We start from the raw sequence: 140,807 nt of genomic DNA, 5'->3' as shown, positions 1-140,807 counted from the left end.
TATTGTTTATGACTGCTTTCATACCACAGTGGCAGGGCTGGGCAACTGCAACATAGACCATATAGTCCACAAAGACTAAAATATTTCATTACTGGCCCTTTACAGAAAAAGCTGGCCAAACCCTGTCCTAGCACACTGGAACTGTGAGGGAATTTTGGTATTCTCCTTTTTCTAGGTTATTCCAGAGCCCTAACTTGGCATCAGGGAGTGGTTATTGCCCTCAAACCCCTCGGCTCCTCCATCCTGGCTGATTCCCATTTCCTACTTGCTAACGAAGCAGAGCCTCTTAGTTTGAGTAGACCCAGGCGCAGATTCTGACATAAGGATTTAAATGAAAGCAATTTATTTGGGAAGGGCTCCCTGGAAACCCCATTAAGGGTGTGGGAAAGTAAGTTAGGGAAGGAAGTCAATATACTATGTCATCAAGCAAATTACTGTTGTGGGCAACAGGAAGTCAGTCTGGTATGGAACTCTGGAAGTCAGTATAGAACAGCTGGCTCAGTGTTCTGTCAGCTGAGGAGTGAGGGAGCTGGGGTGTTTATACACCCGCTCCTGCCTATGATTAAGTAGAGGGCTGCCACCAGGAAGGATGAACTCTCTGTCACTTCTGGACTGTTTTTGAAGCACAGTGGGCTCTAGAGAATGGTCTCAGGCAATTAGGTGCACATGCCAGCATTCAGAAGTCAGGCCAGCATACAATGAAGTGATAAAGTTAAGAGGGTGCAGGTAAGGTAGCATCTGCTACAGGAAAATACAGAATACCAAGGTGACTGCCGGAAGATCCTCAGGGCAAAGGGGCTGGCTCTCAGAAAAAGAAAAACAAAACGTTCCTTGTGAAACATCTAGTTGAAGAGAAGTGAGCACTCAGTTCTGACTGTGTGATCCTGGCCAAGCTCCCTACACTCCTGGGGGTTCAAGGGGCCCGCCTGTAAGACCGAGGTGAACTGACTGACCTCCTCCCTGACCTGGTGAGGGGCAGTGTTTTGTTTTGGCAAAATTTGTGCACAGCAATTTATTTAACACAGGTTCACTGTGGGAATTTCACAAGCTAAGAGCATACAGGATAATGTCACTTAATAAGCCAATAACGAAATAACATACCCCAAACCACTGACAGGTTAATCACACTATTGTTCCAGGCAAGGGGAGAGGAAAGGAATAAAGTCCAAATTCAGCATGAGGTGTACCTTTATACAAGCTGGGAGGGGACAGATGCCTTAGCCAACTACTAGCTGATGTCCAGCTGCCAGGACAAAAGTCAAAGTCCCTTGTTGCTAGAGCACATTGCTAGGGAACGAAGGCGCTGTTGTTGATGGGCGAGATGGCCTCCTTGGAGGAGCCGCCGAGAGGCTTTCCCTACTGCCAGTAAAAGACTCACCCTCATCTAACAGGAGCGAATGTCTAACAGTCCCCCAGACTATTTAGTTCAGCAAAGGGCTGCCTGCCCAGACGCTCAGATAGCCCCACAAACACTCCGTATTTACAGGCATACCTCATTTTATCGCATTCCACTTTATTGTGTTTTTTCACAAATTGAAGGTTTGTGGCAACCTTTTGTTGTCAAATGATGATTAGCATTTTCTAGCAATAGAGTATTTTTAAGTTAAGGTATGTACATTTTTAAGATATAATGCTATTGCACACTTAATAGACTACAGTTTAGTGTAAACATAACTTTCATATGCACTGGGCAACCAAAAGAAAAGTATGACTCGCTTTATTGCAGTGGTCTGGAACTGAACCTGCAATGTCATCTCTGGGGTATGCCTGTGTCAGTTCTTCACATGTTCTTATCAATAAGCTCCCAGTGGGGTCCCTCAGCAGCTGAGCTACTGAGTGCTTACCAGTGACAACAGACCAGATGATGACTGCCTGACACTACTTACTTCATTCTTATATCAAAACAATTTTATCTCTAAAAACAACTTTTTTTTGGTCTTTGCCATAAACAAGTAGATTAAAACAACTTCACTTCAGTCATAAACAAGTGGGTTTGAAATCATATCAAACCCATTCACAACAGGCAGATAACTCAGGAAACATCCAAAGATATAGGGATTAAAGTGCTGGAATATTTGTTTTCTCCCCAGATGGAAACTCTATTATTTTTACTGACCATAATACTAAGAAATACTACAAAAGTTTTTTTAATCCAAAAGAGTAGAAATAGGAAATTTTAAATCCTTCGCAAAGCTAGCTACTCGCAAAAGTTTAATGTGTTCTATAACTTTCCAGATTTTCTATGTATATATAGATTTCTATTTTTACTTAGAAGAACTCACAGGAACATACTAGTTTTTAATCTGCTTTTTTTTTACTTGACAATATATTGAAGATCTATTGGCATACATTAAGAGGTATGGATCTGGGCTTCCCTGGTGGCACAGTAGTTAAGAATCTGCCTGTCAATGCAGGGGACACGGGTTCAAGCCCTTGTCTGGAAGGATCCCACATGCCATGGAGCAACTAAGCCTGTGTGCCACAACTACTGAGCCCGTGTGCCGTAACTACTGAAGCCAGCGCCTAGAGCCTGTGTTCCTCAACAAGAGAAGCCACTGCAATGAGAAGCCCGCACACCACAACGAAGAGTAGCCCCCGCTCGCCGCAACTAGACAAAGCCCGTGTGCAGCAACAAAGACCCAACACAGCCAAAAAAAAAAAAAAACCAGGTATGGATCTACTGTATCCTTTTTAATAGTTATACGGTATTCCATTGTGTGCTTATACCATAGTTTAGCCAATATACTTTTATTTTTTTAACCAATCTACTCTTGATGGACTTTTATGATTTTTTCAATTTGCCTATAAAGAAAATAGTACTACAAGGAAAATCCTTGTATATCTGTCTCTGCTTAGGTGGGCAGGGGTTTCCACAGGATGAATTTCTAGAATTGGAACTGCCTGATCAACGAGTATACACATTGTGACTTCACTGGTGGCACAGTGGTTAAGAATCTGCCTGCCAATGCAGGGGACACGGGTTCGAGCCCTGGTCCGGGAAGATCCCACATGCCGCGGAGCAACTAAGCCCGTGCACCACAACTACTGAGCCTGTGCTCTAGAGCCTGCAAGCCACAACTACTGAGTCCACATGTCACAACTACTGAAACCCGCGTGCCTAGAGCCCGTGCTCTGTGACAAGAGAAGCCATCGCAATGAGAAGCCCACATGCCACAACAAAGAGTAGCCCCCACTCCCCACAACTAGAGAAAGCCTGCGTGCAGCAACGAAGACCCAACACAGCCAAAAATAAAAATAAATAAATTAACTGATTAAGAAAAAAAGAGTATACACATTCAACAATTTTTAAACTATTCTCAATTGAAAGACTGTATAAAATTACACGCCTAGTCATAGAAAGTGAGGGCCAGTTTCATCTAAAACTGGGCATTTTTAACCTTTTGTGAATTGTATTTTTCATCCCTTTTGCCCATGCTTCAATTGGGGTTCTCATTTTTTATTTGATTTATATGAGCTCTTTATGTATTAAGGATAATACATCACCAAGATACTGACAAAGTCAACAGTAAGCTCTTACTGATGAAGTGACCAGATGCAACATCACTTGCTTAAATCTACATATCTAAAATTTATAAAAAGACTCAGTGGTGTCAGGATACCCCATAAAGGGATTAGAAGCATTCTGCAGAAGAGGTGAGGAATAGGATAAATTCCCAGCTTCCCCATATCCTCTCCTGGAGCCCACAGTTGCAGAAAACAAAATCTGTTCCTGGGGGTTGCATCATGCCTCTGGAAACTCAGTTGCCCCTCCTCCAAGGCCAGCTTCTGTGCTGAAGCATTTCTGCACCTAGTCCGGTTTGACCTGAAAGCTCCTCATCGATTTGGGGATGAAATTACATACAATCTGACCACAGAGTGTGGTACCACAAAGCCTGGGCCAAGTGCATTTCTTGACCTTCTTGCTGCATGACTCTTTGTAACATTAAAAGGTAATTGTTTAGGAGCAAACGGGCAAAGGCAGAGGAGAGGGCAGGACCAGAGGGCTTTATCTCCCTTAATCCCCATCAGCTCCCCTCAGGCCATCCTCCTCCCCTCCCCTCATTACTCAAATAGATGGTTACAATATATAAATTTTCTGTTTCTTTGCAGAACAACAGAAATGTGTAATTAAAAGCAACTTTGGAAAACTGCAATTTGTATTGATCTGTAATACACTATTTAAATGAAAAGGTTGTGCAGCCCTATACATATGTTTCTTGCAGCAAAGCCCCTTGTGCCTCTTCTGGAGTCTCTAAAAGGTGACCTGGACTCCCCAGCTGGGGTGGGCAAGTCTGGCTCTGGGGCTGGAAACTGGTGGAGGGGAGTGTGAGGAAAAGCCCCCTCCCTGGCAAACCCTGGGCACCTCCAAACACCCTTATCACCTCTCACCAGCGTCACTTGTAAATGAAAAAAAGAGGCACAGAGTATCTGCTCAAAATGATACATCGGGTCCTGGCCTGCAGCCTCTGACCCACCCTGTCCCTCCTGTGCCTGTGGTAGGATTGGGGGCAAAAACAGGCGGCCCCTTCAAGTGATGGGTGTGCGTGGTAAGAGCCCGCCGACCCCGACGCTGACCACCTGCGATGCATGGGTTTGAAGTCTCCAATCACTAACCTCCGCCAGTCCATCTTCACTTGTGCTTCTCTTTAGGAAGTCGATTTTAGTTCAGCCTTTGGAATGTGGGTTTCAACATCATGATGCATTAATTTCTGAATAGAAAATTTGAAAACAGAGAGTCTTTGTTCCATCTTTAAAAACTTGATGAAAATATATCCAGCAGATATTAAACCATTTATTTCCCTGCTGCAAGGCTGGGCCTATCAAATTTTACAGACTCTGTGGACATCAACTGTGCTCCAAGGACAAAGACATATTCTGGTTTTCCAGTGGGCCCTGGCCTCCTGAAGTGAGCACAGGGAGTCTGCTGCCCCCAGCTGCCCCACCTCCCGAAAGAAGACCGGGGCGCACCTTCAGGTCAGCAGGAAACCACATGGGCTGTTCTGTTGCTATTTGACTTATTTTCCCCCACCCTGTGGCTTCTGACTAACGTTTTGCATTTTCAACATATTTGTGCACATGAAAGACCCCTTTTACAGATGCAGTCACTGAGCCCCAAGAGCTGTGGCATCTGGGCCCAGGTCCTGCAGCAAGGTGGCACCAGAGCTGGGACTGGAGGCTGAGCTCCAGGAGGGCCAGGAAGCGAGAGGACAGGAGGCCGCTAGTCTTCCATCCCTTCCAGGGGTTTCCAGCATTTTCTAGTTGTCCTAACACGAGGGGCCTCTCCATGTCCCTGAATTAAGTGCTTCACGGAAGTAAAGAGCACCCCGGGGTGGGAGGGGGTACGGGGTTGCGGCACTGAGGCTCCTGTGCACAGAGGCACACTGCTGCTGACGGAGGCCTCCCGCCGCCAGCTACCCTTCTAAGCGCCCTGCAGAATCCTCTCCCCCCACACCACGTCTGCACACTGTGCCGTGGGAGCCAGCACCATCACAGCCATCCTGTCCCAGCATGGCCTACAAGGAATCCTGTATCAGCATTCAAACACCTCCTCCCCCTCAGGCCCTTCAGTTGGAACCACTGGTCAGAACAATTAATTAGTTATCCGTGTGTCTCTCTGTCTCACCATGGGATCCTGGAAGGCAGGAACTATTTCTTGTCCCTCTTGTAACCCCAGTGCCCAGCACAGGAGGACCCAACATTGCTCCCACTTCTTTTTGTGGCTGGTATCCCGGCGGGCCTTTACCTTTCTTGAGGAGCCGCAACGCCACCCAGTGGCGGGCTGGCTGTACTGAGGATGCCGGCTGAGGGCTCTTCCGCTCCACCCCCTGCTGGTGGAGGCCGGTTACTGCAGGAGTTGAAGGTGATCGATGGGTCACCTTCTCGGCAGGGCCCTCCAGCACTCCACAGCCAAGGTTAAAATGGGGGTGGAATGTCAGAGAAGCAGGCCCAGTGCCTTTGGGATCCATGGGCACAGAGACTCAGCTCTAGGTTGCTGTATCTGCCTGAGGCTAACGTTGTTCTTCCCTTCCTGCTGTCCTTCCTCCCTTCCCACTCTACCAAAATGCACTTCCAGGCTCAGCTCAGACACCGCCTTCTTCCTTTGCCCCTCGTATGCATACAACCGCAAGAATCTAGCTTATTCAGCCTATATTCACATCCCCGCTTTGCCCATTATCTGTTGTGAGACTACAAGCAAGTTACTTCATTTCACTGGCTTCAGTTTGTTTATCTACAAAATGGAGAATAATAATAGTACTGGCCCTGCTGGATTGTAAAGAATAAATGAGTCCTTACAGGTAAAGTCTGTGCAAGTGTTGTGCCTGTTTAGTTGGTGCTACTATTCCTCAGTCAGTTTCACTGCCTGGAGACAAGGACCAGGTCTAATCCGTTGCATCCTCACAGGGCTGGCATGGCATATGGCAGGAACTCAACAGCTGCTGCACCTGCCAAATGCATGGGAACAGTCAGCCTTTGACTTTGGTCATAGTGAGCAGTGGAGATGCGGGAAGACCTTCATCCTAGTCCTGGCTGTGACACTTTATCATTGTGTATCCTTGCACATGCCACGCCCCTCCCTGGGCCTCAGTTTCCTTATGAATAAGTTAGGATATACTGGAGGAGGGACTATGCCATGGTGTGAATACTAGGGGCAAGGATCACAGGGGTCATTTCGGAGGCTGCCTACCACACAGACTCCTTAAAAATAGATAGAAAAATATTTTTATAATCTTGGTAGCTAAGCATGTGAATAAATCGAGAAGGCGAAAAAGAAATATTGATCATTTTATCTACAGTATGGTAAAAGACATGACCAATACTTCATTTCTCTCTCTTTTTTTTTGTTTTTTTTGCTGTACGCGGGCCTCTCACTGCTGTGGCCTCTCCCGTTGCGGAGCACAGGCTCCGGACGCGCAGGCTCAGCGGCCATGGCTCACAGGCCCAGCCGCTCCACGGCATGTGGGATCTTCCCGGACCGGGGCACGAACCCGTGTCCCCTAGCATTGGCAGGCGGGCTCTCAACCACTGCGCCACCAGGGAAGCCCCATTTCTCTCTTTTTAAATACATATATAGCTTCCTGGTTTTCTTTTGTAAAATTGCTTCTCTCTCATTGTGTGCAGTTTTGGTGGCTGTGATAGTCTGGGTATGCTAGCCACTGTAAAAACAACCTCCAAAACTCAGTCTCAACCCAGCGAAGGTCTCTTTCTGATTCATGCCAGAGGTGTCCAGTTGGGTGACTCTCCTGCAAGCAGACAGGGAGCCAGGCTCTCTGCATCCAGTGACTCAATGGTCCCCAGGGCTCTTGAACTCTCCTCCTGCATCTGGCCAGCTGATGTGTAATGGGGGAACGTGGAGGGTTGCATGAGAAGTTTAAGGGCCAGCCCTGGAAAAGACACACATCACGTCTACCCACATTTGATTGCCCAGAATTAGACATCTTGATACCAGGGGCTTGGAAAATGTAGCTTTCTTTACTGTGTGCCCAGGAGAAAAACAAATCAGTTTGGTGAGCACGTGATTTTGTGCCTGCCATGTGGACCTGGAAGTCAGGATTTCTATTCTTCACCAGCCCAGGCTTGACTGTCCAATAGAAGGACTCATTCTTTTCAGGACTTCGAACCATGAGCCAAGTGACTCCAGGACTGAATCAACTGGGAGAATTACTGGAACTCAGCACCTGAGCCTGCAAGGTCTCTGGGTCGGTCAGGTGTTATTGACCCCTCATCTCTTTTCCCAGGGAAGTCCTGCCTTGTATAAAGAAGTGCTAAGTTACATTCCATGCACAGCTTCAACATCGTTATCAGCTTCTAAAATGCTACCCAAGGGAATTCTGCTGCATATCCTTCAATTTGCCTCCCCAGATGGACCTCTGACACTTCACCTTGCTCTGTTTCTCGGAAGCAGATCTGAATGCACTGCATCACGGGTGCCCTGGCCCTCTAACTTCCAGTTGGGTTCGGCCAACAGGAAGCACCAGCAAGAGATCCAGAAAGTGGAGTCCCTGGAGGATGTCATACTTAAAAGCAAAGAGAATAGTGTAATCATCCCCCAAGTACTCAGCAACCAATTATCAGTTGTGGCTAATCTTGTTTCCTCTTTACTTTCCTCTTCAACACACACACACACACACACACACACACACACACACACACACACACACACTTCCTCTCTGTCTCCTCCCCAACCTCTGCTGCTGGGTTATTTTAAAGTAAATTCCAGATATTATGTATCTTTAAGAAAAGCACTCAGGAATTTCCTGTTGGTCCAGTGGTTAGGACTCCACACTTTCACTGCCGAGGGCTGGGTTCGATCCCTGGTCAGAGAACTAAGATTCCCACAAGCCACGTGGCACGGCCAAAAAATAAAAAAGACTCTTTCAACATAAACACCATTCCATTACTTCATGTTTAAAGCAAATAATCATTTCTTAAAAACGTCTAATATCCAGTCACGGATAAAATTTCCCTGATTGTCTCCAAATGTTGGTTTGAGTCACACACTGCATTCTGTTGACATGACATATTTCCTTTAATCTATTGAAGTTCCCCCTCCTTTTTTTTAAATCTAAGGAACCCTTTTGGATCCTTTGTTCGTAACCTAACCTGCTGTGATCATGTCACAGGTCCCAGGGTCATTTGCTTTTCCCACCCTTTAGTAGACAGTGCTTTGGGTGTTCTCTTGGTGTTACACCAGTCTCACACCTCCACTGAGTGGTCAAGTGGGTCCCCATTTCCACCTACAATAAGTGCACCATCTGAAAACTTATTTCCTTGAGACCTTTTTGATGGTAAGTGGGGAGCTGTAATTCTCAGGCTTTTTGGTTTTCTGTTCTCAAGAAATGACTTTTTCAAGAAACCTGTTGGATGACTCAACAGGAGGCTTTCGGGTGATAAAGACACTGGGTTGTTTCACAAAATGTGGAATGGAACAAAGAAACATTTATAGATTGAAGTATCACTTTAAAATATGGTTTAAAGCATGAGTAACTAAATTAATAAACTAAATGAATGCAGATGTAACTATTTCCTCTATATTTCAAAAGTTTTATATATTCATGATGAACAAAAATTGGAAAAATTGAGGTATTTTGATGAAGAGTTGTCATGCGTTAGGTTGTATAAGGTGCTTTTCCAGTTACAGAATGACAGACTCATTTCCTAAGAAGACTGCCTCCCCTTGTCCCTCTACATTTTTTTATTTTGTGAAGTTACTTCTCCTTCCACTGCCCTTGATCAGGTGTCTCACTTCCTCCACACAAAGAACTCTGAATATGCTCTGGATGTGGTCCCTAGTTATTGGCCATCCTTGGATACCACCAGCCCTGTCCCCTTTTATCTGAGTCTCTGCTGGGTTCTCACCGATTCACTTCCCCTAGCTGCACACACTCTTCATGCCAGCTGGTAGCAATCGCTCAAGTGCAGGAGACAAGGCAAACACAGTCTCAACAACCTCAATCCTTAGGAAGCAGGAGTTAAGTTCCTTTATGTTTCCTCTGTGGCCAGGAGGGATGCTCCAGCGACTTCTACTTGGCTTTTCCTGTTACAATGGACCTACTCTTTTTTTTTTTTTTTTTTTTTTTTGCGGTACGCGGGCCTCTCACTGTTGTGGCCTCTCCCGTTGCGGAGCACAGGCTCCGGACGTGCAGGCTCAGCGGCCATGGCTCACAGGCCCAGCCACTCCGCGGCATGTGGGATCTTCCTGGACCAGGACACCAACCCGTGTCCCCTGCATCGGCAGGCGGACTCTCAACCACTGCGCCACCAGGGAAGCCCAATAGACCTACTCTTTAAGTCAGAGAGCAGTTCCATGGCAATCAGACCATCTGACCATTCAGAAACTGGGGAAAGACCCTGATGATTGCTGCTTCATAGGGCCTGCTGTTGACTGGCCAAAATTTCAGTTATCCTCTGATGCTCTTAAAGCCCTGAGTGGTGGAGCAAGCTGGTGGTCTACGTATCAAGGAATTGGTTTTATCTCAGAGCCAGGGTCAGTTGTAACTGAAAGTTTTGGGGGGGCGGTTCCTCTTTACCTGGTAGAGTTACCTGGCAAAATCACCACAGGTTCCTCAGTGGAAGACTAGGGAAAAGTGCACAGTATGTGCTTGTGCTGTTAAAGCTGGTCAGGGGCCTCTTAAGTCTGGAAATGGGCTCATGAGGGGCTGCAACTCGAGTAAAATTGGGCCTCTATTCCCCAGACCCAGAGTACATTCAATTATACAGCTCATCTGCAGCTAAATTGTGCTGTTGACCAAATATTTCCTGCTCTCCACCTTTGGGGGTCCTGGTGGTTTGCGCTTCCCGGCCACCTTGTGGTTGGGTGGGGTACTACATGACTAGTTCTGGCCAATCTGCTCTGAGCAGATGTGTGTCACTTCAGGGACAGAACAACTAATTGCTGATTTGTCACCCTCTAGAACAATCCCTCTGCTTTTGAGTCTGGCAACATTCAAGATCATGACTGCTCCATCAGCCTATATCCTAGAGTGAGAAGGTGTAAAGTGAAGAGGACCTAGCAACTGGCAATAGATATACAGCATGAACAAGAAATAAACCTTCGTAGGGACCTCCCTGGAGGTCCAATGGTTAAGACTTTGACTTCCAGTGCGGGGGTGTGGGTTCAATCCCTAGTCGGGAAGCTAAGATCCCACCTACCTCGCAGCCAAAAAACCAAAATATAAGACAGAAGCAATATTGTAACAAATTCAATAAAGACTTTAAAAATGGTCCATATCAAAAAAAATCTTTAAAAAAAGTAAAATAAACTTTCATTATTTTATGTCATTCAGATTTTGACATAATCTAGCATACTCTGATTGATACAAAAACTGATGCTGAAAGACTGAGGGTGTCTTTACAAAATCTGACTTTTGTGACATTGATTAATGGGGCAAGGAAGATGATTTTGGAAGCGATTTTACATGGGTACATTTGACAAAATCATCACCTACAATAACTTGGAAGGTAGACAATGAACCAAGTAAGCTTGTAGCTCCAGGAGAGGGAGACTAGCAAACAAAATGTTAATAGCAGGTGTTGGTCAGTGTTGACTGCAGCCGGACACACCCACATCCCTGAGGCACAGGGAATGCCTGGACCCTCATTGGAGGGAGCTTCCTGAGCTGGGCACAGCCCTGTGGTACAGGCTGTGTCTGCCTAGTGCCGCCCTGTCCAGCCACCTGAGCCTGCAGCACACCTGTCCCCCCAATTCATGCTGCATGTCTCTTCCTCCTGTCCTGAAGCTTGTCCCCAGAGAGACACAAGCAGCTGAAGGTCCACTTGGCACCCCTGCACGCTTATTGGCCTTCCAGGCAGCCTGCGGAGTCGCGGGCTACAGGACGGCAGGTGGGGAGCGCCACTGGCTCCTGCCTACTGCCTGGCTTACCCCACAAGCTGTAGCAGGTGCTGAAGGTGCACCACCATGGCCTTGGGATATAGCTCTTCCAACGCCTGCTGGGGCCGCAGGGGGCAGCACACACAAGTGCAGGGCTGGAGAGCTCCTGGCAAGGCCACCCAGTAAACACAGCAACCGGGGGTGGGAGTTTGTGGGTCAATTCTTCTCCCCAACTCCGTAACCCCGAGGCAGACTTTTTGGCGTCGTGGTGGTTCCTGTGGCCCCTCTGAAGATGGCTTACACAGCTGAGTGATTGCTGTGCTTATCACAGCGCTGTGGGCCAGCTCAGTCATGGCTTCCCTCCCTCTTTGCCTGCCTCACTCCTGCTTCCCTGGGATTCGCTCCCCCCAAGAAGTGTTAACATCTAAACTTTTGCCTCAGACTTTTCCAGGGAATCGAGGCTGAGGCAAAGCTCATTCTTCGCACTTTGTTTTACAAAAATCGCCCTGTGACATCAGTTCTGCTCAACACACAGGCACTTAGCACCTCCTCCTGTTTTCTGGGCACCAGGAGAGACCTCGGTGACACAACAGGTACAGTCCTTCCCCCAGAGCCTTTGGTGGGAGGCGCCAAGGGAGACGAGGGGGACAAATTTCCCATTATATAGGAAGCAGGAAAAGCAAATTCTAGAAGCCTTCACACTTATGGCTGGTCAGTTCTCAAACCTGTGAGCATGGAGAAAGGGAGCAGTGGCTAGATTTATAGGAAGACTGCAGGCCAGATAATGTCTTTCCTGAAGGTCAACTAGAGTGGATGGGCAGGGGGGCTGGTGAGGTAAGTGCTTGGGTCATGGTAGTCATCTGAGAAGACATTGGCCAAAGACTCTTCCAGCAGCTTATAGTTCAGTTCGACCACACAGGCTGGAGGAGAGGACACTCTGGTGGACTCAAGAGAAGATGACAAATCTGGAATGTTAAACCTTCAAGAGGAAGGGCCTCTCCTCCAGAGGGTGGAGCAGAAGCTGGGAGTCTACCTGTAATGATCTCTGGCCCTCCTTCCCACTCTAGGATTCGGTGCTTCACCGAGCACCAGTTATCTTTTGGAGAATTTCGTTCCAATTACTTGCTCAATGTAGTAGAAATTTTTGGTGCTCTGCCCAGGTCCTGTGGCCCGCATTCACCGGTCCTGTGAACCCACCCCCTTCTAAGGACTGGCATCTGGGTTTCCTCGTCCCTGGGGCTCTGGAGTGAGCTGGGAGTGCTTGAGAGTTTATGTCCCTCCAGGGTAGCCTGTAGCCAAGAACTGCTAGGGAAGGAACACTAAACTTCCTTGCCTTGATTCTGGGTCAACTCGCAAAGGTAATTTACACACCAGAATTCCCAGCAGAATCAGGCAGAGTCTAGGACTTTGCCTGAAATGGCACCTTTGACTGCCATTCTGCTGACCCTACTCCCAGGTCTGGTTGAGCCCTTTCCACCCTGATATTTCAGTGTTCTTGAATCTGAAGTACCAAAAACTTCAAATCAAAAGTGGCAATAGGGTCGTCTGGGTAGGCCCTCGAGAGCTGGTCAAGAAGAATGCCCCTGCCCCTGGGGCTCTGTGCAAATGGGCAGGGAGCAGGTCCTAGTGGCTGGCAGGGTGCAGTCAGGGCCTGCAGAGCTCCAGCCACAGTCCCTCACCTTGTAAAGCTGGAGGGGCACAGGCAGGAAGTCTTTCCTGGGCCTCTCTCAGGTCAGCCCCAGTCAAACAGCACTGGCGCATGGTCTGGTTGGGAACCAGATCTGAGCACAGGATGGGAGGCCAGGTGCAAGAGCAGGGCCGAGGGGGAGGCAGGGAGCTGTCCTGGATGGGATATACTCCTCCTGATGTGGCCTTCAGTGAGGCACATACTGCCTTCTCAGGGGCGCATGAGGCCCTGTTCCAAGGGGAGGCTTTGTCACTCCCGGTGCCAGTTTCTTCCTCAAGGCCTAGCCCTGCCCCCACCTCCTGCAAACATCTGTCTTTGTGTCCTCAGCAGGTGCTGAACCCAGGATGGAGCTTTGCCTATGCCAGGGGGCTCAGAGGTATCCGAAGCCTCACACCCAGGCCTCCTGGATTCCGGCCTCTCCAGGGACACTAACCAGACGCAGGGGTAGCAAAACCTGTGATGGAGAGAAATGCAGCTCAACTTTCTTCCGTGAGTTTGAAAACAATATACTCAGGGATCCCCATGCCTGGATTCTTTCTCATGGGGAAACATCATTTCTGTGCAACAGGTCTAAAGGTCAGAAAACTGAACATGAGGAAACGCTAATTCAGGGCTTGTCTGTTTGGGGGAGGGGTCTGAAGCTCTGATGGTGCTTTGTTGGGTTTTTTTTGGTTTTTTTTTTTTTTTTGCTGTGTTGGGTCTTCGTTTCTGTGCGAGGGCTTTCTCTAGTTGTGGCAAGCAGAGGCCACTCTTCATCGTGGTGCGCGGGCCTCTCACTATTGCGGCCTCTCTTGTTGCAGAGCACAGGCTCCAGACGCGCAGGCTCAGTAGTTGTGGCTCATGGGCCCAGTTGCTCCGTGGCATGTGGGATCTTCCCAGACCAGGGCTCGAACCCGTGTCCCCTGCATTGGCAGGCAGATTCTCAACCACTGCGCCACCAGGGAAGCCCCTGATGGTGCTTTTTAATTAGACCTGGGGCTTGAGGAGGGAGTCGGGGGCAGGGAGAGGGTGGATGCGCTTTAAAAACTTTTAGGTTTTTATGCTCAGGGTTCTGTAAAATCCAAGTAATGTTTCCCCATCCTTCTGAACAAGATTCAGCGCGTAAGCCTTTTATTTATTAATATGGAGATAAATAACAGCAAAAAAAAAAAAATACTAAAGGGTTGAAAATGGTTGCTTCCAGGAAGGAGAACAGGGGAGTAGAAGCGACTGGACTGGGCACTATTTTTGTATAAGCCTTTCAGTAAGATTTCATTTTTTTGTTTTTTTAGTATGATTTCAGTTCTAAAGGAAGTGCTGGTATTAATTAGATCACACAAATAAAAACTATAAAACAAGTCTAGGAATTCCCTTGCCCTGACCCGTTCTCGGGGATTCATGGGGGGCAGAGAGGGGCGTGGGTGGTGGGAGGAGGCCGTGAGCTCTCACTCTTTAATCCCATCACTTGTTACTCACCCCTGCCCACTGCTGCAGATGCCGAGTCCTGGAGCCGGAACTCCTGGGCAGGGTGATGGGAGCAGCTGCCCTTCAGGCTGGTGTGAAATCACAGCCTTCACAGTCCTGTGGGAGAAGGTGTGAAGGTTTTGCTCTTAGAACTAGGATGCCGAGAAGCTTTTAGATGATCAGGAAAAGACTGAGGCTCGTGGTGGAGATGACAGCCTCTTGGAGTGAAAAGAGCAGAGGTGCAGGCCTGGCTGGAGGGTCCAAGCTACAGGGCGTGAGTGGGAGCCTCTTTTTTTGTTTTTCAAGGTTTAAAATTCTCCAATTTCATTTTATTTTTTTAACATCTTTATTGGAGTATAATTGCTTTACAGTGGTGTGTTAGTTTCTGCTGTATAACAAAGTGAATCAGCTATACATATACAAATATCCCCATATCCCCTCCTTCTTGTGTCTCCCTCCCACCCTTCCTTTCCCACCCCTCTAGGTGGTTACAAAGCACCGAGCTGATCTCCCTGTGCTATGCGGCTGCTTCCCACTAGCCATCCATTTTACATTTGGTAGTGTATATATGTCCACGCTGTGAGTGGAAACCTCTTCTGTGTCAAATGGCAAGGGATGGGGGAGCCCCAGGCACTGGAAGTCAGCCCTGCACCTGGTTCCCAACTCTTAGCCTCTGCCTCCAGCTCCGTGCTCTGTCCAGCCCTCCCTGGAAGGCCCGGCAGCTCCTGTCTCTCCAATGAGGCGCTGCCCTGAGTGCAGCTCACCTGCTCAGACTCTGTCTCGGGGCAACTGGCACACCCCGAGGCTCTGGGTGGCCCAGGCTTCCTGCAGACTCTGCACCCTCACAGTGTTCATCAGCTCTGCTGGCTGCAAGGACCGCAGTTTACCGGAGGAAAGGGGAAGCCAGGCCCTGCAGCCAGGCACCAGGGCTCAGGGGTTGGGATGGATAATGGGGGCTCAAGGCCAGGAGGTTCTTGTCAGACTCCGGCTGGCTCGGCTGGCTCAGGGGACCCAGGCAAAGCTAAACAACCGGGCCTGTCACAGACCAAGTCTCCCAGCAGAATGGCTAGTTCTTAAGACTCCCAGGCAGCCCTTGTGGGGGGTGACCCAAGGGAGGCCACTTCCAGCCCCCGGAATTATGGCCCCCATCTCCTGGTCTCTGAATACCCCCCGCCTCATCTTCTACTCCACTTCTACTCCATCTTCTACTCCACTTCTACTTTACTGTGCCAGGGACCCCTTTGGGGTTCTGTGCAGCCTTAAAAGGAGCCCTCTTCCAGATTTTTTTTTTTGGCCGTGCTTGCAGGATCTCAGTTCCAGGACTGGGGAAATGAACCCGGGCCATGGCAGTGAAAGCGCCGAATCCTAACCACTGGACCGCCAGGGAGTTCCCCAGAATGTTTTCAATGCATGAAATAAAATACACAGAATTACAAAAGAAACCGATTACAGTGAGATACTGTTACTAAAATATTAAATAATAAACTTGTGATGGAGTAATATGTGTGCTTCTTAACGAATCATCCAAAAGACCTGGTGGGGGCTTTAAGCAGACCCATAATTAGGAAGTAGTGATGAGTAAGCCCAATATCACGCCATTGTCTGCAACAACTCTACGGTCATAGAAAAGGAGCAGTGATTTCCAACGGTGACAAAGTCATGGGCACTATTACTTGGGGTTTTGTCCACGTTCGTAATGAAGGGAACTGCTAAATTTCAGCTAGAGGTTAGTGCAAACAACAATATCCTTTTTTTTCTCACCCGAGTTCATGGGTACCCTGAACTCTACCCGCAGACCCCGGGCTCAGAACCCTGCCCCCTCCGCCCGGCCCCGACCTCATAGCTTCTACTCCTCACGTTCCCTGCCGCCAGACTCCTCTCCTGGGCTCCTCTGCCCCTCGGTGTCAGGCACTGGACGCCCCTGCACCACCTCTTTTCCCCACCTTTCAGGGACTCAGACAGGCGGTTGAGGTCTGAATCCAGACCTTGCCCTGAGCGGTTGCAGGTTGGAGAGTGTTGGGCCGCACCCCTTGTAAGCCTGCACTCGTCCAGCTTTAAGACCAAAGAAAGAGCCTGGGGTCAGCAACAGAGACATCAGTGGTTTAAAGGATGGGGGTATCTTACATGTCTGAAGCAAGGTCCTGGAGCAACACCCCACCAAGTGCAGCACACATTGGGCAAGACATGGTGGCAGTCTTCGCTCCTAGGGGGGAAGGGGAGATTACCGGTTATAGGGGAATTGAGGTCAGCTGGGCTCACTAGTTACCAGAGAAAATAAGCTGAGGGGCACGCCCCTCACTGCCCCTTTGATGAGAACAATCACCAGCTGGGGCCTGGGGCGAGTACGAAGAAGGTCAGTCGTATGCGTAGAATATAGATGAAGCAGGCGCTGGTCGGGCACTGGTCGGGCAGGGGATGGATGGAGAGCAAGAGAACAGCCATCTTGAGTGGCCTGACCATACAGAGAGTTTGCAAAGCAGCAGCAACGTGCAGAGCAGACAGAGCAGAGAGCCAAGGTGGGTGGGAGGGCCAGGGCGGGGCCACCTGTGAATCCAGGTGTGTGCATGGATGGACTGGCATAAAGATGTGAGTCCGTGCCTACCACTCTGTGTTAGGCAGCGTTTTAAAAAAATCCCAATGCCTAGACCCCACCCCAGGCCAGCTAACCCAGTCCCTAGAGTTGGGCTCCAGGTGTCACAATTTGTTAAACTCCCAAGTGACTCCAGTGTGCCTTGGGGGCTGGATGGGAAGGCAGAGGGCAGGGTAGCAAGCAGGAGGAGAGGAGAGAGGCCTCAAAGGCCTCCCAGATGTACATCTGTGTGCTGAGGGGGAGCTCAGCCTGGAGCCAGAACTGGCCCGAGTAGGGAAGAAAAGACAGGACAGAGGACTGGGGCTCCCTGAAGGTTTCTGCCGAGTTTGACAACCCTAATGTGGAGGGTGCCAGCCATCACCAGCCACTAACTTTGGCTGCCTGAAAACTGTTAGCAGCTCCTGGAATTAGCTGGTCTTCCAAAAGGAGGGAACGAGCACCTTCCCTACCAATCCGGTCACCGCCCTGCAAATAACTAACTCCTGTGGCCCCTGAAGGTGGGGAAGCTGGGACCTCTGGATGCTGTGGGGCTGGCCGTGCTTGGCCATGAACTCCCATTCATGCCAGCTCACTTCCCCTCTCTGGGAAAAGGCTGTGGCCCACATACCTGCCTTACCTCCTGCTGCTCCTCTGCCCCCTCCCAGAGGGTCTGGGAGGGGCTCCCTCTGCCACAAAATGGCCCATGACAAGAGCTGCCTGGGCCCCCGAGGGAGAAGGGAAGGCCCCGTAACCACCCCCAGCCTCAGCAACTGGGCGAAAGACCTGGGGGCTGACACTGCCGAAGGCTGCGGTGATCCAGGCACTGTGCCAGGTGATTCAAGTTTCTTGTCAAATTTGATCATTGCCGCCAATGAGGCTGCCATTGCGATCTCCCTTTTATAGGTAAGAAAGGAGGCTCAGGGGGCAAGAGTCAGCCAAGGTCACGTGGTTCCACACGGTGATGCAGGCCGGGCTGACCCCAGTGTCCTCTGGTGATGATGCAGACATTAGTGCTGTATAGAATTTGCCTCCCCCCCAGGCAAGGCAGCCCCTGCGAGCCTCGCGGAGGCACGCTAGTGTGCCCTACGCACTTTCTTACGAATGAAGCAGTTTTCGTACCTCAATCTATGGGTGAGGAAACTAAGTCTCAGAGACGTTCTTTGTCACTTCCCAGACCCTCACGGCAGATAGGGGCAGCGCTGGGCTGGTGTGAGAGGGAATTCACAGTGTTTACAGCTTTGGAATTCTGCTGGCAAAACCGACATGCCTATAGTCACATCAAAAGACAAAGCCAATTCCACTGCAAGGTTTTCGTTCAGAAATCTTCCAGTGCCACTCATGCCATGTTCAGATAAATGAGGGCTTGTGGGGGGTCACTGGGAACAGACCCAGACACACATTATATGCTAGAATCCCTCTTCACTAAGAACATCTTTGTGTTTCGTGTAGATTTCCATTCTGTCCTATGTATCTTCTATACCTGTGCTCTCTGAGCAGTCAGAAATTGCTCTAGGATGTCATAAATCAAAGTGGGTACGTTCCTCCCTTCCTCTCTCCCTCAGACAAATGCTCCACTTCATGGGAAACTGCTAGAATATTTTAAAGAAGATATTCTAGATCCGCTAGAATATTTTAAAGAAGAAAATTGTTTCTCCTGCTGTTCCAGCATATCGCCAAGAGGTCAGAAAAAGTATATAGTAATTCCTAGGGTAGATGGAGCCTCTCTGTGTGCCCCAGTCAGAGTGCTCTGTGTGCCAACTAGGAAATGTCAAAGGCACTAAGGAATGAATTTCATGTTTTTTTAAAATTGAGATACAATTGGCACATAACATTATATTATTCTCAAGTACACGACATAGTTCAGTATTTGTATAAATATTGCAGAATGATCACCACAATAAATCTAGTTAACATCCATCACCACACCTAGTTACAGAAACGTTTTTCTTGTGATGAGAACTTTTAAGATCTAGTTTCTTAGCGACTTCCAAATATACAATACAGTATTATCAACTATGCTGAACACTACATCTTAGGAAGTCGTTATTTTATAACTGGAAGTTTGTATTTTTCAACTGCCTTCACCACGTCGCTCACTCTAAATTTCATTTTTTTTGTTTGTTTGTTTTTTGCGGTACGCGGGCCTCTCACTGCTGTGGCCTCTCCCGTTGCGGAGCACAGGCTCCGGACGCGCAGGCTCAGCGGCCATGGCTCACAGGCCCAGCCGCTCTGCGGCATGTGGGATCTTCCCGGACCGGGGCATGAACCCGTGTCCCCTGCATCGGCAGGCGGACTCTCAACCACTGCGCCACCAGGGAAGCCCCTCTAAATTTCATTTTTTAAGTCCGGTAGCAAATTCTTGCTTTTGGTGGGCTGCTGGGTGTGCCCAAGGTATGTGAAATACAAGATCGCCCACTTCATGGGTTGTTTTACACCAACATGCCCCTCTAGGGTATGTAATCAGTTCTCTACTTAAAAGTTTATTCTTTTGGCCTTACTCATGTTTTCCTCGACTTTTTGTTTTCTAAGTCCTCTCTCACACCTATTAACTGGCCCTGACCCCCTCAACAGAAGCCTCCAGCTAAGGGGTGGAGGGAGGAAGAGGCCCCTTTCTGAAGGGTGACTATGACTTAGCAAGCTCGCCCGGGACAGCCTCTGTGACGAATGCCAGCCCAGGGCATGGCACACTGTTGTAGTCGTTTGATGAATGCACGGTACTTGGATGGGTATGAAGTTGAAGACCACCAGGCTGGGCTCGCTGAAATGACACACATGGACCAGTAGGAATGGCATAGGGGACAGCTCTAAGCGCCTGGGTCAGGACCCTAGGCCAGGAGTGTGAACACCAAGCGGTGTCAAGCCCAGGAGCCAGCCACAGAATACAGTGCCACAGTGCTGTGTAGACTCTGCCCCATGACTCTCCCCCTGCCTTCCCCCCTTTGGCTAGCATAGGCTGCGTAGGAGAGAACTCAGTGGGAGCACCCCAGAAGGGGAGTAAGGGGGGAAAGAGAAACAGAGAGAGGGGCTGGCCACAGAGACGTTAACAGGACCACTGGGTCAATAGGCTCCCGATGGGCACGCGTGCACTGGGTCCATTGGCTGGCTCCCGATGGGCACGCGTGCACCGGGTCCATTGGCTCCCGATGGGCACGCGTGCACCGGGTCCATTGCCTGGCTCCCGATGGGCACACGTGCACCAGGTCCATTGGCTCCCGATGGGCACGCGTGCACTTGATTGGGGAGGGAGGGAATGGGTGGCACTTCTAAGTCCAGGGCAGGTAAAAGGGCAGAGCTACACCTGCTGCTATACGATGTAAGGCAGCAGAAAAGCAAGGATTTTCTCAGTTTCTGCTTTTATGGTCCCTCCCTCAGGCCACAGGAAGAAGGAAGGGCCCTATCCTGAGAGGGTTTGCCTAGAACCCAGCAGGATCCGGGTGAGGGAGGGTCCAGGTGAGCTGCTGGCCAGGTGCCTACAGGAACACATTCACTGAGACATTTAATATTCCCCTGGCAACAGCTCCAGGGAGTTTCCCAGGAGTCTCTGGGTAACCAGATAGCCCCGGCCAGCCCCAGGTTGAGGAAATTGATCCCCAGGAGTGGACAGGATGGGAATGGCATTATTGTGCTGCCTGCTAGGCCATGCTGGAGGGCAGAAAGATCGCCTCCCTCCCCAGATGCTGGGTGCTACCACCAGACAACAGAAATGCAGGGCCCGGGGGCTTTTCTTACAAGGACTTTCACGACTTCTCTGCAAAGGACAGGAATTCTGGGGCTCAGGAAACCTGTATGTAAAGTCGGCATTGGGGGTCTGTGGACAGTGTCATGAGGCTGGTTGATCACAGTCCCTCAACAAGTGTGGTTACATACCTGCTGAGGGCCCACTGATCTAACATCAAACATCATACCCCTGCCTCCCGAGCCCCCCCACTGTGCAGATGCCCAGGCCTTCTACGTCACCCCAGGGCAGCTTTCAGGCCTCTCCCTTCCTATGCCCCTAGTACTCCCCTGTGGGTGAGGGACCTGGAAAGCTTTTCCCAACTCCAGCCACGCCAGCAAAGCGTGAAGAGCAGACAGTGAGTCAGTGCAGAGCTGTGGGCGAGGGCTCCGGGTACCACAAGGCACACTGGACATTTTCGGATCTCCCTGGCATGGCGAGTGGGATGGTGTGGGGAATGGGTGTGATCACCTGTAAACTCCTAGACCAGGCTGAGCAGAAGGGTGGCTCAGGCTGGTCCAAGGGAGCTATGGAGACTGGCCAGGCAGAGAGCTGGTACCACTGCCCACCCAGGGCATAGGACATTTCTCCATGAGCAGCCCCTGGGGTGGGGTGAGGAAATTAAAGAGCGAGAACATCCACAGGTGAAGTGGGAGGGCTGACCTCCTGGCCAGTAGTGGGAGTGGAGGGGACCCACACTGTCTACTGGCAACAGTGGCAGGCGGGAGTGGTGTGGAGGAATGACGCATGTGGGCTCCGTAACCCTTCCCTGCTCTGCTCTCTGTCAGAGGGAACCACATCTCTCAAGCCCCCCTATCTCTGGTTTCCAGGTAGGTTTGGCCATTGCAAGGCACCTGAGAAGGACAGGAGATCAGGAGAGTGGTGGGTGTTCATACCTGCTTTCTGCTCACTGTGACACTTCTGCCAGCAGTCGCATCCCCACTCAGCCTCCCGCTCGCACCTGTGAGCGCCCTCTCTCTGTGACACCCTGCTGTGCAGCCCCAGCCCCTGGAATCCCACCCTCCTCCTGCCGTCCTCCCCCAAGAGGTAGGCGTGGCCTGGGGGTCCCCTCCACCTCTCTGATACTCAACTCACGCCAGGCCTGCAGGCCTGGGTGAGCTCCCAGGTCTCTACCAGCTTTGTGGGTTTTTTTTTTCTTTTTTTTCAATCTTTCAATTTCATTAAAAAGTTTATGATCAAAACCCAACAAACAAAAGATGCCTCGTGATCTGATCTCCCCCCGATTGTGCAACATCCTGGTGTATCCTCTTAGCTTCTGCATCTGTGACATGGGGGGACCAGCCTTGGTTCTCGATGGGATGGTCGTGAAGGTGTGATGGGTTATGTGGGCAGACACGAAGGGAGGGCGCCCTGTGGAAAGGCTGAGGGGGGGGGTCTTGGGGGCAGCAGAGGCTGTTCTTGATGAGCTCAGGGAAGAAAGAGAGCCTGGCCAGAGGGGAGGACAAAGTGCAAGGGCCGGAGACTGGCAATCTCTTCTGAAATATACACATACATACGCATTCACATGGACACACGCTCTCGTACTCACACACACACACGCACACTCACTCGCCCACACATTCACACATGCGTGCTGCCATCATCAGGGACCTGTGTCAGAGGGAGCTGAGGCACCGAGCGATCGGGCATGTACGCCCCCAGCTCCACTACTTAAAGGTGGGGACAGACCCTGTGACTGTGAGTCGCCATAACTGTGACACTCTCTCCTTTGTGCTGCGCTGGGCACAGAGCAGCCACCAGCCCCAAGAACAGCTCCAGGCTGGGTCTACGCCGGACACAGGAGCAGGCAGCCGGTGGACCGTGAAGGGGTGCTGAGGATGGAGGAACGTCGGGAGGCTGGGCACAGCTAATATCCTGAGCTCCCCGTGCCCTTGACTTCTCTGTGGGCTTGAGAAGGGCCACCCCACATCAGGATGAACTCTCCTTCGGGGACAAGAGCCCCACTGGACCCGGCCCAGGAATCCAACGGCATAGCCACCCCAGCTTCCCGCAGCAGGTGGGACAGCTCCTGGAGCAGCACCTCCAGCCTGGACCACCCTCCGCCCGTCAGCCCCACGGTAAGCCTGGGGCGAGCGTGTGCACGCAGAGCCTCCCTCCCGCTCCCTGCTGCTCTTCCTAGGGGCACGCGGGGGCTTTGACAAGGTTCCACAGCTCTGCTGTGGGACCTTGGGCATGTTACTGAACTTCTCTGAGCCTGTCCTATGCAAAGAGATCAATAGAGGGGAGTGTGGCAAGTTTTCCTTCCTTGTGGAGAGCCTCCAAGGGACAAAAAGGCCAGCCCTGTGGGACAAAGGGCTGGAATGGCACGTCCATTTCTTTCTGAGCGTAGTAGGATGCCCCCCAGAGCCTTCCAGAGAGGAAGGCCTGCCCTGGGCCTCTGGGTTTGTCCCAGCCCAGAGCGAGGTATTTGGTGCCTGCTGTCGCTTCCATCATCCTAGCCAGGGCCCAGGGCCATACCCCAGCAACCCCACCGTTAACTGGGGAGGGACGAGGGACCCTCAAGACCATGGGATGCTGGCCTAAGTTCTGGACAGGATGGGAAGGCTCCAGTAGCTACAGGAGCCAGGGCAGGACAGAAATTAAACCACTCCCTTCCCTGGCAAGGAGCTGGGGTGGGAGGAGTCTTTAAAGCCTTTTGTACTGGACTCATAGGAGCAGGACCTCCCTACAGTGACCTAGGAGGCCTGAATTTTCTTTTTAAAAGACTATTCTTTTTCTCACTCTCACACCAGGTGTCAAAGTCAGCCCTACCCAGTTATATAGTGGGAGAGTACAACCTCCTTCTCTGAGGCTGGGAAGGATGTGGGACTCCTGAGAAGAGGGGCTCCACCCCACTCTACCTCCCCAGAGTGAAAGGGGACTGGAATACCATTGCTGGCTGTCTCGGGCACTTGGGATGGGGCCCATACAGAGGAGAGGAACGCACCCAGGAGATGTCTCTGCCTTCTCCCCAAGGAAAGATAAAGTCACTCCAGCCATGTCCCTGCTTGCCAAACATGTGTCTGTCTGTCCTACCAGCCTCCAAAGGTGATCTGAGCACACTTCTAGAAGACTTTTGCATCTGGGCCATGGCATAGGAACTTGGGCTCCACTTTTGGAGACCGGTGTTTCCATTCCAGCTCAGCCGCTTGCTAGCTGTGTGGGCAAACGGCTTTGCCGCTCTGAGCCTGCCCGCTTGCAGCGTTTTTTACCTGCCCCATTGGGAACCCTAACTCTTCTTCTCAGGACTATTTGAAGGTGATGGAGTCATGGGATGCCCTTGTTTCTCTGTCTCTTCACAGGCAGCCAGGGCTCAGGCTGCTGCCTGGGTCCCCTTTCCCACGGTCGACGTTCCAGATTCCGCCCACTACACCCTGGGCACGGTGATCCTGCTGGTGGGGCTCACAGGGATGCTGGGAAATCTGACGGTCATCTATACCTTCTGCAGGTGCCTGGTTGGCAGGATGGGGGCCTGGGCACTGAGGGCAGCCAGCCACGCGGAGACAGGGCAGAACACAGGGTGGAAATTCTGGTGCCAGCTCTGCCAGGGCACTGTTGAGTCTGGGTGGGGAGGCCAGGGCCAATGGTCTCAGGCTCAGGCCTCCATCTTCAAACCCAGGAAAGGGGCCCAAATGTAATCCAGGGCAGCTTGAATGGCACATTCAATTGGACCCAGGCACACCGTCTGTGTAGGGTGTGTGTCCCTATGACAAACACGTCTCTGCCTATTCTGCCCTCCTCTCGGCTCACCTCCAACACCTGTCCCAGTGGGCACCTTCCCTCTGCCTCAAAGAGCAGCCCTGGTACCAGGATCCTGAGTCCTCAAGCCCTTCAGCAACCAGCCCTGGCCACCACCCTTGGCTTCCTTCCCTACCTGCCCCACTCACCGCCTGAATGGCTGAGACGGGCACGTGGAGAAGTAAACTCCTGGCTCTACCATCTATTAGCTGAAACGACTTGAGCAGGTTACTTATCTTCTTTGAGTCCACTTTTCTTGTCTGCAAAATGAAGTTGTGATTTACTTCATGGAGTCAATGTGATGATTAAGTAGGTTTTTATATGTGCGGTGCCCAGCAAACGAGTGAATCCTGGCTGTGTCACTTACTGAGTCTTGTGACCGCAAGCCACTTCACAGGTGGGAGCTCAGGGTTCTTATCTGCAACATGAAATGGGGTGAGGGGGTAGATGTGAAGACGGATGATTATGGGAGATGAGGTTTGTGAAAGTACCTGGCCTGTGGGCACCATCGTCAACTCCTCTCCCCTTTGCCAGCCCCGAAGGTGAGGACTGCAGGAACACTGGAGAAGGGGAACAGGAGAGACATGAGTTGCTGCCTTGAAGGGTTTCACTTCTTAGCCCACAATGCCAGGCCCCAGAGCTGTTCGGCTGGTACTTGCCGGGCAGCGGGATGGGCCTGTGGGCCAGCAGCTCGTGCCTGTGTGCAAGCATACACGTGTGTGCACGTGTGTTTGAGGGAAGCTCCCCAGCAGAAGCGCCTCCTGACAGTTTCTGACCCCTCACAGGAGCAGAGGGCTCAGGACTCCCGCCAACATGTTCATCATCAACCTCGCAGTCAGCGACTTCCTCATGTCCTTCACCCAGGCCCCCGTCTTCTTCGCCAGCAGCGTCTATAAGCAGTGGCTCTTTGGAGAGACAGGTAGACACTTGGGACTCCCTTTCGCTGGAGGGAGGAGGAGGGTTGGGACAGGGGATGTCCACGGTGGAGGGTGGCCCAGATGCGAAGGCGATGTGCTCTTCCTGGGCAAAGAGTGGGTAGTCACCCTCAGTCTCATGAGTTAGCAAGAGGTTTCCGTGAGCCTCTGTCAGATGCATGTAGGCGGCGTGGAGAGGAACTAGGCCTGCTTTCCTTGAGAGGCGAGCGTATGAGCTGAGTACATGCAATCCACAAACCCTCCTTCCCCTGGGGTATCTGATGGGCTCCCTGCCAAGGACTGAGGTCAGGCAGCTGTGCCCACAGGCTGTGAATTCTATGCCTTCTGTGGGGCTGTCTTTGGCATCACCTCCATGATTACCCTGACGGCCATCGCCCTGGACCGCTACCTGGTGATCACACGCCCACTGGCCACCGTCGGGATGGTGTCCAAGAGGCGGGCAGCGCTTGTCCTGCTGGGCGTCTGGCTCTATGCCCTGGCTTGGAGTCTGCCGCCCTTCTTTGGCTGGAGTAAGTGGGCTCAGGGAATCAGGGGAAGGGAAGATAGGCTGGGAGGGGTACGTTCAAGGGGCAGGTAGGTGGACTTGGGTTGACCAGCTGGCAGGAGGGGCCGAGGGACTGCTTAAGTCTCAGAGCAAATGGACATTCAGGGGGCATGGCTAGCAGCAGGGGGAACTGAGGCTGTACCGTCAACAATCAGAGGATAACCTGGGCTCCCATCCCCAGATACAGAGGGGAAGACCACGTGGTTCCTGGCTGGCGGGAAGTGTCAGGTGCATCTGATGCTGAGTTTGCAATGAGTCAGACAGGCAGGAGTTGGGGTGTGAGGCCTCAGCAGGTAGGAGGGTCAGCAGCAAGGCACCCGCCCTTCTGAGGCAGGACCAGGAAGCTGGCTGAAGTCTTGGGGGAGTCTATGGTGAGGTCTCTCTTCCAAACTGGCAAGATTTGGCAGCAGTGGACTTTGCCAGCTGTCTCCTGCTAGAACCAGCTTGGAAAGCTGCCCTCCACGTGCCCCAGCTTCCTCACTCCACTGGGCAGGGCTGGGGCCGGGGCCAGTGTCTGAGAAGCTCAGACCCCACATCCAAAGCCCCTGCTGTATGAGGAGCCTAAGTCAGCGCTGCCCTGCAGGCTGAGCACCCGCCCCTGGTTCCCAGGTGCCTATGTGCCCGAGGGGCTGCTGACCTCTTGCTCCTGGGACTACGTGAGCTTCACGCCATCGGTCCGCGCCTACACCATGCTGCTCTTCTGCTTTGTGTTCTTCCTCCCCCTGCTCGTCATCATCTACTGCTACATCTTCATCTTCAAGGCCATCCGGGAGACGGGCCAGTAAGAGCTGGGCGTGAAGGAGGGGCTCCATGGGATGGGGGCTGTGCCCCTTGGCCAGGGCTGCCCGTGACTCACATCTGTACCCACACCCCAGGGCACTCCCAGCCCCAGATGGGCAAAGACCAGCTCACTACATGTGCTGATGGGATGGGGTGCCGAAAGGCCAGGGTGCTTAGAAGAGTCTAAGCTTAGAAGTCTTCTAACCTGGGTGCTTAGAAGAGTCTCAGGAGACACGGTCTTCTGAAGCGTGGGCCTTCAGCCTTGGTCAGCGGGCATGGGGGAAAGAGAAGACACGACAGGTAGAAGTGCAGGGAGGCAGCTTAGGCTGGATATATTGGGGAACTTTCTGGGAGTCAGGGCTGCCTGCACTGGAAGGGATGGCCGGGTCCAAGAAGGCTCCCTGATAGCAGCCATGACCCTGGCACTCACTGCAACCCGAGTGGGCTCAGACCCAGACTCTGCATGCTTCCTAGAGCTCTCCAGACTTTCGGGGCCAGCGAGGGTGGTGGTGAGTGCCCCTGGCAACGGCAGCGTCTGCAGAACGAGTGGAAAATGGCCAAGATCGAGCTGTTGGTCATCCTTCTCTTCGTGCTCTCCTGGGCCCCCTACTCCACTGTAGCCCTGATGGGCTTTGCTGGGTGAGGGGCCGGGGCAGGGGCTGGAAGGGTGGGAGAAGGGTAAGGGGACCCTGGGGCAGCCTCTCCCTCCCCAGCCCAAGCCCAAGCCAGCCGTCCTCACACCCTAGGTCCAGCCTCACAAGCTTATTCTCCCCCTGCTATGAGATGCCCCACGGGAGCCAGGCCTGTCTCATTCCTGGAGGCACTAGGAGACATGCTGGGGGAGTTCTGGGCCACACTGGGTTTGGTTTGAGGGCCTGCAACGGCTGCCAGGTCCTGCAAGATCCCTTGGGAATATGCAACTTTGCCTGAGGTTCTGGTTTCCTCTTCACCCAGACTGTGGGCACACAGCCAGGGTGCTACTCACCTCCCGCCCTCTAGTCCTTTGTGGCTAGAGTCTGCGGACTTTGCTACCTGCAGCAGCGTGGAGCCAGGCCAGACTTCAGGAGCACTTTGAGACAGTGAGAACTATGAGTCCTTGCAGGTGCTTGGGTATGAGACCTTCTCCTTGTGCAGGAACAGCCTGGTCCCCTCTGGGGCCCTCCTGTGCCGTTACTCTCAAGGAGCCAGGGTCGCAGCAGGCATCAGGGTTCGGCGGGGCATGGGGAGAGCTGGGCAGAGGTCCAGAGTCTTTGGGGGTGGGGAGGGTTTACTGCCAGCAGCACAGGCTCCAAGGGACAGTGGGACCTGGCGAAACCCCTAGCCTGGCACATCTTCTCAGCACCCCTCCCTCCAGTGCTCCCTGGGTTCCCACTCCCCTCAGATCAGGATTCTCCCTGGCATTGCAGTCCCTCCCCCGGGGATGACTTGGTCATGCTGGTTGGGACCAGGCTGGGCTGTGCCCTGGCAGGGCTTTTTTGGCCTATGGAGAAGGTTCCTGAGAGGGCTGGTGGGTTGTGGAGTCCCCAGGGAGGGCCAGCTGGCAGAGGAACCACAGCTTCTCTGTCCTAGGTACACACATGTCCTGACGCCCTACATGAACTCGGTGCCAGCTGTCATCGCCAAGGCCTCTGCCATCTACAACCCCATCATTTATGCCATCACCCACCCCAAGTACAGGTGTGGCCCTCTGCCAGAACCCAGCCCCAGATACCCAGTCCCACCCTCATGGGCATAGAGGGCCTGGGCCTATAAATGGGGGCAGAGGCCAGCCATCTTTCCTGTCCCTTGTGTACATGCATTGGGTGGGGAACTAACAGCTGAGAGCAGCCAGTGACACTGGATGGGATCTGGAGCGGGTGTGATCCTCTCTGCTGTCCCAGCTTCCTAGGAGGCTCAGCTTGGAGGGACATCAGAGTTCCCTGGGCAGTGTCCAATACTAACTGGGATTTTCAGAGCTGAGGCCAAAAGGCAGCCAGGATGGCCGATCAGCAGTGCTGCTTGCTACAAAGAGAGGCCCCCAGACAGAGGCAGCCTGGAGAGATCACAGCAGGGAGAGCTCCACTGCACTTCGGGGGCCCCGGCAGAGGCCTGGGGCTTGTTCTGGCCCACAGTGCTCTCTGCTGACAGAATCCCAGCACAGCTGACCTCTTCCACGAGGGGGCCTTCAGTGCTTCCTTTTGCCTGGTGGTGTCAGTAACTCAGCACCCCGCTGAGGCCAGCTGTAGGCCTTAGCCCATCCAGCTCAGAGGCGGCTCAGGAGGGCTCTTGGTCCCCATTTGCAGAAATGTGGCTTAGGTCAGCCACTCGAGAACTGAAAGCAAGCATCTGGCTGAACCTGCCACCCTAAGGCTCTCCTTCCCTGCCCACGGACCCAGTGTCTGTCTGCCCATCCTCATAACCCCAATGTCTTTACGTCCCCAATTCCCCAGAGGCTCTTTGTCCACTCCCATTAGCCCAGTATCAGTCTATCCATCCACCCTCATCTCCTCAAGTCTGTCTGTCCAGCCCCCTAACCTGCTGTCCTTGCAGAATGGCCATCGCCCAGCACCTGCCCTGCCTCGGGGTGCTGCTGGGCGTGTCAGGCCAGCGCACTGGCCTGTACACCAGCTACCGCTTCACCCACCGCTCCACACTGAGCAGCCAGGCCTCAGACCTCAGCTGGATCACTGGACGGAGGCGCCAGGTGTCCCTGGGCTCTGAGAGTGAGGTGGTAAGGAGGCTGGGCTCTCACTGACTGGCACCTCGCCATCCTTTCCTCTGGGCGGGGCTGCCTCTGAGACTCAGGGACCCTCAGGAACCTGGGACGCTGGCAGGAAGAGCCCCTCACCCCCCCCACACGGCCTTCCCACACACCATCGTCCCTGCCAGACAGGGGCACTGGGGTCAGAGAGGCAACATGTTGGCCCAAGGTCACCCAGCAGCAGGGCCAGGACGAAACATGGGTCTTCCAACTCCAGGCCACCTCTTTTCCATGCCAGCGCTATCCCAGGGCCTTAGAGCCTCAGACTGAAAAGACTAGCATTTCTGACCCTAGATGGGCCTCTAGAGAGACAGGCAGGAGCTAGCTCAGGACCCTTCATCCTCAGCATTAAGCGCCCTCCTCCTGGAGCTCACGCGATACAGTGGAAGGAGCACTGGCTCTGGAGTCGGGGGACCTATGTTCAAGCCTGAGTTCAAGTCCTTACTGTGTGAGTTTGTGCAGGTCACTCACCCTCTCTGAGCCTCTTTGTCCTCCTCTGAAAGGGAAAATCATCATGTCCACATCTAAGACTAGATGGGGTGCCCATGGATGCTGCCCCCACCACTGTGGTCAGCCATGGGAGCTACCAGTCTTCCAGCCCCTACTTGGGGCCTGGAGCTCTGATGCCCCCTGATGTCACCAGGAGAGTTCCCTATAACCCGAGCCCCTGTCCCCAGCTCCTCCATCATTGCGCCTACAGGGCCCACTCTGGGCCTCACCAAGTGCTTCCACTTACCTCCTCCCACTGCCCCCATCCCTGAGGGTCTCAGTGGAGGGGCTGAGGGAGGAGCTGCCAGAGGACCCATCCCTGAACTAATGTAGTAAACATTAAGGAGTGAATCTTATCCATTAAGAGGCCCTAGATCCTCATGAAGACATACCCATCCTACATGCTTAAGAAAGCACACCAGCACACACACACCCACACACACATCCCAGCACATGCACGCACAGTTTGCAAGGGTTTGGTGACCAGCAACCCTGTAAACAGTATTGTGGGCTTCACCCCAGTGAATAAGTGTAGAGAGGATGGAGAAAGGCCTGGTCAGGGAGGGGGCAGAAGCAGGGACGCAGAATGTCCCCCTCACCTCACAGGGACTCTCCCACTCCCCCAGGGCTGGACAGACACGGAGGTAACAGCTGCTTGGGGGACTGCCCAGCAAATGAGCGGATGGTCCCCCTGCAGTCAGGGCCTGGAGGATGTGGAAGCCAAGGCCCCTCCCAAGTCCCAGGGACAGAAAGCAGAGGCTTCCGGAAAGGTAACTGGGCCCGGCACCTGCCAATCTATAAAAGGGCGGGGATAAGGAGCAAGTAGCCCAGGGAGCGGCCAGGAAAGGGGAGCAGGCCCAATGCCCTCTGGGAATCACCCGCTCCCTGCACCTCCCAGCTTTCCCTTGCTCACCTGGGGGTCCTGGGTGTCTCCATGACTCCAAGGTGTTCTAAGCAGGCCTGGGTGTGACTGTGCCCGAGAGTGTCTGTGTGTGTTTGTGTGACCTTGACTGTGCATGTACACAGCAGGTGGTGGTGGCTCTACCGCACTACGATGAATGTACGTCATGTATGTAAATGTGTGTGACCATGTGCCTGGCACACACATTCTGTCCCTGTGGCACCGTGGGGCATGGGATTGAGTGGCCCCAATGTGTCTGCTCTAAGCTGTGCATGTGACCAAGTGTGGGTGGCACGCACCTCTCTGTGTTTGGAAACTGGGTGTACCTGGGGGTGTGGGGCTGCAATCGGTGTATGTGCTCACTGCGAATGCCCTGAGATTAGGGTATCGCCCAGAATACTTGTGGCTATTAAAAGAAGGCCAGCTGTCAGCCCAAGTGCCTATGGAACGGAATGTTGATGGTGATTAGAGAAGGCTGTATTCTGGAACGCTGGAAACGCCGTGCGCACAGGTCCTGAGGCTGCCCTGCCCCTCTGCTGACAGCTCCCCACCCTGCCCCTCCACTCACACCCACACCACACCCCCAGCTCCTGCCTTCCTTCCCCCAGGCTGCTCCCCTGCCTGTCCCAGAGAGGGGGAGCCCTGGGCTGCTCCCTGCAGTTGTGGGGCCCCTGCCTCTTCCAGCGTTCCCACCCCAGGGAGCACCACTCCCCAGGTGCCCCAGCCCTGAGCCCGGGAACTGTTCATGACCACAGAGGCCAGGGCAGAGGCCGGCAGCGTCCCCCAGGCTGGCCGGGCAATGATGAAAGGCACTGTGCCTCTCCTGGAGAGAATACCGGGCTGGGGTGGGGCGCCGGGCAGAGAGGCACAGCACATCAGCCGTCACCTAACGCGTGTGATAAGCACTGCCAACGAGGTATCAGCACACAGGGTGCTGAGAGCAGAGGCAAGTCCCCAAGGGCTCCCAGGCAAGGTGGAGGTAAAGCAGGGATTGCCAGGCAGGATGGGGCCGAGGAGCGGGGATTGGGCGGTTCAGGCTGAGGAAACAGCCTGTACAAACATAGCAGGGTGTCCCGGGACAGAATGTCTCTCTGTGACCCCAGGGGCAGACAAGGGGCTCTGGGAGCTGGCGGTGGGGATGGAGGAGGGAAGGGGGCAGGAGGTGGTAGGAGCCATGGGGAGGCCCACTAGGTGCTGTCATGAGGGGTCTCCAGTCACGAGTCTGGGGGACAGGGAGCCCTTGGAGGGCTTCGTGGGGCACTGAGGGGCTTGGTCAACTTAGCAGATTAGCCGGGCCTCCCCGCAGTGGCTGCGGAAGGACAGGTTGAGTGGAATGGGCCGGCAGAGAGAAGATGGGAGGAAGTCGATAGGACAGGCAAGGAATGAGGCATTTAAGACCGCAGGGAGAGAGGAGACGCCGGAGCATGTGGAAGAGGACTACAGGGAAGGGGGGAATCGGATGGTGGGGGTGAGGAGAGCTCAGTCCCGACCCCAGGAGTCCGAGAGCCTGGGGACATCCCAGAGGGACGGCCTGAAGGTGGCCTCGGACATCGCCTGGAGAAGGCCCAGCCCCCAGCCAGGACGAAACCTGGCCACACAACGCCCCTCTGTTACGCGGTGCCCCTAAACACAGAGGGTCCCTGGGAGACTACTCCCAGTGGGATACTCCTTGAGCTAAACAAATGTCTGCTGTTTGCTTTCAGACCAAAGGGCTGCTCCCCAGCCTGGACCCCAGGATGTAGGGTGCCCATCAGTTTGTCTTTCTGGGACATGCCCATGTCTCCTGGGACATGTCCAACCCCTTCACCTCCCCCTCACACACACACAGACCCAGGATTACCCTGTGGGCCTGCGGGCTTTGGAAGTGGCCCTGTCACCCAAGCTGTGCTGGATTCGCGGCCCTGTAACTGCAAAACTCCTGCTCTGCAAAGTGGTCTGCACCCACTTCTCAGCTCAAGAGCCTGTGCCCCAGGCTCAGCCTGAAGAGTGGGCACCTAGGCCCTCTCGCGGCCCGGAACACAGATCTTCCCTCGCTGGAACCCGTTACTCACCTCTGGCTTTCCCCCCAGAGTGCTATTTCCACCGTGGACCACCCTCTTCTGCACATGTGCATTCTCGGTCACGCTCTCCTGTGTGTACATATTTGCACGCGCACCAAGTGCACGAGTGCACTCACTGCACCTGTGGATTGTTTCAAATCAGTGTCTAATTCACCCCAGGGTGTGTGGCTCTGGCAGGATGTAGAAAAATAAAAAGCGGAGAAGGTCTCCGACAAGCACAGTCTCGACCTATTGGTGCCACCGTGGGAGAGAGACCCAAGGCCTGGCCTCTGATGCCGACAGCAGCCTCTCTTCCTCCTCTCCCTCTGTCCCCCACCTCGTGACTTTCACTCCTAAAACCCCATCTCAAACTGCAGGGAGCAGAGTGGAGGAGGGGCAAAGACCAGCCTTGCCCCCATCCCTACTCCCCGATGAGCTGCTGTTACTGGGAAGCAGCTCACGCCCGGCTTGTGAGTACCAGCTGCTCTCTGGCTGGCTTTGGATCTCCCAGGGGAGGCAGATGGAGGGAGGCTGGCCTTCCCCTTTAAGAGCATCCTTCTTGCTACCCCTCCCTTTCGCTGGAGGCAGCATCAGGCATCAGGCGGGGGCTTGAGTCCAGAGAAAGAGCCTGCAGCTCCAGGTACGGCCTAGCCCAGGGTTCCCCATCCCTGTGCAGGATCAGCTCCTTCCTTTCCCCACACTGGTCATGCACTGCTGCTGGATCCTCACCGGCCTGGCAGGGCAAACACCCTCCTCCCCTGGGGAGGAGATAAAGCTGGAGTCAGGGATGGATGGGGTGGGGCCTGGGGGAGGGGCAGGGGATGGGATGGGGGAGGTCAGGGTGCTGGCCATGAGCTGCTGGCCTCCTGGGCCAGACCTAGGCAGGCAGGACAGCTGGGCTGCATGACACAGGGCAGAGGAGGTGGTGAAGTGGGGGAAAGAACACGGGTCCCTCCCTGGCTTTTCCACTCGATATTTCTGTGACCTTGGGCAAGTTACCAAACGCCCCTGTGAAGTGGGGATTCCTTCTTGTCATGCATGTTGTATGTGCTAGGCCCAGAGTTTGAGGTGGGGTGTTGGCAGCTGGGAAATTTCTCACACCCAGGCCAGTACTGAGTCCTCAGGGCCCAGCTCAGGCCAGAGCCCTCCAGGAGGGCAGAGAACAGAGGGCCCAGTTGCCTTCCCTGAGCCTCAGTTTCCTGAGCAGTGTGGGCCTTGATCTACCCCCAGACCACACAGAGCCTGAGGTCTCCTCTGAGAAAGGGCTTCTGGAGGTATCTTGGCTCAAAGACCACAGTGGCAGGAGTCCCGAGGGGCCTAGGCCCCCATCCAGAACATACTGTCTCTGGGTTATGGACTGACCACAACACACACATTTTCCCCTCCCGGCCCCTTCTGGCCCCTTGTCCCAGCAGCTGAGCAAATGGCCTCTCCTCCTCTCCTCCCTGCCCCCCGCCATTCCGGTGCAAAGGGCACGGGGGCCTGGCATGCAACGCTGGCAGCTGGAGCTTTCCATGCTGCTGTCAAGTTTTCAGAGCACAAATGAGACAGGAGAGCCAGGAATAACTGCTGGGCCCCAGAGGGTCTGGAGGGTGGGGGCCTGCCCCAGACCTGCTTTCAGACCCTGCACTGAGGGTGCAAGCAGGGGGCCCCCACTGCCAGCTTTGGGTATCAGGAGGTGCCTGCCACCACCGGCAGCCCGTTATCTGGCACGAGTCCCCATAGGAATGAGCTCAGACTCCAGTATGGCTTGGGTCTACTACCTGTGTGACCTTGGGGAAGTTACTTAACCTCTCTGAGCGGGACAAGTGGCAGCCTCTCAGGATCTGAGGAGATGATGGTGTGGAGGGTCCAGAGCTGAGCTTGGCCATGCCCAGAGCTGCTGCTATTATGATGATTGTTTTTATGGTTGGACAACTCTGGGCCCTGATGTTGTCCCTTATCTTGGGCCACCATGAGGATAAGAGGCAACTTCAGGGTCCTCACCAGAGAACACAGGGCAGCAAAGACCCAAGTCACAAAGCCCCTGGCCAAGGGAGCTCAGCCACGGTCTTCTGGGCAAGGGGGTGGGTACAGCCAGGCAGAGAGGGCAGCTGGGCAGTCTGGGCTCTCCAGAGGGTGGAGGGAGCAAGGAGAGGAGAGCAGGGGGGCAGAGCATTATCACTACCCTGGCCAGGCCCCTCTTCTGCCCCCTGGGGGGTGCTGGGTGCCGGACACCCCTCCCCAGGGGCTATATTAGCCTTGTGAGTCACAGTGGACCCGCTGGGAGGCCGAGGGCGGGCGGGCACAGTGTAGGGTTACAGTCCATTTATGGGAGCAGCAGAGGGCAGATATCAGTGTCGATGGCATTCGTTCCCAGCTATTCTTAGGAGCCTCTCAGGAGCTGCACACAGCCCGGCCAGGCAGAAAGGGACGGAGCAGGCAAGGCCGGGGGGTCGGGGGCAGGGGCCGAGGTACGGGCTGGGGAGGCAGGGTGCGTGAGGGTCCTCTCACTCTACTCTTCTCCCTTCATCCACAGAGGCCGCCGCTGTCAGCACCGGCATGTCTTACAGCGTGACCCTGACCGGGCCTGGGCCCTGGGGCTTCCGTCTGCAGGGGGGCAAGGACTTCAACATGCCACTCACCATATCCCGGGTGAGTGTGCACGGCCCACAGCCTAGAACCCACAGGGGCGGGGCATGCTCAAAGGAGGGTGTGTGCGTCCATCCCTCCATCTGTCTGTCCTCCCTGAGGCTCTTGGAAAGCAGAGCACGCTTTCCTGGTCTGGGGGTGGGACTGGACCCAACTGGATACTGCCGGCCACAGGCCCCTGATCTTGGCCACAGCTGTTGCCCACCCTCGCTGACTGGCCTATTATGAGTATGAAACATGGGCAAGCGGCTGGTGTTTTGAGCAGAGAAAGAAATGCCAAGTTTGCAGGCCAGGCAGGCAGGTGGACAGAAAGTACAGGGCCTTCCTAAGCCTTTCTCCGGGAGGGTGGGCTCAGGGTACCCCCCAAGCCTGGAAGAGGGCAGCTGCTTTGGGGAAAGAGCACTCCTAGCATGGAGAGGTCAGGTGACAGGCGGGCAGACGGTTAGATGTACAGACTGCTGACCTCGGCTGCCCTGCTATCAGGGCTCGGAGCTGGGCTGGGCTGGTAACCGGTCTCCTGCATCCACTCCATCCCAGACCTGAGATAACAGTCGCCTTCTACCCCCGCCTTCCCGGGGCTGCTGTGGGACCTCACACTGGCTGGCTTCGCAGAGCTGGGCCTTCCTTGCTTGCTGGAGGTCCTAGCCATTCACCTACAGCTGCTCTGCCTGCCCGTCTCAAGTCTGGTTCGCCATGCTCACCTGGGGAAATGGCCTGTGTGTTCTGCAGTGTCTGTGATCAGGGAATGGCACTGCCTGAGGGGAAGGTCACAGATCTTTGGAGATTGTCTGAGTAACTCTATTGCCCAGCTGGAGACACTGAAGTACAGAGAAGCAAGAAGCTAGATCTGCTTGAGAGGAAGCGGTCTGTGAGAAGGGACTTTGTTTTAAACACTGCTGTGTCCCTGACACCTAGACCAGTACCTAGGACATAGTAGGTGCTCAGGCAACACTTATCAAGTAAAGGGAAGTCCAGCAGAGGGGCGCTGAAGGCCCCAAGGCTCAGGGTGGACTGTGAAAGGTGCCAGGGCAATCACAACCCCTGCCTGGGGGGGTCTGCTGAGACTGAGCCCCAGCAGTGCTGGTGTGGGCACAAGGGGGCAGTCTGAGGCCCCAGGCTGTCACTGGAGGGTGATGGATGGGCAGGGGTGTCTGGGTCACTGCTCACCTGGAGACAGGGAGGCAGTTTCTTCTCCAGGGCATGGAGCCTTGCCTTGGGCCTGAGGGAGGGACGGGGAGGGTGGTGGGGAGGCACTGAGGTGGGCAGCCAGGGAAGGCCTGAAAGGTGCTTGGCAGAGGGGGCAGGGAGCCAATGTCCCCACTGGAGGCACAGTCCTGGCTATGCAACCAAATGTGGACACTTGGGGGGACCCTAAGATGGAAAGCTCCACTCAGGGGTGTTATGGGAGCCTCACGACAGCCTCACAACTCCTCTGGGGTGCTGGCCTGGCTCTAGTCCAGGGAGAAGGCCTTGGCCGCCATCCTGCGGGAGGTCTGGCTTATTCCAACCTGCGTCTCCAGACCCACTGCCCTGGAGACCCCACGGTCCCATATTAGAAGGGCACCCAGAGACTTACACACTCAGTCTGATGATATGGTGACACAGGGGCATTTGAGCCCCAGCAGACACACCCCCTCTGCCCCCAGGACCCTGCACAGCTCCCCACACCCCTGGTTACAGGTCTCCTCCCTGTACAAGGCAGGACCCTCCACCGTCACTCTCATGGGTCCACCAGCTTCCCACGCCTGGGACTGAGCCTAGATCTCCCCCAGCCCCACTATCCTCAAGGCCTCCACCTGGTGGAAATTAGCCTCCTGGCTCAGTGGCACCCAGGATAGCCGATGACCTCATCCGGGGTCTATGCGCCACCTGGCCCCAGCCGGCCCAGGGCTTAAATTGCAGCACAGAGGCCGTAAGCTGGACAGACAGCAGGAAGAATGTCCTCACTGTAGGCAGGGGGTGTATTGGGATGTACTAGAGCCAACGACTAGGGGGGACTTTTAAAAATAGAACCCGCAGCTCAGGCAGGGCATCAGGGGATGGGTCTCTCAGTTCCCTTCAGAGGCGTGCCCCCAAATCACCGAGGCCATGGAACCAGCTGGACTGGGTGCTGGGGCCTTCCCAGGGCTTGGAGCTTCTTGATGAGTCCTCCGGTGTGCTGCTGATGCCCTGGGCTCGGGCGTCCCAGGCTCAGCGTTGCTGGCCAGGCAGGCCTCGGGGCACTAGCCCTGCCCTCCCAACAGGGCTGTGGTATTTCCTGCTGGGGCGCTCCAGGTCCTTCTGCATGAGGAACTTCTCCCCTAAGGGGATGCAAGGCCAGAGCTCCCTGGAAGAATCCTATTTCCACTGCAGCCCTGATCTGCTTCCCACAGAGGGCCAGTAGATGTCCTGGCCTGAGTCTTTGCGACACGGCAGTAGTGACGTATTGTGGTGGGGGGACTCGCAAAGGCGGGGCCGGCTCGTTCTCAGCAGGGGCCGGCACCCCTGGGCACACGCACTGTAACCCTGAGGCAGGTGGTCAGGCAGGCAGGTCTGGGATTGGCATCTCACTTCAGAGCCGGGCAAACTGAGGCTCCAACTTGCTCATGCGCTCCTGTGACCTTGGTAACCCCATGCCTGCTTCCTCACCCTCTGGCTAGGGGCTAGTAGGAAAGCACTGCGTGGGGCCGTCCCCTGTGTGCTGCAGCTCCTCCTGTAAGAAGGCTGGCCACATGCAGCCTGGGTGGTAGCCCCTGTACCCACCCCACCCTGCCCACCAGCCCTACAGAATCAACCTTGGGGCAGTAACAGCCCCTCGAGTCCTCCCTTCGGTGGGTCTCAGCCTGAGGACCCACAGAGAAATGAGTTCAGGAGGGAGACTCGGAGGGTGGAGGGGAAATGCCTTTATTTATCTTGGACAGGTGTGGCTGGGCCTGCAACATGAGCTACCCTCCCATCCCCACCCTCCCCCAATCCCAGCCAGTCCTCCAGGAAGTGGGGAAGGGGTGGGAGCAGCCAAGAGGGAACAGTTCCAAAGGCCCAGCCCCCACCCCTGTCGGGGCAGCTAGGCCTGAGGCCAGGGCCACGGTCTGGGGCCTTGCCTCTTGGCACACGAGTTGCAGCCCTTGATTTTATGGCAGCGACGTATGCTTTTGTTTGGCTCTGGTACTCACAGCTGTGTCACCTTAGAAAAGTCAGTTCACCTGCTCAGCCTCAGTTTTCTCATCTGTAAAATGGGAATGGTACGTCGGTAAAAGTACACGTGAGAGTTCTTTCTAATGTGCACTTATGAAAATACACCTATTTTTCCACATGGGCTGCTTGTGAGGATGGGGGAGTGGTGGAACTGAGCCTGGCCCCGGGGGGGGTCCTGCCTTTCTGCTCCAAGGCCTCCGCTCCTTACGGCCTTACCCACAGGCCCAGCAGGCTCACCTCTGCCCCTTTGCTGTTCTCGGTTCCAGTATTTGTCAGACTCTCCTGGCTATGGTGGCGACACAGAGGACAGAGGGTCCCCGAGAGGGGAAGGGGGACAGGCTGAGATTTTTCTGGGGCAGCTGCACTGGTGATTCCTGGAATTTTGAGGCCATGGTGCTGTTTCTTGGGCAGCGCCTAGCAGTGCTGACAGCAAGTGCTGTTTATAGCCATGCTGAAGGTCAGGCAAGCCTCTGGAGGGCTGCTGCGGGGCTGGCTCCCAAATGAACGAATGGGGAAGATAACCAGACAGTGGCCCACCGCTGGGGAATACATCCTTAGAGGTTCCCAGGCCAGGCCCTCTCCCAGCATGCTGCTTCTCCCTGGTGCACAGAGCTGTTCCTGACCCCGGGAGGTCCCTGAAGTGAGTGGGCATGAGGCTGGCTGGGTCCTGGGGAGAGGGCCTTCTGAGGTCCTGGGCCGGGACATAGGACAAGAGCAACTTCACTGGCAGGCCCCTGGGGGGCTCCTCGGGCTGAAGACGTTGTGAGACGGCAGCAAGTGCGAGGAGGGCAGGGCTTCCTGGGTGATGTCTGCTGGGCCTGCTGGGGCAGCTGTCCTGCCTGGGAGATATCTCCCCAGTTCCCTGAATCTCCCTCTTGTCCAGGGGCTAGCCATGATTGAAAGGCCTCCACCCAGGGCCCTTCCATTCCCAAACACAGCTTCTCCACCCCTTTGAAGCCAGGATCCACCTCTTCCCAGGAACCATTCTAAGTGGCATGAAGCAGACTTTGCCATCCAGGACCTAGAACTGGGGGACAAGAGGAGAAGAAAGAGACTCAGAAGGCCAGGGAAGGGTGTGGTCAGCTAGAGAGGGGGCCAGTGACCCCTGGCTTTGGCACAGGGAAGTCATTGGTATGTGGAGTGGTGGGGGCCAACGTCAGATGGCTGATGTGAGAGGGATGGGAGACTGTAGAGGCCAGACCTGCTGGTCACTTCTTGGAAATGCCTGGTGGTGAAGAAAGGGAGAGAAACATGGCAGGAGCCAGCTGGAGCAGCTAAGGCTTTTTTTCCAAGACAACTTTTTGAGAGCAGTTTTAGGTTCACTGCAACGTTGAGAGGAAGATAAAGGGATTTCTCATAACCCCTCTGCCCCCATGCATGCACAGCCTCCCGCATCACCAACGTCCCCCTCCAGAGTGTACATTTGTTATAACTGATGAAACTACACTGGCCACCATTACTACCCAGAGCCCATAGCTTACATTAGCGTTCATGCTTGGTGTGTACGTTCTATGGTTTTGAACCAATGTATTATGACGTGTATCCACCATTATAGTATCACAGAGAGTATTTTCACCGCGCTAAAAGTCCTCTGTGTAAGGAGAGGCTTTTTGAGCACAGATAAGACTCTGGCTTTCTTATCAGCCAGGGTGGGGTTGGAGAGAGGGGCCATGGGAAGACAGAAGCTTCCAGTGAGAGGGCAAGGGACGGAGCAAGGCCCCAGGGGAGGCCAGATGGGAAGGGAACAGAGCATGGCATGACAGTAATTTAATCACACAATGTAAAATGCACTTAGGGCTCCCTGGAAATCCCCTGGGATGTCAGCCTGGGAAGGTCAGGAGGAGATGCTGGAAGCTGCACAGTCCACAGCACCCACTGCCTGCCCTTGGCTCCCATCCCTTGCCGCACCTACACTGGCAGGTCTAGAGGGAAAGGAAGTCAGGGACCTGTCTGCCTTTAAGCACTAGGAGTGATGGCCAGGACCTTCTGCGGAGCCCAGTGGCCCCCTCTGCTGCCAGGGAGCCGGGGAAATGGGAGCCAAGGGCATGGGTGTGCCTGAGCCCCAGCCAGTGCCTTGCTTCCCTGGGACCCTGGACAGAACTTCTCTCCCCTCCAGCTGATGCTCAGGCCCCTCTAGGGACAGGACGCTGGCTCAGGGCTGATCGGTCAGGGCTGGCCCTTCGCACACCACCTGCTGCCAGCCCCCGACCTTGTGTCCTCTGGAGGCAGGGGCTGCAGCCTCGCAGACTCCAACCCCTGGCACCTCCCAGGGGAAGGGGTCAGGGACAGCACTGGCACCTCCTCGGTTGGGAGCTTCCCTGAAATTGTCTCAGCTCTGCACTGTCTTTGTATAATGCCCTATTTAGTGATGAAATCCTCTCCACAATCCCGGGAGAAAGGCATCATGGCTGTCTTTACGCAGAGGTCCTGGAGGCTGGCACTGCAACCTCAGGTCTGGCTCAGACTACAGTCCATGGTCTTTGCTCTACTGCTTCCCCCCAAGGCACCCGAAGGTCACGGGGGCCACAGCTGCTGCCTGGCACCGGCTATCCCTGTGCCCCCTCTGGGGTGCCCGAAACCATGGCCCAGCAAGGAGGGTGGGCTAGGTGGCAATCTTGGCCCCCAAACACCTAGAGCCTGCCTTAGGGGCTTCTGAGACAGGACCTCGGTCCTGGAGCTCTGCCCATGGCTGGGTTCCCTGTGGAGAGGTGGCTGGTGACTAGAAAAGGTGAAAAGTGAAATGGGAATGAAACAATCATTACAAAGAATTTTTCAAATGCTACAGAGGGGCTAGAAAGACTTTAAAGAAAAGAAAAAGAAATCCTCCAAGGATTTAGGAGCTTTGGGTCTTTTCTGGGACAAGGAAAGCAGAGGGAGGGGGCTAGGGAGTCAGACAAGAGGTACATGGGTACCTCACACCTGGACTGCACTCTTCACAAGCGCTGGGCTCTGGGCAAGTGTTCAAGGGTGGCCACACCCTTCTGCCACGCAGGCTGCTCCTGCAGAGCGAGGAGGGATCTGACGGCCCTTGGCCAGAGCTGAGGGGCAACTTCTTAGAGTCCCTGCCTCCTTCTCTAGGGAGACCTGGGCAGAACTAGCAGAGCACCTCTCTACAAGAGGATTATAGCATCCTCCACCCCACCAGCCCGAGGGGTCTTGAACCCTGCTCAGGGCAGCCAAAGGTCAGGCCAGCTGAGCCCTGACGAGCACACACAGGTGCAAGGAGAGGCGCCAGGGGCAGGCTGGAGCCAGCCTGGTGGCAAATTCCTCAGGGGGTTTGGCTGTTGACCAAGCCTGGGGGAGCCTGGGCTCTTCCCTGGGCAAAGGATCAGCTCAGTCTATACCTGAGGGTGAAGGGGAGCCGGCCAGGGCCAGGCAAGGGGAAGGTGGGAGCCCTGTGGGAAGGTATGATGTTAGCTAACCCATGCCTGAGGGAGAAATAAGTCCTCGAGGCAGCCTGGAAGGGAGGGCATTCCAGATGGCCCCGTGGTTTGCCCTAGCTGGTCTGGCCCCAGCCTCTCTTGGATGTCATTCTGGTGTCCTTGTTCACACTTAACCCATGATCTCCTGGACACAGCTCTGGTCACCTCTGCAGGCATGAGGCCCTCCACTCTGTCTGGGGTCTGTGGCTGTCCTGCCTGGGAGGTCCCTGCTGCAGGCTGATGGCCCCCTTCTCTGTGGATGCTTAGAAGCATCTGGGGGAGCCCTGGGTCAGGGAGCCCTGGCATGGGGGTGTCCTGCTGTGGGGAAGCCCTGTGGGCAGTCCACTAAGACAGCAGAGGCATGGCGCAATTCACCCTGAATGGGAGCATCCTGGCGTCTGCACTTTCTCTGAAATGCTTCAAACATAATATGGACTGATGGATGGAGAGAGGGATGGACACTTGACCAGCAGTTTGAGTGAAATGCTACAGTAGAACCTCGGTGGTGGGTATTCGGGTGCTCCCCGTAGAATTAGTTCTGCCTTACTGTGTTTGAAGGTATCTATAATAAAATACCCGAAGAGCAGAGGCCTGAACATGAAGCTAGAAGGTGTAGGGAAAGGTGATTTTCTTGCAGGACAGGCCTGGCTGGGCAACTCAGTTTGCCCTCAGGAGTCCCCGCTCAGCCTAGAAAATGTTTTGCTTTTCTTTGTTGTTGTTTTTTACCCTTTGCTTAACCGCTTAAATCAAAGGAAACAACACACTCCTGTCACTAGTAGAGGCTCTGTACGGCCATTGATTTGGGGATAAAGGCGACGTGTGTTTTGAGATGGCCCGAGCGCTTCCACGATGCCCCTACGGGAGCCTGGAGAGTAGGCGGGACTTGGCAAACCGGACAATGTGGCTTCCTGACAATCAAGGCATTTGTTTCTCTATTGTCCTGGCCTCATCCCAGCAGATTCCAGGGGCGGTGGGGAGGCTGCTCAGGGCACAAGGTGGCCAGTGTTTAAGAAGGTACCACAGTTCCTGGGTCTGAAATGGCGGGTCAACGGCAACTGGCAAGAGTTCTCCTGGTCTTGCTATAATCACTGGGTTAACACACATGGTTCCTGGCCCACCCTGTAGAGCCTGTCCGGGAATGGGCTGAAGGCTGGCGACTGCAGGGCTCTGGTTACGATGAGAGTTCCCTCTGAGGGGCCTGGCAGGAAGTTTCCATCCATGTCTGAGAGCCCAGAATCTGGCCAGAGGCCCAATGAGGCCTGGCACCCAGGGTATGGGACTGTCCCCAGGACCTCTTTGGGCTCCTTCTAGGATGGTCCCCAAGCCTGGGCCAGAAAATGGCCTCTGCCAGCATTAGGAGCCAGCCTTGTCCTTGGGGTATAGCCAGGAAGGTGACTGGGATGTGCCCAGAGAAGCCAGGAGGACTGGCTGGTGGGCATGTTGGGGAGGAAAAGCCAAGGGACACCCTCTAGGCACAGCTCGGTGGGGGGTGACTCCCAGGGGCTCCCCTTTCCTATGATGTCACTGGAGGCAAGCCCTGCCCGGCACCCCATGTGATGTCACAGCGTGCTTCCACATTATGTCGTGGGGGTCAGCTTATAAAATCATTCTGTGTGATGTCAGGAGGGGGTGCAGCCAAAGTCTCCACGACATCCCACGAGACGCCTTCAGGGGTGAAGCTTACCACACTCCATGTAATGTCACTAGGGGCCGGCCCACAAGCTATTTTAGATGATGTCACTGGGCCTTCCAGAATTTTGCATTTCATGGGATGTCACTGCATAGGAGGCCACCATGGCATTCAGGGTGCTATTACTGGGGGCTGGACATGTAGAATTTGGCATTGTGCATGTCACTGGGAGTGTGGTCACTGGGAGTGTGGTCTTCCGGACATTGCATGGGGGGTTGGTGGGGTGGCATATCCATGACATTCTATGTGATCACACTGGGGGTAGGGCCCCCAGACTCTAGCGTTCTGTAATGTCACTAGAGTGCAAGATTTGGGAACTGGCCTCCACATCTGCACCTCCCCTTTGGGAAACATGAAGCCAACCACAAAGCACTGAGCTCCATGTCCCAGCTGACCTCGCTCCCGCAAGCAGGCCCGACAGCCCTGCCAGCCCTCTCTGCACACCTGCCACAGTAGAGTACAACACACTTACGCTAGGATGCTTTTGTGAGGGTACGTTTGGCCGGCCTACTGGCCTGGCAGCATCTCTATGGTGGTGCGGAGTCTTAGCAGCTGCTGAACTCTTCTGGAGCCTGGAAAGTGTGCCATGGGTTTTCAAGGTGCAGATGTTATAGTAGGCTGATTGGTGTAACAAACAACCCCCAGTTCTCTTAGCACAGTGGAAGTTTATTTCTCATTCATGCAACATCCAATTCAGTGCTCCTTAGTCATCTCCCCTCCAAGCAGTGACTCCATGATCCAGGTCCCTTGCAGACAGTGGCTTGGCTGTCCTCCTCTGGGTCCTCTGCATCCAGTCAGCTGACAAGCAGAGAGAGTGCAGGATGGCAAGATGGTTGCTAGGGGCAGGCCTGGAAGTGGTGTGCATTGATTTCAGAGCTAATCTCATGGCTGCGCTCAGATACAAAGCACCAGGAAATGTGGTAGCTCTGCGCCAGGAAAAGGAAGCAGGCTTGGTGGTCATAGTGAATGAAAGACAAAATGGCAAGCCTCTACTGGATGACTCCTGGTGATTCTTCCCTGAGGACAGGCCCATCCTCAGGTCACCCTTCTTACGTTCACCTCCCATCTGCTACCCTCTCAGATCACACCGGGCAGCAAGGCCGCCCAGTCCCAGCTCAGCCCGGGTGACCTTGTGGTGGCCATTGACGGCGTCAACACAGATACCATGACCCACCTGGAGGCCCAGAACAAGATCAAGTCTGCCAGCTACAACCTGAGTCTCACGCTGCAGAAGTAGGTGGGAGCTCTCCAGAGCAGGGGGCAGAGGTTGGGTGTGGGCACCAAGGGCCTGGGAGAGGAGCTGTCCAGCATGGACCCAGCCTTGTGCTACCGGACCGCACAGGGAAGTGAGGACAGCCTCTGGACCAGAAGAAGGACAGGCCCAAGTCATCAAGCACCTGCCATGTCTGTGCCTCACTTTACAGATGAGCCTCAGAGAGGGTGGATAACGGTGCTGCTGGTATGTGGGCGGCTGGGCCTGGAAGCCAGGGTCTTCCCTGCTTCCTCTGTGCGCAGGCAGCCTCCCTGAGACCTAGCAGAGGCCCGTGGCTGCAAAGTACCCCAGAGCCGTGACTTCTCCATGCTGGTCAGGCCCAGGAGACACCCAGGTCCTCTGCCCTGGCTCCCTGGGTTCCGGATGTTCTCCCCTCTCCAGTCCTTCTCAGGCAGGAGCTCCCGGACCCAACGGCAACTGTCTTCATTTCTGGTTTTTCCAGGTCAAAGCGTCCCATTCTCATCTCCACGGCAGCGCCCCCGATCCAGTCCCCTCTGCCTGTGATCCCCCACCAAAAGGTAGGTGCTGACTGTGGGTGGCAGGCTCCACTCTGGGCCGTGGTTCCCGGAGTACAGCCCCTGGTCTGCCTGCCTGCCCCTCGGCTGGCCTGACTCTGGCAAGGTGGGGGGATCAGCCCGGCCCCAGCCCTGCCCTGCCTCGGCTGATGCCGGGGAGGTGGCGCAGACCCCCTGGGGAGAAGCGTTCAAGCCCCGTAAAATGCTGCATGTAGGGGTGCCCGCCTGGGTGCCTAGCCAACACCCTGGGCCTCGTGGGCGGGCTGACAGGAAATCCACTTAGGCAGCGGTGTTTTCAGGAAAGGTCCCATTCTCCCAGCCAAGTAGGGACAAGTGCCCACAAGGCTCTGACCCTCATCCTCCTGAGGGCACTGGGGAGGGGGGTGACCGTGGCCTGAAAGCCGAGGCCCCAGTTTGAGCTGGTCACCCCAGGAGGAGCTCCCAGGCGTGGGGGGCCTGCTGGCCCTCAGGGTTTCTCCTGTGTCACAGGCTCTCTCCCTCCTGTTTCCCTTTCTCCTCCCAGTTGCACGCTCCCATACCACACTCAGAAGTGCTGGTGCAGCCAGCAGGTACCAGGCCCCTTCCCAGCTCCCTCTAAGCAGCTCAACCCTGAGGGACCCGGAGCATGGGAGGCCTACCCCACCGCTCCTACAGGACTACACACTCCCACCACTCTCCACCCCTCCTTGCAGGACCTCATACTGACCCTGCCTGTCCGGTGGACAGAGTGGGTGATGGGCAGGGTGGGGAGAGGGGACAAGAAGAAGATGACGGGGGCTCTGGGGTGAGTGACAGATTGAGGAAATGGGCAGAGGGCTGTTGGGGAGAAGCTGCAGAGGCAGACTGAGGGAAGCAAATGTCAGCTCCCCTCCTTCCTCAGTTTCCCCTCTGCACCTCTACTCTGCCTGTTCACCACCAGCCCAGAAGGCCCCCTCTCACCGGCCATGTGGGACATTGCAGAGTGGGGTCAGCAGAGCAGGAGGCAGGGCTGTGCTCACCAGGTGCCCCCATTCAGGGGAAGGGGGAACAGGTGTAGGATGGAGGGGTCTCCCCACAATTCCCTGAGACCACACCCCCTTTCTTGCAGCCCTGCCGGCAGGCTGGCTTGGCCTAGCTTTCTGTGTGGGGCTTTGCATTTTGTCCAGGTGGATGACAGCTTCAGGGCCAGGAGCTTCACCCCGCTCTTTTTGACAAAACCCTTCTCTTCCAGGTGTCCTTTCTGTCCCCCTACCCTGACCTCGGTGCAGTGGGCTGCAGGCTCCAGGGTGGTGGGCTGCTGGGCGCTCGCACTAACCCCTCTGTTTCAGGTTCACGCAGACGCGCTGGGATGGGCGTGGCCTCTAACTGCTCTCTTCTCTCTCCCCTGCATGGTGCTGCCCCGGGCCAGGACCCTGCTCTGGACACGAACAGCAGCCTGGCAGCACCCAGCCCCAACCCCGAGGCGAGGGCCGTCCCGGGCACCCCAGGCAACCTGGAGCTCGGGCAGACCCTTAGCTCCTCCTTCTCTCAGACCTCCGTCTTCTCCTCACACACGGAGGCCTCTGACGCTGGCCCTCCATGGGGCAGCCCGGGGGCCAAGGTCAACCTGGAGGGGGCCCTCGACTCTCTAAGCCCGAAAGCCCCGCGGGGTTCGAGCCAGCCAAGGCAGTATAACAACCCCGTTGGCCTGTACTCGGCAGAGACCCTGAGGGAGATGGCTCAGCTGTATCAGATGAGCCTCCGAGGGAAGGCCTCAGGTGCTGGACTCCTAGGAGGGTAGGTAATGGGCTCACAGCTCTCCACTGGTGGTCAGGGGCCATCTGGGTCCTCAGTGCTCGTAGAGGCCTGGTCAGGTAGTCAGAGCGAGGAACTGGCCTCATTCTGGCCAGCCCCAAGCCCATGAGGCAGTGCAGGCTAAGAGCAGTGAAATCAATCATCCTATTGACATTTGCCATGAGCCGGGCCCATCATTGCTTTACACAACCTGGGGCGATGTGTCGGATTTTGCAGAGAGGGAAACTGAGGCTCAGAGAAGGTTAAGTCGAGGTCCAGCTGTCCAGCTACTAAGTGGCCAAGCTGGGCCTGAATGCAAGAGACTCTGACTCCTAAAACTTTCACATCAGGTCACCCACCAAGACAGGACAAAGCCTAATAACTCCAGGAGCTCTGGGGCAAAGGGACAGGCTGGTTGCCACCCCTTTGGGAGTCCTGAGAGGTGGGAGAGCAAGTTCTCTAGGTCTGGCAGTGGTCTGGGAAGGCTGCCTGGAGGAGGGAGCACCTGAGCTGGGTACAGAGAGACTGGGCAATAGGGTGAGGGGAGTGGGTTGGCAGGACTGACCCTGGCTAGGGTGGGGAAGCAAGGGAGCAGGACCCTGAGGAGAAAGGGGCCCTGCAGGAGAACAGCAGGCCACCCCCTGCTCCCCGAGGTCTAGTTCATGGTACTCTTGGAGCACAGGAGTTAAAAGAACTAGAGCCAGAGCCAGGGTGGGCATTGTGGAGGGGCTGAGGGGAGGGAGGCTCCCAGCAGAGCACATATTAGCTTCCAAGTCCTGAAGGTCTGTTATCTCATTGTAACTTCTTCCATAGCCCCATGCAGTTGATATAATCGTCTCTGGGCTGGAGGCGAAGCAGGCTGAGTCAAGGCATATGGCCCAGCGGCTAGGGGTTCAGGGCTCTTCCGTGAGACTGTCCGTATCTCAGGACTATGGGGAGGATTGAAGGAGATAACACGTGCATAGTGCTGAGCTCTGTCCTGGCACACTCACTACGTGCTACCTGCCATCACTGCCTGGACTCACACAACAGGTACGCAGATGAGTCAGCATTGCAGTCCAGGTCGGTGTGATCCAAGCCCACACCCTTCCTTTGACCTAGCCGCACATGGTATCTGTGCTCTGCCCGTTCACTGCTCCCCTGGGGATCCCCAGCTCCCCCAGATCCCATAGCTCTTTCTGGGATCCCGAGTGAAGCTGGGCGCTCTACGGTGTGAGCACTTGGACCCTGGCTTCCCTGGCCCAAGATGGCAAAGCTTTCTACCCCCAGGCTTTTTCCAGCAAGGGGCTTCTGCCAGAAAGCTCGGGGAAAGACAGAGTAGAAATGGACTCTTTCTCCTGCCTTGGGTGGGCTGATAGCTCTTCCTGGTTCTCTTTGGGCCGGCCCCCAGCAGGGAGGTCGTGCTCTGGTGGACCTGGACTTCCATGGGGCCCACCTGCAGTGAGGGTAAGGTCTTCCCTCACGGAGGCCTCCGTCGAGGCTGGGGGCTAGTTAACAGTCCATGTGCTTTATCTAACACAACTCTCTCAGCAACTTCGGAGGGGGGCATCATCCCTCATTTTATAGCTGGGAAGTAGAAGCCCAGAGAGAGCAAGTAATTTGCCCAAGGTCACACAGTTAACGAGTGGTAGATAGGACTGGCACTCAGGTCAGTCTGACTTCTCCCTGCATGGAGCCAGGGACCTACCTGCCTGTCCCACCCCCGTTTCTCCCGACTCCCGACAAGCCCTCCCATTGGCACAAGGGCTGCTCAGAACCTGACGAGTGTTAGATTATTACTTGACACTCAGAGCAGCAGGGTCCAACAGTTCCTTCAAAGGGAAGACGGGCTAGGGAGGGAATGTGGTGCGTGCTTCATTCAAAGTGAAGGCTGATGCTGCGGTCCCAGCAGGAAGGGCAGAGCCTCTGACCTGGGCTAGCCGAGGGCTGAGGCCGCCGCCTCACAGGAGACAGGGTTGGCAAATGCTACTCCCCGTGTGTGTTCATCACACACTTAACCCGTGCTGAAGGCTTTACACTCAGGATTCTGTTCAGTCTGTGGAGGGCACCACCCTCTCGGTATTATGAAGGAGGGGACTGAGGCTAAGACAGGTGGGTAACTTGTCCAGAGTCACAGCTCTAGGAAGAGGTAGGGTCAGGATTTGAACTCTGTCCTGTCTGGCTGCAGAAGGAAGCTCCTTCCCAGACTCTCTCTCTCTCTGGGGAGCTTCCAGGGGATCCCTTGGCAGCTCCTATGCCCTTGGGAGGAGTGGAGAGGAACAGAGGGGGCGAAAGAACAGCCGGGCCTGCAGCCCCCGATCCTTGTCCTCTCTGGGGCTGGTACTGAAGGGCAGTGTCCCTCAGGCCAGTTGGTGCGAGGGGCCCCCGGGGCGTTTTTACATCTTTGTCTCATTCTCCCCAAGACCTGGCTGCCCCTCTCTGAGCTCTGTCTGTTGCAGGCATCTCAGCCTCTGGGTCCTCAGGCAGAAGCTAAGCAGGGGGCAGGAATCAATGCCAAAGAAGGAGCTGGCTACCTAGGCAGGGAAGGGCATAGGCAGCCCCTGAGGCCAGCACTGCCCTCTACAGGGGGCACTGGGCTGGTCCGGGCAAGAGCTGATCCTGCGGTTGTCAGCACTGGCCAAAAATGGAGAAGGAATTGGAGATCTGTGATGGTCCTTTCCTAACATAGCTCCACTTACAGCTATTTTGAGCCTGGGAGGACAGAGGGAATTTTATCAGCCCTGAGACGGAGTTGGGCCGCCTGGGACTGGTGGGGGTGGGGATGGGGGGGTCTCCCTGGTTTTGGTCTGGATCCCCAGGGTCATGGCCAAGGGGTGACCAGGGCCAGGCCAGCTGAGGCCCAGGCTCTCCCAGCCAGAGCCCAGAGTGGTCAGATATGGGAAAGTGGCAGGGTGTGAGGAAAGGGACACCACTTTCCGCACTCTTCTCCCCTCAGGTTTCTGACAAGGGTCTGCCACTGCAAGGAATTTGCATTTAAAGAAACATAATGCAGGCAATGCCTCCCTCAAGGAGACGATACTCCAGGAGGCTGGCTCTCAGATAAGAGTGAGGGTGGGGTCCCTCTTGTAGTGTCCAAGCTGGGCTGCCTTGTCCGGCGGTTTTCCTGCAATACTGGACCTGCACTTCTCCCAAGCCTCCTCACTCTTCCATCCTGCCTCACTGCCCATCCACAGGGACTTTAAGGGCAGTTACTGGGAACTGCACAGACCCCTTATTACTGTGCCCCGGGAGGAGTGTCCAGGGCTGCCTGACCCTCCTCTGGGAAAGAGAGCATGCTCCCGGGGCTGTGTGAAACCCCACTGCACACAAACCCCAGCACCACTGCAACTCCTGCTCAGGGAACAGAACTCCTGGAGCTGTCCCCCATTAAACAAGGGTAAGTCCAGAGCTACTATCTGGCCAGGAGGCACCTGGGGCCTTGGCCGCTCCTGGAGCAGCCATCACTAGCCCGGTCTCCATCTCCAGCTTCCTCGCCGGGGTCTACAGACAAGGTGTATGTAGGAGATTCATGTATATGGTAAATGAGCACCTATGAAGATGGACAAAAAAACCTTTCTCCCTGGCAAAGCTTCAGGTACTGTGGACCTACGCTGCAGCTGGCATCTCTGACCCAAACTGAGCGGCTGTGATCGGGACTCTGAGCTCTTCCCCCTCCTCACTCTGCACTCTCCTCACCCAGTGCCAGTCTGGGCTGCCTCTGCCTCCACTATGGCCAGTCTGAGGACCATCCCTAGGTCCCTACGCTCAAACCCTCTGGCAGGACCCTCACTCTGATAGCCCTGTTTTCTTTGCTTTTTCTCTCCCCCACCCCCAGGTGGTAGCCAACTCTCCAGCCAAGTTAGTATCAAAGGAAAGCACGTGTGTGTGCTTGCCTGCATATCCCAGCATGCGACCGCGTGTCTGGGGGACTGGGCAGCGTGCGTCTGTGTCAGCGGCATGTGTACGTGTATGTGCATGCGTGAATGGGGGTGCATTTGTGTCCCTGAGTGAGCCTGCATGTGTGTGGAGCTGCGAGTATGGAGTGGAGGCAGTGGGGAGGGGCGCTGGGGCTCCGGCAGATGCCCCGGACCACTGTGTTCCCAATTAGCTGCTGCAGCTGCTTAGATCGCAGGCTGGCTCCGGTGGGCGGTGGGTGGAGCGCGTGCTGACGCCGGTTCTGGGAGAGCCTGAAGACATTTCTAGCCCGGCCGGACCACTCAGAAGGGCTGTACCTGACCTTGTCTTTGCCTGGGGAGCACGCTTGACTGTTGAAGGGAAAAGCCTCCATGGGTAGAAGCTGGTGGGCCACCCAGCAAGTTGGACATGGGGGCGGGGGCGCCTGAGAACCCACGCCCTGCTCCGAGGAAGAAGCACATGCACTGAAGAGTCTGGCGGAGCAGAGCCCCGGGCCACCCAGGATGAGTCCCTTCGTGGAGGAACCAAGCTCAGAATCCCTGCGGGTGCCCAGTGGGGCTGCTTTTGCCTTTGGACGTTCTGGACTCCGCTTGGGCTGCCGCTGCCTCTCACGCGTGGCCCAGCTCCTGTCTCCTAATCCCAACCGCCACTCCGCACCCCCTTCCGTTTCTGCTTCCCTGCGGGTGTGGTGAGAGAGCTTTCAATGCCTGGCGCCCCCTGCTGACCCTGGGCGGTAGCTCAGGCTGAGCCGGGGCCTCCAGGGATCTGGGAAAGCGGAGACGGGCAAGAAGAACCTTCCGCAAAGGGCTCTGGGGAGGGTGAGAGGATTTTCCCGACCAGACCCAGCCCGCCCACGTCGGTTGGGGAGAGTTGGGTAGCCTTCCTGGGATCAGGCTTAGGGAGGTCTCTCTCCACACCCTACACCACCAGCCCTCACCTTGAGCCGTGTAACACCACCTGTTGCCCCTTCTCTCCTTCCACCCCCCTCCCTCGCTCCCCTGCTCCATGCTCCCCTCCCCCAGCGCCGACTACCAGGAACGCTTCAACCCCAGCGCCCTGAAGGACTCGGCCCTGTCGACCCACAAGCCCATCGAGGTGAAGGGGCTGGGCGGCAAGGCCACCATCATCCACGCGCAGTACAACACGCCCATCAGCATGTACTCCCAGGACGCCATCATGGACGCCATCGCCGGGCAGGCCCAGGCCCAGGGCAGTGACTTCAGTGGGTAAGCGCCTCCCCTCCTCCACTGGCGCTCGATGCCTCCGCCTCGTCATCACCGAGGAGGGCACCGGGCCACTGGGCGCCATCGGAGACTTTGGGCATCGGGACCAGCTGTCCTCCATCGTCTTGATCCTCCCAGGGTACAGCCCTTGCAGGAGAGCCAGCCTTCGCCCGGGCCTCCCAGAACGTGGTGTTCTCTCTTCAGAGTCAATCTCATGGTCAGCTTTAGGAGAAGGGTGGAGAAATGCAGCATGTGCTTTTCACAGCCTCTGCATTTTCCCAGGCTCCATGAGGGGGCTGGTTTAGAAAGAGACTTCTGGAATCCTGTTAACCAGGGTCACATTCTGGATACCTCAGCTTCTCACAGCTAAGCCATTCTTTGGGGGGAAGTTGCTGTGTTCTTCCAATGATGAGGGCAATTCAGGTTCATGAGTGGGTTTCTTGTTTGGGAAGGGGCCTCCGGACCAGCCATCCACAGTGCTGTTGACAGTCAGCCCCGCCACAGAGCCGGGGGGCACCCAGCACTCGCCTCCTCCTGTTTGCCCCAGGGAAGCCCAGCCTCAGGGCGGTGGGACTTAGGACGTCCTTGGTTCCTGACTTTGCTTGGTAGCAATGGTTGAAGAACTTGAGGGCTGAGTAGGGAAAGAGTTGGCTGAAAATCATTTGTGGATGAAATGGGTAATAGTACAAACATTAATGTGGATCTCTCTCCCTCTTTCAGAATTTCTTTCTGTCTCTGTTTCTCTTAGTCTGTTTCTTCTCTGTATTTCTTTCTTACTGTGTATGTCTCTCTTTCTGTCTCTATCTCTCTGTCTCTTTTTCTGTTTCTGTGTGTCTCTTCCTTCCTTTCACACACACACACACATACACACACACGCAGAGAGTCCCTTACTGTATTCTACTTGGAAATACTGTTAGTATTGACTTTCAGAACTGATTATCTCTGTGGTAACATCTTATCCCTGAGTCAGGATCTCCAGCAATTGAAGGCAAGAAATCTTAAAATGATGGTTGTCCTTTTTTCCGAAACTAGGAAAAACAGATGTTGTAAGAGGGATAGAGGCATTCAAAAGTCCCGGAGAACTCCTATAGCGTTTGGCCTTTGTAGAGCCCAACCCTTGTGGCCATGACGAGTGTGCAGGTTATAAAGTGCAGGTTCCAGAGGCCAAAGGATGGAACGTGGTGTGGACTTACTGGCGCTCCTGGTTAAAAGGAGCCGGGCCCTCTCAGGCGCGCAGTACTTCCTTCGGGCCACCAGGGGGTGGATGGTTGCTTGCCCTGCAGCCGTGAGTCAAACCCTCCAGGCTCAGGTCTGCAGTTCTTTGCGGAATTCTCTGGGCAGGGTTGACTTACTTAATCCCATCATTCCAAGCAGAAAATATGACCATGCAAGTTTAAAAACACAACTGTTGCTCATGTGTACCCAGGAAGACAGGGCTGCCCGATTAAGCCAAAGAGTTTAACGGGGATTTCCTGTTAACATTTGTTTGCCACGTGTGTCCTTGGTGTGCTCTTAAAAGTGGTAGCATTGGCCAAAGGGAAGCACAGTGGAAGATAATGGAAGAACTGCTGTTCACTAACTTTATGTTTTCTGCACCTTGGGAAAAAGACTACAAATCATTTGGTTTTACCTCTAGGTCGCCCATGATATATTTTTTTTAACATGATGCACTGTTAATCTAATCTAGGCTTCTCCTTCCTTTCCCCTCCCCTCCCATCCTTTTCCCCTCCCTTGCGTGCCTGGGAAGCAACATTCTTCCTTTTCCTTCTAACTCAGCCCTGCTGGGTTGATGCTGTCGTGGTGCCAGTGGGTAAAAGCTGCCCTTGTCTGCCATGAGGTGTTCCATTTCTGCTGTTAATTTCCATGATTCCTTCCTCACTGACAGTTTTCTTTTTGTCTCTCTCTCTCTTCCTCCTTTATCCACCCCACACCCCCATAACTCATTTCTGATCCTAACCCTGCTCCCTTGTGTATGCGCCTCCCCCCGCCCTCCCATGATGGACATGCACTCACTGCTGGGTTTTCCTCTGCATGGCAGGGCGTCACCACTGGCGTAAGTAGACCCCACAGTATCTGTTCCGTCGTCCGTCTGTCTGGTTGCGGGATGGTGTGTGGGTTTGGTGGGATGTGCCTGAGGACAGTGGTTCTGTCCACGTTCCTCCTCACACCCACCTCACAGGTAAATGACATGCCCCGCGGCCTCTACAGGCAAGTGCTTGTCTTTTGGGGTTTTCCCCCAAATAATGTCACTATGGACATAGAAATCAGAGTAATGACACCACACTGGCTGGGGGTGTATCCCGTGTTCTCCTTGCTGTGCTTTGCAGGGGCTCCCCCCAGCCTTTCTTGTCTGCACTGGGACAGCGGAGATCTTAATGTCAGAATCCACATGGGGCCATTATTCAGGGAGAGGATGCTAAGGGGGTCTGTTGGAGGCCATCCCCCAAATCCTCATGGAAGATGGATCTGGAGGACCCAGCGCCTGCCAGGACCACCCATAAGAGGCGAAAGATTAGTCAGACTTGGGGGCAGTGTACAGTGGAGTAAATGCCCACCGGTGATCTTGATGTTGCGGGGACCTTGGAGTGTTTTTGTTGGCAAGAAGTTCATGCTGGAGTGGCTCCAGAGAGTGGCCTTGGACCCAGGGTCCCAGAACTGGAGGGCCTGTTCTATGCCCTCTCTGTATATATTCTTCCTGAGCCCCAGATTCTCAAAAGGCACAGCAGTTCCTTCGTCTGGTCCCCAGTGTCTGTTGCAGCAGCACCACAAGTCCCTGGCCTTTGCACAGCATTGTGGGAAGGGAAGCCGACAATGTGACGCCCAAGGGACTCACTCCTGGGGTTCACTTTCTTGAGCCCTTGGAGATGTGGAAGGAGCAGGGAGCACGTCAAGGGCACGTTCCAGGGAAATGGCAACCAGTGCCTTCCATCTGTTTCAGGACCCCTTAAGACTCCTCCCTATGCCAGAAATGACCTCTCCAGCGAGATCCCAGCTTCTCCTCCACTCCCTGGTCTTCCCTATCTGATCCCAACCACAGGCTGACAGACCTGTAGCTTTCCAGGCCAGGGCAGAGCCTTGAGAAAAGTAGGGGTAGCTCCACCCAACGTTGGTCAGTCACCTTCCATCACCTTTCTCCACCTCTGCTCTCATAGCCCACCCTGAGCTGACTTAGGGGACCAATCCTGGGAGGCTCGGCCAATTCTTCTGTCCAGCTCCTTGCAGAGAGGGTAGAAGACAGGGGTACTGGGGAGGTCCCCTCTCCAGCTAGCCAGCCCTTGAGGGAGCAAGGGCAGGTAGAGGCAGTCATAGCAGCAGGCAGGGCGATGCTGGACAGGGGGAGTGTCTGCGCTGGGCCATGTCTCCAGATGTGGAACATCTGGGGTGTGCAAGTCCCCAGTGGGCATAAGTGGCCTTCCTGAGCCCTGTCACTGCAGAGGGTCTGTTGGAAAGGACACTGAGCTGGGAGCTGGGAAGCCTGGGTTCTAACTCAGTGGGGCCCCTACATGACGTAACCTGGAGCTAGTCAGCTAGCCTCTCTGGACCTCAGTTTTGGCATGTGTAAGAGGAGATGGCTGGGCCACCGGTCCACAGGCTGGGGAGACATGCTGTTATTGCTGTGAGCTTCTCCTGAGCCCACCCTGACTGCTGAGAGGGCCGGCTGGGCAGCCTAGATTACCCAGCCCTCCCTGGTTGGGATGAGTGGCCATCCATAAGCTTTTAATGTATCTTGCCCTGAAGTCTGATCTGGGCTGAGAGACCCTGGACTCAAGGGGCTCTGGGGTCCCTTCTGATTCTGATCTAGGATTTGTTCATTCAACTACGTTTTGAGCACCTACCATGTGCCAGACCTTGGGAGTCTAAGGGAAGGTCACCAGGTCCCCCTCAAAAAGCTGTGCTGCCCTGGGGCAGAGGACGAGTGCCCCTCCCTGCAGCTCTACGCCCAGTTCCTCGGGCGAGAAGCTGCGCTGTCTGTGGGTGATGCCAGGCTGTAGGGGCCTGATTGCCTTGTTTCTCCAGCTGCCTCCTCACCGAGCTGCCCTGTCTTTGCAGAGTGGGAGCCCACAGTCCTCCTCCAGGGCAGTCATGACATTGGTGGCTCCCTGTTTGGATCCCAAGCTTTGAGGAGGCCAAGGGACTGACCGTGAGGAAGCCTCTGAGCCCCCCAAATGGCCTGTCCTCACCCAGCCCCAAACTCAGCACCTGCTCAGGGAGGTTGAAATTACTTCCAGAAGACCTCTTCTGCCTCTTGTTTCCTTAAAGGAGATACAGCTCCTGGGGGCGGGTGTCTTCAGGCCTGTGTCTAGAGTTAGCCTGGGGGGTGAGGGGTACTGGCAGGAGGGTCTGAGCCTCCTGACCCTCCGTGAGCGGAATTCACTGTCTCGCTGTGACCACCCTGAACACTGAGGACCCAGGTCAAGCCCTTAGTGCAGGCTTGACCTGCAATAAGGGCGTGGTGGATCTAGACAAGTAGGGGTTACCCACATGCATGGGGGGGTGTGCCAGGGGGAGGCGCAGAGGTCGGGGGCAGGGTTCCAGCCCTGCCCTTGCCCATGGCCTCTCTCTGCATTTCAGGAGTCTTCCTGTCAAAGACCTCACCGTAGACAGCACCTCTCCCGTGTATCAGGCTGTGATTAAGAACCAGAACAAGCCGGAAGACGAGGCTGACGACTGGGCCCGCCGCTCCTCCAGCCTGCAGTCTCGCTCCTTCCGCATCCTGGCCCAGATGACGGGGACAGAATATAGTAAGGGAGGGCTGTGGGGTGGCAGGAAGGGGCGACGATGAAGGGCCAGCGAGGGTCGTGGGCCCTACTCCACAGTCCCACGGAAGCCGGGGAGTCGAGCCCCCCACCCTTGAAGATGAGCTGGCCTCGGTAGATAGTTAGCAGCCTGCTGCGCCCCTGCTGGGTCCCTGGGGCAGGCACAGTGACATCAGCCTGCTGCTCGGCTCCTGGACTCCAGCGGTGGGCAGCGGACTGGCTGTGGTGCTTTCCGGATTGGGATGAGAGGACTTTGCAGGCCACACCTCTGGCTACTCCCTCCCACCTGCGCCTCTTCCTCTCGTGCCCCCTTTCTCCCCCTGCCCTGTGCCCAGAGGTCACAGGTAGGGAGCAATAACTGTCCCATCATGGGTGGGGACTCCGTGCCCACCGAGCTCTAGTAGCTTTTCTTTCTGATGTTGCCTGTGATTCCTCCTGACCTGCAACTTCTACCCACAGTGCAAGACCCTGATGAAGAAGCTTTGCGAAGGTCAAGGTAAGTGCCTGGACTCAGGCTCTGTGGCCTTGCCCGTTCTAATCCCCTCCCTCCCAGGGCAGCCCCTAGGTCAAACGACTCATGGAAGGAACGTCTCAAGTTAATGCACTTGGAAATTCCCGACCCCTGAAGGGCTCCGGCAGATGCTGGCTTGGGGCGTGCATCCCGGGTCAGTGAGGTGGGTGCCTGGAGCTGAGTCTCTATCCCCTGGGCCCGGGCTGCGCGAACGAGGACTCTGGGCTCTCCCGGCTCTGTCCCTGGGCAGCGGGCAGGGCTGCTTTGGCCTTTGCTGGGCTGTTGAGAATGAGGGCATCTCTCCCTGTGAGGCACCGGGCAGGCTGCCTGGCCTGCCCACTCATCTCAGGGCCTGTCCCCTGTGAGTCTGAAGGGTAGGCACTGGGAAGCAGGCACGCAGAGGGCCGTGCTGGGCGGGGGTGACTGACCCTTGGACTCAACTCTCCAGACCCATGTTGAGGTATCAGTTCCACAAATTGCTCAAAGCACCACAGCTGCTGCAAGGAAGCAAAGCCCTGGGTATGAGGAGTGGCTTGTGCAGGGCTAGGTGTCTCTGAGTATGGTCTCCCCGATGGTGGCAGGCCTGAGGCCCCAGCCACTGGCCTGACACCTTTGGCCTGTCAGGTGCTCATGGCCCTGTGCATGATGGGAGCACACTGCCCTGGAACCCATTGGAACCCGCTAGGGCCTTCCATGGGGAGGCATGAGGCCCGGTGTGATTGTGCTTACACTTCTGGAAGCAAATGTGTCATCTGCATGTCCTTCCTGGGAGAGTCTGCCTTGGGCCAGCACATCCTGTGGTGGCCTCCGTGTGAGGGGCTGGGGCCCAGAGGTGCCTTTCCACCCTGGGCCAAGCTTTCTGTTCTTGCTAACCAGTGTGTAGTGGCCACAGGACTGTGTGGAGAGTGGGACTCTGGGGTCAGCTTGAGTTGATGTGGAGTTTCTTTTCGAACCCCTATTTCTGCCAGCTGAAGTTGCTCCCACTCTTTGGCTGGGGCATCCGGTCCTGAAGTGTGGTTCTCCCTGGCCTGCTAATAGTGGCATGCGGTTCCAGTGGTGGTTCTTAACCTGTCGGTGCCTGCAGTGTGTCTGTAAAAAGCCTGAAATGCGATGGTGTTTGACTTAGTGCAAATGGTAGTACGGAGCTATTGGAGGCGTGACTAAGCTGTCGGCTCTCCCCATCCTGTGCTCCTCTGCTCCTGCGCCATTTCTGTGTTTGTCTCACCTCCTCTTCGGAGCCACTCACAGAGGTGCTCCAGTGGGCAATGTAGTCTTTACTGAAGATTTGATGGAGGGCTTTACAGTACATACCCCACAGCAAACCGCTTAGAAATCTCCAGGTCCCTTCCATCAGGAAACCAGCAGGGACCTGCACTCTTTTTCCAGCCGCCGTCACCCCCTCTCAGTCCTTCTGGTTACTTTATGTTTCTCCCACCCGTCAATCTAAGGTCGCATCTCAGTAACCGGACACTGTTTAGAAGGTGGAAGGGTACTGGTGGAGGTAACTTACAAGGAACCTTTGTCTTTCGTATTTTCCCTGGAATATTTGCAGGCTCTGTGAAGTTATTGAGTGAGAACACAAAAGGCAGTATCAAGGGTGGTCTGCAGGCCTTGGCGTTGGCCTTCCCCTTCCCTCCTTTCAGAAGCATCTCTTGGGGCTTGTTCGGCCTGGTCCTGTAGGCCCTTTCCCCCTGGGGCCTAACTGCCCACTAGCTCCATTCAGATCCCAGCAGAAGGCAGGGGCTCTTGAGAACTCTGCTGCAGGTCTTGGAGTCTCTCCCTCAGCCCCTGAAGGGTTTTGCTGGAGGGAGAGCTGGAAAGGGGGTGCCAAGAAGAAACTCTAGCCTGCTCCCCCCCTCTGTTCAGGCCCCCATCCTGAGAAAGCAGCCCCCACCCCCTGCCCCCCCAAGGCCCTGTGCCACTGTCAGCCCCTCCCTCTGGGGTCTCTGGCCCTGCAGTGTAGGCTCTGAGGCAACCAGCAAGCCTTCTGCCCAGGACTGGAGGGGCCTAAGCCTGCTGCCCTCCTCCTTTTTTCTGACTTTAATTTCTGGAAGGCTGTCTTCAGGGCCTCCCCTAAAATGCCCATTCTTTCCACGGCCACAGGAGGAAGGTAGGTGTTTTTATTTCCCTGAATCCCAAGCAGCCTGTGGCCCAGAAGTGAGAGGTGGGGGGTCCAGTGGGTCCAGTGGTTCAGTTCTGTTTGTGATTAATGCCCGAAGTAGTAACTGACCACTGGTCACGGGTGGGGTCACAGACTCATCCGAGTGGCCATCTGAGCAGAAGGGAACACACTTACCCCCGCCCTGGGTCCAGGCTAGTTAGGGATCTTGCTCCCTGGGGATTTGAGCCCCACTGATATCTGTTCCCCCTCCAAGTTGGAATCTGCACCCCCAGATCCATCTTGTTGGCTGAGGACAGACACGGCCTCTGCCTATCCCCCTCCCAGTTTAGCCTGACTCGCAGTGGGGAATCTGAGGGTCTCTCACGAAGGCTGCACCTCCCCAGAGAAGCTTCACTGCACCCCGCTTCCAGGTAGCTCACTCCGGCACAGCCTGAGTTTGCCAAACCCAGTGCCCAGCAACCTGGGCACTGTGGCAGCCTATACAGGCTTATACATCTGCTGGGGTGCTTTTTCCTCCCTGTTGCTGTGTCCTGGAAAAGCTGGCAGGGATGCCAGGTGTTCTGTACCAGGAAGGGCACTGGTGGCCTCAAGGGCAGTAGTAATCTGCAAGTTAGAGGACCCTGCAAACTTGCCCCTCATCTGTCACTGCTCCACCTCCGAGGCCTGCCCCCGCAGAGTCCCAGAGCAGCTCAGAGCCCTGCCCTGACCTCCCCTCCTCTCGTCTCTGGCCCTGGCTCCCGGCACTGTGACGCTGTCTCTGTATCTGGTAGCAAGTAGCTTCCCTCCGAGGCTCTAGTGCCCACCTGCTGGCCTAATCTCCAGGGACTCTATCTTTACAAGGGAGGCAGGGGAGGCCCTGAACAGTCCAGGCATCAGCTGCAGACTTGGCTCACCTCCCAGGAAAGACCGAGCACCTCAGCAAACTGTCCAGGTGGGCTTAAACACCAGCCTACTGCCAGGTTCAACATGGGTACAAGCTGGCTCCCAGCCTTCATCTGAAGTAGCAGAGCCCCATCCAAAGCTGAGCCTCCAATCTCAGAGAGGTCACCACGGCTTCTGTCTGACTTCCGGAAGGCATTCCAGGGCCCAGATGGGTCAGAAGGTTGGGTCCACGTTGGGCAGCCCTGACAGGGGTGGGAATGCAGGCAAGCCTAGCTTCATCCTAGGCAGGGCTTGAATCTGCAAGGCATCTGGATCCCACTGCTTGGGCGTCACCATCCTGGAGGGCCCCCGTGTGTAACTCAGGCATCTCCTGGCCCCCACCTTGTGGTGCCGCTGTCTACACGTTCAGTCTCTGTGTCTACATAAATGCTCCCCTCAGTAAAGAACTCCGCATCTCTTCCTGGTCCCCAAGCATTAAGGAAAATGTTGATTTTAGTGACCAGTTCCCAGAGGAGTTGAAGGTGAGGGTTGCGTTGTACAACAGTGCATCCGCAAACAATGTAAACACCCTCTGAAGTCCCTTCTCCGACGTGCCACCGTCCAAGGTTCTGTTTCCTCTCCACCCCACCCCCACTTCTAACAGAGCACCAGGACTCACTGGTTTCCCCCTCCTCCCCCTGCAGCCTCCCTGGGCATGTCGGTGTCCTCCTTCTTCGCCGTGCACGCTCAGCTCTGTCCCGGCTCACGGGCAGACTCTCCTGGTGCTGGCGCAGCTCAGGGCTGGTAGCGAGAGTTTCGTGGATTTTCAGTCTTTGGTGTTCTGCCAGCCTAGCAAGTTCAAAATTCACAACTGGAGAGACCAGGACACCCCCGGGTGTCACCTGAGCAGCCCTCCTTTTTGTCCTGGGACCTCCCTCCCTTTCTCTTTCACCCGCTCTCCAATCTCTTCCCGTCTCTTCTCGTCCTCCCTCTTCTTGCTTCTCTCTTTGGCTAGCTGTGAATTTCCCAACCGCTCCAAGCAGAGCAGACTCACTACTCTCGCCGATTCTCCAGGACTGTTCCTGACCCTGTCACTGAGCATTGATGAAAAAGTCTTGGGCCTGGCTGGGCAAACTGGCCGCGTCTGTGTCCTGGGTGGTCTCTATGGGCTGGTCCATTGTTGCCGCCTGTGGTGCTGTCTGCAGGGGTATGTGGGCTCCGCCGCAGGGCCTGGGCTTCTGCTGTCATTGCCCCTTCTCCCCAACCTAGGAGAGGCAGTAGCAGGGGATGCCTGGCACTTAGATCGTGGTTCTGCCTCTGAGTTTCCGTGTGGCTTTCGGCTATCCATGTGATGTGTTTGGGCCTTGGCTGCTTCTTGGTATTAGGCAAGTTTGGACCAGTGGTTTTCAAATATGTTAGCAGGGGGCCCCTCTTGTCAAACAGGCTCTTACACAGAGACCCATATGCAGGACTTAAGGTATAGGGGAGAGTCTGTCAGGTAATAGAGATGTGGGAAGGTGGCCAGGTGTACACGTGGGGACACAGGACTGTTACCATACGGAAACGTAAGACCAGCATTGCCCCATCCTCTGACTTTTAAAGACCTAAAGCCGATCTTCCTGATCTTTACATGCTGGCGATTCATTGGTTAAACTATTCATCTTGAGACAACTGCAGATTGGCATGTAGTTATAAGAAATAATACAGAGAGATCCTGTGTAGCCTTTACCCCCACTGGTAGCATCTTGGCAAAACGATAGTACGATATATCCCTACCAGGGTGTTGACACTGATACAGTCGAATGCAGAATACTTCCATCACCTCGGGATCCCCCCATGTTGCCCTGGGCCACACCCACCTCCCTACTGTGCACGCCCTGTCCTTAACCCACAGCAGCCACTAACCCGTTATCCGTTCTCTGTTTCTATAATTTTGTCATTTCAAGGATGTTATGCAAATGGAATCGTACAGCCTGAGACTTTATGGGATGGGCTTTTTCAGTCCGCCTAATTCTCTGGGGGTTCATCCAAGTTTTGGAGTGTACCAATGGTTCATTCATGTCTTTTTATTGCCAAGTAGTATTCCATCATCTGGATATAGCAATTAATTTTTAAAATGAGTTTTCAAAACTGTCCAGGTTAAACACACTGCGTTTGTGGCTAGATGTGGCCCCTGGGCCACCAGTTTGCACCTCTGTTCTGGGGGATGTTAGAGGCCCCTCTGGCCTGGAGGATCTAGGGTTCTGGCATCTGCGGCCCAGGCCTTTCCCAGGCACACTGTCTCCTCCATTTCTCCATTTCTGGCCGTTCCTTACCTGCTTTGTCCTATGCCCTCAGCTGAGCAGGCTGTGGGCTGAGTCCCAGAGGCCCTGCTGGTGGGAAGTCCTGGCCCTCAGTATGTGTGCCAGCGGCCTTGTGAGTATGCGTTCGCACGTGTGTGTCTGGCTATGCTCAGCCCTAGGTGGGCGGGGCAGTCAGTGGTGTTTGAAGGCTTCTCTCTGGGGACAGAAAAGAGTTGGGAGAGACTGGGGCAGCACAGGGAGATGGCAGGTCTGCTCACCAAGCCTCATCACGGGGACAGGCGTTCTTCCTTCTTGATGCCCAGCTAGGGGACAGAGACCATGCAAGGCTCACCTGCCTATGGGGTTCAGTCCCGAGAGCCCACAGCCAAAGCAGCCCTGCCCAGCTCTAACCACATGGGCCAGGGAGAACCCAGAGATCCCCCCATTTGCCCAGCCTCAGACTCTTCAGCCAGGCCCCTTCTGCACGGCTCACTCAAGTCGGGAACATCTGTCCCTCCGTCCTGGTCCTTGCGACTCTGCCTGACCCCCTGGAAAGTACCCCCCGGGTGGCAAAGCCTCTCCAAGCTGAATCCCTTCCTCCCTCCCATGCCCTCTGCCCCGGCTCTCAGACAGGGTGATGGCGGACACACCCCCTAACCCCTTTCTTTCTTCCTTTCTCTCTCTCTGTCTCTGTCTCTCTGTTTCTCTCTTTGTGCCACAGGGAAAGGTTTGAAACGGAACGTAACAGCCCACGTTTTGCCAAATTGCGCAACTGGCACCATGGCCTTTCAGCCCAAATCCTTAATGTTAAAAGCTAAAAGGCTGTCTGGAGCCCCTCACCCCTCTCAGGCCGGACCCCCTCCCTCCTTCCCCCCACACAGATCTGGCATGTGAGCCCCACGGCGATGCTTGAGAATGTATAGCTGTGCTGGGGGGCACCTTCGCTAGTCACCTGCAGCAGTTGTGCTCTCTGCCCGCCCTAGAGCTGATGGCCGAGGCCCAGCCCCACGCAGCACTGCACCCACTCTACTCCCACCCTTCAGTGCAACCCTCACCACCCCCCAGATAGCCCAAGCCTCTGCTCCCCTGTACAGGACCTTCCTGTAGATCAGAGAGAACGTGATGGGGTTTGCTGGCAGAACACCCCAGAACCAAGGGAAACAGAGTGTGTCACTGGTCCATTTCCCACCAACCTCAGCTCCTGGGAGGGGCAGCCTGGCCTAGTGCCATCCTGGAACAAGCTGCCCATAGATCAGGGTCCTGAGAAGAGGCCAATTCCCCGGCCCCCCTCACTCCTTTGTGCCCTCTGGAGCCCAGGCAGCCCAGGGCAGGGCTCCCTATAGAGGAAGAGGAGGCCCCAGGGTGGATGAGGTAGAGGCCCTTCCTGGTCATGGTGAGATTGGAGCAAGTGTTCTCCTCTCTGTGCTGTGTGTGCTGATCCCTAGTTCTCTCTCCTGTACATATAAGCATGCTCATTCTGAAATAAAGAGGATTTGAAATGAACCAAACCAGCCCCAGTCCTGCTGTGCCTGTGTGCATGTCACCAAAGGGGGCAGGTCTGAGACGGGGAGAGGATAGGTACCTACAGAAGAGGTGCAGGGGCAGTGCCCGCCGGGGCTGGGACCTGGTGAGCTCTGCCCACCACTGTTTTCCTGCCCCTAGGGCCCTGCCCAGGGCTGCAGGGCGCAGACAGAGAGGACGGCAGGTGAGAATCTGTGCTGCGGGCTGGTGGGCAGCCTTAGCCTCCTTCGGGGTAGCGTGTGCGTGGACAGAGGAGCGGGATCTGAGTGCCCGCGCCTCTCCTCCCATACCCAGCCACAGCCAGCAGGCCGAGCCATCCCTCCCTCCCATCAGAAAGCGTGCCACAGCCCCTGGCCCAGGAAGGCACTGCTCACGCTCAGCCCTGGTCCAGGAGGGAGACACACCTGAACTAAGGAGCGGCTCACAGGGGAAATGCTGGGGCTCCCCGTGGGCTGGGCCCCCACTCAGGGGAGAGGAGCTGGGAGGTATGCCTGGTGGAGACTTGCTCAGGTGGCAGGAAGGAGGGGAAGGCCCTTGCTCCTGGCCTCCACACACCTATGGCCTTGTTCTGGTCCTGAGCGTTTGGGAAGGGCCGGGCTGGCAGGCTTATGTCCTCCCCACCCACCCGTCTGCCCATCAGCCTCACCCCTGACTGGGGGAACCACAAGCTGAGAACATGAGATCGTGGGCACTTGGCAAATAATGATAGGTGCTGAGGCCCATCCCTCAGGGCTCCCTCACCACCCCCGGGGCTAGACTGGGCCACAGCCTCGTGCCCACCCCCGCTGCCTGGGCACAGGCTCTCTTTCTCACCCTGGGGACCTTGGCAATCCGGTCTAGAAGAGCTGGCCAGGGAGACTGTTCTGTCCTGCCTACCACCTTGAGATGCTCCCCAAAGCCCCCCACCAACCTGTTCCACCTTGACCTCCCGTCTCTTCCTGCCTCTAGCAGTCTGACTCCAGGGCCAAGGCGAAGACCAGGCGAGGCAGGCTGGCTAGGGGATCAACTGGGGAGGTGGGGGGAGGGTGGTGGTGCTTCCGCCTGCATCTAGGCATCCTGGAGCACACTCATACTTAGCTGACCCTTTACTGAGGACTTCCGAGGCCAAGGGTAGGTTGGGGGTTGGGGGCTGCCAGACAGAGAGAAGCCCCAGGTAGTGGGTGTCCTAAGGCTGGCAGAGGACCTGAGCCAATCCATCGGAGCTGGTGGCCTCCCCATCCCCCGTCCCCATCCCCCCGGCCTGTCGGAGCCCTCCTGGATCCACCTGATGGTTTGCTTTCCAGCCTGCCTGGTGCCTCCCCAGTGACCCCAGGCCACTGCATGCAGCACCTTGGGTGGCCCCAGGCCAGGGCTCTGTGTAAAGCCCTCTGGAGTAAATGGGAGAGATGTCCTCATTCAGCATTCTGTGTCCTTGGGCATTAGTCAAGGCACTGTGCCTAGCTGCTGTAGGTACAGAAGGAATCAGAAAGAGCTGATGTGATTGTGGCTGACCGTAATGCAAGGCTGATCATGTGAGGTCCAGAGACAGGGGGCGCTCCTCCGACTGGAGGATCAGAGAAAGCTTCCTGGAAGAAGGGGTCTGTGTGTTTGATCTTCGGGAACAGTTAGGAGTGGGGCATGTGCAGTTATGGAAGGCTGCACAGGTACTCTAAGCAGACAGAGCAGAGGTGCTGGGTCAGTGTCCCAGAACCCTGACTTAATCATTTTGGCTGGAATGGAGGGTGTGCAGAGGATGTTATGGTTAGTAGCGGTCTGGAGCTGAAATGCCAGGCTCTGGGTTTTGACTGTATTCCAACACAACGTGGAACGAGTGAAAGCTGCAGGGCACCAGTCACACTACAGCCTGTGAGGATCGTTGCAGACTGCACAGTTCTTGAGGGGTGTCATCACCTAGACTACAGTGTCAGTGTGGCCCCTGGAGTCATGCAGGGCAACAGCCCAGCTGCAGAGTGACATGGTCAGGGCTGCCCTGAGCAGTAGTTATCAGGCTGCAAGGTGGAATGCTAGGTAGGCAGGTGGCAGCATGAACAATTTCAAGACCAACCACTTGACTGGCATTCTATCATCATCCAATCAACAGAGATGTTCATATTCCATTCTCCAGCATCACCCCAGTAATGGCAAACCGCGCCCAGAACCATCAGTCACAGCACCTCCACCATCGTCAACATTTCCAGCCTGAGCCCAATGACTACAAACCCCCAGGCCCAGCACCACCACCATCAACACCATCCCTATCCTTTCCATACCTAGTACCATTGTCATCAGTAAGAGCATAACCAAAGGCTACCACAACAGAGCAGGGTGCAGGGTTAGCACACTGCACCCTGATGCCAGCGGGGTAGAGGGGTGGGCTGAAAAGGGGACTGGAGCCAGGCTGTGTTTCTCCTTTGGCCACACCCTCCCCATGCAGCCACCAGCAGTCAATATAGTTGGGTTGGGTTGGTTTTTGCTTAGATGTTTAAGGTGAATTATGACCAAGGCAGGAGGCAGCTATAGAGTCCTAGACCAGGCTGGGGTGATCTGACGGGTACTGTCTTTAGGACTGAAGCCAGGGTCTAGTAAGTTCTCTGCAGTGCTTGCTTTCTGAGACACCCCCCCCTCCTTGGAGTTTCTGGGGGCTCAAGGAACTTCAGGCAGGAACTGACCTGGAAAAGAACCCAAGATCCTTCAGGATGCTCTTCAGTGCCACTCCTATCTCCTCGAGGCCCTGGTTGCTTGGTGTCTGCAGACAGTGGTCCTAGATAGGATGCCCCTCAGCCAGAACCCCAAGCAGCAGGCTCACGTGCATGTCCTTGGTCCTGCCCTATGGTAGGGTCACATCCAGCCCCAACTTCACCCCACAGAATCCAGGGTTCACATGGAGCTATGCCTGGGGAGAGCCGCAGGTAAGCTGGTCTGACAGGGAATTGGAGCACAGGGGACAGGCAAAGCCAGTTTCCTATTTGCCCTGCAGAATGCTTTCCCCAGCCTGGGTATTTTCATCACTGCTGTCCTCGATTCCCAGAAGCCCACTGGAAGCACGTGGCCGTGTCAGGGAGAAACAGATAAAGGAGAGGGGTGTCCTCTGTCAGGCGGAGCCTTCCCAGGCCATACATGTCCATGCCATGGGGCTTTGAGCAGTCAGTTCAGCAGTATGGTGTCAGCACCTGCAACTGTTTCTCTGAGGCGGCCGCTTCACAGGCATGGCTTCCAGAAGCCAGGTTCTTTCATGAAGGGTGAGGAAGTGACTCATGGGAGGGCCAGGGCTGGGTACCACCACAGGCCTAAGAGCTGGGCTGTCCAAGGCTTCCTCTCTGAACCACTAAGCTGGGAAAGAGCTGCACAGGGCATGGCCACCGCCCTTGTCCACCCTGGATGCTTCCTATGCAGTCACAGAGAAGAATGGTGCGCCCTCCCCTGAGGCAGTCGGCTCAGCCTTGCCTCTTCTCCAGTCCTCTTCTTCCCTGACCCTCTCGTGCTATTTCATGCCTTTCTCTACCATACACTTCACTGGATGGAGGAGAGCACGTCGTGATGCTTTGGTCAATAGCTCATGGCCCCCTGGCATCCCTACCTGGGACAGACCTTTGTAGTACCTTGGTCCTCAAAGTGTGGTCCACAGACCAGCAGCATCAGCATCACCTGAAAGCTTGTCAGAAATGTAGACTCTCAGCCCCACCCCATACCTACTGGGCCAGAAGCTGCCTTTTAACAAGACTCCCAGGCAATTTGCCTGCATATTAAAGTCTGAGAAGTGGTATAGTGGTTAGTGATCACGCCTATCGCTGCCAGTTGGTAGCAATGTGATGTTTTAGCAGAGATTCAATCTTTCTGGACCTCAGGTTCCTCATCTGTAAAATGAGGATCTTGATACCAATCGCCCAGTGAGGTTGAAAGGATCAAATGGAGTAGTGGGGTGCCGCTTATACAGCTGTTTAGGGCAAGGCCTGGCATATGGTAAGCACTCAGAGAGGGAAGAGGATTATTCTAATTATTTCAAATAAGAATAGAGCCTTTTGTTGGGGAAAGATTCTACTTGACTGATTGCATGAAGAAGGTTCTTTGTTCCTGTATGAGGGACCTCTTGAGGTACTAGGTAAGGCTTCAAATCCACATGCCTCAGTCAGAGCCTGCTGTCACTGCCGGAAAGTTCTAGGAGCTCGAGCAATTCAATTCTCTCAGTCTCCATTCCTTCACTTATTAAAAAGAATTGATAATACCCACACCAGAGGGTTTTTGTGAGGATTAAAGACATAGGCCTGGCACATAGTAGGAGGTCAATAATTGAATTTCATAGCATAAGGAAAATCATTTCCACCTATAGGCGTTGCAGTATCCTGTCGCCATTGTAACAAGTACAGACATATCTTAGTCCAACAACCCATGTACATTTCTTTGCTTTCCTATAATTTGATTTTTATTCCCGCCCTCATTTCACAGGTGGCCGAAATCTAATCTCATCGACCCAGGCTCTGATGTTCCTCTTGTCTGGGGTGGTTTTGGGAAAGAGGGGCTTGCAGGATGCCAAGGAGGGTGGGGTGGGGAGTCTGGGCACCTGGTCCTTGATCATGGTCTGCCTGTGCTGGCATCTGCGGGGGTATCTCCCTCCATCCGTCTGGTCACACTGGTCCACACTGGCAGAGCAGTCACCTCTCACGTTCCCAAGTACAGGGACTTTCAGATGTGCAGGCGCTCAGGGCCACGTCAGTGTCACTCTCAGGTGTGTGGGAAACTGTCTACAACCCCCAGGCCACAGGATGGCCTACAGGTCTTTGGGCTGCCTCAGGCCTGCCTGCCCCTTCACCATGGGCCTAGGCATAGGGGACCCTGGGGTCCTGCCACTTCCCCAGGGTTTGCCCAGAAAACGGGCACAGCTGCCTCTATTCTCCAATCCCTCACGCCACGTTGCCCCCTTTCTGGTCCAGATGACCTTGATCTGTCCGGCATGGTAGCTTTCACCCATCTTCCAAATGTATCATCAGTGCCCTGAGTGCTTCGCACCCTAAAGCCCAGGCTATCACAACTTCAGAGCTTAAGCCCTTGACAACAAAATACCTTACCTCTGCTTTTTTCATTATATCATCCCTTCTCAAAGGCAAAGCGTGCCTCTGACTAAATGAGGAAGGGTGAAAGAAAGGAAAACAGGATGGGCGAGAAACCTTGGTTGATAATTTAGACTACTTTTTGACCGCACTGTTCTTATAGTACACGTTGAGAAAGACAAATTAGGAAGTACACAAAAATGGGAGGCAGGGGAATCTCACTAGGCTTGAAAATATTTTTGACGTTACTGTGATCTCCCTGTGGTCTGAGCCCTTCCGTCTTGGGGTCCTGGGTGGGGGTATTCTTTCCCTGAGCCTGGGGACAGGATTTCTGGAAGATCCTGCTCTGTTGGCAGTAAGGCTGGTACCTTCCGCCCAGCCTGCCTCTTCTGCAGCCACCGCCCCCCAGCAGAGGGGCGTCCTTGACCTGTTGTCTTTCTCGGTCCGCCTCATCAGCACCCCCATTGAGCATGCTCCAGTGTGCACCAGCCAGGCCACCACCCCGCTGCTGCCCGCTTCTGCCCAGCCGCCTGCTGCTGCCTCTCCCAGCGCAGCCTCGCCACCCCTGGCCACAGCCGCTGCCCACGCTGCCACCGCCTCTGCCGCAGCCCCTGCCTCAAGTCCTGAGGACAGTCCAAGGTAACTGGCCCACAGGTGCCAGCCCTGACTGCGGGGAAGGGAGGCAGGAAAGGCCTCCCCCGGGTCCATCTGTTGGCAGCTGTGTTGGGCCCTCAGAAAGGTCCATCCAAAGTGGTTAGGACCCCAGGGCCCTGGGGACGCCAAGGCTCTGCACTGCTTGGTGCTGAGAGAGAAGGGGAAACTGGAGGTGCATTCAGGGAAGCTCACTGGGACGTGTCACCCTGCCCCAGGGGCACATGCTCTAGGGAGAAAGGTGAAAGTCACACACACACATACAAAGTTAAATAACGAAGGGAGACTGTGGGGAAAGTCCGTGTTCCTGGAGCTGGGATTACAGAGAAAGAAAGGAAATCAAGGAGGCCTCCGTGGAGGAGGCTGCGGTAACCCACTGAAGGTGGGTCAGATTTGGGCAGATATTTAGCAACTACCTTGCCTTCTTTTGATGGAGAAGCATGCTAACTCCAGAGGCACCTGATGGAGTGGGATTTACATCTCTGCTCTACCACTTACTGTCTCTAACCTTCAGAAAGTGATGTAACTCCTCTGAACCTCCGTTTCCTCATCTGCTAAGGCACTAATGCAAAGCCTATTTTATAAGGTCAGGATAGAAAAAGTGTACATAAAACACCTAGCACATAATATGCTCTCAAGTATTACAGGTTACTGCATCCCTGCTTGCCCTCATGGGTACTCAGGCAAGTCGGGGGAGGGGTGTGTTGAAGGGTGTGTTGAAGGGTGTGGGGAGGCAGAGGGGGTGGGCTGGACAGGTCATTCTGGAGCCGCCAGGCAGTGTAACAGTCCAGGCAGGCCCAGCTCTTTCTGGGCTATGTGGAGCTGCCAAGTTGGTGTTTGGGGTCAGAGCCAGCTTTCCCAGTCGCCACACTCCCCTCCCAGGGTTTTGCTGGAAAGACATGGCTCTAGGTCAGGGTGCATAGTTCCCTGGTGCAGCCTGAGGCCCATGAAGGGTCGGCAAAGTGGCCTGTGTGCTGCACCCCTTCCCCCGGGGCTCCACAGTGACCCAGGTGGTGCTGAGCCCAGCCTTTCCCCATCCCAACTCAAGCATCAAGGGTGAGCCTGGCCCAGGCTTCCAGGGCTCCTCATATCCCAGCTTCCTGGGGACACGTAGCAAGCCACTTCCCTTCTGCACACCGGAATCTCTTCAGGTAATCTCTTCAGGCCTTGCTCCCTGCACAAAGAAGAAACCTTGAGAAGGATAAGATATATCCCTGCTGTCTAGTGAGAAGATGCCTCCCCAGTTTGAAGGGGGGGCTTTAGATGCTGCGGCCCCATGGATGGTCTAGCCTCATCCCTGGGGCCTCAGCCCTGTTCAAGGGCAAGCTCCAGCGCCCGCTCCAGGCCTCTGTGTCTGGGGGCCCTCGGGACTCCCTCAACAGGACAAACCCTTCCTCTACTTTGCCTTGCAAAGAGATGTGAGGCCTGGGCGGAGGCTGGAGAAAGACCTGGAGGGCTCCCTGCATCAGGCTGGAGCAGAGGGGGCCAGGGGACCACGCTCTGGGCCCTCCTTGCACAGGGCTGGGATGGAGCTAGAGGGAGCCAATGGGAGACAAATGGACGCCCAACGTGGCCTCAGAATTCTTGCTGGGTATCTTAAGTCTCTGCTTGCGGCCCCAACACCAGTCTCTGGCAGAGGACCTGTAGTTCCTGGGATGCTGGGAAAGCATCCTCCACTGGTGGGAGAGTCTGGCCTTCTCCTGCCACAGTGGAAGCTGGGCACCTCTTGGACACGGCCTCTTTCTCTTCCACTGAGGCTCCTACTCCACTGGTCTTAACAGGGGTATATCAGAGAAGGGCAAGCCCAGGGAGGGGAGACAGTACCCTCATTCAGCCAGAAACACGGCAGCTTGGCGTGGCAAGCCCCCAGGTCTGGGACACTGGCTCTCTGAGACTCATTCTACCTCCAATTGTCTGGGACATCACCACAGACCCTTCTGAATCTATTTAGGAGCCTGGTGGTGGGTTCTTAGCTCAGGGCAACCCACTCCCAGAGCCCTAGAGAAGAAGGTATTCCCTTATCCTGTGACTCTGCCCAAAGGCAGGCAGGAAGCCATGGGTGGGCAGGGGTCAGTATATTTTAAGGGGCTCACTTCTCCAGCACTCCCATCAATGCCCCATTTGCCCTGGGGGTGGTCATGTCATCCCCCTTAGGATGTGAAAGATGCAGAGAGAGACCAGGGACATGTTCTATAAGGTTTCATTAGTTGTAAATGAAAAAAAAAAAGGGGGGGGGTTCACTGACTATTGGAATTGGGAAACACTGGATCAGACAAAGTTAAACAGACTGCTTAGCTGTAGGAGCCTTCAGTTCTCTAAGAGGAGAGGCCAAGCGCAGCATTTCCTGAGGGCAATGAACTGGAACTTTTTTGTTTTCCCATCTCTTTGGTCCCATGGTCCCTGGGTCACAAGTGGGAAAAGGCTGCTTTAAGCTTCTCGGCAGATGTTCCACTGGGAGGAGGGCAACAGGAATCCTGTATGGAAGAGGAGCCTCTAAGTGTGTGTGTGGGGGCCGGGGTGGGGGGGGGGGTCTCCTGGCCTCCCATGAGACCTCTCCGGAGCACTCTTGCCCAGAAACCTGAGACTTTGCTGCTCCCTCCAGCAACAATAGAAAGGGGGAGGGGGAGGAGGCCAGGTGGTCTGAGGCTGTGAGGTGCCCCAAAAGGTCAGGAGGTGGAGGGAGTAGGGTAGCTCTGAACATCTCCATCTCCCCTCTCTCCTTCCTCTGCCCCCTTCCCTGCCCCAGCCCCCATTCCACAGTCTCTACCCAGGGGTTGAAGGGTTTTCACTGCTCCTATCTGGCTGGTGCCTCTACTCTCTCTCTCCTAAGGCGGTGGCACCAGCAATGGGCTGTATTTCTCAAGGTGTCTCTGCTGCTCTAACCAGACTCACCAAGACTCAGCACCCAAGGAGCAGCTTCCTCCCCCTGAGACCTCCATGGTCTTTCCTTCTCAGCCTCTGGCAGCTCCCCAGGGATATCTTTGTCAGGTTTCCTCCTGAGAGGCTCCTTAAAGATCTGGGAGCCAGCCTGCTGTGTCTCCAGGCCCCAGGGCCCGGGTGGGGCTGTCCTTCTGGCTGTTAACTCTCAACCCCTTGGTTCCAGGCCCCAGGCCTCTGCCTACAGTCCCGCTGTGGCCACCTCTCCAGCACCTGCCGCCCATACATACAGCGAGGCCCCAGCTGCCCCTGCACCCAAGCCCCGGGTTGTCACCACTGCCAGTATCCGGCCTTCTGTCTACCAGCCAGGTGAGAGGCAGAGTGGGAAGGGAGGCTGTCTAGGCTGGGCGTGGGCTCCAGGGGTCAGCTCCAAAGCCACGTCCCCCTGAAGGATGGTGGTTATAGAGGCGCTGCTGATGAGGTTTCAGCCTTCCTTCCTCCAATTGTGGGCCAGAATCTTATGGAAGCTGCCTCTGGTGCTGGGGAGACAGGTGGCCAGTGCCAGGCAGGGATGGGGCCTCCCAGCTCTTGGGAAGAGGACATTCCTGCCTGGGGATTTCCAGGCTCCAGGTGAGGAAGGGAGGGTTTAGAGGGGAGGGGCTTGTTCCTCCAGGAGTCTGGATCTGGCTCAAGGCAGAGGATAGGCAGCTGTAACAAAATGCCACGGGCTTTGAACAGGCCTACTGCATAATGTGATGCTGGGCAAACTGCTCACCTATCTGGTCTTTGGTTTCTTCAGCTGGGACAGGCTAACTAGAGGCATGGAGAGCACATGTGACAGGCGGGAGAGTGGCCCACACAGGGTCTCCAGGTGGCTGGCCTCACTGGCTGGCTGTTCCATCGCTCTGGTCCCCATTCTCGTCACTGCGGGGACCAGGGCTCAGCCTCTGTCTTCCCTTTTCCTAGGCAAAGTTGGGCCTCTCCCCAGAGTTCCAGGGCGGTTCTCAGGCTGGCTTAGACCCCTCCTTCCCCTGCATGCCCCTGCTCAGTGAACTTAAGGGAAGATAAGACAGGGACTGAGGCAGGAAGCACCTTGCTTGGGGGAGTTGACTTGATGTGCAGGGCAGAGGAGCCACAATCAGCCCTCTGTTCTATGAAGTATACTCTGACATTAGTGCTGAGGGTGTAGACGTGGCTTTAGCGTCAGACTCCGGTGCCAGGCTCCGCTCTGCTATCTAAGGCAAAGTACTTCATCTCCCAGTCCTGTTATTTCCTCGTTTAAAAAATAGGCATATTATGTACACCTGGTGCTCTGGGGATGAAATGAAGCACCCAGCACAGTGCTTGGCACACAGGAGGTGCCCTTCTCTGTCTCTTCAGAAGCAAGAACACAAAGTTCTGAGGTTAAAAGTCCACAGGATTAGGAAGCAGTTTGCAGCGGGCTGCTGTGGTGAAAAATCTCCTATGGAGGTAGAGGAAGCAGCTGCTCTGCGGAGATGGGGGGCACAGGAGGGAGGGTGATAAGGAGCTGGGAGGAGCAGCGGCGGATGGAGGGGGCGCAGAGAGAGTATTTCCGCCCGGGTGCGGGCTCCGCTCCCAGGCAGGTCCTTCTGGGCATCTTCCGGGGCGGGCCCCGGGTTTCGGCGCCCCCGCCCCGGCCGCCGGCTCTCCTCTGCAGGCCCGCCAGGAGGCGGCACGGCTCCGGGGGCGCGCACCGCCGGGTCACCCCCTGGCGTCTGTCTCCTCCTCCTTCCGGCACTGGAGCCCGGGGCGGGGCGAGACGTGCTGGAGCCCTGGAGCTGCCGGCCTCTGCGGAGTTCCCAGGCCTTGCAGACGTTAACTCATTCCTGCCCGGAGGGAAGGAGGCCGCCGGGCGGCGCGCGCCTGAGCCGGCCTGCCTCTGCCCCCTCTCCTGAGGGTGGGGTCCCAGGGAGGCTGGCAGGTGGTGTGGGGAGAAACGAGGATCGTGGACCCGGGCCCCTCCCCTCCTCTCCACCGCCGACACCGGGCCCGGGGAGAGCGGGGAGCCCGTGTGCCGTCCGAGCTGCAGCTCCCCGCGAGGGGTCCTCCGGGTCCAGGGTGGAGTTCGCAGCCCAGATCTTATCGCCTGTGCCGAGGCTGGGTGGCCGCTCCCCAGAGCACCTGGGGCCCGGGAGAGGGCCGTGGGCAGAGGGCTCCCCACTTCCACCCCGACCCCCACCCCCGCGGGGGCTGTGCGCTCGCAGGAGCCGGGCCCGACCTGGAGTGAGTCAGAAATCACCTTGTTTAATTACACCATTCCCGAGCCAACGAGTGCGATAGGGGCTTTTGAACTTGCCAATTAGAGATGAAATATCACCTTCTAATTTGGACGGGCTTTATTCCGTCAAGCAGAAATAGCAACAGCCCAGGGCTCGCAGATGGGATATCAAGTCTCTCTCCTGGCACGTCGGGGATGGTGGGGCCAGCCAGGCTGAAGGGCGCAGAGGGAAGGGACCTGGGAAGCAGCTGCTCCTCACCGGGGACCTGATGGCTGAGGGAAGCTGCCGGCCTGCGCCTCGAAGAAGGGAAGGGCCCTAGCTCTGGGAGGGTGTAGTCTTGGGCAAGGAAGCAGCCCACCCGGGCCCAGATGCCGGGTGCCTCTGACCTGCTGAGACCTTCGTGTGGTGGGGATTTAGAAAAGGGGGGGTGGATCATGGAGTCTGGAAGCCCTTCCGAGGAGGGAAGAGAATGGCTGCCAGGCAAAGGGAATAGGGTTAGTGTTGCTGGAGGGAAGCTGGAAGTGGGCAAGGGCCCGATTTGGAAGGGGCGTGCTAAACCTTGTTTTGCTGCCTAGGGAGTGGTTAAGCAGGGAATCTGGAGTTGAGACCTGCTGCCTGAGTGCCAGTTTCAGCTCAGCGTTTCTTAAATTCTCCAAGCCTCAACTCCTCTTCTATAAAATGGACTTGAAAGTACTATCTGCCTGGTTGGATTGCAGCGAGTATTACATGAAATAGTGCACATAAGGGCCCTGGTGTGTGGAAGAAGTCAGTACTTGGTAACCGTTGTTCTGATTAGGACAGTACTATCTAATAACAATACATTTTCTAGTAGCCACACTTTTTAAAAGGAAGCAGGTGAGATTAATTTTAATATATTTTATTTAACTCAGTATATTCAAAATATCATTTCAATGAACAATCAATATAAGATTATTAGTGAGATATTTTACTTTCTTTTCTTGTACTAAGTCTTTAAGAATTGGTGTGTATTTTATATTTATAGCATGTTTCAGTTTGGACTAGCCGCATTTCAAGTGCTTAATGGCCACATAGGGCTATGTATTGGATAACACAGGATTAGGGCTTTCATTCTTAATCCCTTTTAGCAGAGATCCCCCCTCCCACTTTACAAAAAAAAAAAAAAGGAAATAAGATCTTGCACAGAACCCCATTATTGAGAGAGGGCTGAAGCTGCTCTAGCATTTTGAGACCCTCTGTTCCAGGCACTTGGGAGCTGTGCAAGCTTGTTAGGGAGGGTGACAACACCTCAAATATGGGCTTCACAGGTTTACTAGTGCATGCAGCATGTCACTCCAGTAGGTCCCCACCCTGTGAGGCAGGCAGGGATGTCACACCTACCACCACTGATGATTAGACTCAATCCCAGGTTACTGACTTCAGGGGTGCCACATCTCCCACCGCCTACATCCCACAGTCTCCCTGGGCTGGGATCCCTCAGGTGACCATCAAGCTGTGAGACGAGCTGACAGTTCATCTGGACCATGAGACCCAGGAGTCACTCTCCTCACCACCTTCACTAACATTTAATGACACATACACAGTGCCAGGTACAAGGCTAAGCCTTTATAGTTCTTATCTCCCATCATCCTTATAGCAACCCTGTGAGGTAGTAAGAATTATTATAGCCATTTTTAGACGAGGAAATTTGGGCCTAGAGACGTTACGGAACTTGCCCAAGGACACACAGCCAGGATGTTGTAGAGCTGGGACCTGAACCCAGGGCTCCTGATGGCTGTGCTACATGCCAGACCATGCAGCCTCCTCCAGGTTGACAGGTACTCCTCCACAATGTGGTGCACCCAAATATTCTGGAACTTGGACTCATGTTTTTTACAGAGGCAGCTTGGGGTGATAGAAAGAATGGTTTTGGAAATTCACTCTGCCACTTACTAGCTCTGTCTGAGCCTCAGTGACCTCCACTGTAAAAGGGATTAACCCAGATGACCTGTTAGGTGCCTAGCCTACCCTCTTAGTAAGTGGGAAGAAGATTTCCTTACGGAGAAAGTTTTACCTTTGGAAGCCAGCGTCACTCCCAGGATGGCTCTAGGGCAGGGCTGGGGAGGGTTTTACCCCTTCTGTTTTCAATAACACAGGCCCGGTCCCTATCCGTTCCCAGCACGGGGGTTTCCATGTCACCCACCTCTGAAGGGCCAATCATATGGGAGTAGAAGGTATGGGGTTGGAGCAGCAGGCTACAGGCCACCTAAGGTAATCTAGGGGAACCAGGTGGGGAGAGACCAAAGGCCAGGCCAGGAACTTCAGCCCTGAGATGTCCTTCCTTTCCAGGCTGGAGCCTGATGGGGGCTGCCTCAGCATCTATCAGCACAGTCCATTCACCAGGCCAGACTCAGGAATGGGGAGGGAGGCTGCCCCGACACACTTCCTGGGGTAGGGGGAATGAGGCCTCTTTCCAGAGGAACAGACTGTAAGCTGAGGTGAGGCTTCTGGAACCTCCCTCCCTAGGAGGGGAAGCTGGTGAGACCATGTGTGCCGGACACAGCTGGGTCTGCCCCGGCTGGCTTTACAATGGGGGGCAGCAAAACTTAGAAAGCTGGGTTTTGAGGGCCCAGGCCTCGGAGGGCTTTGGGGGAGCAGCTGCTATGCTCCTTCGTGTTGCCGCCCTAAATCAGTTTCCACCAAAGTGATGAGGGGGAGCATGTGTCCCCCCAGAGGCAGCCGCAGGCTGAGGGAGCAGCTACACCTAGGCTGTGTCGCCCCAGCATCTCTGCCCAGCTTCCCTCCGAATACTGCCTTCAAGACCCACCACCCAAATGAAACCGAAATGGAATTTCCCCCCAGTACAAATCAAGCCACGCTGTTTTTCAAGAAAACGATTGTAGCTAAACCTGAAACCTGAACCTGAAAACCTAACTGTCCCGTCATCTGCTTTGTCCCAAAGGCTGGACTAGGTCCAGTTCAGCAAACGCTTGTGATTGAGGCATTTCAGATGTCAAATCACTGGTCAGAGTGCAAACAAAGGCATCTTCCAGTCAAGGCCAAGCTGACCCACTCCCACCCTCTTCCTGGCCCAGGGGATCCAGATATGAGCCTGGCCCGGCCACCCCTGCCCCTGTCCCTGTCTCCTGCAGGCCTCTGGCAGCCAAGGCCTGGCAGAGCCGCACCCCGCACAGCTGCAGATATTTATAGCCCTGTCCCTTCTCCGAAGCTCCCGAGGGCTCTGCTCCGACGGCTGTTTATCTCCCTTGGCTCCCTGCTGCAACTTCAAATTGAGGCCATCAAGAAGTTCAGGGACGCGTCTCCTGTAAAAACTGGCATTGTGCTGCTCTAATATTACAGTTGTCTTTTCCAGTTCTCTGGCTGGGGGCGGGGGAAGCTGGGAGAAATGAATTCCTGACACATTTTTGTTTGGGTATTTTTGGCTTGCAGTGCCTGCATCTACCTACAGCCCATCCCCAGGGGCCAATTACAGTCCAGCCCCCTACACCTCCTCCCCTGCCCCCGCCTACACCCCTTCCCCTGCCCCCGCCTACTCCCCCTCCCCAGCACCAGCCTATACCCCCTCGCCAGCCCCAAGCTATAATCCTGCACCCTACAGCGGGGGCCCTGCGGAGTCTGCCAGCCGTCCCCCATGGGTGACAGACGACAGCTTCTCTCAGAAGTTTGCCCCTGGCAAGAGCACCACCACTGTCAGCAAGCAAGGCCTGCCCCGAGGGGCCCCTGCCTACAGCGCACCACCGGCTCCGCAGGTGTCCCCCCTTGCCAGGGGTACCGTGCAGAGGGCGGAGCGCTTCCCAGCCAGCAGCAGGACTCCGCTCTGTGGCCACTGCAACAGCATCATCCGGTAAGGGCCAGCTGTGCCTCTGTGCTGGGGTGCTGGGACGAGAGGGGGACGGGAAGGCAGATGTAGGGAGAAGGCCGCATGCAGGACAGCCTCAGGTCCCTCTGGCTTGCCATCTGGTCTGACCCTCTCTGAGCTTTAGCTTCCATACCTGTGCGATACCCACTTCCCTGGGGAGTTGGGAGGATTCCACGAGGTGAGTGGGTGAAGCTCCCAGCACGGTGCCTGTGCCAGCACCGCCCCCTTGGGCTAAGGCTGGGTTCTGGGAATTGCAGGTCCGGATGGTAGATTTATTGGGCCTGTTGCAAGCTGGCTGACAGTGCTAGTTTTGACCCAGCTTTCCTTCCTTTCGAGATGCTCCTGGGTCTATCCACAGACAAGCCCGTGCTGCTCAGGGCTTTGGTGGGCATCTGCCACACTAAAAGGAAAACAAGTCATTTCATGCTTAGAGGCCAAGGATCATGGGTGGTACTTGTTTGAATATAGTATGTTTATAGTATGTGCATATGTGTGTGGGGGGTGGGCTTGTGTATATGAAAAATACACTTTTATTTAAAAATAAAGTATCATTAGAAAAAATATAGTCATTAGAGAAGAATTAGAAAATTCAGAAAAGTAAAAATTAAAACATGAAGCGTTTCTTCAGTGCCACTGTCTGACTACTAATCTGGAGACAGGTTTGTGTCCTGGGTCTACCATACTAGCCCTATAGCCTTGAACAACTTACTTAACATCCCTGTACCTCAGTTTCCTTATCTGAAAACGCGTATCATAATAGTACCTGCTTCATAGGATTGTTGTGAGAATGAAACACGTTAAATAATGCAAATTTCTTCTTGAATGGTACCTGGCGCAGAGTAAGCACTTAATAAATGCTAGCCATTAGCACCGTCATCATTGCTCTTCTTACTACAATTATCAGTAGTCAACCTAATGGATATTCCATAACATACTTACCCAGTCCCCTGCTAGTGGATGTTCAAGTCGCTTCCCCACCTGTTTGTTGCAAGTGATGAAACAACATCTTTTTGCCTGGAGCTTTATCTGAATTTCCTGTTATTTCGTTAGAACAGTCACAGAAGTTATAGCGTTCTAGGGTCAAAGTGTGAATATTGTTGAGCGTTTTGAAATATCTGGTGTTAAGCTTTGGGGGCTGCCTTAGAGGGGGTACTATTCTCTGCTTCCCCAGGGGCCCCTTTCTGGTAGCCATGGGCCGCTCCTGGCACCCAGAAGAGTTCAACTGTGCCTACTGCAAGACCTCCCTGGCAGACGTGTGTTTTGTGGAGGAGCAGAACAACGTTTACTGTGAGCGGTGTTATGAGCAGTTCTTTGCCCCGGTCTGTGCCAAGTGCAACACCAAAATCATGGGGGTAAGTGGGCTGCATTCCTCTCCTCTGACCCTTGTCTCTTTTCCAACCAATCTCTCCTCCTCTGCAAGGTTGTGGGGTCCTGTTTGGAAGCCAAGAAGTTGCTGTGCTAACAGAGCAAGAACAACTCCATTTCTGTCTGAGAAGGGAGTTGGTTTGCCACCAATGAACTAGGGAGTAAATGAACTTGAAGCAAGAGATCCGTGGGCCACATCCCTGGCCACACAGCTTGAAGTGGTGGCAGAGCTTCTGCAAAGCAAGTTACTGCTTCCTAGCCTGACCTCACCGTGCACCTGCATGTGGCTTTGACCCTCGATGCCCCTTTGGTAAAATGGCGATAACACATAGTACTTCCCTCCCAGGTTGGGTGGGAGGGTGAAGCGTCACAGCTTATGGAAGCACGCACAGAACCTGGCACCCAGCAAGTGCTGCACGAGTAGGAGCCTCTCCTCTGCCGCCCCTAGCCTTCTGCGGCGTGTCCAAGGCCCGCTTCTTGGGCTCTCCTGCCCTGCTCCCTGATGGGATGCTCCGGCAGTGACCGGGGCTGGTGTGGAAGTTAAGCCTGCCTTCTTCTCCCTCCTGGACCTTTCTGTCCTGAGCTGAGGCTCTTTTCCCCAGGAAGTGATGCATGCCTTGAGACAGACGTGGCACACCACCTGCTTTGTCTGTGCAGCCTGCAAGAAGCCCTTCGGGAACAGCCTCTTCCACATGGAAGATGGGGAGCCCTACTGTGAGAAAGGTAGGACCTCTGTGCTGTGGGGAGGCCCCACAGTCTGGGAGAAAGGGGTAGGGGTTCCCTTTCGCACACATTCAATCTGTGCTGTTTTCCCTGCACCAAATATGTGGACCACAAGTCGGCATCTTGTGACCGCTTAGGAAACCTTTCAGATGATTTTGATTTGAAGACCACAAGGTCTAGTTTGAAAAGGCTTTGGCGCCGGCCTTTGTCCTAGGTTCTGTTCCAGGCTCCTGTTTCAGGCTGGCTTTGTAACCCTGATTGAGTTACTAAACTTCTCTGAGCCTCACTCTCCCCATCTGTAAGAGGGGGAGATCAACACCTGCCTCCCAGAGTTGTGGTGAGGATTAAACCAAAGAAACTTCGGAACTAGTCAAGTACATGCAGGTCCCCTCCCAGCTCCTGTGATGTTTACCAGACTTTGATGTTCCTTCAGCGTCCAGCCAACTCCCTGTCTGAATTCGGAGTTTCTCTGTTCTCCCCAGACGCTATATGTTATCTTATAACTTGGAGTCAATTACGGTAAATTCTGAAGATAAAGCCATCTGTTAGAGTTGGGCATCCTGGCTAACTAACCATTCAGTCACTCACACATTCACACACTCATTTATTCATAGCCTGCCTCTTTCAGATAAGGATTTGAGGCAGGTTCCAACAAAGGTAACAAAAACATGAAAGTTAAGACAATAGAACTAGCAAAGCAGCACCAAGAAGAAGAGGGAAAAGGAAACATGCTGATTATGAAGAATAACAGAGCTGCACTGACTGGGTAGCAAATGTGAGAGCAAAAAGAGAAACACGGTAAGTTAGTTTACTTTAAAACCAGAAAGGAGAAAACATTCCAGTTCTTCAAGGGGAAAAGGAAAACAAAATTAAATTTTTTTTCCCCCGACAATAAATTATAAAAGAAACTTCTTGGGTTCTGAGGTACTGGTGAATTCTCTTTCCAGCTCTGAGGCTCACTGAATGACTTTAAATAAGTCACTCAGTCATTCTGGCCTCAGAGTTCATATCGGTAAAAGGGAGAAGATAACACCTGTCTTTTCCCTTCTTAGGAGGAAATGGTGATGATTGGTAATTAATAAAAGTGCTGTGGTACCAATACAAATTGCTATTGTTAGTCGACTAAAAGCATTATAACTTTCATAATGTGTGATAAGCCACAATTTATGCGTGAGGCTTGTGAAAGAATGATAGATTAACACTATTACCAGTGCTCCTCTCCCTAGCACCCCCCCCAAAAAGATTTTCAAAAATGATGTTTTGATTAAGAAGACCCAGGAAAGGGATCATCTACTGTTAAGAAAAGACAGCAAGGAAGCAGGTTTAGCCTCAGCCTTAGGCACCCTGAGAGACCCTGACTGAAGGCCCACAGGGGCCACTTCCAGGCTGTGTGACCATGGACAGGATGCTTGCCCTTTCTGAGTCTCTCCTTCTTCACTTAACTCTCAGAGGCTGTTGTGAGGATTAACTGAGATAATGGGTGCACAGCTCTGTAATGGCTCTGGGAGACCCACAGCTCTCCAAGAAGCACAGTTTGAAACTACTTCCTTAAGCAATGGGAGTCACTGTGATGTTTTAAGTAAAGAAATAACACAATTTAATTTTTATTTTAGAAAGAGCATTAGAAATTTAATATGCTTGTTGAATGTGATAAAGGGTGATATTCTTATAAACAAAGTAAAGAAAGGAGAGCTAGATGATCCAATAGTGAGGTAAAGTCAAGCCTGTTGGTTAACCTGCCCTAGAGATAAAATATCAGAGTCAGCCCCTGTCCCCGTACCATGGGACACTGTGTTTGGTTCTGACCTTGTCTTTTTTTTTTTTAATTATCGTGGGGGAAAAAATACATATATAAAATTTACCATCCTAACGGTTTTTTTTTTTTTTTGGCTTTTCACTTTTTATTTTATATTGGAGTATCACCGATTAACAATGTTGTGATAGTTTCTGGTGCATAGCAAAGGGACTCAGCCATACATATACATGTATCCATCCTAACCATTTTTAAGTGTACAGTACAGTAGTGTTAAGTATATTCACACTGTTGATTGATCTGAAACAGATCAGAATGTTTTCATCTTGCAAATATGAAGCTCTGTACCAATTAAACAACTCCCCTTTTCCCCTCTCCCTCCAGTCCCAAAGAAAATTATAAAGACCTAATAGGAGAAATAAAGGAAGGAATACATAAATGAGAAACTAGATTATTTTCCTGGTGGGAAAGGCCCATGCACAAACTTTATTTAATACCAATTACATTCCCCTTTTGTAGAATAAATGAGGAAAATACCAGCTTTTAAAAAAAATGTATTAGGGGACTTCCCTGGCAGTCCAGTGGTTAAGACTCTGCGCTTCCAATGCAGGGGGCGTGGCTTCAATCCCTGGTTGGGGAGCTAAGATCCCACAGGCCGTGGGGTGTGGCCAATAAATAAATTAATTACTTTTAAAAAATGTACTAGGGTCACACCTGTGATACCAAATTCATAGTTCATAGCCCCCACTTCATGTTGACTCTCAGCAGGTGGTCTGAGACAGTGACTAGGCATACTGTCCACAAGGAGATCTGAGCAGAAAACCTCTGTAAGAAAAAGCCAACTGTGGCAGAGCTGTGGAGAGACAAGTACACTTCTAGGAGAATGAAGGCTTTGTAAAAGGCATCAAGATTCTTCTAGAAGAATCTGGGAGAGTTCTACAGTGAGTGCAGTGGGAGTGCTGCCCACTACCAGGCCCAGACAACTGGGGCCGAGAAGCACAGGCCTGGCCCGCTGTCTCACCTGTGTGTCTCTGGCTAGGCCCTTCACCTCTTCCAGCCTCATCCGCAAAACAGAACAAAAACAATTTCGCCAAGACTAAGTTTATTCATTAATTTATTGATTCAGTGATTCATCCATTCACTCATTCATTTGACATATGTGTTGGGTACTGACTTGTGTGCCAGGCACTGTGCTGGGAGTACAAAGAAAACTAATACATAGGGCTTCCCTGGTGGTGCAGTGGTTGAGAGTCCGCCTGCCGATGCAGGGGACACGGGTTCGTGCCCCGGTCTGGGAGGATCCCACATGCCATGGAGCAGCTGGGCCCGTGAGCCATGGCCGCTGAGCCTGCGCGTCCGGAGCCTGTGCTCCGCAACGGGAGAGGCCACAACAGTGAGAGGCCCGCGTACCACAAAAAAAAAAGAAAAGAAAAAAAAGAAAACTAATACATAGACCTTGACATTGAGATACTAGCAAATAATACAGTCTACGTGAGGATGCTTGGTAAACTGTAAAGCATTATGTAAATAATATTTGGTATTATTATCTCTTTGGCTGGGGGAGGGGAACATGTCCCAACAAAATAGCTCAGGTATTGTTTCTAGTAGTGAAAATTTATTATCAACACAGATGCCCAATGACAGAAGAATGACCAAGCAAAGAACATGCTACAACTCTAAGAAATGTTAAAGGCTCTCACTCTTCCAAAATAAGCAGAGCTGCTGGGAAATAGGATTTTTTTTCTTTTTTGGGATTGGTCTGTTTGGACCGTAAGAGGTGACAGAGCAGAGGAGAAAATCACCCTGCAGAAAGTTAATGACAGTTCCAGAAAGTGTTTGCAGATCAAACCAACACAGGGTGGTGACTAAGCCTGAATCTGCACCACACCAGTGCAAATTATTGGAAAAGGAAAAAACCAATCATGTAACTGAGTATTTTGTCTGCAAGATGACAAGTAACCAATTAGGTTTCATCCACTGCCCCCAGCCCAGTGATTTGGGGGGTTGTTCTGACATTGGGTCGATGTGGCTGGGACACTCCTCCCAGCCTGCCTGGATGCCTGGTCCTTACTCTGCCTTTCATTTCAGACTATATCAATCTGTTCAGCACCAAGTGTCACGGTTGCGATTTCCCCGTGGAGGCCGGTGACAAGTTTATCGAAGCCCTGGGGCATACTTGGCACGACACCTGCTTCATTTGCGCAGTATGTTTTTTGCTTGGGGTTCTGACTTTCTGAGAAGAGGCAGGAGGGACCAAGTGGGGCCAGATGACCAACCCTTTACATCCCTTTCAACCCTGGCATTCTAATATTCTGTCATTTTTAAAAGCCGGCAAATACCATGATGCCTCGATATGTCACAGCTGAGCAAAGTTTTATTACTAATAATGATTTATTAACCAATATGGCTTTGTTACTCTCCACTTCATTAAGGACAGAAGAGTGTCTTAGGATCTGGCAAACTAGCAGCTTTCCTCAGCAGTGATGCTCTCAATAGGTGGGAGGAGTGAATGATGTTGGGATTTAATAGGGGCAGGTGGCTTCCCATGGTTATAGGTCATTTAAGATATGATGATGTGATTCAACGGTTTTCCCCTAAATTTTCACCATGAACACTAGATTGGAGCTTATTGACTATGAAAAGCTGAGATAAGTTTTCTTTTGACTGAACCTTTAGAAGGGCTGAGTATCATTGCATTTTCCTAAATGGTCCTATTCTCGATATATAGTTGCCAGGAGATAAGCCCTAGATTAAGTATTAACCATGTGCAGTTTATTTCTGCTGAACAGCCAGGTCATTTTTACCGTGAGATTGACGTTTTCCTTCCAAGGGCTTTGGGCTGGGGAAGGGACAGGGCAATGAGCCTGCCGACATTTAGAGTCTGCGTTAGAATTAGAAAACAGTCGTCCCTGATAAAGCCCTGTAATGTGAATCTATAATTGACTAAACTTTATTTGGGAAAATCAATGTACTACTACTGCTTTTTTTTTTTTTTTTACCAGAGTTGCTCAAGGTAAATTTTGGGAACGTGTGAAAGGTCTACATAGTTTAAACTTGAACAATTATTATAGACTTATGACATAGGACAACCATAGTCATAATGTTTACTGCAATTCACTTCAGCTTTTATACTTCATTTCTATATCCCCTCCCATCTGTGGGGTGCATTGTATTCACTCCATATATTAGTTTGCTAGGGCTGCCGTGACAAAGTACCACAATTGAATAGCTTAAACAACAGACGCTTACTCTCTCACAGTTCTGGGGGCTAGAAGTCCAAATTCAAGATGTCAGCAGGGACCTGCTCTCTCTCCTAGCTGCTGGTGGTTGCCAGCCATGCTTGGTGTTTCTTGAATTGTAGCTGCATAACTGCAATCTCTGCCTCCATTGTCACAAGGCTGCCTTCCCTCTGTGTGTCTGTGTCTTCACATGACACTCTCCTCTGTGCAGGTGTCTGTCTCTGTGTCTCTTCCCTTCTTATAAGGACACTAGTCATATTGGATTAAGGGCCCACCGTACTCCATATGATGTCATCTTAACCTCAGTTTTAATTTAGTCTGCAAAGACCCTATTTCCAAATAAGGTCACTGCTATGTCCCTGTGCTGGATAGGCTGGAGGTACTCGGGGTTGGGACTTTAACATGTGAATTTAGGGCGGCACAGTTCAATCCATAACACTTTTTCCAGCCCTTTGAACAGATTCTCTAATTGCCTTTTAGGGTCCTTAAACTATATCAGGACCTCCCCTCCAAAAAGGGACAACAATATAAATATACCGGCTTTGGGGTTGTCCCCTGAAGAGCCACAGCTCAGCGAGGCACCGTACAGGGCTTTCTGACCCTTACCTTCAAGCCATGGCTTGTCTGATCCTAAGATGCTGCCTGCAAATCTGGTTACCCAGCTTCTAGAAAGATCTAAGAGACTTGGAGGAGGTCCAGGGAAGACAGAGGCGTAGAAGGCCTGCTCTCCAAAGGCAGGCTGATGAGAGGTCTGTGTCACATGGAGAGGGAATCATGCAAAGGTGAGCATGGGTCTGCTCCCTCAAGCTTGCCGTGTTTGGCTGAGTCATGATGGCACAAGTCCCAGAGAGAGACAAGAAGAAGCGGTAATGCCTGGGGTTGTTCAGGCTGAGATTACAGATAAGTTCCAGTCAGGTGTGAAAGACCCACAGCACTGCCCAGAGGGTCTGCCCAAAGAAACCAGTCAGATCCCGTCCTCTGGAGAATCAGCACAGAGAATCGTTACGCCTTCCCCCAAACTAGACCTGCGTAGTACTCACTGCCCCATGCAGCTATATCAAAGTGGAATATGGTTTAATTTTTGGAAAGCAATATTTTGATTGGAAAACTTTCAGGGTTTTGTTTTCTTTGTTCCTTTTTCCATCACTTTGTATTTCCAAATCACTTTTAATGAGCATATATTTTCCTGTAACTTAAAAAAAAAAAAAAAAACTAGTAAGAAAGGAAGATTAGGACTAGCTCTTGCGGCTGACATGCTGTTTTCCCATCAGTTAGATCTCAGGGGAGCACATACTTCAGACTAATTGAGTTTTGGGAATACAAAAGTCTCCCAGAACAAGTCTCTACCTTCAAGGAATTTAGAATCTTGAAAGGAAAACATAGCTGACATGTATGAGCAATTAATGAGCAGAACAAGACAACATCTCTAAAGTCCCAAGCACATAAAATGAAGGCTGAGAAGGACAGTGCGGGTCAGGGTGAGGGTTTACCTCCTGTCTGGCTTTGGCACTTGAGTCCTAATGGAAAGGATGTGAGTCCTACCTTAGTTGGGGAAACATGTCTTACTGGCCCTTCTTTTCCTTTAAGTCTAGTTGGTATCTAGTTGGTGTGGGTACCAGGAAGGGATGTGATGTGGTGTAACTTTTGTGGGCAGTCGAGGGGCCTCTGCAGCTGGCCTATTTCATCGCCTTCCACTCTGTCGTCAGCACTCTATGGCCACCACTCCTTCCCAGCCAGGCCCTGCTGCCACTTGACCACAGAGCCTGGGGGTTGGACCATCCCTGCTGTGCCGCTGTGATGGGTAGGTTGGAGGCCTGCTCCACCATGGAGCCCCATTGCATCCCACCTGCAGGCTCCTGGCCCAAGGCACTGAGTACGACCTCTCTATGACAGTTCTTTCCCTCAGTCTCATCTTATCAGTGAGCCACCTCTGAGGCTCTGGCCTTTCCTCACTCCTTGGTCCTCAGTCTCCCAACACCCTCTCCAGCCTGACTCATCCAGAGTTTTCACAAGCAACCAGCACTGTCTCAGACCAGGCAGGGTCTCCTAGCCAGAGCCCCGGCTGTTGACCAGCAGCTCCTTGCCAACTCATTCCAGAGCTGCCTTCCTGTCTCTCCCAAAACCCATCCTCACCAGTTGGATCTTGGGTGCCACCATCTTAGACTTGTCTCCAAGTTGTCACCACAGCTTGAGGCCACCACAGGAGCCTGGTTACACTCAATATCACTGCATCTACCTGGGATGTTTTGAGACACTTTCTCAGGTCATTGGCTTCCAGAGCCCATTGGCAGCCCTGTGTGATCTCAGGTATAACGTCCTCAACTGGGCCATCAGGGCCTCACACTTGGGACCACCATGATGCCACTTTTCTTTCCAGCTTTCTTGGAGCAGACACGTGCTCAGTGGCCCAAGCTCATCTCGGAAGGGTGATTTCTGTATCCTCATGCTTACCTCTACCTGGGAATTCCACCTGCACTTCCTCTCATGTCAATGTCCTGGATGTGGTCCCCAATTCTGCTCCCCACTAGAGATCTTCAGTGCCCTGTCTGAGGCTAGGGCCTGTCCCAGCCTATGTGACTTCCCAGCTGACTGGCAACTGGCAGATTGCCCACCCAGGACCAGACCTCATACTGGTAGTCCAGCAAGCTTAGTGAACTACCTCGATACAAGTCCGTAAACCCAGAACAATTTCAAGTAAACATAGCCCCTCTCTGCTATGAGGTGTGGGGAGAATGAGCTTAGAACTGGAGTCTCGCAGACCTGAATATGGATGCCCAGGTTCTACAACTTTCTAGGTCTGTGACTTGAGCAAGACACTTGGGCTCTTTGAGCCTCAGCTTTCAATTGTGAAATGGGGAACAGTCATACCAATTCCATAAAGTTTTTGTGGGAATTAAATGAGACCATGTAGGGACCTCCCTGGCGGTGCAGTGGTTAAGAATCTGCCTGCCAATGCAAGGGACACAGGTTCGATCCCTGATCTGGGAAGGTCCCACATGCTGCGGGGTGACTGGACCTGTGTGCCACAACTACTGAGCCTGTGCTATAGAGCCCACTTGCCACAACTTCTGAGCCCGCATGCTACAACTACAGAAGCTCGTGCACCTAGAGCCTGTGCTCTGCAACAAAAAGAAGCCACCGCAATGAGAAGCCCGTGCACCACAACGAAGAGTAGCCCCTGCTCACTGCAACTAGAGAAAGCCCGCATGCAGCAACAAAGACCCAACACAGTCAAAAATAAAATAAGATTAAAAAAAAAAATGAGACCATGTATACAGAGTGTCTGGCATCATACTCGACCCGCAGTAGTCTCAACAAATATTACTGATCTCCCTTCTTTTTGTTTTGTCAGCATCTTCAGACTGCACTCATATGTTGTCATCATGGGGATATATAATTTTGCCTCTTTTTTTTTTCAGTCAGTGTTTTCCTGCATACACTTTGCCATATTTGATTTATTTTTTCGTGGTGGCCTGTCATTGGAAAAATGCACCTTAAAAATTAACTTAATCATCTCCCCATTGAGAGAAATATTAGTAGTTTTTCAGTTTGTAGTTTAGCATATGTTGCTTTCCTGTTCTGTGCAATAGTTGCTGCAAGATGAAATTCTCCAGAGTGGTGTTACTGGGGTACAGGGCAGGCACATCTTCATGGCTTCTCTTCAGTGTTGCCACATCCCCTGCAGAAGGCCGTGCTGATTCATGTGTCCCTAGCAGTGACAAGTAGGCCTGATCGGCCTGATCCCCTTTTGGCATTGCTGACTTTTGACTGATTACTTTTTTTTTTCATTTTCTGGCTCCAGTCATATAAGGTTAGAGGTGACAAGCTATTGAGGCTTTTTGTTTTATTTATTTTGCTAGATTAACAGGTGTCTAGTGATATCTCATGGAGGTTTTAATTACTTTTTCCTTTAATTATTAGTGAGGATCATTTTTCTGACATTTTATATTTCTTTAGGTGTTAATCACTTCTGTGGATATTGACTTACGAATTTGTATTGGTTCCTTATAAATTTTGGATAGTTGATCAGTTGATCACCTTATTGTGTATATGTTCCGTATTCCATTAATTAAATTTAATTTAACTTGAGTTTATTCCATGTTCCTTTTTGGAAATCTTGATTTTTAGATAGCTCAACGAGTCTACACTGCTTTAGCTGTCAAGCACTTGTGGTAGGGAGAAGCAGGCTGTTGCCTTTTCTCCCATCTGCCTGTGACAGCACTTTGTCTTAAAGGGGTGGCTGAAATCTTTTGTTTGTGTCCCCCTGCCTCATGGGCTGTCTCATGCCTCTCTGTTCTCTGTCTCAGGTCTGCCACGTGAACCTGGAGGGGCAGCCATTCTACTCCAAGAAGGACAAACCCTTGTGCAAGAAGCATGCACACGCCATCAACGTGTAGGGAGCCCAGGGTGTCTGCTGGCAACGAAGGATTCAAGGAGGCTGATGTTTCTTTTTGGGGGGAAAAGGGAGAAGACAGGAAGTGACTGAGCCCTTTTGACGTATAATTTTAGTCCTTTCTTCTGCACACAGATTGTGTATTTGCATAGTTCAGACTAGAAGCCAAATGAAGATTCCTGAACCAAGCTAGTAATTAATCCAAGACTGGAATTGTACTCCAAACACTGAAGACAGAGTTCCAAGAACTCAAAAGTGAAAAAGAAAAAGTAACTTTCCCCACGCGATACACTTCCCTGAGGTCACCAGAGCAGGGACAGAGCTCAGAGCAGTCATGGAGAATCTGAAGCATTCTGCGGAGTTCTTTAGAGCTCCTCCAGCAAACAAAATGAAGTGCCAAACAGCCCTCGCTGCAGGATATTTTTAGAGCCATAGCTGAGCGCTTGTTAGCTAAGACCGATTGGGCTTTCCTCACCAAAAAAGGAAGTGTTATTCCATTACTCGCGTCATGGAGCTACCTCTGCGCATCAGACTTCAGACCTTGCACAGGCTTGAACATTCTCAAGGGAGCCCAGACCTCGGAGGGATGTCTTCTGGGAGCCTCTGGGCAATCGACAGGGCTTCAGGAAAGGGTCGGGCTCACACCACAGACAGCTGAAGAAAGAAGGGCTCTTCAGCTACCCTCTTTCAGTCTGAAACATCCAATGTCCCCAGAAAGCTTAGCTTCTTTTTGAGTTGTGGTGGGAAGGTGGAATTGGGTTTTTCCAGTTTTGCTTTGCTGTTTGTGAGAGGAGATTTTAAAACGACTCTGGGCTGTGTTTGGCCTCTGTTTGGCTTTACGAGGTTCGTTAGCATGAACGTCTAGTCTTGTGCATGTGTTTCATTCCCAATACTATGACTGCTCACTGCTGAAGTCTTCCTCAGCACCCCTCCCCCCAACAGGCTTAGTGACCTGTGGAAAAGAAGAGAGAGACAGTGTCTGAAACAGGATGGCAGAAGAGGCTGAGAACATGCCCAAACTCTGGGTGGGGAAGAGGAACCTTCCTTTCTGCCAACCTCAGTAAGAACGCACGAGCTGGCAGGACCTCCCACTTGAGAGCTGCTCCATCCTTCTCGTATCTTCCTTTAAAAGCAGTACACTGATTATATACAATTGTGTTGACTGCTGGAAGGGAAAGATGATATATGATATATACACGTTTGCCATTTTGGCCAATATTTTGAAAAAGTATGAGCTGAGTTGATCTAGCAATTATTTAAGCATTTATTGAAATAGACTTGGGTCTTCAAACTTCCTTAAAGTATTAGTGATAGTTTGAGTTAAGCAAGCATTTTAAAGCTGTTTGGTGATAAAGAGAGAAGCTTAGTTTTTGAGGTTGGAAGTGGTATAGTCTCTTTCCCTTTTAGGAAGCGCTGTTATTATGCTCATTGAACATGGCCTTGAAGCAGGTGGTTTGAGTGGATGTTTCTCCCTTGAGCACAATATTTAGGCTCTCTTCCAAATCACTGCTACTCTCTCCTCACTCCTGTTTTGGATTTTCTCTTTGCATGTTTGAAATGTTTTATGAGAATGCATTAGAATACTTTTTCTTCTGAGAACTGAGGCTTCCAGGGGACTGCCTTTCTACCTGAGGGAGAAGGAAGCAGCTAGATGTGTCTCTAACAAAAGGCCCGAGGTTTTTTTCCCAAGGGTGAAGTCACCAACATCCCCCAGGGAGCACCAGGAGGGACATAAGCGTGCTCCTACCACAGGACCCTTCTTTACTTCTGGTGCAGGGAAAAAGTCAATATAAAGCACCAGGCAGGGTAAAATCTGCAGGGAGTGCCTGGAGATTTTTCAAGAGTTGCAAACAAGCATTCTTTTATTTTTGGAAAGTTCAAATATACAGGAACAAGGAGGTTGCTGACTGTACAGAAAGGCTCTAGGCAGGTTTTCTCTTAAAAAACAAAAATAACAAAAAAAACCCCACAGCTTTTAAATTATCAGGGACTGGTCTCAAAGAAAGGGAAAAAATTTCCCTAGAGTTGTTTCCAAAAATATCGTTTAAAAGATTTTACACACACATACACACAAGTGTGCCCGTTAAAACGTGTATGATCATGAAAAAGAAAAGTAAAATCTCAAAGGAGAACTTCGTCATCGTCATTTATTGAATCGTTTTTTCTGCATTTCAGAGCTAGTGTAGATTCTGAGGGACTCTTTTATTTACCAAAACACAAAATCAACAACAACGGCAACAAACATTTTAAAGGTAGCAGGAAAAGGAGGTAGTTCTGAATATGGTTCCCTCGATGTTTGTAAGTTTGGCGTAGCGTTGGGTTAAGGTTGTGTCTATTTCAAGTTAACATCGTGGATGTCCTACAACACCAAACACAATTTTTAATAGTTCATGGTGGGGAGTACACTTTGGATCTACAGTTCTTGTCTCCTCATTGTTGACATTTATTTAACATTTATAAACATTAACTTTTTGCAACTGAGTGACTTATGTCTGCAGTGTTTGTGTTAGGAATCTAGCTTTTATAATGTTAACTTTTCAACCGAAGTACTCTTGCTTCGGGATATTTTTTTAAATTTTTAACATTTCAGAAGTGGAATATAGTGTGTTAGAAGTGTGCGCAAAAATATTTTGCATGTTTTTTTTTTTTTGGCCTGTGTGAATTCTTTTTAGCAAAATAAAACCCTAAAACGGATGTGCAAATACAGATTTTTCTGTGTAAAGTTTCTTCATGTGACAACCAAAAGTAGGTTATTTCTATATGGCTGCAAATAAAAGTTTGAGACAAAACAAAATGCCCTAAGGAGAAGAAACATATAACTCACTTGCTCTTTTGGCTATGTGGCCCAACAGCAGTTTAATCGTCTTGTTTAAACAGACAAGGATATGCGGATAATACAAATGTTTTGCATACAAAATGAATTTACCAAGTAAATAATAACCTGAAGACCAGGCTTGGCCTTTTCCTTTGGAAAGATTTATTTATTTAGCTACTTTAGATTTATTTAGATAGTTCAGTTTGTTTTTTTTTTCTGTTCTAAATGACTTGATTTCTAGAAAAGTTGCTCTATTTTCTTCCATGTCTTTTGTCTTGAAATAAGCTAGAGTAAAATCCTCTCACGGCATTTTTTTAAAATAATGAAGACCCCTCGGAGGGTACTATGTTTAACACAACCAATTCATTCTTTTTCAAGGTATTCTATTCCTAGGCATTACTTTAAAAGAAAGGGATATTTTTCATAATTTATTTGATTTTTTAGTACCCGAATCAGATTTTCAAAGAGAAATAAAATCTTTTTATTTTAGTACTTTGTAAAGCTATAGCAATTTTTCACAGAGATGATGGAGAAAAAAAGGCTCATTGTCACAGAACTTAAAGTTGGAACCTAAGAGATCACCTGGGCATTTTCCAGATGTATGAACCGAGGCCCAGAAAGGGGAAGTGGCTTCCCGGCATATACGCAACCAGCAGGGAGGCAGCCAGGTGCCATGAAATGAACATAGACTTTGACACGATAAGACCAGTGTCTTATCAAGCCTAGATCAAGGCTGATCTAATACCACCTGAATGATATCAGAAGAGTCTCTCTAAGCCTGCATATCTACCTGAAAATGAAGGTAATAACACCTGCATTTTGTTTTGAGAACCAAATGTAATAACTTTTGGAAGAAAATTGCAATGCAAATGTTCCTTGTTATTATCACCAATAGAGTGGGCTCAGAACTCCTCACTGCTGCTTCATTTTCTTAATGCCTTCAACTTGTCCATTCAGAAAAAGTACATTGGGAAAACCAGCAGCAAGAATAAATATTCCACAAATATCCCAGAAGTATGAGCCATGTGAATCAGAATTTGGCATAATTACCTGGTACCAAAATTTCTGCCCTCTTCACCGAGGAACTGTGGACCAAATAAAAATTGCTTGTTCAATACTTTACAAAGCCAGCATTACCCTGGTACCAAAACTAGACAAGGACACCACAGAAAAAGAAAACTATAGGCCAATATCTTTGATGAACATAGATGCAAAAATCCTCAACAAAATATTAGCAAAACAAATCCAACAACACATTAAAAGGATCATACACCACAATCAAGTGGGATTTATTTGAGGGATACAAGGATGTTACAACATCCACAAATCAATCAACATGATAAATCCATTGATAAAAGGAAGGCTAAAAATCATGTGATCCTCTCAATAGATGCAGAAAAAGCATCTGACAAAATTCAACATCCATTTATAAGAAAAATTGTCAGCAAAGTGGGTATAGAGGGAAGATACCTCAACATAATAAAGGCCATACCTGGCAAATTGTATGTCCCATAAGGGGTTAATATCCAAAATGCATAAAGAACTCATACAACTCAACAATAAGAAGCCAGACAACCCATTTTAAAAATGGGCAGAGGATCTGAATAGATATTGTTCCAAAGAAGACATACGGCTGGCCAACAGACACATGAAAAGATATTCATCACTAATTATTAAGAAAATACAACTCAAAACCACAATGAGGTATCACCTCACACTTGTGAGAATGGCCATGATGGGAAAGACAGGAAATAACATGCTGGCAAGAATGGGGAAAAAAGGAAACTCGTGTACACCATTGGTAGGACTGTAAATTGGTGCAGCCACTGTGGAAAACAGTATGGAGATTCCTCAAAAAATTAAAAATAGAACCACCATATGAACCAGCTATTCTACTTCTGGGTATGTATCCAAAGAACACAACTAATTCAAAAAGATATGTGCACACCTATGTTCACAGCAGCATTATTTTTTTTATTACTGCAGCTTTTTTTTTTTTAATTTATTTTTGACTGCGTTGCGTCTTTGTTACTGTTCGCGGGCTTTCTCTAGCTGCAGCGAGGGGGGCTCCTCTTTGTTGCGGTGCGTGGGCTTCTCATTGTGACTTCTCGTTGTGGAGCACGGGCTCTAGGCACGCAGGCTTCAGTAATTGTGGCACGCAGGCTCAGTAGTTGTGGCTCATGGGCTCTAGAGCATAGGCTCAGTAGTTGTGGTGCACGGGCTTAGTTGCTTCGTGGTATGTGGGATCTTCCTGGACCAGGGATTGAACCCATGTCCCCTGCATTGGCAGGCGGATTCTTAACGACTGTGCCACCAGGGAAGCCCCTACTGCAGCTTTTTAAAAAAAATTTATTGAAGTGCAGTTGATTTACAATGTTATGTTTCTGGTGTATAGCAAAGTGATTCAGTTATTATTTATTTATATATATATATACACACACACACACACACACACACAGATATATGTTCTTTTTCATATTCTTTTCCATTATGGTTTATCACAGGATATTGAATATCGTTCCCTATGCTATACAGTAGGACCTTGTTTTTTATCCATCCTATACACAATAGTTTGCATCTGCTAATCCCAAACTCCCAATCCTTCCCTCTCCGCCCCTTGGCAATCACAAGTCTGTTCGTTATATCTGTGAGTCTGTGTCTGTTTCGTAGATATGTTCATTTGTGTTGCATTTTAGATTCCACATATAAGTGATATCATACAGTGTTTGTCCTTCTCTTTCTGACTTACTTCACTTAGTATGATAATCTGTAGGTCCATCCATGTTGCTGAAAACGGCATTATTTCATTCTTTTCTATGGCTGAGTAATATTCCACTGTGTGTATGTATATATATATATATATACCGTATCTTCTTTATCCATTCATTTGTCAATGGACATTTAGGTTATTTCTGTGTTTTGGCTATTGTAAATAGTGCCAGAGCAGCGTTATTTATAATAGCTAAAATATAGAAACAATCTAAGTGTCCCAAGTGTCCATCAATGGATGAATGGATAAAGAAGATGTGATATATATGCACATATATATGTGCGTGTTTGTATATACACACCCACACAATGGAATACTCTCAGCCGTAAAAAAGAATGAAATTCTGCAATTTGTAACAGCATAGATGGAACTTGAAGATATATGCTAAGTGAAATAAGCTAGACAGAGAAAGACAAATACCATATGATTTCACTCATATGTGGAATATAAAAAAAAATGAACAAAGAAAATAAACTCATAGACACAGAGGACAGATAAGTGGTTACCAGAGGGGAAGGGGATTGGGGGGCTGGGTGAAAGGAGTGAAGGGGGTCAACTGTATGGTGATGGATGGCAACTAGACTTGTGATATTGATCACTTTGTAGTGTGTACAGATGTTGAATCATAATGCTGTACACCTGAAGCTTAAATAATAAAAATGTTTATTCATTTGCTTATTCATTCATTCTTTCAACAAATATTTATTGAACACTGAATGTGTGCCAGGCACTGCTCTGGACACTAAGAACGTGATAGTGAATAAAATAGACAGAAAACATTGTTCTCATGGAATGGAATCAGCCAAATTATGTATCTAATAATTTAGGTAAATGACTAAATTATTTGGGGTTAGTTCTGAGGAGAAATATTTTGACTGTTTAAAGTGGCTCTGCCCAGTGGCACTGGCATTCAGCTGGACTTAAGCTCGTGAATGATAACATGGCATGAAGAATGGGTTCTGGATCAAATGTTAGGAAATAGCTGCATATGCTATTCACCCTAGAGATTCACAGCACACGTGGGAGCTGTGTGGGTACTGAGTCCCTCGATAAAGAAACCTGTTTAACTTATTTGAGAACAGAGTATGGAACTCCAATTTGGGAAACGTTGCCTAAAGTTTTGGTTTAGGCTTTCCTGAGCTCTGACTTTCCCAGGATAATCCTAATGTCAAATAATCTTTCTCAACGTTCCACTTACACACTTAGTTAAACCATCAACAGCTTGGGCAATATACCATTTTTTTTTAATAGACTTTATTTTGAGAGCAGTTTTAGGTTCATAGCAAAACTGAGCAGAAGGTAAACAGATTTCCCATATACCCCCTGCCCCCCACATGCACGGCTTTCTGCATTATTAACATCCCCCACCAGAGTGATGCATTTGTTATAATCAGTGAACCTACATGGACACATCTTATCACTCAGAGTCAGTAGTTTATATTAGGGTTCACTCTTGGTGTTGCACATTCTGTAGATTTGAACAAATGTATTATGGCAGGTATCCACCATTATAATATCATATAAAGTTGCTTGAGAATTCACTGTGCTCCATTTGCTCATCTCTCCCTCCACCTTAACCCCTGACAACCACAGATCTTTTTACTGTCTCCATAGTTTTTCCTTTTCCAAAATGTCATATAGTAGGAATCCTACAGTATGTAGCCTTTTCAGATTGGCTTCTTTGACTTAGCAATATACATTTCATTCTCCTCCATATTTTTCCATGGCTTGATAGCTCATTTCTTTTTAGCATTGAATAATATTACAGAAGTATAACTTTTCATTCCACAAACACTCACTAAATGGCTAGGCTTTGTTGTAGGGATAGAAGATGACAATACAGACAAGGTTCCTGCTTTCATAAAGCTTACCCTCTAAAGGAAAGAGACAAGCAATAAACAAGTAGTGTATAATCAATACACTGTAAGTTAGTGAGTGCTACGGAGCGGTGTGTTGGGGGCTAGAGTAAGCTACTTTCGGTCGGGTGGTCAGCCAGTGAAGACCCTGCTGAGGAGGTGACATTTGGGCTGAGGTCTGAATGTTGAGAAGAAACCAACCACACCAAAATTTGAAGTGGAGGGTAAGAGAAATGTGGAGGCTTTCAGGGTACAGTTTGGGCACAGTGAAGGCACGGGGCTTGAGAGCAGAGGTGAGGAGAGGGCAGCAGGAGAGGAGGGAGAGAGCACAGAGGTCCTTGGAGCCTGTGGTAAGGCAGGCCAGATGATGCCTTCTAATGCCTGCCAGTTGCAAAGAGATGAAATAAATATTTGACTGTAAGTGAAGGACTTCACTTTTGGTAGAAGAATACATTTTATTTTTCCTATAAGACTTTTGAAAAAAAATGTCAAAGTTGTTCATCAAGCAGTTCTGGATGAATATGGGCAAAGGTTGTATGCAGGGAATTCCCTGGCAGTCCAGTGGTTAGGACTCTGTGCTTCCACTACAGGGGGACCAAGTTTGATCCCTGGTGGGGGAATTAAGATCCCGCAGATCCCTCAAATCCCGCAAGCCGCGACGCACGGCCAAGAAAAAAAAAACGGTGTTATGCAGTTGTCTAAAGTCTGGGAAACATTAGTTCTGTGTGGATACAGCACAGTGTTGTTTTCTGAAATCTGGGAAACACAGACCTATTCTTGTATATACACTCACACAAACTGCACACACACTTTGTGTTTACTTAATTGGAATCATACCATATATACTGTTCTGAGATTTGCCTTCTTTTTAAAACAGTGTATTTTTTAAACTACGAACTTCACTGTTTGATCCTACTTAAACCTCTCTAAAATATATTTTAAAGGTTATCTGAGTAATAATGATCATGAGGGCTCCATCTACAGTTAGGCATTAGATTGGAGAGATTTAGAACCGAAATGACAAAAGGATGCCATCCTTGTTATCGCTTAGCTGGGATCTGTGTTCCTTTTTTCATGAACTAATTCTATTAAAAAAAAAACAAAACATCTTATTAAGAAAATTCTTCAAGGACCTACTGTATGGTACAGGGAACTATATTCAATATCTTGTAATAATCTATAATGGAAAAGAATCTGAAAAAGAATATAAATACATATAACTGAGTCACTTTGCTCTACACGTGTAACACTGCAAATCAACTATACTTCAATTCAAAAAAATGTTTAATGTAAAAAAAAAGCAGAAGTTCTTACAGACTACCTTTCCATTTGCAAGTCAGTTATCCCCTTACCTCTCTCTAGTTCAAAGTCTACTGATGCATAAAGATAGGTATAAAGAGACTATTTCAAAATAGTTTTTAGATTCAGGGGAGAAGTCAGCTAACAGAGGTTTTCTCTTTTACTTCTAATGAAGTACTTGGGAATGCTAAAGGGTCCTAGCATTTGTGGAAGGAAGTTGGTACAAGGTGCCCAGCATGTGCCTGTAGGAGAAGATGGAACGCAGGTAGTGAGGGTGAGTCTACCTCGCATGGAGTCATCACTACAGAGACCCCTGCGGACCCTCCTCTCATACTTGTGACTTTCTGGTGAGCTGTAGGGTAGGGAGATATTGGAGAAAGGTAGGCACAGGTTTTGTGGAGCCATCTTTAAGAAAAAGAATATAAAATTTCAAACACAAAATTAACTACAAAGGGGCTTCCCCGGTGGCGTAGTGGTTGGGAGTCCGCCTGCCGATGCAGGGGACACGGGTTCGTGCCCCAGGCCGGGAGGATCCCGCGTGCCGCGGGGCGGCTGGGCCCGTGAGCCATGGTCGCTGGGCCTGCGCGTCCGGAGCCTGTGCTCCGCAACGGGAGAGGCCACAACAGTGAGAGGCCCGCGTACCGCAAAAAAAAAAAAAAAAAATTAACTACAAAACTGAGTATTTATTTAGAATGACAAGAAAGAATCACAACAAATTCCTGGAATCATGGCTCTCTGTGTCTTTCTTCTGAAATCTCTTAGGCAAACTTATCAGAAAAGCTTACATAAGAATGCTGCGATTGCAACCTGACTTCCCCTCTCAACCTAGAACATTTCAAGGAACTCTCAGCATAAAGAGGGGCCTTTGAAAGTGCAGGACCCTGAAACTTAAGCTTCATTAGTTTCCCAGTAAATATACTCCAGACCCAGGCCAACAGAAAGAAGTACACAGCCATTTGGGGATCCCGATTCCCTGGCTCATGCTCTAAGTTAGGGATTGGCAACATTTGTCCAGGACCAGGTTCTGTCTCCAGAACCAGGATCAAGACATGCCTCAGAGTTGGGAGAACAAATCAGATTACTCAGTGAAGCAAGACTTGAAATGGGTCCTGACTCTGCTGCTCACACTCCTAACAGGTGGTTATCTTTCTCCACCTTCTAGTTGAATTATCTCTATCTTATAAGCCCAGGTGTAATGGGAAGGTCACCAAGACAGTAAGGAAGCCGTTGGATGGTATGGTAATATTAGGTTGGAGGTTTAGGAGGAAGGACCAGGGTGCTGCAGAAGAAGCTCCAGGCAGTGGCTGAGACTTGAGCCGTGGGTACCATGTCCATTTTAGGTTGCTTGGAATGACTGAAATGACCAGAATCATCTCTTAGCTTGTAGATTAATGACTAGAATGTGACTTTAGAGAAAAGTAAAGAAGCTTTTTTCCATGCACCTTCTATGTGCCAAGCACAATTCACTTTGTGAATCTTTTCTCATTGAGTCTTCACAACCCTACCAGGTTGGGAAGACAAAGGTCAGATAGTTTAATACCTTTCCCAAAAGTACAGCTAAGATTGTGATCTAACAGGCATTCGATGTGAAGTCCTGTCAGTTAAACAATTTCAAAGTTCCTCTCCTTGGTGGAAATACTATAGTTTCCCCAAAGTACTGGAGGAAGACAGAGAGTTGGGTTCAGCTCCATAAACTTGCATGGAGCCTCTACTCTGAGCCAGGCCTCATGCTAAGTAGCTAAATTTTGTGATTCAGAGGCAAATAAGGCACAATCCCTGCCCTAACAGAGCTCACGGTCTGCTGGAAGAAACAGACTAGTTACCGTGTGATTTCACTATCATATGGCAATAAATGTTTCTCCAACTTCTCTGAAAAGCAGATCTAAAAGCAAAGGACAATGAACATATGTCTTCTAGGAACCCTCTACAATTGTGAATTTTTTTTTTTTTTTTTGGCCGCACTGCACAGCTTGCGGGATCTTTGTTCCCCAACCAGGGATCCAACCCGTGCCCCTTGCAGTGGAAGCACAGAGTCCTAACCAGTGGACCACCAGGGAATTCCCTGAAATTTCTTATGTAATCTAATATTTTGCCTTTAAAAAAATATATATATATATGCCCTTTGTTTTATTTATTATTAGATAAAATTGATGCTGTGGAGAAGATGCCTTATAACATCCCACACTCCATGCCCAATGCTGGGTACCCTGGTTTGAGAAGTAGAATGCAAGGTAAATGATAGGACAGAAACAAGCTTGGGGTGCCACGGGACTGCTCGGGAGGGACACTTAATCAGCTTGGGAGTGGGCAGCAAAGGCTTTCTAGAGAAGGAAATTCTTGAGCCAGGGCTGGAACAAAGAACTGGAGCCCACCCCAAGCTGAAGCAAAACTCATATACTAATTACTGAACTGCACTGGGCTGTGTTTGAAGTAAGGCTCATTAAGAGTTTTACAGTTTGTTTTCCTTCCCCTTCAATAGAACACCAATGGACCAATCACTTCCTAGAACGAAAAGGAAAGGTAAGTGAAATTAATTGAGTGTGGATTCTGTGCCAACTGTTTTCCAAATACTCTCAGTTAATTCTCACATCTGCCTCATTAGATTGGTATTATTTATCCTCATTTTATAGATGAAGAAACTGGGATTCAGAGAGGGTGACAAACTGCCCAAGGTCAAAAATTAGGAAGTTCAGCCAGAATTTTGACTCCAGAGTTGGTGTTCTTCCCACCATTTAATGTTGCTTAGCTTGTATCTGAAGTGTCTCTCTACTTGGCGGGTGCAGTAGCAGTCAAGGAAATTGTGGATTGGCTTCAAGTTTCAAGGACAAAAGGAAAGAAAAACAGAGGCTTTCCAAGATCTCTTGACCCTCTCCTTTGGTCATGGAAAGTTCTGGAAGGGGACTTTTGGGATACTCCTTTGGCTGGCATTGCGGCACCCTACCTCACCAAGCCAGATCTGCTGAATCTGGACTTGGAGAAATAAGGGTTCATGGGACATCCTTTGGGAGTGTTCACTGAGGTCTGCTTTATACAGTTTATAATTTGCTGTAAACAGCTTGCTGTTCCTAATTAAACCTGTATGATCATGCCTGAACTTTTAGGAAACAAGGATTTCTTTTTTATGGTTCTCTTTTCGGTGGTAAAAATAGAGCTCTCCTCAGCTCCATGAGCCTCCTTAACCTGTTGGGCCTTGATTCTGAGACTCCGAACTATAGTCTAGAAATGCATGGATCCTGACAAAATGCCCAAGAAATGCCTGGGTGAGACAATTGCTAGTGATCGTGAACCATCTCTTCCAGATGGATGTTCTGTGATTCTATTTGGCAGGATTCTAGGACAGGTTCTCTGATGCTTTTCATGCTAGGATAGAAGGGAATACAGATCTCGCAACTAAAAGCTGTTGGCTGAGTTTAATTTTTAAAGAAACAGTTGCTCAAAATGACTACTTCCTCTCTTTAAAGGCAGGGGCTGGATAAAACCACCTTAGTTTGAAACTGGTGACAAAAAAAATGAATGGGTTTAAGTATCTTAAATGTGATTTTTACTAATTAAGAAAGGAATATGTGCTTATTGAATAAAACCCCCCCAAAACACATATAAATAGGAAGAAGAAAAAAGTAATCATGGTCCCACTACCTGGAGATGCCACAAACACTATTAACATTTTGGTCAGTTTTCTACCGTTAAGAAATATACATATATATCTATTTATTTTATTGTGGTAAGAACGCATCTTACATAACTGTAACCTTATACCTGTTGAACAGCAACCCCCCTATTTCTGGTGCTCTACATGTTCAGAGAAACTTGTCAAGTAACAAACTGTAGAGATGATCCTGAAAGTAGCCTTTCTACCACTTGTCTTGAATGGTGAGCACAGAAATATCAATTCAGAAGATGGGCTCAGATGCTGTTCAGGAGGCCTGAACAGAGCAGGTCAGTTTATAGCAACACTGTCCAATAGAACCTTCTGTGAAAATGGACATGTTCTATCACTGCACTCTTCCCATATGGTAGCCACTAACCTCATGTGGCTGTTGAGCTCTTAGTGGGCTGAGACTGAGAAACTGAATTTAAAATTTTAATTTCATTTTAACTGATTCAGAATTTACATAGCCACACATGGCAAGTGGCTATTGCATACTGGACAGTGCAGGTCTATACAGAGGATTTATAAAAGAGTCACTTGCTGGTCTCAGAGTAAATGGTGGGCAGGGATTGAAAGCTGGCACTGAAAATGCCTCTGTCATTTCAAGTAATAACAGAACTCGGAATATCTCTCAGCAGTGAGAAAGGCCACTCCAAGAAGACGTACAGAGATGGGCTCACAATTAGTCTCAGAAAAGGAAGTCAGTCATTAGCTACCTTCTGACATCCTAGCAATTAACCAGTCTTGGGAGAAGAGCGGGTATCTCCAGAGAGGTGCCAAATAAATAGGAGATAAGAGACTATAAAAATGAAAAGCCACTTGGTCTTTCATCACAGGATAATCCAATGCATGTGAATTAATGGCAAAAGGCTCAATAATAGCTTTTGTGAGGAAATAGGAGCAGTGTAGCAGGATATCCTTTTTCCGCACTAAAGCACCCAATTCTTTCGATTTTATATACAACGGAAGCAATTAATTGTACTAGAAAGAAATCCACAGCTGGCTTTTCCTGATGGCCCCAAAAGCAGCAAGCACTATTGTTCAGCTTCCAGGATAAATGTAAAGTCATTCTACTGCATCGCTGAGATTTTTCTGATTGTTTAGTTTGACTTTTTCCAAAGATAAAAACATGTCCATTCCTCTTGTCATTGCACGTTTTCAGTATAAGCAGATGTCAAAAAGTTAATTTTTAATTTGTAATGTAATCCAAGCTTGTGACTTGATGCTAGTATTTCTTCTAAACTTTATGTGACTGAATCATAAGTTATTCACTTTTGTTTTACGTGTCTATATGCAGTTGAACTGTACTGTCTCTGCTCTTGTGGTTAACATTCATAGTGTGGCTATTCGAGGATCATGCATAATAAACAAATAAGTTACACGTCAAAAACCCAGAAACCTAACGTTTCAAACTATTGGACTGCATGGTGTTGTTTTGCCTTTTAGATGCATTAATACACACTGTATTTCATCAATTCTTAGATGCACATTTTTTGACATTGTATCACCTCTGAAATTAAGATGTCTTACAATTAATGATGTAACATAGTTTAATTGGCAGTGCTTTTCTTTCCTAGTTGTACATAAAATAACAGTGCTTATAATTAATGGTATCTTAGTTTTGATGAAATATGGTATATATATAAAATTTGATTAGCATGATGCATTATTGCAAGTATAACAACAGAATAAGTTTTGTTATTGAGCATTTACATTGATCAAATAAATGAACATTTTGATTAATTACACATCTTATATGAGATTCTAATTGACTTAATTCTAAAAAATATTCATCTTGCCACTTTCATTTCCCCCAAATGCCCTGAAAGGTATATAATGTTATATAATAAAATACAGTGTTATATCTATATCTACGTAATATATAATGTTACATATAGATATATAATGTTAATAATAATTTTAAAAAGCTGGTTCTTTAAGCAAGCTAGGGACTAGGCTCCCTGCCTGCACTTGGAGTGGCTCTTTCATGGTGTTCAGTGGGGCCAGGTGCAAGTCGTGCACCGCACAACTCCAGGGAGCATCTTTCACAAAAAGCAGGATGGCACCCCTTGGAGTCTTGCAACGTAGCCGCCCGAGGTGCTCAGTGCAGTGACTACAGCAACTGTGCTAACAATCGGGGCAGGGGAGGGTAGAAAGGAAGGAGGAACAGGAGTACCCTCTTTGACCTTGAGGGACAGAGCAGCACAGCAGATGCATTGAAAAGTATGTGACCACCCCTCCACCTCCAATTGGACCTTGAAAACTAAGAGGCAAGAATTTTGACTACCACAATGGTAGGCTCCAGCCTGGGGCTGCTATTTTGATACCTTGTGTATTTTGATACCTTCTACACTGTCCTTCCCCAGGCTGGGAGGCTAGATAGCCCCTATTCATATGTAAGTGAATAAAGGTATGAAATCATATTTGGGAGAAAGACATAGGAACAGCTAAACTATGCAAAAACATCAGTGATATAGACCATAGAGAGAAAAGCCTAAGGGGTTTAGGATGGAGCCGTGAAAGATGACTTCCTGCAAGAGGTGGTACTTGGGCATTGCAGGCAGGAGAATGGCATTAAAAGGAGAATGAATGTGGCCCATTCTGCAGGAAGTGGAGTGACCAGTCTAACAGAACACTGCCATACAGCAGTGGTTCTCAGATTTCGATGACAGTGGCATTTCATTAAGTGAAATCTGGAAAAACTCAGCAAGATCGGTTGAAAGAGGGAATGACCAATTAGGAGAGCTGGTATAATTCAGGTATACAGCGAGGAAGACAGATTTTAAGGTGGGTAGCAAACCAAAGGTAAAACCTACATTTTAAAAGAAACACTGACAGCTACTGATTACTGATTGGATATTTGATGATGTTTCCCCATGAGAGATCTGAGGAAGTTGTTTTTTAAAGAGCACATGGAACTTCAGAACTCAAGCACTGTTTGTTGAAGAGTTGGTAAATTTAAAGTCAGTGATAGGGAGCTCCCTGGTGGCCTAGTGGTTAGGATTCTGGGCTTTCACTGCCGTGGTCTCAGGTTTGATCCCTGGTATGAAGCCTCATGGCGTGGCAAAAAAAAAAAAAAAAAAGTGATAGTCAGTGATAGTTCCGTGCTATCATTACAGCATTTCTTAGACTCTCATTCCCTCAAGGTAAGTGCTTTAACACTAAGCCTCAAAAATATTAAAAACAAAAGCCAAGAAACCAACCCTGCCTTTGTTGATAAAAATAGAAGAAATGAGTGAGGACAAACTATCAGTAGAGGACAAAATGAATTAGCAGCTATTTTAAGGGCAATAAATCCTGCCTCAGAAACAAACATCAAATAAAGGAATTATGTACACATCTTATTTTACTACATTTTAAGCTTTTAGGGGACAGGAGTCTACTATAATGCCTAGTACACTTAGTCATTCATTCATTCAGTATTTATTGAACACCTACTGGTGTGCCAGGCAGCGTGCTAGATCCTAGGGAAACAATGGAGTGAGAAAAAGACAGTTTCTGTCCCCTAGAATTTTGTGTCCCACACAGGGACAGGTACCCCAACATATGTGGTGGATAAACTAGTATGCCTATGCACATTGGTAGCACCACACTACACCAAGGAATACATTTGGATAACCAGGTACAGCATGTACAGTTGATACAGTATGGCTGTTAATGACATAGCATTCCTGATCCAGGATTGTTATCTCCTCAGTTATCTCAGCTTGAATCTTTATCATGACACCTTGTCTTTCTTTGACTGATCATTCACAAGGTAATCTTACTCAGCTCCAGATGCTGGGATTTCTGGACTACTAGTGCCAAAGGAATTCTTTTTATTTATTTATTTATTTTTCCAAAGGAATTCTTGAGTAGAATCAGTGTTTAGGAGTAGTAAGTACAGTCAGATATGGGTTATACATGTACATACGTGTAATATAAATATACATATATATACATATATACACATATTACAAGCACTTATTACACTTCATTTTTTAACCAGACAAAAACCAACTATATATATGTTTATATATATATATATATATATATATATATATATATATATATATACACACACACACACACACACATATACTTTCTGTCTTTATTTATATCCGGTTAAAAGATAAAGTGTAATAGGTTATAAACCCACTGCTCTCAGGACAGAGAAAGGCAGGGAGGTGAACTGCTACAGGACAGGGAAGGACAGATTTACCGAGGGCTGAGTGGAGCTGGGGTAGGGAGGCCCCAGCTCCAGGTGTTGGGTGGGAGGAACTCCAGCCCTCTAGGCAGTACCTGATAGCCAGAGAGCAGTAAGCAAACAACAGGTGGTAGTCCAGGAGAGCAGCAGGCATCAGGATGTCCAACTTGAGGTAACGGGGGAAAGGAGGCCTGATAGATGGATATAATACAGACTCAGAGAATCTAGGAAAAAAGCTGAAGGCAAACAAGCATTGCTATCAGTGCACAGAAGAGTCTGTGTTATAGGGCTGGGGCAGACTCCAGAGAGCAAAGTCCAGACAACAAGCAGAGAAAATCAAGTTCCACACAGGCTAAAAGGCCATGGCTTCAAGAGCAAGTAAAGGGCTATAAGTCAGTGCTTAGATGGAGCCAAGGTTAGGGCTTCCCAAGTAGGCAGCAGAAGCAGCAGGAGGCTGAGTCCTGGGCTTGGGACTGGAGCTCTGGGAAGTCTTCCTGTCACAGGGCCAGGAGAGGATTGGGCTCTATGGTAAAAGGTGTACCGATAGTAGGGAGAGGTCTACAGAGACCATGGACTAGGCAGGACCAAGTGGTGACTACTTTGTAGCAAGAGCCTCACTAAACCATCTTTTAATCATAGGAAACAAGTCCTTTGAAACAAGGAGAAGTGAAAACGGAAATGGGAAAAGGAGCAAGTTATTTATAAGTGAAAATAGAATGGGAAATCAAGTATTATACCATTACAAAGAAAAAACAAATTCAAATCTTTAAACTTTTCTCTATCTTGTGCACTGAGTTATATTTATATATAACCATCTTTTTTTCTCAAACACAATTTCTGTTTTGGCTTGGTCCTTCTAAACCATGACAAGGTATTATTAACCAATAAAATGATGTAGTAGTGTCCATGCTGAAAAATGTAGCTGTTTCCTCTACTCTTCACAGCACTCTTGTCCATTAATATTGGGTTTGAAACCAACCTAAAGCATCACTCTGTCAAGGGCATCCCTTCACTATTCCCTCCTTAGTGGACTCTAATTTATCTCCATACCCACGATGACTTAGTGCTGACTTTGCCTCATAAAGTCTTTACAGCAGGAAAATGACTTTGGATGGATTAACTTGGATGATTCTATCGAACTAATGCCTTCCCTGAAAGCAGATGTCTCCTTTTCACTGAAGATGGTATAATCCATAGCTTCCCTGATCCATCCTCACCTTTTCAACATAGTCCAAGCCACCCTCTAAAACTTGGTCTTGGGATTCCCTGGCAGTCCAATGGTTAAGGCTCCACGCATCCACTGCAGGGGACCCGGGTTTGATCCCTGGTCAGGGAACTAGGATCCTGCAAGCTACGTGGCACGGCTAAAAGAAAATAGAAAATAAATAAATAAATAAATAAATAAAAACCTGGGTCTTGATGACAAGGTTCAGAAATGCTTACAGGAAATTCTATCCTTATCTCACTCATTCATTTAACAAATATTGAGCACTAGATATGTGCCAGGAACTAGGCTCTGAGGAAACAGTTGAGAACAAGATTGACAAAGTCTTTGCTCTCACAGAGTTTACATTCTAGAGGGTCAGAGAAACTCAGACCATAAACAAATAACTAAATGAACAAGGTAAATTCATATAGTAAAAAGTGGCATAAAGAAAATAAAATTGCCTGTGTTGAGGTGCTAATTTAAGACAGGTGATCAGGGAAAATGTCCCTGAGGTCCTGAGAACTGTAGGAGAAAGGTGATTTTGCATTCCAAACTAATGCTATGTGATTTGGGCATGCAACTACCACTCTTGAGACCTGTACCTCAAACAGACTATGCAGAGAAAAAAGGCCCATTTCCAGAGCATTCTATTAAGCTACTTAAAGGAAAACCATCACATTAGAGAATGTTGAATTTGGACCTTGAGGTGTTGCCTTTGAGTTTGGGGGCCAGACTATACGTGTCCAGATGTCTCCTTGGGCTTCCTGGCTGCTCTTGTTCATTTAGTGGGCAGGCAAACCAGAGAAACAGGCCAGCATGCATACATGTGCCAGGAACCAGAGAAAACACCATGCCCTGCTCAGTTGTCAGTAGGTAGGTTGCCTGCTGTGATAAAGCTAAGGATTTCAGCCTGGGCACTAAGGTGGGCCTTATCCAAGGAGAGCAAAAGGATGTCTAGTAAAATTTCCGAAAACTTGAAAAGGAGATCCTTTTGTAGAGAAGCAAAGATGTCATGACTTAAAATTTTATGCTTCAGTTTTGCTTTTATTTCTACAGTGGCATATAACACAACCTAGGCAACACAGATTTGTACATTTCGGAAACTTGATGTACTAAACTGCCAACCTGAGGTTGTCTATTTTATAGACTGATTCATATGTCTGAAAATTGAACTAGGCTCTAGAGGGTATATTAACACACTTCTCATAGTTTTATCTGCCATGACACATTGCTCAGCTTGCATCAATGAGTTCTTTAGTCGATCAGTCTGAATCTCCTCAAGCAAAAGGTCCACCCTTTCCCTTGATATCAAAGCAGTGTCCTATGTAGAAAACTTGAAAAAGTGACAAATTTTAGGAGATGCAGGGAAACTCATGTATCATACATTCATCCTGCATAGCAAGATCCATGACTCTCAAACCTGACAGGTATAGAGTTCAGGAAAAAAATTCAAGAATAAATAGAATTGAAAAATAACTTGGAATTATGGAAGGTATCTGAGGAATTAAGGGCAAAGGTGGATGTATAAAAGGGGGACAGAATAAAAGATGGACCAAGAAAACCCATTAAACAAGAATGTAAGGGAATTTAGCTATTTAAAGAAGAATATAAATGGAATCTAAAGGCCTGGAATCTAAATGTCTCTCAAGGGAGAATGTGTGTAAAACACAAACATCAGGGCCTGGCACATTCTTTCCCTTGCCTCTTTTTACCCACAGTTTAAAAAGTGATTTTATAAAGGTAATTTTAAAAAAGAGTATCTTTTGTAAAGAGACTTAACACCATACATTCGTTGAAAGACTTACCAAAGAGATCAAGGTCACATTTGGTTGTTAAAAAGGGACCTAGACTCTTTCTTCACATCCAGGACATTGAATACTTTTAACGGCATTTTCCAAAGAATGAGGACAAATGGAAGAAAAGAGGTAGTGACAATTATTTATGTTTTCCAAATGGAGGGAATGAGACTCCGGAGTGTACCCGAGGTCCCTGGAGTGAGCCAAAGGTAGAGAAGGGAGCAATATTTATAGTCCGCTGACTTCAGTTCTGTTGGGTTAACGCCGCTTCTCATCTTATGCCTTTGGAATTCACGGGCTCCATCACAGGGTCCGCGGGCGGGCCAGGCCTCGGAGCTCCAGGACCGACGCGGAAATGCTCCTTTCCCCTGCAGCTCACTCGGAGCCTGTCCACCTCCACCTCCCTACCTGCGCCTCGGCACGCTGGCAAAGAGCCCAGAAAGAGAAGCCGGGGAGCTGTGGGTGAATAATGGTTGTACTGTGGCTACATTATTCTTTTCTTTGTCGCAACCACTACTACCACGATCGGGCAGTTCCCCGCCGTGGCGTGTGAATTCTCAGCGATTAGGCTTATTCCGCAAGCGCTGACCTGCCCTCACGTGTCAGAATTTTTGTTGAGTTAGAGTTTGTCGGGGTGAGGGGTCCACACGAAGGAACCCCGGAACACTGGCAGTGCCGGGGGTCCGGCCAGCGCGCAGCAAGGGCCTGCGATGTCCGCGCCGTTCCACGGCGCTCAGTCGTGTACGGCGCGAGCACTGCGTCTGCTCGACACGGCTTCCGGACACTGGCCAGCCCCGCCACAGCGGCAATGGGGCATCTCAGTGAGGAGGGGCCGACGGGGCCGCGCGGAGGAGAACCCCCCCCTCCCCTACGGCAGCCCGGCGCCCCCTTGCCGGCTGCCAGCCGTCCTCCCCGGCAGTGGGGCGCCGAGCACCTCAGACCCTTCGGTCACTTCCGCCGCGCGCTCGGCACCTTTCGCGTCCCCGGCCGGGCGGGGCGGGCGCCCTCCCAGTGCGCGCGCGCTGCAACCAGTCTCGCGGAGGCCCGCCCCTCCCCCCAGACCCCGCTCCCGTGCCGGCCCCCCCGCCTCCACTCCTCCCTCCTAGGCGAGTGTCGGCGGCGGCGGCGACGGCTGCCGAGATTGGAATCCGCCTGCTGGCGCTCGGCAAAGGAGGAGGGAGGAGGGCGGGCAGGAAGGCTCGGGCTGCGCCGCGTCCGTCCGCGCGAGACGAGAATCGTACGGCCGCGCGAGGGGCGACCGGGCTGGGGCCGCTGCACGCCCAGGGCGGAGGCCGAGCCGGGCCCCCGCCTTGCCCCGGCGGCTCGCCGCGCCCACCCCGCTCCGCGCCGAGGGCTGCAGGATGAGTTCCCCAGGGTACGGGTGAGTTGGCTCGTCCGGAGAGTGCGTGTGCGCGTCGGAAGAGGCCGGCCGCGGCAGGGAAGCTGGCGCGGGCTCGGGGCGAAGTTTCGGGGGGAGCCGGGAGTGCGAGGGAGGCCCGAGCTGGGGGCCGGCGGGGCTGGCCGCTCAGCAGGGTCCCCGCTGCCCCGGCTGTGTCAGGCCGCGGCCGACTGGGCCCTGCCGCCCCGGGCCTGGCCCTGCCGGAGACCCGGGCCCCCTGGCTGCCCCCCGCGACGTCCCCGCCTCTGGGCCCCTCTTTGTTCCCCACCCCCGGGTTTCAGGCCGAGTTTGGGGAGGCTGTGTGGGCGAAAGCCGCCACCAAGGACGATTCTTGAATCCTTAAATGGGAAAGGCGCTCACCTCCCCGCCCGGGAGCTGCGAGGGTGATATTCGCGATTTGTCCATTATGTTTCTGCAAAAAAAAAAAAAGAAAGAGAAAACGAATGTCTGTTTCGTGGGGCGGTAGAGCCAGGAGCAACTGCCAGCCCTCCCGCAAAACTTGCCCGCGGGAAGGTGCCAGGTTTCTCGGAGGTTCACCTGTTGTCCTGCGCTGCCTCCGCTGCCATGTCTGTTGTGATTCTGCACTTCAGTTTCTGAAAACTTTCTGCTGGATTGAATGTAACCCTTTTTTTCTCTTTCCAGACTCCTAGTGGAAAGGTTTGGCAAGGAAAAAAAAAAAAAAAAGCTTGCGTCAGGGAAGAAACATAATGTGCTGTGTGCTAGGATCTGGCGTTTTGTGACTTGTGCTCTTTCAGGCTCTCGGATGTTTTAATTTGGTCAAAGTGCTGCAGGTTTTGTCTTTCAGACGGTTAGCAAACTGTTCCGAGTACATAGTACGAACTTCGCACGTTCACCTGTGTTACGTCATTTAATCCCTATGATAATCCTAGTTAGTATATTCCTCATTTTTTAGAAGAGGAAACCGAGACGCTAAGAGGTTGTATGACTTGTCTAAATGAGCTGGGATTTGAACCCAAGATTTTCTCTATTATTCAGGATCTGTTAAAGTGAGGCATGCGAAGAGTTAAACAACAACTACAAAAAGCCTTTCTCTGCAGACACTCTGACGTTTAGGAGTGCTTTTCAGTAAACTCATACTTGAAATGATCGCTCATTTGTTGCTTGAGTTGAAAACAACTCCTTTATTGTATTTATTTCAAAAGAGGAGTTCAAGTCTGAATTAAAGTAGAATGTATCAATGCTTATAACTTTTAAGTTGTTGAAATAGAAAGTTTCTGAACTAGAATTTTATTTAAATATTTAAAATTAAAGCTAAAATACGGGCAGTTCTGAGCTAGAAATGGGTTGCAGTTTACAAAAGGCCAGTTGAAATTTAGAATGACCTCTTAACAGAATCAGTGTTCCACTCCTGTTTTGCACCACCACCCCGCCCCCCCGCCCCCGCCCGCCCGCCCGCCCGCCCGCACATTCTCCGTAGAACTCATTTCAAACTTTTTCTGCTTTCTTCACTTCACATCCTTTCCAGAAAACATTGAGGCATCCAATGGGAGCTCCTTCCAGAATTTACTGGATTCCTTTTATCATCTTCTTTCCTTCCATCTTAGTGGAAGAATATTTTTTGTCCTTCCTCCTGGTTAACACCTTATTTCATTTTTCTCTTCTTTCCTACTTAATGGAGTATAAGTTACTCTTTTGTCTTAGAGTTCTTACAAGTATGAATGTGCTTAAGATTGCTTCAATTTACAAAAACCTTCCCTTGAGTCTGCTACTCCCTCAACCTGTCTTGTTGCTGCCTTTCCTTTTCAAATCATATTAACAATAAAAATAAATTAGGTCCTTATAAAAGTGATACATGTTTGTTAAGAAAAATAGAGCAAAATGAAGTAAAATTACAATTCACTCCTTCATAATCCCAACTCTAGACATTGCCAGGAACAGTTTACTTTTCCTGCCTTTACTTCCTGGCGATCCATTCACTTCTTAACCCCTTATTATCTGGATTTCACCTTCACAAAGGTCACCTGTAACCTAATAAACACTTTTAAAGCCCCCTTTCCAAGTCAGCTTGAGCGTTTTTTTAGCATTTAACATCGACCCATCATTCTTGAAATACTTTTCCTTGTCCACCATTCTCCTGTCCATTTCATTCAACGAATACTTACTGTATTCTAACGTAACACACGAGTCAGTAGGAGGCAACAACAGATACGGCGCCTTGCCTTCATGGAGCTTAAAGTCTACTGAAGGAGACGTATATTGAAGAATGAATTCTATAATTAAATATAATTGTATAGATAAAGTACAGAGTATTTATAAGAGCTTAAAATGGGGGCCTGACCTGGTGCTGGTGTATGTTGGAAGAATCTCAGAAGGCCTTCTTAAAAATGTTACATTGGAACCCTGTGACAGTTCTGAAGGATAAGTATGAATTAACTAGATGAAAACAGGGCTTCTGTGACATTATACTGACCTCGTTACTCTTTGCCCCTTTTCACTTTCTGTTCTTCCTTCTTCCTCATTAATGTAAGTGTTCTCCAAGTTTCACTTTTCAGATCTCTGGTCCTTTGACATTGTTTCAGACCCTTCTGTCTGAATAATTCTCAAATCTCTATTCTTTATTTCCCTTCTGCCCTTGAATTCTGGTTTTTCAAATTGTTTTATGCGTACCTCTACCTGATTATTCAGGTTCAAAGTGAACTCGTCCTTCTTACCAAACTTGTTTCCCTGGTGTTCCTTATTTTTGTTGATGTTATCCCAAACCTAGTCCTTTCCCCATCCCATCACGTGTTGTCTGTAGCCAACATCTATTGGTTCTGCTTTCATGGTATTGTCACTCTTCAATCTGTTCATGCCAGCTCTGGTACAGTTCTTAATACATGTTGGTAACAAGGTTATAATAGATTGCAAAGTGAGTTGGGCCGCTTTCCTTCTTTTTTTCTCTTTTCAGGAACAGTTTAGACTGGGATTATCTTTTTTTTTTTGCGGTACGCGGGCCTGTCACTGTTGTGGTCTCTCCCGTTGCGGAGCACAGGCTCCGGACGCGCAGGCTCAGCGGCCATGACTCACGGGCCCAGCCGCTCCGCGGCATGTGGGATCTTCCCGGACCGGGGCACGAACCCGCGTCCCCTGCATCGGCAGGCGGACTCTCAACCACTGCACCACCAGGGAAGCCCCTGGGATTATCTTTTACTTGAGAGTTTGGCAGAACTCACCTGTAAGAGCATTCAGGCTTATATATATATTTTTTTTCCTGGAGAGGAATTTGAGTACCATTTCAGTTTATTTAATAGCTGTTGATCTGTGTAGGTTTTCTATTTCTTGTGTGAATTTTAGTGTTTAATATTTTTTCCAGAAATTTATTTATTGAGTTTTCACGTCTAATGTTATTTGGTTTTCACATAATTCTTTTTTCTTTAAATTTCTTTGACTCAATATACTTGTATACAATATTATGTCCTGTGTATATATTTGTATATTTGATAATTTTCCCTCTTCAATCTTTTTTTTTTTTTTTTTTCCTGCTAGCTGAATCAGGTTCTCATCCCACCTGGCCTAATGTTATGATCTTCTTGCCTTTACTTCCACCTTTATCCAGGTTAACTTATGCATTTCTGCCTAAATTAATCTTGAATCCCATTCTTGTCACTTCCTCACTTAGAAGTTTCCAGTGTCTTCTATTAAATGAAATTGTTTCCTTGGGATTTGCCTCAGATTTGCCAGATTCTTATCTTCCACTATTTTTGCTTCCTGCACAAGTTCTTTCCACCCTTCTTCTGCTGTTGCTTATAACTCTCTCTCTACTGGGACTGCATAAATAGTTAATTGTCGTATGTACAAGTTCTGCCTCCGTCAAGCTCCATTTCAAATTCCATCTCTTTTTGAAGTCTTCTCCATTTTCTAATTCTGGATGGAACCCCTTCTGAAGAAAGGAATTTTCTTTTTTTAAAAAAAATAAATAAATTTATATATTTATTTATTTTTGGCTGCATCGGGTCTTCATTGCTGCACATGGGCTTCTCGTTGCAGTGGCTTCTCTTGTTGCGGAGCGCAGGCTCTAGGCACGCAGGCTTCAGTAGTTGTGGTGCGCGGGCTCTAGAGCGCAGGCTCAGTAGTTGTGGTGCATGGGCTTAGTTGCTCTGCAGCATGTGGGATCTTCCCAGACCAGGGATTGAACTCGTGTCCCCTGCATTGGCAGGATTCTTTTTTTTTTTTTTCCTTAACATCTTTATTGGAGTATAATTGCTTTACAATGGTGTGTTAGTTTCTGCTTTATAGCAAAGTGAATCAGCTGGCAGGCAGATTCTTAACTGCTGTGCCACCAGGGAAGTCCTTATAGCCAACTTTTAATAAATTTTATTGAAGTATAGTTGATTTACAATGTTGTATTAATTTCTGCTGGATAGCAAAGTTGATTCAGGATATTGAATATAGTTCCCTGTGCTATACAGTAGGACCTTGTTGTTTATCCATCCTATATATAATAGTTTGCATCTGCTAATCCCAAACTCCCAATACTTCCCTCCCTCATTGCCCTACCCCTTGGCAACAAGAAGTCTGTTCTCTATGTCTGTGAGTCTGTTTCTGTTTTGTAGATAAGTTCATCTGTGTCATACTTTAGATTCCACATATAAATGATATTTGATATGATATCAAATATCTTTGATATTTATCTTTCTGTGTCTTATTTACTTCGCTTAGTATGATAATTTCTAGGTCCGTCCATGTTGCTGCAAGTGGCATTATTTCATTCATTTTTATGGCTGAGTAATATTCCATTGTATATATATACCACATCTGATCCATTCATCTGTAGATGGATATTTAGGTTGTTTCCATGTCTTGGCTATTGTAAATAGTGGTGTATAGCCAATATTTTAAAGGCTGTCAGTGCTAAAAAAATACTGATAGGGGCTTCCCTGGTGGCACATTGGTTGAGAGTCTGCCTGCCAATACAGGGGACACGGGTTCGAGCCCTGGTCTGGGAAGATCCCACATGCCGCGGAGCAGCAAAGCCCGTGAGCTACAACTACTGGGCCTGTGCATCTGGAGCCTGTGCTCCGCAACAAGAGAGGCCGCGACAGTGAGAGGCCTGCGCACCGTGATGAAGAGTGGCCCCCGCTCGCCGCAACTAGAGAAAGCCCGTGCACAGAAATGAAGACCCAACACAGCCAAAAATAAATGAATAAATAAATAAATAAAAATATTGATAGAAACAAAATGACATGCTCAAAGATCCCAGTAATGTTTTTTGAAGAAAGCACTAGAGTAGGGTCTTAAGGAGATCAGATGATTAGTGGAATCCATCTTGTGGACTCAGGGGGGTCCCTAAACCAAGTTCATAAGGGCAGTTAAATATAGAACTAATGAATAGGCACAAACTAGATAAGGAAAGATATTCTTGAGTATCTTTTATTAAAAACTGGTGAATTTGAGCTACCCTGATATTATGGACATTGTTACTCTTCTATACTTTTATGTTTCTGATGAACCTTGTTTTCTTACTGTATACATTTTTTATACCTACCACTAATAACATCTGAAGCTGTGGAGCTTGGTTGTTGCTCTATCTGTATATAATTGGGTGTTCACTTAAGGAGGATAGTGGTATGTCAAGTGTGGGGATAAAATAGTCAAATTTGCAGTTTTGTGAGATTAGTTACATAGCGGAGAATCAGTTTGAAGAAAAGAAGACTGAAGACACTGAAACTGTAGGGAAGCTGTTCCATCCTGGCTCAGACTAGGATAGTGGCAGGTAGTTAGGGCGTAGAATGGACAGGACTTGGTAATTAGCTGGGGGAGAGAGGAGGAGTGGGATTGTCAAGAATGATTCCTAGGTTTCTAGATCGGAAACCTGGTAGGGTAGATGTGTGTTGTTGGCTGAGATGAAAAAAGTGGAGGGAGAGCTGGATTCTGGAGGAAAATAGTTTTGATCCTCTGAAACACCAGGTAGAGAGCTCTACTTGGCAGTTGCTTGCATATATTGGTCTGGAGTTTGACAGTGATTTGGGCTGGAGGTAGGCATTTGGGAGTGATTACTATATAAGTTGTATATTTCAACAGTGGGAATTGGGTGGCTCTCTCAGGTGACTTATGCTTGCAAGTGACAAACCTAACTCATAGTTTAAAGGGGAAAAAGGCTCCCCTCCTACCCCGCCCGTCACGTTTTTGAAAAGACTGGAAGTAGGTATGGCTGGATCTAAGTGTTCAGATGATGTAATCGGGGGTCTCTCTTCTCTGTTTACCTTTTTTTTTTTTTTTTTTTTTTTTTTGCGATACGTGGGCCTCTCACCGTTGCGGAGCACAGGCTCCGGACACGCAGGCCCAGCGGCCATGGCTCACGGGCCCAGCCGCTCCGCGGCATGTGGGATCTTCCCGGACCGGGGCATGAACCCGCGTCCCCTGCATCGGCAGGTGGACTCTCAACCACTGCGCCACCAGGGAAGCCCTCTGCTTACCTCTTTTTTGGCCTCATCTGGCAGAGAGGACCACTGGTAACTCTAGGCTTATAATGGGCCTTATTGCTATGGATTCAAGAGAGGGAAAAAGCACTTCTTTCCCAGGTGCATGTATTCTGTCTCATGGGGAGATTGTTATCGGGTCTACATGGAGTCTGGGGTACCATCATTGGCCAGAACTGGCTTATATGCCCACTGGAGCAGTCAGGGACGAATAGCCTTCTTGGAACCATGTGAGATGGGCAAGTGGTTGTTTCCCCAAAGAAAGGATGGCTCTGGGTAGGTACACAACATAAATCTACTACTTTTGGTTCTTAACCCCTTTAAAGGTCATTTTTTGAGTATCTGAAGAAAAATACACTAATGTAACAAGTGTATAATTTCACGGTTATGTTATGGACCTCATTTCAGGAACTCCTGGTATATAACAGCAGAGAGCCTAGAACAGCCCTGAGAAACAGCAATTTAAGACCTAGGTAGAGAAGATAGACATTAAATAATTTCACAAATAATTATCTAATTATAGTTATATTAAGATATACAAAACACAATCACAGGGAGCTTATAAGAGTGTGTAATAAGGGAACCTGGTCTGTTTAGGGTGCAGGTGCTTTGGAAGGCCTTTCTGAGAAAGTGGCCTATATAGAGTGAGACCTTGGACCAGAAAGGAGAGGGAGAGGGCTCCCGGAAGTATTTAGTAGTTTTTAAAGCAAACATTTTTTGCTCTTTTAAAAATTATAGGGCTTCCCTGGTGGCGCAGTGGTTGAGAGTCCGCCTGCCGATGCAGGGGACGCGGGTTCGTGCCCCGGTCCGGGAAGATCCCACATGCCGTGGAGCGGCTGGGCCCGTGAGCCATGGCCGCTGAGCCTGCGCGTCCCGAGCCTGTGCTCCGCAACGGGAGAGGCCGCGGCAGTGGGAGGCCCGTGTACCGCGAAAAAAAAAATTATAAAAGCAGGACTTCACTGGTGGCACTGTGGTTAAGAATCCGCCTGCCAATGCAGGGAACACGCATTTGAGCCCTGGTCCGGGAAGATCCCACATGCCGCGGAGCTACTAAACCCATGCACCACAACTACCGAGCCTGTGCTCTAGAGCCCATGAGCCACAACTACCGAGCCCATGCGCCACAACTACTGAAGCCTGTGTGCCTAGAGCCCGTGCTCCACAACAAGAGAAGCCACCGCAATGAGAAGCCTGCGCACCACAACGAAGAGTAGCCCCCGCTCGCCGCAACTAGAGAAAGCCTGAGCGCAGCAAGGAAGACCCAACACAGCCAAAAATTAATAAATAAATAGATTTTTTTAAATTATAAGAGCAGTACACCTACTGTGGATAATTTGGGAAATATGAAAAATTTTAAAGAAGCAGTGGAACACTTAAGTATTGGCTTCTAATTTTTTATAAACTAACATCTAGTACTGGTACTACCACTGAGCTAACTGTGCGGTCTTGGATACTGCATTAACTATCTGATGTCTGTTTCCTTATCTTAAAAAGTGAAAAGACTTGATAACCCTTAAGGTTATTTTATGCTTAAAGAAAAAAAGAAAGAAAATTCCATGACTTCAATGTAGAGTAGTTAGTCACAGAAATTGCAGGTCTTATAATGCTTTGGGTCCTGATGACAGCACTGGATTTCTGACTTTTGGCTGAAAAGTCACTCTTCCTGTCCTGGCAGTCATTTCAGGTAATGAAGGGAATAGCGTGTGACCAGTGGTATTCTTCCATGCTCAGCTTTCTTATCTCCTCTTTTGAGCATAGCCTTTAGGTAAATTATCTGCAATGTTACAAACTCTCAATTTTGAAGTTAAGTCTGGAGGAGACTTGGCGTGGTTGTCATACTGTTTTGTGTATTGAAATTTTTAGGTAGTTTTCTTATTCGAAATTAAAATTTTTTTAATATATTTTAGGAATATAAGATCTTGAATGTCTTAAATTTGTATTTAACTAAGAATATTTTAGATTTCTAGCTGAAAGGAGCTCCTGATGGGAAATGTTAAAGTAAAGGCTGTTAAAATTTGGTGAGGTTGTTAAACTTATATATTTTTCAAAAAATCATTTAAAAATGTCATGAAATAAAAATGTTTCAACAGTATCCAGAAGTATCTTAAATATACACCAAATCAACAAAATATGGTCACTTGATAACAGATAACTTTTATTGTCTACATTTCAGTAATATGCCTTGTCCCCTGCATTGACAGGCGGATTCTTAACCACTGCGCCACCAGGGAGGCCCCTCTTTTTAATATTTAAGATTTGTTAGAAACTTTTCATGGGTAACTTTTTGACTGGCATTCTTTGACTTTCCTAATGTTTCCTGTGCATTGTAGAAAAAAGGATATTAAAAGGTCAGTGGAATACAGTTACTTTTTAAACATCCAGAACCCTTCTCGTAAATATTTTTTAAAATGAGTATACTGGGACTTCCCTGGTGTTGCAGTGGTTAAGAATCCGCCTGCCAGTGCAGGGGACACGGGTTCGAGCTCTGGTCCAGGAAGATCCCACATGCTGTAGAGCAACTAAGCCCGTGTGCCACACTACTGAGCCTGTGCACTAGAGCCTGTGAGCCACAACTACTGAGCCTGCGCACTGCAACTACTGAAGCCCGTGCGCCTAGAGCCCGTGCTCCACAACAAGAGAAGCCACGGCAATGCAAAGCCTGAACACTGCAACAAAGAGTAGCTGCCACTCGCCGCAACTAGAGAAAGCCTGTGTGCAGCAAGGAAGACCCAACGCAGCCATAATTAATTTATTAATTAATTAAAATAAATAAAATTAGTGTTGTATATCTCATTTCTGAGACATATATCAGTTTAATTGTTGATGATGATCACAAAGACAAGCCTTTTTCACAGCTTTACCATGGCTTTTACTCTTAAAGTAGTTGAAATTGGGTAGATATTTGTAAAACATAATTATGTTATTTGTATTGTTTCTTAGAATACACTTAAAATCCTGTGAGAGAACAGGAAGAAAAAAATTTAAAAATACTGCCACATCAATTGAAAATGAAAGTGAATAAGCTCATCTAGGGGGCAGTTTTGGGAGTAAAATAGGTTGAGAAATGAAACCTGATTTTTACCTGTTAATGATGCTGAGACTGTCCTCTGGAATATTAGTAAATTGCTTATGTTGTTCCATAAAAAATTTTTAAACATAAGTGGTTATGGCATGTAGACATTTAAAAAGAATCCTTTTCCTCGCAGGTTTCTCTTTAAAACAAAACAAAAGCCTTTTTTGCCTCCTTATTACAGAAGTGGTGCTCACTGAACAAATTTAAAACACAGAAAAGCCCCGAGAAGAAAGTAAAAATCTGTCATATTCATGCTACTCAAAGGTGACATCTGTAAACATTTTGGTATATACAGTGTACATTTAAAAAAATCTTACTGCTTAATGTTTCTGCCATAACTTAAGAATTTGATGAAATTAGGTGAGTAAAGCTGAAATTCTGTGCATACATTAAACTTTTATGTCTGAACCTGAAATATAAGAAACTTAGAATTAAGAGGATGGGGTGGGGGGGAGTTATCTAAATAGAAATAGAAAGTTTTGGAAATTTGGCTGTCTTGTTCTAGTTATCTGTTCATCTTTTTTTCGCGTATATTCTCCTCTTTTCAGCTGTGCAAGTTTTAAAAAAATTAAGGTGTTTCAAATTTGAAGTGTTTTTCTATAATAATGGACTAAAATAGAGTAAGATGTAAGGAGGTAGAACCTAAACTGAGGAAGGTCAAAAACCATATGGAAATAGAAAATCCAAAATCTCTTGCAGAATGAAGCTAGGAAGAATGGAATCTAAACACTGAAATTATACATCTGCGAGGCAGCTGTGTGTTCTTTGTTCATAGGTTCTGTTGCAGAAATAGCAGAAGAAACTTTGAAAGAGAAACATATCCTAAATAGACTGAGCTGATATTCTTACAACTAATTATGATATGGACAATTTTAGTGTTACAGTGTGTATTAAGTCATCTTTAAACGAATTATTCCCTTTTCTTAAGGAGTTATAAAAATTCTTTTCCAAAAGTAACAGATCACTTTGGGGGATTAAATGTGGGTTTCCTATTGAAATCTTCAGCACTGAATCAACATTTTATTAGATTACAGATCAGGGGATTTTCAGTGATACTAAAAGAGTGTGATCTGTTGTAAATTTGTTGGTTGCTTTCGTTTTTGTTAGTATTCAGGGATGTGTGGTACTTTAATGTTCTGCCCTTCAAAAATCAGCTCTTAGGAATTTGTTTAGACAAAATATTTAAGTTTTAAAATAATCAGGCATTTAAAAACAGTTGAGGGACTTCCCTGGCAGTCTAGTGGTTAAGGCTGCCTTCCAGTGCAGGAGGTGTGCGTTCGATCCCTGGTCAGGTAGCTAAGATCCTACATACCAGCGTGGTGCAGCCAAAAACTAGAAAAACTAAAAAAATAAATAAAACAGTTGAAATTTAAAAAGGGAAAGACATAAAAAAGCTTTTATTTGGTTTTGGGATGCTTAAATTACTAATATTTGAATAGCTTTATAGTTTACAAAGCACTTTTTAGTATCCATTATCTCTGGTGATTCATTGTTTTGCTAACATTTTTTACCTCTTGAAAATTAAGGCAGAACACTGTCAGTTAAGTCAGTGCTTATAGAATGCTCTTTAGTTTTTACTTACTATAGGGATGATACATATTCAGGACTCAGAAAACATGGAAAAGTAGAACAAAAAGGAAACACATCCCCAGCATCTCATAACAACCATTGTTGACATTCAGTATAATTATTTTCAGTCTTCTTTTTCTACTCATAGTTTTTGTGTAGTTTGCCTGATTCTGAGGATGCAATGTTTGTATCCTTTTAAAATTCACATCTTAAGCATTTCTAATAAAAAAATAGTTCTTAACCATTTTGGGGGGGTACTGTTTCAGTAAAATTTTTTTCTACTTGAGGGAAAACATTTTATCCTAGGATCATGTGTTATAAATATATAGTGGTTAAGAGCATGGACTCTGGTTGGGTTTAAATCCCAGCTCAGCTTCTTCCTAGCTGGGCCATCAGCAGTTTTGATAAATTGAGTAACATCTCTGTGTCTGTTTCCTCATCTGTAAAATGGGAATAACGGCTCCTACCTCATGGAGTGGTTGTAAGTTTATATATATATATATATATATATATATATATATATATATGTCATATGTATACATAAAACATATGTATATAATATAAATGTATTTTATATCTTAGAACTGTATTTGACCCATTGTAAGCACTGTGTACATTACCTAAACTTTTAGGTTGGGACCATGACCACACTGACTGCTGATCAAACTGGCAGACAGAACATTAGTAAAGATACGGAAGGTCAGGTGATGCAACAAAAAAACATAATATATAGTGAACATCACACCCAGTAAGGATAGAGTGTGACCCATTTGCTGGGTCATTAAAGCAAGCCTCAACAAATATCAAAGGATTGAAATCATTCACAATGTCCTCTGATGATAATGGAATTAAATTAGAAACGAATAACAAAAGATAATGAGAAAATCTTTGAAATTAAACAGTGCACTTCTAAATAACCACACATGGGTCAAATAAGTTACAAAAGAATTAGGAATTATTTGGGATTCAAGAATAATGAAAATACATGTCATATCAAAATTTGGGATACAGTTAATTCCATACTTAGAGGAAATGTTATAGCTTTAAAAATATATGTTAGAAAAGTAGAAAGCCTAAAAATAAACGATTTAAGTGTCCGTCTCAAGAAATTAAAATGATTGGGATTTCCTCTTTGTCAAGTTTGATTGGATGGATTGTGGGGGAATTTTAGTTTCATGTTTTACATCAAATTCCCTTTTTAATAAGACAGGAGGAAAGGTGTGATTGACCAAAATAGGTGTATTTTGTTTTCCTGTTAGTACATTTGAACTCCATCTCCCTCGCAAAGCTTGATTCCTAATTTACTTGATTTCTAGGAGGCTTCAGTACCCTTTATGAAAACCTCCTATTTTCTTGGCACTTGCATAGAGCCCTTAACTTTTCTAAGGAGAAAGAAACAGTCTTTTTGAGGAAGCAGAGACAAGAATTCTGAGATGATCAGTTTAGTGTTGGTAATTATTTCTAAGTCTTTAAGACTTGGAAAGTATAATTCAACTTGATAAGTGTGTAATGAGCACCTGTTACAGACTAGAGACTGTTCAGACTTGGTTATACAATAGTGAATAAAAATAGCCCTGAGTTCTGCTTTCATAGAGCTTATGCTCTAGTGGGGGAGACCAGATTAAAAAAACACAAACTCACCCAGTTATGTCATGACAATGCAGTATTGGTGCTAGGAAAGAAAAGTGTAGAGTACTAGGAGAGTGGTTAGTAGGGGACCTAACCTTATTTAGGTTGAGAATGTGGTGAGATATGTAAAAATTAGAATAAAGCAGGGGAAAAGACCCATGGAAAATCGTAGAAAGTATATTTTTAAAAGATAAGAGAATAAATCTTAAAATGTGTTATCTTAACTGATTTCAACAATCCAGAGGCCTGAGTGGTTATCCTTAGTCCAGTATTGACTGTTGGATAGTCTCATTCAGGACATGCTTTAGGTCTCAGTTCTCTGTTATGTAGAATGGAAGCGGTCAGGACTAGACGAGATAATGGCTAAGTTTCTAGTTCCAAAGTGCTAATTCCATTGAAATTTTATTAGCTCTTTAAAGAGTATTTTTCTCTGATTGTGAAAAAATATATATACTATTTTAAGAAAAATTTGGAGACTATAGAAAAGAAAGACTCTGTCCCCAAATTTCATTTGTACTGGTGATGTCAATTTTATTATAAATAGAGAATATAGAGAGAATTTGACCTCCTTGCAGCTTTCGGAGGTATTGGTTAACAGGACAGTATTAATCAGAATAGGCTAAATTATGCCACATTAAGGAAAAAATTTCTCAAATTTCAGTGGCTTGACAGAGTGAAAAGTTCGTTTCTCATTCCATATTCAGCTTGGGTCAAGTAAGCAGTTGAGAGAAAGCCTGTCAGAGGCTCTGCCATCTTGTAGCTGTTCCTCTGGAATACATGGCTTTCTTGGTTGCTATGGAAGGAAGGAGAACATTGGAGGATCTTGTAACCAGCAATTATGTATGTAACTTTAGTAGTAGGAACTAGTCATTTGGCCTTACCTAACTGCAAGGGGGTAAAGAATTGTAGTTCTTCCATGTCCCTGGAAGTAGAGGAGACCTGGCTGTGGGTGAGCTTTAAAAAGTCTTTACAATAACGACCTTGCTCTTCCTGGCCATAGTTGAGTAGACTGAAGATGGACCTCTAATTCAAGTGGGGCCAGTTGGATTGTTTTGCCTAGGAGTTTGCTTTTGGGCCATTGGTGACTGGAGTGTTCAGGCCATTAGACACAGAGGGTTTGCTCCTAGTCAGGGTGGTGGGATTCAAATACCTAAGTAATCAGAAATTTATCTGTAGAGAGAAGAATGAATCAAATGCATTGAACAAATAAGGTGTTGTGTACCTTATTTGGGGAGAAAAAATAACTATTGGTATTCAGTGGCTTTCCGTTTCTCAGTTCTAGATCCTTAATGAAGACTGGCTGTAGTTCCTACACATAGATTCATTTTTTTTAAACTAATTAATTAATTTATTTTTGGCTGTGTTGGGTCTTCGTTGCTGCGCGTGGGCTTTCTCTAGTTGCGGTGAGGGGGGGACTACTCTCTGTTGTGGTGCGCAGCCTTCTCATTGCAGAGGCTTCTCTTTGTTGCGGAGCACAGGCTCTAGGGTACACAGGCTTCAGTAGTTGTGGCACGAGGGCTCAGTAGTTGTGGCACAGGGGCTTAGTTGCTCCGCAGCATGTGGGATCTTCCTGGACCAGGACTTGAACCCATGTCCCCTGCATTGGCAGGTGGATTCTTAACCACTGCGCCACTAGGGAAGCCCCCTACACATAGATTTCTTGAGAATATATATGCTTTTGGAACACACGGAATAGTCCCCAAAAGTGAGCATCTTTTGTTCCACAAAGAAAATCAGTAGATTTTTCAGAAAGCAAAAAACAAACAGGTTATATTTTCTGACCACGGTGCCTATAGAAATGAACAGCAAGAGGATGCTTTACCTCCCCCCAAAAACAAAAACATACAGAACAAACAAAAAATCTAAAACAAAAACACCTACATTCTTGGCAGGGGGGAAGAGACATAGCTTTTAAATAGCTTTTAGATAGCTTAAAGGGACAATCATATCTGAAGTCACACAATTTAGAAGTAAATTACAGTGAGACCACACTGTAATACCAGTGTAGCCAATGTGAAACTTTATGGGAAATTCATGGCAATTAAATATTAATTAGTAAATAAGAAAGATTAAAACTGATTGAACGAGGTGTATTGGTTCAAGATGGTGGAGTAGAAGGATGTGCTCTCACTCCCTCTTGCGAGAGCACCGGAATCACAACTAACTGCTGAACAGTCATCGACAGGAAGACACTGGAACTCACCAAAAAAGATACCCCACATCCAAAGACAAAGGAGAAGCCACAATGAGATGGTAGGAGGGGCACAATCACAATAAAATCAAACCCCATAACTACTGGGTGGGTGACTCACAAACTGGAGAACACTTATACCACAGAAGTCCACCCACTGGAGGGAAGGTTCTGAGCCCCACGTCAGGCTTCCCAACCTGGGGGTCTGGCAACGGGAGGAGGAATTCCTAGAGAATCAGACTTTGAAGGCTAGTGGGATTTGATTGCAGGACTTCAACAGGACTGGGGGAAGCAGAGACTCCGTGCTTGCAGGGCACACACAAAGTAGTGTGCGCGTCGGGACCCAGGGGAAGGAGAAGTGACCCCGTAGGAGACTGAACCAGACCTACCTGCTAGTGTTGGAGGGTCTCCTGCAGAGGCTTGGGGTGGCTGTGTCTCACCATGAGGACAAGGACACTGGCAGCAGAAGTTCTGGGAAGTATTCCTTGGTGTGAGCCCTCCCAGAGTCTGCCATTAGCCCCACCAAAGAGGCTGGGTAGGCTCCAATATTGGGTCACCTCAGGCCAAGCAACCAACAGGGAGGGAACCCAGCCTCACCCATCAGCAGACAAGTGGATTAAAGTTTTAATGAGCTCTGCCCACCAGATCAACAGCCAGCTCTACCCACCACCAGTCCCTCCCATCAGGAAACTTGCACAAGCCTCTTAGATAGCCCCATGCACCAGAGGGCAGACAGCAGAAGCAAGAAGAACCACAATCGTGCAGCCTGTGGAACAAAAACCACATTCACAGAAAGACAAGATGAGAAGGCTGAGAGCTATGTACCAGATGAGGGAACAAGATAAAACCCCAGAAAAACAACTAAATGAAGTGGAGATAGGCAACCTTCCAGAAAAAGAATTTAAAATAATGTTAGTGAAGATGATCCAGGACCTCAGAAAAAGAATGGAGACAGAGATCGAGAAGGTGCAAGAAATGTTTAACAAAGACCTAGAAGAATTAAAGAACAAACAAACAGATGAAGAATACAATAACTGAAATGAAAAATACACTAGAAGGAATCAATAGCAGAATAACTGAGGCAGAAGAATGGGTAAGTGACCTGGAAGACAGAATGGTGGAATTCACTGCTGCGGAACAGAATAAAGAAAAAAGAATGAAAAGAAGACAGCCTAAGAGACCTCTGGGACAACATTAAACGCAACAACATTCGCATTATAGGGGTCCCAGAAGAAGAGAGAGAGAAAGGGCCTGAGAAAATATTTGAAGAGATTACAGTCGAAAACTTCCCTAACATGGGAAAGGAAATAGCCACCCAAGTCCAGGAAGTGCAGAGAGTCCCATACAGGATAAACCCAAAGAGAAACATGCCAAGACACATAGTAATCAAATTGGCAAAAATTAAAGACAAAGAAAAATTATTGAAAGCAGCAAGGGTGAAATGACAAATAACATACAAGGGAATTCCCATAAGGTTAACAGCTGATTTCTCAGCAAAAACTCTACAAGCCAGAAGGGAGTGGCATGACATATTTAAAGTGATGAAAGGGAAGAACCTACAACCAAGATTACTCTACCTGGCAAGGATCTCATTCACATTCAATGGAGAAATCAAAAGCTTTACAGACAAGCCAAAGCTAAGAGAATTCAGCACCACTAAACCAACTCTACAACAAATACTAAAGGAACTTCTCTAAGTGGGAAACACAAGAGAAGAAAAGGACCTACAAAAACAAACCCCCCCCCAAAAAAAAAACAAACCCAAAAGAATTAAGAAAATGGTAATAAGAACATACATATTGATAATTACCTTAAACGTGAATGGATTAAATGCTCCAACCAAAAGACACAGGCTCGCTGAATGGATACAAAAACAAGACCCATATATATGCTGTCTACAAGAGACCCACTTCAGACCTAGGGACACGTACAGACTGAAAGTGAGGGGATGGAAAAAGATATTCCATGCAAATGGAGATCAAAAGAAAGCTGGAGTAGCAATACTCACATCGGATAAAATAGACTTCAAAATAAAGAATGTTACAAGAGACAAGGAAGGACACTACATAATGATCAAGGGATGAATCCAAGAAGAAGATATAACAATTATATATGCACCCAACATAGGAGCACCTCAATACATAAAGCAACTGCTAACAGCTGTAAAAGAGGAAATCGACAGTAACACAATAACAGTGGGGGACTTTAACACCTCACTTACCCCAATGGACAGATCATCCAGACAGAAAATTAATAAGGAAACACAAGCTTTAAATGACACATTAGACCAGATAGATTTAGTTGATATTTATAGGACATTCCATTCAAAAACAGCAGATTACACTTTCTACTCAAGTGCACATGGAACATTCTCCAGGATAGATCACATCTTGGGTCACAAAACAAGGCTCAGTAAATTTAAGAAATTTGAAATCATATCAAGCATCTTTTCTGACCACGATGCTATGAGATTGGAAATGAATTACAGGGAAAAAAACATAAAAAACACAACACAAGGAGGCTAAACAATACGTTACTAAATAACCAAGAGATCACTGAAGAAATCAAAGAGGAAATCAAAAAATACGTAGAGACAAATGACAATGAAAACAGGATGATCCAAAACCTATGGAATGCAGCAAAGTCAGTTTAAGAGGGAAGTTTACAGCGATACAATCCTACCTCAAGAAACAACCAACATCTCAAATAAACAACCTAACCTTACCCCTAAAGGAACTAGAGAAAGAAGAACAAACAACGCAAAGTTAGTAGAAGGAAAGAAATCATAACGATCAGAGCAGAAATAAATGAAATAGAAACAAAGAAGACAATAGCAAAGATCAGTAAAACTAAAAGCTGGTTCTTTGAGAAGATAAACAAAATTGACAAACCATTAGCCAGCCTCATCAAGAAAAAGATGGAGAGGACTCAAAATCAATAAAGTTAGAAATGAAAAAGGAGATGTTACAACAGGACTGCAGAAGTACAAAGCATCCTAAGAGACTACTACAAGCAACTGTATGCCAATAAAATGGACAACCTGGAAGAAATGGACAAATTCTTGGAAAGGTATAACCTTCCAGGACTGAACCAGGAAGAAATAGAAATGTGAACACACCAATCACAAGCAATGAAATTGAAACTGTGATTAAAAATCTTCCAAAGTCCAGGACCAGATGGCTTCACAGGTGAATTCTATCAAACATTTAGAGAAGAGCTAACACCTGTCCTTCTCAAACTCTTCCAAAAAATTGCAGAGGAAGGAAGACTCCCAAACTCATTCTATGAGGCCACCATCACCCTGATACCAAAACCAGACAAAGATACTACAAAAAAGGAAATTACAGACCAATATCACTGATGAATATAGATGCAAAAATCAAGAAAATACTAGCAAACAGAATCCAACAACACATTAAAAGGATCACACACCATGATCAAGTGGGATTTATCCCAGGGATGCAAGGATTCTTCAGTATACGCAAATCAGTCAATGTGATACACCATATTAACAAACTGAAGAAGAAAAACCATATGATCATCTCAATAGATACATAAAAAGCTTTTGACAAAATTCAACACCCATTTATGATAACTCTCCAGAAAGTGGGCATAGAGGGAACCTACCCCAACATAATAAAGGCCATCTATGACAAACCCACAGCAAACATCATTCTCAGTGGTGAAAAACTGAAAGCATTTCCTCTAAGATGAGGAACAAGACAAGGATGTCCACTGTCACCACTATTATTCAACATGGTTTTGGAATTTTTAGCCACAGCAATCAGAGAAGAAAAAGAAATAAAAGGAATTCAAATTGGAAAAGAAATAAAGCTGTCACTGTTTGCAGATGACATGATACTATACATAGGGAATCCTAAAGATGCCACCAGAAAACTACTAGAGCTAATCAGTGAATTTGGTAAAGTTGCAGAATACAAAATTAATGCACAGAAATCTCTTGCATTCCTATACACTAATGAAGAAAAATCTGAAAGAGAAATTAAGGAAACACTCCCATTTACCACTGCAGCAAAATGAATAAAGTACCTAGGAATAAACCTACCTAGGGAGAAAAAAGACCTGTATGCAGAAAGCTATAAGACACTGATGAAAGAAATTAAAGATGATACCAACAGATGGAGAGATATACCATGTTCTTGGATTGGAAGAATCAATATGGTGAAAATGACTATACTACCCAAAGTAATCTACAGGTTCAATACAATCCCTATCAAATTACCAACGGCATTTTTTATGGAACTAGAACAAGAAATCTTAAAATTTGTATGGAGACACAGAAGACCCTGAATAGCCAAAGCAGTTTTGAGGGAAAAACACAGATCTGGAGGAATCAGACTCCCTGACTTCAGACTATACTACAGAGCTGCAGTAATCAAGACAATATGGTACTGGCAGAAAAACAGAAATATAGATCAGTGGAACAGGATAGAAAGCCCAGAGATAAACCCACGTACCTATGGTCAACTAATCTATGACAAAGGAGGCAAGGATATACAATGGAGAAAAGACAGTCTCTTCAGTAAGTGGTGCTGGGAAAACTGGACAGCTACATGCAAAAGAATGAAATTAGAACACTCCCTAACACCATACACAAAAATAAACTCAAAGTGGATTAGAGACCTAAGTGTAAGACCGGACACCATAAAACTCTAAGAGGAAAACATAGGAAGAACACTCTTTGACATAAGTCACAGCAAGATCTTTTTTGATCCACCTCCTAGAGTAATGGAAATAAAAACAAAAATAAACAAATGGGACCTAATGAACCTTCAGAGCTTTTGCAAAGGAAACTACAAACAAGACGAGAAGACAAACTCTCATAATGGGAGAAAGTATTTGCAAACGAATTAATGGACAAAGTATTAATCTCCAAAATATATAAACAGCTGATGCAGCTCAATATTAAAATAACAAACAACCCAATCCAAAAATGAACAGAAGAGCTAAATAGACATTTCTCCAAAGTAGACATACAGATGGCCAAGAAGCACATGAAAAGCTGCTGAACATCATGCAGATCAAAAGTACAATGAGGGGGCTTCCCTGGTGGTGCAGTGGTTGAGAGTCCGCCTGCCGATGCAGGGGATGCGGGTTCGTGCCCCGGTCCAGGAAGATCCCACATGCCACGGAGCGGCTGGACCCGTGAGCCATGGCCGCTGAGCCTGTGCGTCCAGAGCCTGTGCTCCGCAACGGGAGAGGCCACAGCAGTGAGAGGCCTGCGTACCGCAAAAAAAAAAAAAAAAAAAAAAAAAAAAGTACAATGAGGTATTACCTCACACCAGTTAGAATGGGCATCATCAGAAAATGTACAAACAACAAATGCTGGAGAGGGTGTGGAGAAGAGGGAACCCTCTTGCACTGTTGGTGGGAATGTAAATTGATACAGCCACTGTGGAGAACAGTATGGAGGTCCCTTAAAAAACTAAAGATAGAATTACCATATGACCCAGCAATCCCACTACTGGGCAGTATACCCAGAGAAAACCATAATTCAGAAAGACAGATGTACCCCAGTGTTCTTTGCAGCGTTATTTACAATAGCCAGGACATGGAAACAACCTAAATGCCCATTGACAGATGAATGGATAAAGAAGATGTGGTACATATATACAATGGAATATTACTCAGCCATAAAAAGGAATGAAATTGAGTCATTTGTAGAGGCATGAATGGATCCAGAGACTGTCATACAGAGTGAAGTAAGTCAGAAAGAGAAAAACAAATATCGTATATTAACGCATATATGTGGAACCTAGAAAAATGGTACAGATGAACTGGTTTGCAGGACAGAAATTGAGACACAGATGTAGAGAACAAATGTATGGACACCAAGGGGGGAACGTGGCGGGTGAAGCGGTGGTGGTGTGATGAATTGGGAGATTGGGATTGACAGGTATGCACTGATGTGTATAAAATGGATGACTAATAAGAACCTGCTGTGTAAAAAATGTTAAAATTCAAGAAAAAAACCCTGAATGAACAAGATACTCAATTCACACTTTGAAGTGACTCCTTGATCTATGGGCTGCATAATGGATGTTGTGTTAGCAGGCATGAAAACAACACTAATCTTATTGTACATCTCCATCAGGGCTCTTGGGTAACCAGGTGCATTGTCAATGAGCAGTAATATTTTATTTTTTTACTTTTTAATATTTTTAATTTAATTTTACTTTATTATTTTTTTGCTGTACGCGGGCCTCTCACTGTTGTGGCCTCTCCCGTTGTGGAGCACAGGCTCCGGATGCGCAGGCTCAGCGGTCATGGCTCACGGGCCCAGCCACTCCGCGGCATGTGAGATCTTCCCGGACCGGGGCACGAACCCGTGTCCCCTGCATCGGCAGGCGGACTCTCAACCACTGCGCCACCAGGGAAGCCCTTAATTTTATTTTTTTTATTGAAGTCTAGTTGCTTTACAGTGTTGTGCCAATCTCTGCTGTACAGCAGAGTGACCCAGTTATACACTTAGAGGTATTCTTTTTTTTATATTATTTTCCATTATGGTTTATCACAGGATATTGAATATAGTTCCCTGTGCTATACAGTAGGACCTTGTTGTTTATCCATCCTATATATAATAGTTTACATCTGCTAGTCCCAAACTCTCAGTCCTTCCCTCTCCCATCCCTCTCTCCCTTGGCAACCACAAATCTGTTCTCTTTGTCTGTGAGTCTGTTTCTGTTTTGTAGATAGGTTAATTTGTGCCATATTTTAGATTCCACATATAAGTGATATCATATGGTATTTGTCTTTCTCTTTCTGACTTCACTTAGTATGATCATCTCTAGTTGCATCCATGTTGCTGCAAACAGCATTATTTCATTCGTTTTTAATGGCTGGGTAATATTTCATTGTCTATATGTACCACATCTTCTTTATCCATTCATCTGTTGATGGACACTTAGGTTGTTTCCATGTTTTGGTTATTGTGAATAGTGCTGCTATGAACATAGGGGTGCATGGATCTTCTTACATTCCCACCCACAGTGTAGGAGGGTTCCCTTTTCTCCATACCCTCTCCAGCATTTGTTTGTAGACTTTTTAGTGATGGCCGTTCTGACTGGTGTGAGGTGGTATCTCACTGTGGTTTTTTTTTTTTTTTTTTTCTCACTGTGGTTTTGATTTGCATTTCTCTAATGATTAGTGATGTTGAGCATCTTTTCATGTGCCTACTGGCCATCTGTATGTCTTTTTTGGAGAAATGTCTATTAAGGTCTTCTGTCCATTTTTTGATTGGGTTCTTTGGTTTTTTGTTGTTGAGTTGTGTTAGCTGTTTGTATATTTTGGAGATTAAACCCCTGTCTGTTGCATCATCTGCAGATATTTTCAATGAGCAGTAATTTTTTTTTTTTGCGGTACGTGGGCCTCTCACTGCTGTGGCCTCTCCCGTTGCGGAGCACAGGCTCCGGACGCATAGGCTCAGTGGCCATGGCTCACAGGCCTAGCTGCTCCATGGCATGTGGGATCTTCCCTGACCAGGGCACGAACCCGTGTCCCCTGCATCGGCAGGCGGACTCTCAACCACTGTGCCACCAGGGAAGCCCGAGCAGTAATATTTTAAAAGGAATCTTTTTTTCTGAGCTGTAGGTCTCAACAGTGGGTTTAAAATATTCAGTAGACCACGTTGTAAACAGATGTGCTGTCACCCCGGCTTTGTTGTTTCATTTAGAGAGCATAGGCAGAGTAGATTTAGCATAATTCTTAAGGCCCTAGGATTTTCGGGATGGTACATGAGCATTGGCTTCAACTTAAAGTCACCAGCTGCATTAGCCTCTAATAAGAGAGTCAGTTCGTGCTTTGAAGCTTTGAAGTCAGGCATGGATTTATTTCTCCTCTCTAGTTAAGCAAGTCCTAGATGGCGTCTTCTTCCAAGATAAGGCTGTTTCGGGACTTCACTGGTGGTCCAGTGGTTAAGACTCTGTGCTTCCAGTGCAAGGGGCACGGGTTCCATCTCTGGTCGGGGGAACTAAGATCCCATAGGCCACGAGGCGTGGCCAAAAAAGAAAAGCTGTCTCATCTACATACATTGAAGATCTGTTGTTTAGTCACTTTCATTAATTATGTTAGTTAGATCTTTTGGCTAATTTACTGCAGCTTCTTCATCAGCACTTGCTGTTTCACCTTGCACTTTTATGTTATGGAGATGGCTTCTTTCCTTAAACCTCATGAACCAGCCTTTGTTAGCTTCAGACGTTTTTCTGTAACTTCCTCATCTCTCTCAGCCTTCCGAGAATTGAAGAGAGTTAGGACCTTGCTCTAGATTAGGCTTTGGCTTAAGGGGATGTTGTGACTGCTTTGATCTTCGGTTCAGACCACTAAAAGTTTCTCCACCAGCAGTAAGGCTGTTTTGCTTTCTTACCATTTATGTGTTCACTGGAGCAGCGCTTTTAATTTCCTTCAAGAACTTTTCCTTTGCACGCACAACTTGGCTAACTGGTGCAAGAGGCCTAGTTTTTGGCCTGTCTTGGCTTTCGACATGCCTCCCTCACTAAGCTTAATCATTTCTAGCTTTTGATTTAAAGTGAGAGATGTGCGACCTTTCTTTCACTTGAACACTTAGAGGCCACTGTAGGGTATTTAATTGGCCTAATTTCAGTATTGTTGTGTCTCAGGAAATAGGGAGGCCCAAGGAGAGAGAGAGAGAGATGGGGGAATGGCTGGTTGGTGGAGCAGTCAGAACACACACAACACTTATCGATTAAATTTGCTGTCTTATGTAGGCACGGTCCATGGTGCCCCAAAACACGTACAGTGGTAACATCAGAGATCACAGATCACCATAACAAATATAATAATAATGAAAAAGTTTGTCATTTTGTGAGAGTTACCAAAATGTGATACAGAGACATGAAATGAGCAAAAATACTGTTGGAAAAATGGCATCAATAGACTTACTTGACACAAGGCTGCCAGAAACCTTTGATTTGTGAAAAACACACTGCAATGAAACAAAGGTATGCCTGTAAATATTTGAAAGGGAAAGTCAAAACTTGTATTCTGCATATGCCCTTTACAGAGCGTATAATCTACCTAGAAAAACCAAGAGAATCAATTGATAAAGTTGGAAAACTAATAAATGAGTTCAGTAAGGTTCCTGAACACACGATGAACAAAAAAATCAGGCTCCTTATATACCAGCAATAGCAGTTCAGCTTGAAAGTGCTATCAGTGTTTGCTTTGTTTGATAAGAAGCACCTATTAGTCCCAGCCTGCTTGGCAGTTACCTGTCCCAGAATGCTTTGAATCATGAAGAGAGAGCTGCAGGAGATGAAGCTTCCAATTTCCTGCTTGCTTCAGCACAAAAGTCAAATGTTTGAAGGGCTAACACAAGGCTGATTGTTTCATGACAGCCCCAAACAGCTAAAACTATTCCCTATGATGCCCATCTCACCCTGCCGTAAAAAATGTTTCTGGACAACATTCCCTCGAAGAATGTATCACTGAGTTCCCTGGAGAGCCTGGAGGCCTAGCCTCCTACTAGTGTCCTGCAAGAATACCAAAGAAACTAGTAAGGAAAACAGAAAAGGGATTCCCCTAAAAACAACTAGTTTTGTTTTTCTGTTTGTTTGTTTTTTTTGTAGTTTTGTTTTTAGTGTAATACATGCTCGTAGTAAATAATTCAAACAATACAGAAAAGTGAAGTTTCCTCTTTACTTCTCTCTTTCTGCTCTGCCCTTTCTCAGTTTACTTTTCATTGGTAACCGCTGGTGCTACTTTATGTATCCTAAAATTTCCTCTCCATTTACAAAAATATATTTCCATTTCTTGTGTTTTGTACAGGTGGTATGCATTTTGTGTTGCAGCTTGACTTTTTCGTGAAACATTTTCTGTAGCTCCCTCATTGTTTTTAACCTCACATTGACCTTTATTCTCTAAGGCTCTGTATAATCTCTTTGGCAGACCCGTTCTTCCTGCTGCTCTCCAATCCCTGAAGCCTTTTCATGGTGCCTCTTTTTCTGACCTTTCTATTCATCTTCTTGCTCTCAAGCATTCTTATGTTTTTTGGACAGACTAATGTTTTTAAATGTGTGTAAAATAAAATACATTGGATTACAAAGGAAACCAATTATATTGAAATACCACTATTAAAGTAATTAAAAAATTTTAAGATACAATAATGTGTATTTTCTTTTATTAACTCATTAAATAACCCAGAGATGGGTTTTAATAACTGCCCTAATTTTTAAATAATGATGAACATAAATAATACTCTGAGTTATCTGCAACAGTGTAATTTGATGAGACTATGATTCTTTTGGTAACAAAGTTACAGGTACTGCTAACACTACTGTGGGCTTTGCCTACTCTCATAATTAAATAATTACATTTAAATTTCAGTTAGGAGTTAGTGAAACTAAAGATGTAATTTTTTTCTCATCTAAGTTTATGGACCTCCTGAATTTTTTGAGGTCATGGGCCTCCGACTAAGAATGCTAGCAACTGAAACTTGATTCACACTGGAGGACACTGATTTTTTTGCAGCCCACTAAAGTGTTGGAAGTTTCTCTTCCACACCACCTCTCCTTTGGGCCTGGAGATGGGTCATCCTCCTTGCCCCTCTTTGCTACTTCTACACCACTCTCCCTCCAGTCTTAACGTCAAACAAAAGAGGTGGTTTTGAATCGTCTCATCAGAAAATACCAGCTACTGCTGCTCCTTGCAGTGTTCTGTTGAACCTTGGCTTACTTCCCACTTATTGCCCCTTATTCTGTGAAGATTTTATCTTATGTAGCTCACTATCTCCAGTACTACTTTATTCTAATTCTTGAGGATCTCAACATCTAGGTGGGTATTCTTCCACTACCTTCCTGGTCTCTTGGTTTCTTGACCTCTTCCAGTGTCTTCCACTGTACTTCAGCCACCTGTGGTCATAGCTCAGATCTGTTATTCAATAATAATGTGCTTATAATTATACCCCCCCCCCCCATTGTTTCAGTTTCAAGTATTGTACTCTCTGATTTTCACTTCTCACCTTTTCAGCTCATGCCTTCTAGTATAAACTATCCTTTTACCTCACTGGGACCATTGACCCTTTTAGCTTTTAGTCATTTCTTACCGTAGCCCCCCTTATGTCCCATCCCTTCTCCTTATTCATTTTAAATTCTATGGTCAGTCACAATTGTTCAGTTGCAAATACTCTCAACACCCTTGCCCTCACTTGCTACATTGCTTAGTTGAGAAACTCCACTGCTAGATAAATCCAGTTGTGCCTGCTCTTCACTTTTGTTGTTATTGTTTGTTATTGTTGTAAAAAAACCAGAACGTATATTTACTCCCTTAACTATTTTTAAGTGTACAGTACAGTATTGTTACTTATGTGTACATTGTTATACTAGAACTTTTTATCTTGCCCTACTGAAACTTTACCCAGTGAACAACAACGTCCTGTTTCCCCCTTTCCCCAGCCCTGGCAACCACCATTCTACTTTCTGCTTCTATGAATTTGATTACTTTAGATACCACATGTCACTAAAATCATGTAGTATTTGTCTTTTTGTGATTGGCTTATTTAACTTAACATAATGTCCTCATGGTTCATTCATGTTTGTAACGTATGGCAGGATTTCCTTATTTTCAAAGGTTGAATAATATTCCATTGTGTTTATATACCACATTTTCTTTATCCACTCACCTGCTGATGGACATTTTGGTTGCATCCACTTCTTGGCTATTGTGAATAATGCTGTAATGAACATGGTTGTGCAAATATCTCTTCAAGATCCTCTTTTCAATTCTTTTTTTTTTTTTTTTAATTTATTTTTTTTAACATCTTTATTGGAGTATAATTGCTTTACAATGGTATGTTAGTTTCAGCTTCACAACAAAATGAATCAGTTATATATATACATATGTTCCCATATCTCTTCCCGCTTGCGTCTCTCTCCCTCCCACCCTCCCTATCCCACCCCTCCAGGCGGTCACAAAGCACCGAGCTGATCTCCCTGTGCTATGCAGCTGCTTCCCACTAGCTATCTACCTTACGTTTGGTAGTGTATATATGTCCATGCCTCTTTATCGCTTTGTCACCGTTTACCCTTCCCCCTCCCCATAGCCTCAAGTCCATTCTCTAGTAAGTCTGTGTCTTTATTCCTGTTTCACCCCTAGGTTTTTCATGACATTTTTTTTTCTTAGATTCCATATATATGTGTTAGCATACGGTATTTGTCTCTCTCTTTCTGACTTACTTCACTCTGTATGACAGACTCTAGGTCTATCCACCTCATTACAAATAGCTCAATTTCATCTCTTTTTATGGCTGAGTAATATTCCATTGTATATATGTGCCACATCTTCTTTATCCATTCATCCGATGATGGACACTTAGGTTGTTTCCATCTCTGGGCTATTGTAAATAGAGCTGCAATGAACATTTTGGTACATGACTCTTTTTGAATTATGGTTTTCTCAGGGTATATGCCCAGTAGTGCGATTGCTGGGTCATATGGTAGTTCTATTTGTAGTTCTATTTGTAGATCTTCAAGATCCTCTTTTCAATTCTTTTGAATATATACCCAGAAGTGGGATAGCTGGATCATACAATAGTTCTATTTTTAATTTTTTGAGAAGCTTCTGTACTGTTTTCCACAGTGGCTGCACCAATTTACGTTCCCACTAACAGTATAAGAAGGTTCCCTTTTCTCCACACCCTCTCTAGTATTTATTTGTAGACTTTTTGATGATAGCCATTCTGACTGGTGTGACGTGATACCTCATTGTGGTTTTGATTTGCATTTCTCTGATTATTAGCAATGTTGAGCATTTTTTCATGTGCCTGTTGGCCATCTGTATGTCTTCTTTGGAGAAATGTCTGTTTAGGTCTTCTGCCCATTTTTTGATTGGGTTTTGTTTTTTTTTTTTTTTGCTATTGAGTTTTATGAGCTGTTTGTATATTTTGGAGAATAATCCCTTCTCAGTCAGTCACATCGTTTGCAAATATTTTCTCTCATTCCATAGGTTTTTTCGTTTTGTTGATGGTTTCCTTTGCTGTGCAAAAGCTTTTAAATTTGATTAGGCCCTACTTGTTTATTTTTGCTTTTATTTCTTTTGCCTTGGGAGACTGATCTAAGAAAATGTTGCTACAATTTACGGCCAAGAATGTTTTCCCTATGTTCTCTTCTAGGAGTTTTATGGTGTCCTCTCTTATATTTAGGTCTTGAAACCATTTTGAGTTTATTTTTGTATATATTGTGAGGGAGTGTTTTAATTTCATTGATTTACATGTAGCTGTCCAGCTTACCCAACACAACTTGTTGAAAAGACGGTCTTTTCTCCATTTTATATTCTTGCGTCCTTTGTTGTAGATTGACCATAGGTGTGTGGGTTTATTTCTGGGCTTTCTGTTCTGTTTCATTGATCTATATGTCTGCTTTTGTGCCAGTACCATGCTGTTTCGATTATTGTAGCTTTGTGGTATTGTCTGAAGTCTGGAAGGGTTATGCCTCCAGCTTTGTTCTTCTTGTTCAGGATAGCTTTGGCAATTCTGGGTTTTTGTGGTTCCGTATACGTTTTAGAATGTTTTGTTCTAGTTCCATGAAAAATGTCATGGGTATTTTCATAGGGATTGCATTAAATCTGTAGATTGCTTTAGGTAGTATGGACATTTTAACATTTTAACTCTTCCAGTCTAAGAGAATGGGATATCTTTCCATTTCTTTGAATCATCTTCAGTTTCCTATATCAGTGTTGTATAGTTTTCAGTGTATAGGTCTTTCACCTCCTTGGTTAAGTTTATCCCTAGGTATTTTATTTATTTTTTTGATGCGTTTTTAAATGGAATTTTTTTTTAACTTTATCTTTCTGACATATCATGGTTAGTGTAAAGAAATGCAACAGATTTCTGTATATGAGACTTGTATCCTGCTACCTTGCTGAATTCATTTATTAGTTGTAGTAGTTTTTGTGTTGAGGCTATAGGGTTCTCTCTATATAGTATCATGTCATCTGCAAATAGTGACAGTTTTACCTTTTCCCTTCCAATTTTGGATACCTTTAATTTCTTTTTCTTGTGTGATTGCTGTGGCTAGGACTTCGAATACTATGTTGAATAGAAGTGGTGGGAGTGAACATCTTTGTCTTGTTCCTGAATTTAGCATGAAGGCTTTCAGCTTTTCACCTTTGAGTATTATATTGGCTGTGGGTTTGTCATAAATGGCTTTTATTATGTTGAGATATGTTCCCTCTGTACCTGCTTTGGTGAGAATGTTTATCATAAATGGATGTTGAATTTTGTCAGATTCTTTTTCTGTGCCTATTGAGATGATCATGTGGTTTTTGTCTTTCCTTTT

At 49.2% G+C, this 140,807-nt stretch overlaps 3 protein-coding genes across 9 annotated transcripts in view; all 3 read left to right on the top strand.

The window, feature by feature from the left end:
* The first annotated feature begins 22,677 nt into the window (after positions 1–22,677).
* Positions 22,678–32,612, top strand: OPN4 (opsin 4). Of its 2 annotated transcripts, XM_060033705.1 has the most exons (11): positions 22,678–22,821; positions 24,046–24,191; positions 24,755–24,790; positions 25,267–25,400; positions 25,722–25,925; positions 26,570–26,741; positions 27,215–27,379; positions 28,310–28,417; positions 29,270–29,450; positions 30,596–30,739; positions 32,574–32,612. In XM_060033705.1, the coding sequence occupies exons 1-11, from the start codon at positions 22,678–22,680 to the stop codon at positions 32,610–32,612; spliced, it is 1,473 nt and encodes a 490-aa protein (XP_059889688.1). The 2 variants fall into 2 exon arrangements, with proteins under 2 accessions (XP_059889688.1, XP_059889689.1); XM_060033706.1 differs by lacking the exon at positions 24,755–24,790.
* A 2,654-nt stretch (positions 32,613–35,266) lies between these two features.
* LDB3 (LIM domain binding 3) lies at positions 35,267–90,644 on the top strand. Of its 3 annotated transcripts, XM_060033701.1 has the most exons (15): positions 35,267–35,330; positions 35,428–35,543; positions 44,908–45,059; positions 45,542–45,617; positions 51,181–51,203; positions 52,283–52,486; positions 57,056–57,225; positions 57,700–57,736; positions 70,018–70,200; positions 73,316–73,458; positions 78,738–79,152; positions 80,339–80,519; positions 81,135–81,255; positions 85,097–85,212; positions 90,555–90,644. In XM_060033701.1, exons 2-15 carry the CDS (start codon positions 35,451–35,453, stop codon positions 90,642–90,644), a joined length of 2,004 nt encoding a protein of 667 aa, XP_059889684.1. In that variant the 5' UTR covers positions 35,267–35,330; positions 35,428–35,450. The 3 variants fall into 3 exon arrangements, with proteins under 3 accessions (XP_059889684.1, XP_059889687.1, XP_059889686.1); XM_060033704.1 differs by lacking the exons at positions 70,018–70,200; positions 73,316–73,458; positions 78,738–79,152; ... (2 more) ...; positions 85,097–85,212; positions 90,555–90,644 and adding an exon at positions 63,738–64,522; XM_060033703.1 differs by lacking the exons at positions 51,181–51,203; positions 52,283–52,486; positions 70,018–70,200; ... (4 more) ...; positions 85,097–85,212; positions 90,555–90,644 and adding exons at positions 47,002–47,369; positions 63,738–64,522.
* Positions 90,645–111,481: 20,837 nt separating this feature from the next.
* The window catches only part of BMPR1A (bone morphogenetic protein receptor type 1A), a 149,990-nt gene continuing 120,664 nt past the window's right edge, over positions 111,482–140,807 (top strand). For 3 of the 4 annotated variants that reach the window (XR_009522450.1, XR_009522449.1, XM_060034668.1), the window contains exon 1: positions 111,482–111,599. The gene's annotated coding sequence lies outside the window, so the exon portion shown is untranslated. The remainder of the gene's footprint in view (positions 111,600–140,807) is intronic. The other variant, XR_009522451.1, reaches the window with a different exon arrangement.

The sequence above is a fragment of the Delphinus delphis genome, chromosome 16, assembly GCF_949987515.2.
Source record: "Delphinus delphis chromosome 16, mDelDel1.2, whole genome shotgun sequence".
Taxonomy (NCBI): Eukaryota; Metazoa; Chordata; class Mammalia; order Artiodactyla; family Delphinidae; genus Delphinus; species Delphinus delphis.
The sequence above is the reverse complement of the archived record's forward strand: the minus strand, read 5'-3'. Positions and strand labels throughout refer to the sequence as shown.

Coding starts and splice junctions, on each gene's coding strand:
- OPN4 (XM_060033705.1), top strand. CDS start 22,678: ATGAACTCTCCTTCGGGGACAAGAGCCCCACTGGACCCGGCCCAGGAA. Junction 24,192..24,754: donor GTCATCTATACCTTCTGCAG/GTGCCTGGTTGG, acceptor TGCAAAATGAAG/TTGTGATTTACTTCATGGAG. Junction 25,401..25,721: donor GTGGCTCTTTGGAGAGACAG/GTAGACACTTGG, acceptor CTGTGCCCACAG/GCTGTGAATTCTATGCCTTC.
- LDB3 (XM_060033701.1), top strand. CDS start 35,451: ATGTCTTACAGCGTGACCCTGACCGGGCCTGGGCCCTGGGGCTTCCGT. Junction 52,487..57,055: donor CAGGGCAGTGACTTCAGTGG/GTAAGCGCCTCC, acceptor TCTGCATTTCAG/GAGTCTTCCTGTCAAAGACC. Junction 57,226..57,699: donor GATGACGGGGACAGAATATA/GTAAGGGAGGGC, acceptor TTCTACCCACAG/TGCAAGACCCTGATGAAGAA.